The sequence below is a fragment of the Nicotiana tomentosiformis genome, chromosome 5 (assembly GCF_000390325.3).
Source record: "Nicotiana tomentosiformis chromosome 5, ASM39032v3, whole genome shotgun sequence".
NCBI lineage: Eukaryota > Viridiplantae > Streptophyta > Magnoliopsida > Solanales > Solanaceae > Nicotiana > Nicotiana tomentosiformis.
In genome coordinates, this window is record NC_090816.1 from 9,063,839 (window position 1) to 9,208,017 (window position 144,179).

Here is a 144,179-nt window from a genome sequence, read left to right on the forward strand (position 1 = left end):
TTTATATTGGTTCGGTACCGTTGTGGTACTTACATCCAGTTTCCCTTGGATCACAAGGGTTCCCTTTAGATCTTGAAAGTATTACAATACAGATGGTTTTGACTCGTTCACCACCAACGAAAAATGGCAACAATGAATTCTGAATGTTTGACACAACTCTCTTTTGTGTTCTAATTCTTCCTATCTTTTGAGACACTGATAAACTAAGGATTATAGTGTTTAGGCTAAGAAATAGAGAGACCTAGATGACAATGTGTGTAGTTGCGCAAGCCTTCCATTTGATCTTAGCAGCTTTCTTATAGGAGAAAAAATGGTCGTTGAGTCTTGATCGAAATTAGAGGCACGAGATCATCAAAGGGATTTGACCCAAGGGGTACCTCTTCGAATCCTGCTCTTGGTAGAGCCCAGATTCGATCGTGACTTTCCTTGTCATATGCTTGTATTGAGGAGTCATTCAAGCCTTGATTGAGAGCTTATTTTTTGGATACAGAATATTTGCTGGCGAAGGCTTCCTTGATTAGCAATCTGAACTCCTTTGATTGAGGTCTAATAAATGTGTTGCAATGAAGTCCCTTTTTGTTGTCCATTAATTTAGAAATCATATATTTGGATAGCATCTCATTCGTTCCTTTTTGCTTGTTTCGAATCCTGCAATCCTGTAAACTAACATAAGATGGAATTATCATCATTGAAATTTTGAAACTTAACAATCTCCCCCTTTTTGATGATGACAATCAAGAGAGAGTAAGCATAAAGTAAACATAAACTATGAGACTTCCCTTTTTATATGTTGCTCCCCCTGAATAATTGAATAAATGTTGTCTCCTGATGTGCTGAGTTTCTCCTGCTGAGGTGTTTACTTCTCTACAACTTTCTCCCTATTTGACATCAATCAAAAAGGAAAGAAAAACACACGGAAAAAATAATATAGGAAATAATAAACATACTAATCGGGGATTAGAGCAGCAAAAGTAGTACCTTCAGCAGAGGCTTAGCTAGTTCAGACCCAAGCAAAAGATTATTTTAAGAAACATCAACAAGCAAGCATAAGCAAAAAGTAAAAAAAAAATATTTGTAACATCATCACATAGAGTCTCATTAACTTCTTCCCAGGAAGTACTTGAGAGTGTTGATCACTTTGGTGCAGAATGAGTCATAGGAATTTTCAACATCTTTGACAAGTTTGTCCATCTTTTCACTCATGGAATTGAAAGCCCCGGTTTCTTGCCTCCGTGTGGCTCCCATATCCATCCTGAGCTTAGCCACATCTCACTACAAAAATAAACTGGAATTAGCTACGAACGTCGTCTCTAATCTGTCGCTAAAACGCTCGTAGCTAGAAGAATTTCTTGATAATCCGTAGCTAATATGTCGCTAAATGAGATTAGCGATGGATATTTTTGTTTAGCTATAGAATTTGTCCGTCGCAAAAACCTGATTTTTTAGTAGTGTCTGTACCTGTCTCCTTGGTAACTTCCTTGATTTTGTCTACCTGTTCCTTCATCTCAACTGGTAGCAATTTTACCTCATCTAGATAATGCTGAATTTGCTGAAGATTTTGAGAGGCTGTCGACTGAGATGCTGATTGTTCAGTTTGAACTTCAACTGGCACTGGAATACTTTCAACTTTGGCGCACTTCACCCATCCATCATCACCCAGGGTGTACCCCATCATTGAGAAGGTTGTCTTATCATAAGTGTTGGTAATGTACTTGGGTGTAAAGGTTTCAAAATCTACCTTCATGACCTCGAGAACATGTGAGATGAGAAGACCATAGGGCAAACATGCAGCAGAAGAAGATATATTCCTGATTCTTTCAAGCATGTATTGACAAATTCACACAAACCAATCAAGTCTTTTATTAATAACCAGACATTAAAGGACAAAAATATCTCTAGTGGACAAAGAGCTAAGGGACCTAGTTCTGGGGAGGAGAGTAGTAACAATCATGTGGTTCAAGACACAATGTTCAAACTTAAGATTCTGGGGACCAATGTAAGGAGGATTATCAGACAAAAAGGTTTTTGTTTCATCAAAGGAAACTTCAAAGTCTTTGGGCCACGAATTTTGTACAAACGCATCAAACCCACTAAACTTAGCAGAGAAAATCTTTTCAAATTGATAAGAGTCCAAAACAATTCTGGTGCCTAAAACCATAGATTTCAAGTTATCTTTATCATTCACAAAGAGGTTTGCATAAAACATCCTTACTGGTTCTTCATAAACAGAGTTTCCAATAGTATCAAACAGAGAGGAAATGTGCTGAAAATCGAAAATAGCAGTCACATCACAGTGAAGATTTTTCATGAGAGAGAGACTTACAGAGCATCCATAAGCCATAGATTTTGACTTGTAGGACTCAATCCTTGCGTTTTCACTGGGACCATAGAAGATTAATCCTCAGGACCAAATCCCATGTTCTCCACTTTACCTTTCTTGCATGCAGCCTTTTGGGGGGTTTGCTCCATTGGTCTTTTGCCGGCCTTTTTCTGTCTAATGGGAGGATTTTCAGCAGATTCACTGCTTTCATTGTCTGTTCTGAGGAAATCTGAGTCAATAGACGACTCCACATCCGCAAGTTCTTCAATGTTAAGGGGTTTCTAAAATCTTCGACTACGTCTGGTTGCAGCAGAAGATGAGGGATTTCTTTTGGCCATGGTGTGAAGGATTGCTTTGAAAAGAATGAGGAGAGTACTGGAGATGGAAGGGGTTTATGGATGCTTTTGGGAGGAACGAAGGGACGTCTTGGTTAAAGGAAAGGGCAGGTTCAGAAGGAAGTGATGCTTTTGAAGTGACTGATCGGCGGTACTGAGAAGAAGCAATAATTACACTTACACACAAAATTAATAAAGCCACACATAATTAAGGAAATAAAATATTTTAGAACAAGGTAAAATATTTGATTTACAAATTTAGCACAATGCCAATCCTTTTTCGGAGTAGATAAAATATTTCTTCCAAAAGTGATTTTGTAAAAATATCAGCAAGTTGAGAATCAATACTAATAAATTCTAAAACAATATCACCTTTTGCAACATGATCACGGATAAAATGATGTTTAATTTCTATATGCTTTGCTCTAGAATGATGCACATAATTTTTTGATAAACAGAAAATGCTGGTATTATCACATAATATAGGAGTAGATGTAAGAGATAAATCATAGTCAAGAAGTTGATGCCTAATCCATAGAACTTGTATGCAACAGCTTGCAACGGCTAAGTATTCTGCCTCAGTTATTGGTAGTACAACACAATTTTATTTCTTGCTATGCCAAGATACTAAGGCATTTCCTAGCAATTGACATGTCCCACTAGTTCTCTTTCTATCAATCTTTCCACCTGCAAAATCCGCATCTGAAAAGCCTTTTAGAGAAATATTGTTAGAATGAGCATACCACAATCCTAGCTCAGAGGTACCAATTAAGTATCTAATAATTCGTTTAACAGCAGAAAGATGGGATTCCTTAGGAGCCGACTAAAATCTTGCACATTTGCACACACTAAACATAATATCCGGTCGACTAGCAGTTAGATATAATAGAGATCCAATCATTCCTCTATACATGGTTTCATCAACCTTTTTTCCATTGTTGTCTTCATCGAGCATTGTAGTTGGACTCATTGGAGTGCCAATTAACTTAGCATTTTCCATGCCAAACTTTTTGATAAGCTCCTTAGTGTACTTGGTTTGGCTAATGAAAATCCCCTTAGTAGACTACTTGATTTGAAGTCCAAGAAAGAAAGGCAGTTCTCCCATCATACTCATCTCAAATTCTCCTTTCATGGAAAGAGCAAATTCTTCACAAAGAACAGAGTTAGGGCTTCCAAAAATAATATCATCTACATAGATTTGAGTAATAAGATTACCTAAACTGGAGTGCTTAATAAAAAGAGTTGTATCGATATTACCTCTTTTTAACCCTTGATTTAGAAGAAAAGAACTTAACATTTCATACCATGCACGAGGGGCTTGTTTGAGACTGTACAAAGCTTTAGTCAACTTGTATACATGATTAGGAAAGGTGAAGTTTGCAAATCCAGGTGGTTGCTTCACATATACTTCTTCAGAGATGTAGCCATTTAGGAACGCACTTTTAACATCCATTTGAAATAGCTTGAATCTTTTGCGAGCAACGAAAGAAAGTAATATTCGTATGGATTCAAGTCTTGCTATAGGCGCAAAGGTTTCATCGTAGTCGATTCCTTCTTGTTGAGAGTAACCTTGAGCAACCAGTCTTGCTTTATTTCGAGCCACTTGACCTGATTCATTCAATTTGTTTCTGAAAACCCACTTAGTTCCAATGATAGAGGAGTTTGGAGGTCTTGGAACCAATTCCCATACTTTATTTATTTCAAATTTATCTAGTTCCTCTTTCATAGAATTTATCCAGTGAGTATCTTTGAGAGCTTCATCCACTTTGTTTGGCTCAAATTGAGAAATAAGAGCTATATGAGACTTGTTCTTTTGTGACCTTCTTGTAGTGATTCCTTCCTATGGATCTTCTATAATGAATTTATGAGGATATCCCGGTTCACTTTTCCATTCATTTGGAGTGTTTGAGGAAGGTTCTCTTTCTTCAGTAGTCGATTGATCTGCTTGAGGCAGTTCGAGATCTTTTGTGGGTACTTCAGCTGGTTGAGTCTGTTGAACAACTGACTCATTTTGATGATCCTTTCCTACAATAATAGATTTAGGGACACAAGAAATTTTCTCATCTTCGGGAATTTGTTCATTCCTTGGGTGAGGGTTAGTATCAACAAAAATAACATGAATATATTCTTCAATGCACAAAGTTCTTTTATTGTAGACTATATATGCTCTACTTGAAGGAGAGTAACCAAGAAATATACCTTCATCACTCTTAGGATCAAACTTACCCAAATTATCCTTTCCATTGTTGTGGATAAAACATTTGCATCTAAAAGGGTGAAAATAACTAATATTTGGTTTCTTACCATTCCACAACTCATAAGGAGTCTTTTTCAGAATTGGTCAAATCAGACACCTGTTGATGATATGGAATGTTGTACTCACAGCTTCTGCCCAGAAATGATGAGGTAGATAGTTTTCCACAATCATGGTTCTTGTCATGTCCTGTAAAGTTCGATTTTTATGCTCTACTACTCCATTTTGCTGTGGTGATCTTGGTGAAGGGAAGTTGTGAGAGATTCCTTGATCGTTGCAAAAAATTTTAAAAACTATGCTTTCAAATTCTCCTCCATGATCACTCCTGATAGTAGAGATGTAGTATCCCTTTTCTCGTTGAACCTTCTTACAGAAAACTTCAAAATTCTTTAGAGCATCATCTTTGTGACTTAGAAACATAACCCAGGTAAATCTTGAGAAATGATCTACAATGACAAATGCATATTTCCTACCACCTATGCTAGCAGTTCTAGTAGGACCAAATAAATCCATATGCAACAATTGACGAGGTTTGGAGGTGGAAATAATGTTTTTAACTTTGAAAGAAGAACGAGTTTGTTTTCCTAGTTGACATGCATCACATATATGATCTTTTAAAAAATCTAGTTTTGGAAGTCCAATTACAAGATCATGTTTAGAAAGTTTTTGAATAGTATGCATGTTGGCATGGCCAAGTTTTCTATGCCAAACCCAGGGATCATCAATCAAGGAAGTAAGACAAATTTGATCCCCAAGATTTTCTAAATTTCTGATAGTATAGACATTTCTGTCTCTATTACCTAAAAGAATGATTTAACCTGATTCATCTTCTATAAATCAACAATATTTCTTAAAGCGAACCTTATAGTCGTTGTCACATAGTTGACTAATGCTGAGAAGATTATAGCCAAGTTCATCAACCAGGTAAACTTTATCTACATCACATGTTGAGCTCATAGGAACTTTTCCAACACCAATTACATTTCCTTTGGATTTGTCTCGAAAAGTAATTGTTCCTCCATCTAGTTTGGTGACTGATTTGAAAAATTATTTGTCACCAGTCATATGTCTGGAACACGCACTGTCGAGATACCATTTTCCTTTTCGATTCTTCTTGTGGTGTTCCTGCAAAATAAAATTACTTGTTTTTAGGTACCCAAGCTTGTTTGGGTCCTGAATGGTTAGAATATTGAGTGTTAGTTTGATTTGAAGATTTAGGTCTCTAAACCCATCTCCGGTTATCTTTGAACCTGCAACGATTTGAGTTATGACCTCTTTTACCACAATAAAAATATGATGGACTGTTAGAGTTACCAGAGCCTCTTTCTGCTCTAATACTGTTCTTGTATTCGTTAGTATTATGGTCATTTTTACCACAAAAGGAACATGCAGGAATTTTCTGTTTGTGATGAACAATATGATTTGATTTGACTGAGCTGTGACTCGTGGATTTTTGCAATCCATTCAATTGAAGTTAAAGTTCATTTACTCCATCATGTAGCATATCACGCTCAATCTCACATACTTCTAGTTTCAAGGCCCAGTCTTTCTTTTCTCTCTTGATTCTTCTAAGTTCATTCACGACTCTTTTTATAACTGCAAGAGAAATATCAACAAATTCTTGGAGTTCATAACAATTAGGGCATAAGGGAGTACGTACCTCACTAGTTCCTTCGTCCGCCATGAGACCAAGTTCTCTTGAGTCGTCTTCCTCATTATTGCTATCTGTCATTAGTCCAAGTTCTCCCGAATCTTTATTTTTATTCATAGCCATGAAACATATGTTAGCAATTTCCTCATGATCAGACTCTTCTTCATCACTCCATGCTCCGAAGGATTTCTTCTTTTGCATGTTTCTACTGAGTTTCTTTTTTAGTTCAGGATAATCAGCTTGAATGTGGCTAAACTTTCTACATTCGTAGCACCTTCCATCATTTTTATCAGCTTTATTGCTTATCCTTCCTTTCCTGAAGTTAAGCTTCCCTCTTCTGCTATTCCTGTTTTTCCTCATCATGTTTGTTATAACTTGAGAGAGCATGGCAATGTTTTCGTCTTGTTCTCCTCCTTCTTCTTCCTCTTCATTTTCTGGTTCAACCACAGTTGCCTTAAAAGCAACAGTTTAATTCTTCTCTTGAATTTGTCTATCCAAGTGAGTTTTCTCAAAAGCAATTAGATTACCTCTGAGTTCATCATAGAAAATGTTGTCCAGATATTGACATTCCAAGGCGATAACTTTTGGTTTCCAAATGGTGGGTAAGCTCCTGAGAATCGTTCTATCATGTTCACCACTCTTGATAGGTCTACCAAAGGATTTTAGATCTCCAAGAATTTTGTTAAACCTGGAGAACATCTCTTCCATTGATTCTTCATCCTTCATTTAGAATAACTCGTATTCCCGAACAAGAAGATTTATCCTAGTTTCTTTCACTTTGTTGGCTCCTTCGTAAGTGACCTCTAGTTTGTCCCACATTTCTTTGGCAGTTTCACAACTTGATATCTTTTCATACTCTTCTCCACTGATAGCATTGTATAATAGATTTTTTGCTTTGGCATTTACAGTTACGACAGCATCTTGTTCATCAGTGTAATCATCCAAGTCTAAAGGATCAGTTGATACGATGATTTGACCATTTGCATCCTTCTTAGGAGGGATTGAAAGATTTCCTTTTTTTATCACACAACAAACTTTGATGTCATATGACATTGTGTAAGTTTCCATGCGCACTTTTCAGTGAGAAAAGTGCTAACCATTAAAATAAGGAGGTCGAACCTGAGAGGTTCCTTCTTGAAATAGAGCACCAACAACAGTGTTAGATCCCATGATCTTTTTCTCACCATCTGTTAAGCAAAGATTGTGAGCCTTGCTCTGATACCAATTGAAAGTACAAGAGAGGTGGTGAATTGTGGTTTATTGAAAATTAGTCGACTAACCTTGATTGAGAGCTTATTTTTTGGATACAAAATATTTGATGGCGAAGGCTTCCTTGATTAGCAATCTGAACTCTTTTGATTGAGGTCTAATAAATGTGCTTCAATGAAGTTTCTTTTTTCTTGTCCATTAATTTAGCAATCATATCTTTGGATAGCATTTCATTCTTTTCGTTTTTGCTTGTTTCGAATCTTGCAATCCTGCAAACCAACATAAGATGGAATTGTCATCATTGAAACTTTGAAACTTAACAGAAAGAACACGTTTTCTTACTTTTGCATCCACGTAAAGGCCGAGGCGAGTCGCGGTGGTAGGCTATTATCGCGCTTCGATCATCAGAGCTTAGCTTGTTTGGTGACTGGTGAATCTAATATTCTAGTCTCACGGTAAAAACTTACTCGCACTGATATTTACACCAATTATATAAATACATGACAAATGTCCTTCGCTGCTAATTCTTGGGCTTCCTTTTGGACATAGGCCTTAGCATCCTACTTATAGCTTGATTGGCCAAGCTTTTTTGGGTCAAAAGTGATTTTTTGGCCAAAATTAAGTTGTTTGGCAAGCTTTTAGAAGGAAAAAGTGCTTTTGAGGAGAAGCAGAAGCAGTTTTTGAGAATTAGAAAAATGTAACTTCTCTCCAAAAGCACTTTTCTGAGAAGAACTTAAGAGAAAATATACTTATAGCCAGTTTGGCCAAGCTTGTCAATGGGCCAAAAGTGCTTTTGTTTTCAAAACTTGAGGTGTTTGGCCAAACTTTTTTAGGGAGAAAAAAGTATTTTTGGCTAGAAGCAGAAAAAAGTAGTTTCTCCCTATAAGCAGAAGCAGAAGCAGTTTTGCATTTTTGTCATACCAAAAATATCCTTAGTAAAATATTATAAATACCAAAATAACCCTACTGCTTTAAGCCTAATATTTAGGATATTAGACATTTCTTCAGCAAGCAAGTCACGCTTCTCTCCAGCAATAACTTTACAATATCTTAGGGTTTCTCCTTCATGTCAACAGCAAGGAAAATTGTTGATCGAACTTGAAATTTTTTTCAATCAAACTGCATTTGTTAAATGATTCTTGATATATTTAAATCATCTTTAAAGAATAAAGTACTTTTTAATTTATTCCTTTTTATATTTTACTTAAATAAAATGAAAAAACTTAATTGCTGTCTTGATAATAAATATTTATGATTATTTATCTAGTTATATAATATGAACTACTAAGCAAATATATTCATGTTCTTATTTGTAATTTGACACTTAAAAGCACTTTTTGGAAAGATTGGCCAAATACAAATTATTTCTCAAAAGTAATTTTTAAATTGATTAGTCAAACACAAACTGTTTCTCTCTAAAAGTACTTCTCAGAAAAGTACTTATGAAAAAAAGTACTTCTCAAAATAAGTTAATTTTTTCAGTTTGGCCAAACGGGCTATTAGAAGCAGTTTTCAAAAGCTTGGTCAAACACTAATTACTGCTCAAAAGTATTTTTCAAATTAATTAGCCAAACACAAATCGATTCTCACCAGAAGTACTTTTTTGAAAAACACTTCTTAGAATAAGCAGATTTTAGAAGTTTGGCCAAGTAGACTATTAACCTGGATCCAAATGGCCAATATACTAACACTCTATTTGGATCATTGTTACCCATCGTTTTATAATGTATTGTATTGTATTGTACCGTATTATATCGTTTTGATGGATACAACATTTGGATAGATTGTATCGTTTTCTATTGTTAAATAACATCTTTATTGTTTGGTTTGATTGTATTGTATTGTACTGGTAAGTTTACTAAAATACCCTTAATTATTTTAAATAGTAAACTTTTAAAGACTTACTCATAAAAATGATTTATTTTCATCCCCGTCTTCCTCATAAGGAATCACCATTCTACCATAATAGCGAAAGCACCAAACTCGTTTCATACAAAAACACAAATAATAAACAGCTCCATAAAAAATAAGATATAGTTGCAGCACTATAAAGAGAATTAAAATATATGGTAATTGGGAAAAAAATACATGCAGTTTCAAATGGCAGAAACCTAAGAAAATTATATATGTTAATAAAATCACCAAAAAGTTTGCAAAGATCATCGATGAGATAAAAATACAGAAAAAATGATAGGGAAAACTAACCAAAATAATGCTCGGCGGCAGAAGGATGGAGACAAAGTATGTAGTTGGGTAAAGTATCATATAAATTTTGGATGAAACCCATCAAATTAAAATTTTGGATCCGCCTCTAAATAAAAATGTGTCATTGCCAACGCCTAACTAACCAGAATACCAATTCATAAGATATAGACAATAGGATATTAAACCCAAACCTCAGCTTTAATTTGTTCATGCTTTAGTTTCTTTTTTCTTCCTTTGCTTAAGCTTCATTCCACTTCTAGCTCGTTCTTTCTTTCAGCTGTAACCATGATATTTGCTTATTTCTCACTATTGATTTTCCTCTTTTTGCTACTACTAAGTTCAAGTTGTGCTTCTATTGGTTCTAACCTGCCAAAATCGGATGTGGATTTATTAGAATTTCCTTTGAATTTAGAGTATACTGAAGCTGAATTTTTCTTGTGGGGTTCTTTTGGCCATGGATTGGATAGCTTTGCACCTGAACTTGCAGATGGTGGACCCTCACCTATTGGGGCTAGATTTGCAAAACTCAGCCCTCTAATTAGAGATGTCATTGCTCAATTCGGATTCCAAGAAGTCGGTCATGTTAGGTATATATCTATCTTTCTGGAACGTACTTGAAAAAAAGTATATCACATAAAATAAGACGGAAGACATATTAGGTTAGTAAAATATTGAGAAATTTATTTGAATAGTTCGCAAAAATTCAACTTTTTTTCAAGTAAAATTCATACTCAAACACAATTTCAATCTCAAAATACTTTTTTCGGTTTCAGTTTCAAATATTCTTTATCCAATTCAACCAATTATAGTGTCAAGCTATATTGCACGAATTCTTTAAAATATTGTTGTGCGCATGTCGAATCGTTAAAAAATGCACCACTTTTGGAAGATTCGACACACACCTGACGATATTTTTGAAAAGTCCGAGCATCATAGGCGTCCTGACGCCTACATATCTTCTTCAGGAATTGATTTAATTTCATATTTATATTGCAGGGCAATCAAGAATACAGTAGCAGGATTTCCAAGGCCACTGCTAAATCTAAGCAGAGAAGCATTTGCAACAGTTATGAACGATGCATTTGGACATCCACTAGAATTACCTTTCAATCCTTGCGCTAATGACATTAATTATCTTCTTGCTTCGTATGTTATTCCTTATATTGGACTCACTGGATATGTTGGAGCCAATCCTAAACTCCACAGCCCTACAGCCAAAAGGGTAATCAATTTAAATTACTCTCTAAACTACATCTTTCAAGATCATAATACTGCTATCTTTCTTCCAATTTACATGGCATGCATTATTTCAATTTTTGAAAGTTGCAAAACATTTAACCATCATTTTAAATCTATACAAGTTTCAAGAATTTAAATTTAAGCTACTTGCAATGTCCTTGTCTTTTTAAAACCTAATTATTCAATCATTAGTTTAATAACTTAACTTATATACGCGGGCAATGTCATGTAAAGAATGTTTATACTATCAATTAGTTATAATTATTGTAATAGGTAATCTACCTTATTTTCTTGGTTACTGATCTGGTTTTTTTATGGACAATTGTTGTAATTATCATTTAGACGACTCAGTTTTAAATATTAAAATTCTTTACATCGTCATGGATAGAAGTTAAACTCTTATTATAATAGTCGTCTCATTATCATAAATATATTCACTATTTAATTTCATATCTTAAACTTTCCATCTTCATAAGTTTTGTAGACAAAATCATTCGGTACCTATGCTGGTGAAAAACAACAAGTATATGATAGAATAATCGAAATGCACCAAATTAACATGAACAATATCGTTGTAATAGAAACTATCTTAAACTTCATGTCCAATCAAATTTCATCTTATAAAACAAAATGGATGGAGTATTTTCATTACATTCAAATTGATGAACTGTAATACTTCTAATACAAAACCAAAATTTGCAGCTACTAGCAGGGCTACTGGGAGTAGAATCAGGTCAAGACGCAGTTCTGAGAGCATTGCTTTACGAGCGAGGAAGAGAGAATGTGGAACCCTACGGGATAACAGTAGCAGAGTTCACAAACCGGATATCAGAGCTGAGAAACAAATTGGGACGCCATGGATTGTAAGATGAAGGACTCAAAGTGAATCCAGCAGTAGGTGCTGAAGGGAAAATACGAGGAAATATATTAGCAGGAAATATATTAGCAGGAAATAAATACTCGCTTTTCTATGGCAGAATGCCAGAGGAAATACTGCGAATAGTGTACGGAAGTGGAAATGAGAATAAACCAGGTGGATTTTACCCAAAAGGAGCAGATGGCCGAATAGCAAAATCCTATCTTGGACTTGGAGGGAATTAAACTTTAGGAAATTAAAGAAATTTTTGATTCCTACATGCATAATAAAAGTGAGCGAAAGCTTCGCACTAAAAGAGAAATTATACATGAATAAAAATGTATTTTTTTTGGAAAGATGAGCTTATTGGACATTTGTGCTTATTATTTTCTGAATTTTACGAGGAATCATGTGTATGTTCACGTTGCTTCATTAGATTTCATCTTATGTCAGATGATATTAACGATAAGTTTTCAAATTTGAAATGGGAAGATGTCATCGACAACAAAAATAATTAACAACATATCTGGTATATTTTCACATGTAGGGTCTGTGAATAGTAATATATACGCAAACCTTACCCCTGCCTTATGGAGGTAGAGAGGTTGTTTCTGATAGACCCTAAACTCAAGAAAAACAATTTTCAGCAGGTTTGAAAAAGAAAGTCAGTAGTGATCAAGAAGCTATGTTGAAAATAACAAAGATAAAAACAGTAACAATAACAAAATAACAAAACGCAATAAGAAAATCGACACAAGGAAAACAACAGACAGTAATAAAAATCGAAAGCTATCTAAATACGAGAATGATAATAATATAAATAATACTACTAATATGGAAAATGGCAAGATGTCATGTTAGAAGAAAATGAGTATAGCGTTTTTTTACCTATGAATTTATTGACTGGAACATGACAAAATCAGCAAACGTGACTAGCGCTTGCAGGTTGCTTGATACAAAGACAAGTTAAGCAAGAATTAACAATGCACGCTATAATATATATATATATATATATATATATATATATATATATATATATTATAACGTGCATTGTTAATTACACACTACAAGAAAAACGGCCTTTAAGGAAAGGAAATTTGGTCCCTAAAAGTTGAAATCCGGTCCTAAAAGGGTAAATTACGAAGGGAAATGGCTGGTCGTAATAGCCTCCGCCGCTAAATGTCAATAACGACGTGTCTTAATACCTGGTCGTTAAATCACTTTAGAGACGGACAAAAAATCTGGTCGTGAAATACTTTTAGAGACTACATTTCTCGTCCCTAATAGATGATGAAAAAAATATATATTCCTGTCGTTAAATCTTTGTAGCGACCAACTGTAACTGGTCCTAAATTATCTTTTAGAGACGGACAAAAAACCTGGTCGTGAATAATTTTTAGAGACTACATTTCTCGTCCCTAATAGACGATGAAATATATATATATTCCCATCGTTAAACCTTTTTAGCGACCAACTGTAACTGGTCCTAAATTATCTTTTAGAGATGGGCAGAAAATTTGGTCGTCATTCCAATCGTTAAACCATTTCCGCGACCAACCTTTAACTGGTCCTAGATTATGTTTAGAGATGACGTCCCTATTTAAAATAATTTTGTAATTTAGCGATCGTATTCATGGTCTCTTAATAACCATGAGTTGTCCTAAAAGATCAATGCCACAAAAAGTAATTTTTATCAATAAATATCAAATTGTTATTGAAAAATCTAGATATAAAAAGATAATATATCAAGTTCGAATCCCATGATGATGTTACTTTCTATGTTTTCTCAACACCTCAACAAAAAAAACTTAGCTAACATCCTGAGGTAGACTATGATATCAAGTTTTGCATAACATTTTTAGCAAAATAATAATGAGCTTGTGCATCTTCTAATCTTGCAATCTTGACTTGTAGCTTCAATCATCAAAACCTGTAAGTACAAAAGTTTGAAAAATGATAAATAACTATTGGTAAAATAACATATATAATTTTAAATGAGCAATAGTTAAATCGCTTACCCCAAAAGCAGTCTAAATTCACCGGGTGTTATCCAGCAACATCAACAAGGCTACAAGAATATTAAAAAAAATTAATTAGAAAAGCTTTGGGATGGTTAATCTTACTTTGGTTCGATAAATCCCGGTACGACAATTCGAGATTTACCATTCAAGAGACCAACTATTATGACCAGACAGCAACATCACGAACTTGGTATTTTAAATCATAAGAGAACCATATAATCTAATTCAACCATAAGTTTTGTCAAGTTTGACCTGTTACCACTCATCACTGTTGCAACATTTCCAGCCACTTCCACAATACAAATAAGGTTGTCTGTGCATGTTGATGATACACTCAAAATAGAAATTGCAAAATAAGTAGTATATACATTGTTTTGGAGTTTGAAATATTTTAGTTTGAATTGTCTTAGAAGTTATTATCCCTTCCTTGTGCTTCAAAACTCTTATACATATAAAGACTGAGAAGAAGGTGAGTCCCTATTTATTATTTCGTGCTGCAACCTATTGAGATCAGCATATTCTTTTTTTCTTATGTCTTGTTAATTGCACTGCACATTATTTTTGAGTCAAAGTAGCAGTTCTTGTTTGTCTTGTATTATATATCCAGAAGTGTTGAACTTTAACTTGATTGAACTAGAGTTCTTTGTGCCCTCCCTACTGGACTACAACGCGCTTCTTGATTTTCGTAGCCAACAAATCCACAATGCTGAATAATAAGGCACTATCACACCAGTAGAAAAAAGGACCGAGAAGAATAAATGTCAAAGGGCACACAGAAGAAGAATAATGTAATCAAAAAAGCAATCGCTACACGAACCAAAACGCCTTTTCATACGGAATCTATAACTAGCGTTTGATTTAAAAGCACACTAGACATGTATAGATCAACCCACATAATCGATGACGATGAACTTCAACTTACTTCAAAAAAGAGTTGATAGAATTAGCATCTGTAGTAGTTGCGATAACAAGTTCATAGGGGCTGCGATTTACCAGAATGTATATAGAGCATGACAATTCTCGTAACACATGAATAAAAAAATAACTATGCAACATCAAAGTTGAGTTAAGAGTTCCAGAACCTTTGGGAGAGTTGAACTTAGATAAACTATCACTGAAGTACAAAAGGAAGCAACTTGCAGAACCTTTGGGAGAGATAAACTTAGATAAACTATCACTGAGGGAACCTTTGGGTGATGTAATTTTCACTGATTCAAAGTTACATTTTTTATCATTTAGTATTGGACGACGAGGTTGTCCAGGTATAAAACTTGGCACAACAATTACCACTATGTTACTTGTTAGGCTTCTTCAAGGGTTTACTTGGAGTTTACCACCGAACTCTCCGGGCAATGACTTGACTGATGATTACCCGGAATGTGCTCTCCTTCGCACCATGCCATTTTTTGCTAAGGCAAAACCGCGATTGCCTAAAGACATGTACCCTTAAATGTGTGAATTATACCATAATAAAGCATGTACGTACACATCATGTATGTGTATATACTAAGATGTTTTCTTTCTGCTACAGTATTTATAAGAGGATGAATCAATAATATTAGTATGATCTATATTTTAAAGGTGATATGTGGCACTCCTTAAGACCAGAATTCATATTTTTCTTTTTTCTCAATTTTGGTTTTTTTTTCTTTTTTTAAGGAAAGAAACTATTCAAAAGTGTCTTTTCCTATGATTCAAATTGTCTTCATTGAGTTGGTTTTCAGTAAACTCATTTATTCATATCGTTATTTTGCTGCAGTAATAGCTACCATGACAACTCTTCTTCTTACTTTTGCATCCACGTAAAGGCCGAGACGAGTCGCGGTGGTAGGCTATTATTGCGCTTCGATCATCAAAGCTTGGCTTGTTTGATGACCGTTGAATCCAATATTATAGTGTGACGGTAAAAACTTACTTGCATTGATATTTATACCAATTATATGAATACATGACAAATGTCCTTCGCTGCTAATTCTTGGGCTTCCTTTTGGACATAGGCCTTAGCATCCTACTTACCCTGGAACCAAATGGCCAATATACTAAGATTTGACATTTCCAATTGTCATGAACGGTTACATTTGTTGCCAAAACAAACAAAAATGGAAAAGAGAAAACATCAGCATGACGATAGTTATGAAATTCCGAATAAGTTGATCCAAAATCTTCTCAACTACCTCTTTCCCACCTGAAATTTAGAAGCTTTAACTCTCTCTTCTTTCTCCATCTGTGTCTTTGTCATCATTTTGCACGCAGACTATATGTAGTGGTGGATATATACATATAAACCTAAGTGTATATATATACACACACTTAGGTTGGGTCACTGGCTTCCGGTAATTTCGGAAAATATTTTTATATATATGTGTGTTGTGTGTGCGCGCGCATATATCTTAAATGACAGGTATATATTTTGATTGGCACCCTAAAATTCAAAGTTTAGACAGTTGATTGGTCGATATTGGCGGGCACAACTTGACTTTTAATGTGCTGCCTGGATTCGATTCGCACTTCAGCATTTGCTCAAATTTTTATTCGATAGTGATGTCCCTGCCACTTTTAAATCCTTGGTCCGCCTATGAATATATATGATGTGTGTGTAAAAATCACTAAAACTTCAATAATTTTACGTTTTAAACTATAATATTAACAATTTAATGGGTCAGTGGTAAAACTATAAAGATGGAACCCATCAAATTAAAATTTTGGATCCGCCTCCGAATAAAAATGCGTCATTGCCAACGCCTAACTAACCAGAATACCAATTCTTAAGATATAGACAATAAGAAATTATACCCAAACCTCAGCTTTAATTTGTTCATGCTTTAGTTTCTTTTTTCTTCCTTTGCTTAAGCTTCATTCCACTTCTAGCTCGTTCTTTCTTTCAGTTGTTACCATGATATTTGCTTATTTCTCACTATTGATTTTCCTCTTTTTGCTACTACTAAGTTCAAGTTGTGCTTCTATTGATTCTAACGTGCCAAAATCGGATGTAGATTTATTAGAATTTCCTTTGAATTTAGAGTATATGGAAGCTGAATTTTTCTTGTGGGGTTCTTTTGGCCGTGGACTGGATAGCTTTGCACCTGAACTTGCAGATGGTGGACCATCACCTATTGGGGCTAGAATTGCAAAACTCAGCTCTCTAATTAGAGATGTCATTGCTCAATTCGGATTCCAAGAAGTTGGTCATGTTAGGTATATATTTATCTTTTCGGAACATATTTTTTTTTAAAAAAAGTGTATCACGTATTGGATTAATAAAATATTGAAAATTTTATTTGAATCGTTCACAAAGATTCAACTTTTTTTGCAATTAAAATTCATACTCAAACACAATTTCAATCTCAAAATACTTTTTTTCAGTTTTAGTTTCAAATATTCTTTATTCAATTCAACCAAATAGTGCAAGCTATATTGCATGGACTCTTTAAAAATATTGTAGCGCGCATGTCAAATCGTTAAAAAGTATACCACTTTTGGAAGATTCGACATGCACCTGACGACATTTTTGAAAAGTTCGAGCAACATAAGTGTCCTGACGCTTACATATCTTCCTCAGGAATTGATTTAATTTCATATATATATTGCAGGGCAATCAAGAATACAATAGCAGGATTTCCAAGACCACTGCTAAATCTAAGCAGAGAAGCATTTGCAACAGTTATGAACGATGCATTTGGACATCCACTAGAACCACCTTTCAATCCTTACGCTAACGACATTAATTATCTTCTTGCTTCGTATGTTATTCCTTATATTGGACTCACTGGATATGTTGGAGCCAATCCTAAACTCCACAGCCCTACGGCCAAAAGGGTAATCAATTTAAATTACTCTCTAAACTACATCTTTCAAGATACTAATACTGCTATCTTTCTTCCAATTTACATGGCATGCATTATTTCAATCTTTGAAAGTTGCAAAACATTTAACCATCATTTTAAATTTATACAAATTTCAAGAATTTAAATTTAAGCTACTTGCAATGTCCTTGTCTTTTTAAAACCTAATTTTTCAATCATTAGTTTAATAACTTAACTTATATACACTGACAATGTCATGTAAAGAATGTTTATACTATCAGTTAGTTATAATTATTGTAACAGGTAATCTACCTTATTTTATTGGTTACAACTTTGTTTCTTTTATGGACAATTTCTGTAATTATCATTTAGACGACTTAATTTTAAATATAAATTTTTTTTACATTGTCATGGATAAAAGTTAAACTCTTATTATAATAGTCGTCTCATTATCATAAATATATTCACTAGTTAATTTCATATCTTAAACTTTCCATCTTCATAAGTTTTGTAGACAAAATCACCCGGTACCTATGTTGGTGAAAAATAACAAGTATATGATAGAATAATCGAAGTGCGCCAAATTAACATGGACAATATCGTTGTAATAGAAACTATCTTAAACTTCATGTCCAATCAAATTTCAATCTTATAAAACAAAAATGGGTAGAGTATTTTTCATTACATTCAAATTGATGAACCGTAATACTTCAAATACAAAACCAAAATTTGCAGCTACTAGCAGGGCTACTGGGAGTAGAATCAGGTCAAGACGCAGTTCTGAGAGCATTGCTTTACGAGCGAGGAAGAGAGAACGTGGAACCCTACGGGATAACAGTAGCAGAGTTCACAAACCGAATATCAGAGCTGAGAAATAAATTGGGACGCCATGGATTGAAAGATGAAGGACTCAAAGTGAATCCAGCAGTAGGTGCTGAAGGGAAAATACGAGGAAATATATTAGCAGGAGACAAATACTCACTTTCCTACGACAGAACGCCAGAGGAAATACTGCGAATAGTGTACGGAAGTGGAAATGAGAATAAACCAGGTGGATTTTACCCAAAAGGAGCTGACGGCCGAATAGCAAAATCCTATCTTGGACTTGGAGGGAATTAAACTTTAGGAAATTAAAGAAATGTTTGATTCCTACATGCATAATAAAAGTGAGCGAAAGCTTCGCACTAAAAGAGACACATGAATAAAAATGTATTTTTTTTTTTTGGAGAGATCGATGAGCTTATTGGACATTTGTGCTTATTATTTTCTGAATTTTACGAGAAATCATGTGTTATGTTCACGTTGCTTCATTAGATATCATCTTATGTCTGAAGATATTAACGATAAGTTTTCAAATTTGAAATGGGAAGATGTCATCAACAACAAAAATAATTAACAACAAAAATAATTAACAACAAATTAACAACAATATATCTGGTATATTTTCACATGTAGGGTTTGAGAATGGTAATGTATACGCAAACCTTACTCCTACCTTAATGGAGGTAGAGAGGTTATTTTTTATATACCCTCAGTTCAAGAAAAATAATTCTCAGGAGTTTTGAAAAAGATAGTCAATAGTGAAGAAGCTATGTTGAAAATAACAAAGACAAAAACAGTAACAATAACAAAATAATAAAGCAATAAGAAAATCGACACAAGAAAAATAACAGATAGTTATAAAAATCAAAAGCTAGCTAAAATAATGCGAGAATGATAATAATATAAATAATACTACTACTAATATGGAAAATGGCAAGATGTCATGTTAGAAGGAAATGAGTATAGTGTTATAAAATAAAGACTGTAAAGTAAAGACAAGTATAGAGAGAAACTAATATATTATTCAAACTTCAAACTTATGTACATAATGAACTGAATTCTCCTCTATTTATAGAAGAAAGGAAGCTGATGTGTAAGCTGCTACTGCAAGCTGCTGTGTACGCTGCTACTGCAAGCTGCTTGTAAGCTGCTGTGTAAGCTGTTGTGTAAGTTGCTTGTAAGCTGCTGCTGCAAGCTGCTTGTAAGCTGCTGTGTAAGCTGCTTGTAAGCTGCTGCTCTAAACTGTTGTGCCAGATATAGATAATCTTCTATCATGGGTAATATTTATCCATAACGGAGTACCGAAAGGATAAGCTTCTTCAGGAGGCTTATTTCCAATAGAGTACTAAATAGATAAATATATTTATGGCGGAGCCTCATATGGATAAACTTCTTCAGGAAGCTTATTTACTACGGAGTACTAAATGAACATCTATAATATAATATATTCATAACACTCCCCCTTGGATGTTCATTAAAAGATAATGTGCCTCGTTAAAATCTTACTAGGAAAAACCCCGTGGAAAAAAATTCTAGTGAAGGAAAAAGAGAACACATATTTAGTAATACGCATTGCTAGCTGCCTCATTAAAAACCTTATAAGGAAAACCCTGTGGAAAAAACCTTAATAAGAAAAAAAGAGTACATCGCGTATTTTACTCCCCCTAATAAAAACCTTGTTTCAAATATTTAAGTCTCCGCATTCCAATCTTGTATACCATCTTCTCAAAAGTTGAAGTTGGTAAAGATTTGGTGAATAAATCTGTCGTATTGTCAATTGAACGGATTTGTTGCACATCAATATCACCATTTTTCTGAAGATCGTGTGTGTAGAATAATTTTGGTAAAATGTGCTTCGTTCTATCTCCTTTTATAAATCCTTCCTTCAATTGGGCTATGCATGCAACATTGTCTTCGTATAAAATTGTGGGTCTTTTCTCACATTCCAAATCACATTTTTCTCGAATAAAATAAATTATTGATCTCAACCATACGCATTCCTTACTTGCTTTATGAATGGCTATTATTTCAGCATGATTTGAAGAAGTAGCAACAATAGATTATTTTGTGGAGCGCCATGATATGATAGTACCTCCACATGTAAACACGTACCCGGTCTGAGATCTAGCTTTATGGGGATCAGATAAATAACCTGCATCTGCATAACCAACAAGATCTGCACTATCTTTGTTAGCATAAAACAAACTCATATTAAGAGTTCCCTTTAAATATCGCAATATATGCTTAATCCCGTTCCAATGTCTCCGTGTAAGAGAAGAGCTATATCTTGCTAGTAAATTAACAGAAAATGTTATGTCAGACCTTGTAGCATTATAGATACATAAGTGCACCAATTGCACTGAGATAGGGTGTTTCAGGACCCGGGAGTTCCTCATCCTCTTCTGGAGGTCGGAACGGGTCCTTATTCACTTCAAGTGATCGAACAACCATTGGTATACTCAATGGGTGTGCTTTGTCCATGTAAAAGCGTTTTAAGACCCTTTTTGTATAGGCAGATTGATGCATAAAGATCTCATTTGCTAAATATTCAATTTGCAGTCCAAGACAAAGTTTTGTCTTTCCAAGATCTTTCATCTCAAATTCTTTCTTAAGATATTCAATTGCCTTTTGGAGCTCTTCTGGAGTTCCAACAAGATTTATGTCATCAACATAAACAGCAAGTATAACAAATTCTAATGCCATTTTCTTTATAAAAATACATGGACAAATAACATCATTTATGTAACCCTCTTTCAACAAATATTATACCACATACGCCCAGATTATTTTAAACCGTACAAAGATCTTTGTAATCTGATTGAGTACATTTCCCGAGATTTTGAATATGCTTCAGGGATTTTCATGTAAATCTCATTATCAAGTGACCCGTACAGATAAGCTGTAACTACATCCATCATATGTATTTCAAGCCTTTCACGTAAGACTAAACTGATGAGATATCGAAATGTTATGGCATCCATAACGGGTGAATATGTTTCTTCATAATCGACTCCAGGTCGTTGTGAGAATCCTTGTGCGACAAGGCGAGCCTTGTATCTTTCAACTTCATTTTGCTCATTCCTTTTTCGCACAAAAACTCATTTATGACCAACTGGTTTTATACCAGCAGGTGTTTGGACTACTGGTCCAAAGACCTCTCTTTTAGCAAGTGCGTTCAATTCTGATTGAATTGCCCTTGCCATTTTGGCCAATCAGATCTTTGTTGACATTCTTCGACAGATCGGGGTTCAAAATCCTCACTATCTTGCATAATGTTAAGTGCAACATTATATGCAAAAATATTATCCACCACTATTTCGGATCGATTTAAATTAATCCCATCACCAGTAGAACTTATTAAAAGTTCTTCGCTCACTTGAGTCTCAGGTTTATTGATTTCTTCAGGAATCTCATAACTAATCAGATCTTGGGTCTCTTCAGGAGATCCCTTCATAATATCATTTTGATCATTTGTCGATTTTTGTTTTCTAGGATTTCGATCCTTAGAACCCATAGGCCTACCACGCTTCAGGCGTGCTTTAGGTTCACTAGCTCTCATGCTAATAGATGGTCCTACTGGGACATCAATTCGGATAGGCACATTCTCTGCAGGGATATGTGACTTAGTTATCCTTTTCAAATCAGTAAATGCGTCTGGCATTTGATTTGCTATATTCTGTAAATGGATGATCTTCTGGACCTCCTGATTACATATAGGGGTACGTGGATCAAAGTGAGATAATGATGAAATTTTTCACACAATTTCTCTTTTGATTTCCTTTTTCTCTCCCCCTAATTGTGGGGAATTTGTTTCATCAAATCGACAATCTGCAAATCGAGCAGTAAATAAATCTCCCGTCAATGGTTCAAGATAGAGAATAATAGAAGGTGATTCAAACCCAATATATATTCCTAACCTTCTTTGGGGGCCCATCTTACTGCGCTGTGGTGGTGCTACTGGCACATATACAGCACATCCAAAAATTTGTAGATGGGCAATATTTGGTTCATGACCAAAAACGAATTGTGACGGAGAATATTTATTATAATGTATTGGTCTGAGACGGATAAGTGATGCTGCGTGCAAGATAGCATGGCCCCAAACAGTAGTGGGCAATTTTATTTTCATAAGTAGTGGTCTTGCTATCAATTGCAGTCATTTAATAAATGACTCTGCAAGGCCATTTTGAGTATGAACATAAGCTACCAGATGTTCAACTTTTATCCCAACTGATAGACAGTAATCATCAAAAGCTTGAGATGAGAATTCTCCAGCATTATCAAGGCGAATAGCCTTTATAGGATAATCTGGGAACTGTGCTCTTAATCGAATTATTTGGGCTAATAACTTTGCAAACGCCAGGTTGCGAGATGATAATAGGCACACATGAGACCATCTTGAAGATGCATCTATTAGGACCATAAAATATCTAAACAACCCACTTGGTGGGTGAATAGGTCTACATATATCCCCATGTATACGTTCTAAGAAGGTAGGGGACTCAATGCCAACCTTCATTGGTGATGGTCTAGTGATCATTTTGGCTTGATAACAAGCATCACAAGAAAATTTATTATTTGTAAGAATCTTCAGGTTCTTTAATGGATACCCACTCGAATTTTCAGTAATTCGTCTCATCATTATTGATCCAGGATGGCCCAAACGGCCATGCCAAAGCACAAAAGTATTTGAATCAGTAAACTTCTGGTTTACGATAGAGTGTGATTCAACTGTACTAATCTTTGAATAATATAAGCCAGAAGATAAAGTTGGTAACTTTTCTACAATGCATTTCTGGCCAGAAATATTCTTTGTAATACAAAGATATTCCACATTCATTTCATCTATTGTCTCAACATGATACCCATTTCGGCGGATATCTATAAAACTCAACAAGTTTCTTCGGGACTTGGAGGAGTACAATGCATTGTCGATAATAAGTTTTGTTCCCTTAGACATAAATACAATAGCTCTTCCGGAGCCTTCAATCAAACTTATATTACCAGAAATTGTAGAAACATTTGCTTTTTCCTTATGCAAATAAGAAAAGTATTTCTGATATTTGAATATGGCATGAGTTGTTCCACTATCAACTATACAAATATCTTCATGATTGGTCTTTGATCCAAACATAATTTGAGGATTATCCATATTCTTTAAAATGACATAAACAAAATAAATATGATAGTAAATATTATAACTTTTATTTATGTACAACAATTACATAACTATACTATCTACTACAAATAACAGAAATTAAAATATTTACATCTCTACAGATTCACTACCGATCACATGACTTGTTTCTCCTTCTGGGAGTGCAAAGTAATCAGCTACATCCAAATGCATGAAGTCTAAATTATCTTCAGAAATAAAATTTGCTTCAGCATTTTTCTCTGTCTTCTTCAGGGAAGCTTGATATAGCTCAACCAGGTGCTTTGGCGTACGGCATGTACGTGACCAGTGCCCTTTTCCTCCACATCTATAGCATGCATTTTCTCGCTTTGCTGCTTGCACCGCTTCATGCTTTTGTTCCTTCCTTTTCCACTGCTGATGGTGAGGAGGGTTCTTTGGTGTATTATTATTACCACGATTAGAGTTTTCTCCCCGATCACGGCCATGACCACGACTGGGGCCACGTCCTCTTCCACGTTTAGCTTGGTGAAAGTTCGTCTCATTCACTTCAGGGAATGGACAAGAACCAGTAGGTCGGCTTTCATGATTTTTCATTAATAGTCCATTATGTTGCTCGGCTACAAGAAGATGTGAGATAAGTTCAGAATACTTTTTGAATCCCATCTCTCGATATTGCTGCTACAGGAGCATATTCGAGGCATGAAAAGTGGTGAAAGTTTTCTCAAATATATCATGATCAGTAATATTATCACCACATAGTTTCAATTGGGAAATAATTCTGAACGTAGCAGAATTATACTCACTGATAGATTTAAAATCTTGTAGCCTTAGATGAGTCCAATCATAACGTGCCTGTGGAAGAACGACCATCTTCAGGTGGTCATATCTATCTTTCAAATTACTCCACAGTATGACTGGATCTTTAACAGTAAGATATTCCATTTTCAGGCCCTCATCAAGGTGATGGCGTAGGAATATCATTGCTTTGGCACGGTCTTGGTTTGATGCCTGATTTTTATATTTGATGGTGTCTGTCAGACCCATCGCATCAAGATGAATTTCGGCATCAAGCACCCAAGACATGTAGCTTTTGCCCGATATATCCAGGGCTATAAACTCAAGTTTAGAAAGATTTGACATTATTTAGAAAAAAAAAGTTCGTACCTCTGATACTTTCAAAGTATTTTCTCGAGATGGCAGAGTCTCGTGCTGATAACGTGTTATAAAATAAAGACTGTAAAGTAAAGACAAGTATAGAGAGAAACTGATATATTATTCAAACTTCAAACTCATGTACATAATGAACTGAATTCTCCTCTATTTATAGAAGAAAGGAAACTGCTGTGTAAGCTGCTACTGCAAGCTGCTTGTAAGCTGCTGTGTAAGCTGCTTGTAAGCTGTTGTTGCAAGCTGCTTGTAAGCTGCTGTGTAAGGTGCTTGTAAGCTGCTGCTCTAAACTGTTGTGCCAGATATAGATAATCTTCTATCATGGGTAATATTTATCCATAACGGAGTACCGAAAGAATAAGCTTCTTCAGGAGACTTATTTCCAATAGAGTACTAAATAGATAAATGTATTTATGGCAAAGGCTCATATGAATAAATTTCTTCAGGAAGCTTATTTACTACGGAGTACTAAATGAACATCCATAATATAATATATTCACAACATATAGAGTTTTTTTACCTATGAACTTATTGACTGGAGCATGACAAAATCAGCAAAAGTGACTAGCGCTTGCAGGTTGCTTGATTCAAAGACACGTTATGCAAGAATTAACAATGCACGCGTATATATATATATATATATAATATTAAGATTAGTAATGTCAAAATTAGTGAGGCATACATCAATAATGTAGGGATGATTAGCAATGCGAAGCACTCCAAACATTATCAATTTTCTTTTCTCCTCATGAAACAAAAATCTATTTGCTTCACCGGAAAAAGACTAAAAAAGAAACCCATAAAGAAATGGTGATAACTAAGAGAAAATGATATTGTATATCCGCTCTCAAAATAATAATCGAAAATATATATTATATATATTGTAGGTTATATATAAAAAATTATAGAAATTTTATATATTTTTTCGGTTATAAATTGTAAATAATGTTTGGTGCGGGCGTGATATTTGCCTATAACTAACCGTCTAAAAATTAAGTCTATCCCCTATGCACTCCCACACGTGACACCACTGAATATGTCCAAGTTTTGCCGAAAACAGAAAGATAAAGCCTACCCGCCCAACGTTGTACGTAATCTATCTTTTACTTATCAATTTCAATTTTATATCATTATGATGCTGTTGAGCTAAATACGTAATTTAAGATAAGGAAAAAAAGGAATTCTTTTAAATATAAACTAAAAGTAATTTTGGCTAATCTTAAGCATACTGTAATATCTCTAAAATTATGTTATTAAAAATAAAAAAAATATTAAAATATACCATTATTCTTTTAGACAAACTAAAAATTAAAAGAGTCATAATAAATACTCCCTCCGTTTAACTTTTTTTTAGTTTAACTTGATATAAAGTATAATAAAGAAAGGAAAACTGTTGAAATTTTTTATCTTAAATAAGTATATTATTTGTGTAATAAAAGCTTCTCATTATTGAAATAAACGACTAATAAGAAAATAGTGTCGATCGTTTTTAAATGGAGCGAATTGAACATACAAAAATTTCTTTTTAAAGAGCAAACACCTCCATCCAATATATGTACTTAATTTCCAACCTCTTCAGAGTTTCTCCACTGAAAACAATAACTTTGGTGTTTTTTTTCTTCTTTTCCAAAATGAAGACTCTAATATATCTACTCATATTGCTATTAACCTTAACACTGAAAACAAGCAGCAGCAGAAATAACCTAGTAGAAACCACATGCAAGAACACACCAAACTACAACCTCTGCCTAAAAACTCTACTCTCCGACAAACGCAGCGCCAGCGGCGACATCACGACGCTGGCGCTGATCGTCGTGGACGCCATCAAAGCGAAGGCGAATCAGGCGGCCAAAATCATCTCGAAGCTACGTCAATCCAATCCTCCAGCAGCTTGGAGAGTTCCATTAAAGAAGTGTGGTTTTTCGTATAAGGTAATTTTAACAGTAAGTTTGCCTGAAGCTATTGAAGCTTTGACTAAAGGGAACCCAAAATTTGCTGAAGATGGTATGGTTGGATGTTTTGGTGATTCTCAAGATTGTGAGGAGAATTTTAAGAGTAGTTTTTCTCCTCTTAGTGGTTTGAATACTGCAGTGCATGAGCTTTCTGTTGTTGGTAGAGCAATTATTAGAAATTTATTATGATTGACCATGTGACCTATAAGTCACGGATTCGAACCGTAAAAGCAACCACTAATATTTGCATTAAGATAGGTTACATCATATTCCTTGGAATGCGATCCTTCCTCGAATTGTACGTGAATACGAAATATCTAGTGTACCGGGTTGTCCCTTATTATGATGCACTCCCTTTTACAAATTCAGAAACTCTCCTTTTTTTGTTTTTTCCTTTCACTTCCTTTGTTGTTAGTGATGCAGTTTAAGATGATTCTCACTTAAGGTATGTTGTCTTTTCTTTCTGTCTTTTTTAGTAGTTTTTTTTCTTTTTTCTTTTTTCTTTTTTCTTTTTGGGAATTGGAGCAAGTTAAAATAGAGACTAAAAGGTTCAAAATAATATTTTAAGCATAAATTATCCCAAAAGATTTGTAAATGAGTAAGATTTGTGACAAAATGAAGATCTGAAAAAGCTTTTTTCAGATGTTCAAAAAAATTAAACTTTACTCAAACAAGAAAAAAAATCATAGTTTGGTGCTATCGGAAATTGAGTAACTTTACCTTCCGTGGGAGCAATCTTCCGTTTAACCTATGGTCTAATATTAAAAAGTCTCGTTTTTTTGCCTTAACCCCTAACGGAGCTCAAACCCGTGGGTAATAGTAAATCATACTAATTAAACGTTGAAAGGTATTATGGATCTATTTTCTCACGTTTTGTCCACCCATTTCAGGCTAACAACAAAGGAATGAGTAAACCAAAGTGTAGTAGAGGACAAAATTGAATAACTCTGATACTAAAAAAAGTAGTCCGGTGCACCCAGTGGTGGCGGCAAGATCTCCGAGAAGGGAGTTCAAGAACAAAAAGATCATAGCTAGTGGGACTTGAACCTATGACTTTTCAAAGATTTTGAACCCCCTTGACCACTAAGCTACACTTTTGGGTTATGTCAAGGGAGTTCAAAACTTAATATATAGAGGTAAAAAATAGATTTTGCCTTATATATACAGTGTAAAGTTCGGATGAACCCCCTTCCGCCCCCCTAAATCCGCCCCCGGGTGCACCAAGTTACCGCTATGTGTAGGGTCCGGGTAAGGGCTAAACCAAAAGGGTCTATTTTACGCAATCTTACCCTGCGTATTTTTGCAAGAGGTTTTTTCCACGGCTCGAACCCGTGACCTCCTGGTCACATGACAACAACTTTACCAATTACGCCAAGGCTCCCCTTCCGAATAATTCTGATACTACAAAGAGAAATTTGGATGTTTTCCCTTCAAACAAATATTTTTTGCAAGAACCGGAAAACTGCAAGCTCCAATTTTCAATTTTCAAAACAAACGCAATAAATTTGAGCGCCTGCTCATTTTCAACTGGTGAGCTGATATTTCTATGGATATATATTTCCCCTGTTTCTGTTTCTTTTTGCTGCCCCCTTTCCTCCCTGTCCTTGTCTCTGTTGCAGCATAAGCACATGGTATTTAAGGTGCATGTCTAATATCTTTCCATGAAATAAAGGGTACAAAACACTATTAGACAGTAGTCTGTTTTGTTCTTAGCTTAAACCATAAGGCAATCATTATAGAAAATTGAAAGGGAAAAGCGTCGAACGTGGAACCATGGTACTTCTAACCTTGCCTTGCTTCTGTGTAAAGAGAGGACAGGAACCTTTCTACAAAGAAGAGTTACTTACTATTCCATTAGGTACCTGCAACTTTCCGTCAGCACAGATATCAGGTAACTCTCCCTAGCTTAGGTATATTGGAAGAAATCACTTAGTGCTTTTTTGTATCCGTTGCGACTCGAACCCAAGACCTCGTGGTTCCCTTCTTGCTTCATTGATCACTAGACCACACCCTTGGGTACCAGAAGAGTTACTTATAATTCAAATTCTCCAGTTATAGTTAAGTAGTATTATTTTTAGACTAAGAGAAGTATCTCCAGAAGATACTTAAGTCATGAATCCTGATGGTATTAAAGATTATTAACCATTAACTTAATGTTTTGAAGCATACAGATATGCAGCCAGGATGGTATGTCTTCAAATCAAAAAAATATGGTCCGAAAGAAAGTATATCCTACTCCATTAAAATGCAAGTCAGTCTGATTTTAGGCGTATCTCAGTTCTCCGCTATCAATACATAAGCATGTCAAAATAGTTGATCTAGCTCTAAGCAGCAGCAGCAGCAACAACAACAAAAAATCCAGTGTAATCTCACAAGTGGGATCTGGGGAGGATAGTGTATACGTAGATCTTACTCCTACCTTGTGAGAGTAGAGAGGCTCTAAGCAGCAGATCTCAGATAAAATTTCAGGGGCCTATAATTGCTGATCAGTACTATGCACTAAACAACTAGTCCAAATATCATAGAGTTTTTGGCCAAATATAGTCCCTTATCTTTGAGGATAGGTCTATTTTTGTCCCTCAAATATGACCTTGAGCATCTTTAATCCCTTAAATATGCCAAAGTAGAGCATCTTTAGTCTCAGTGACACAATCTGTCCAAAAACTAATGTGACATGTGACACTGTAAGAACTAAGAAGAAGACCAACAGTAAAAGAAAAAGCCATTCCCATTTCCCCCAACTCATTCACGAAAAAGAGCTTGAATATCCCTACTTCCTTGAAGAAAACCATTCCTTCCACTGTTCTCCAAAATGAAAAAAAAGGATTGTGTCAAACTCTCATAGCAATAATTTAAAGCTCAACAGGACAAGAAAATGTTCCCATTTTTCCTTTATTTGGAAAATAATCTTCCCCGATTTCTGAAAAAAGAAACTGTGTTTAGTTCAGCCTTTTGTATATCTCCAAAACTCCTTAAAAATGTCTCAACGCAAAAGAGTAAAACTACAAAATCGTAGTTTCGAACTGCAATCACAATGGTGAGCAAAAACAAATTCGGTTTGGAAATATGGAGATCAAAATCAATTTTCAAAATGTAGAAACCAAAACTAATTCCAAGATCAATTATGGGGTTGGTTTCGACACTCACCGTCTTTTTAATTTACTTATCGAAAATGTTTTATAAACCAACACCCACTAATAGTACAGTGCTGATAAATTTGAAATTTTATAAGTTTCTAGTACAGAGCTTATAAATTTGAGATTTTAAAGTTGAAACTTCTACTATTAAAATTTTCGGTTAATTTTTCCAAAAAGAAAAGTTGAAATTTGAAAAAATAGAGCAGCCAGGATCACTTCTAGCATATTATTGAAGCAAATGAATAAGCAGATTGGAAACTGGAGCAGAAGGGGGTATTTTCAAGGTTTAAATTTTAGAAAACATTACCTAAAAATGAGGAATTAAAGTGATAATTTACGTTACCTAATAAAAGGAGATGAAACGTTTTGCTTCAGATCGGAAGATTTGCTTCATGAATCAGAGTTGGGTAACACCATTAGTTTTTGAACACATTCTGTCACTAAGACTAAAGGTACTCTACTTTAGCATACTTAAGGGATTAAATATGGTCGGGGTTATATTTGAGGGACAAAAATAGACCTACCCTCAAAGATAAGGGACAATATTGGTAAAAAAAACTCAAATATCATACATAATTCATAGCATTTGTCTACTTACACACTCATAGGAGTATTATGATCATTATCAGCATTAACAACACTGAGGTACAACTTTGGTCTTCAAACGATCTAGTACCAAGGAGTTAAGATTATACAACTGACAAGCAAAAGAAACTCATTTATCACCAGTTTCACTTTCACTTGATATCAACATTCTTTAGATATCTTTTGTAATACATATAATCCAACTGCTATGTTAAAGGACCGATCTTTATTTTGCTTCAAACATGCCCCCCCCCCCCCTCCCAACCAACAACCACAAAGAAAGTAATTCGTCAATATGAGGCTAGCTACTGAATTGGCAGTTCTGAGATATCCTCGACATGCTATGCCAGTGGTTATTTATCTCAATCAACCAGTATCAATCACTGTACAGGTTATACAAATTAGGTATATCTTGTGCCAATGAGTCACTTACGAAGTACTCCTTCAGGCTGGCGCATACCAGAAACGTAGTGGCAATCTGTATTCATATTTGAATAGTTCGAGCAATGACACTAATTTCAGCTTGTGACACTTTCCCGACTATTCCCATGAGTTAAACCAGAAGCGTGCTCCACAGGACTACAAGATAAGAAGCAAATGGAAAAACTTAGCCGACTAGAATCATCCGTAACAACAGAATGTAAAGTACCATTTTCAGATGATTATAGATATATAGGATAGTACATACTCAGAAGATCCAGAGTCCGCAAAGATGGCATTACTAGTGGATAAATTCGAATGGTCCTGTACAATAATGAACCTATTCTTCCTTACGCTGCCGGATTGGACAGAATCGTAAAAGCTCATAGCTGAACTTCTGTAAGACATCCCTGCATACAATATTGCAAACACCAAATCATCAGAAATTTTGCAACCTGAGACAAAATCTTGGTTCCACAGTATGAATAAAACGGGAGAAGGAACTAAAAGGAGAAGAAAGAGAACACAAGGGTGTGTCAATTGCAAAAATGTGATTTTCCAACACCACCCAGTTGCTGACTAAAAATGCAAAGAATCAGCGCACATATATATCGTGTCCAGCGATATTTTTGCATCTTCCTACTTTCATGAAGATGCTCACATAACGGGAACCGGTATCAGTATCAAGACGACGACAACAACAAACCCAGTGTAATCCCACAAGTGGGGTAAGGTATCAGTATCAAGAGAAAACAAAGTTCCAAAACAAGAATGATGTTGACATATATACAGAATTAAGGAGATAACCAACAGCTCCATTATGATTTTGCTTGTACGGTGACCGGTACGAAGCCATTGTTAGCATTCCATACACAAGTAACACCAATATGTTGTCACTTAAAAGCATGAAACACAAACAAAAGAAACTGAGTACAGGTATGAAATGCAATTAACATGACTTGACATGCTGAAGAATGAAGAAAGTCAAATTTTATCTTAATGAGGAGCAATCTATTGGAGCAGATTTTCATAAAAACTTGATTCTTAATATAATTACACTCTAAAATAGGACATAGGAAATCCAAACTGAAAAATCCAGATATTTACCTTGAAACAATAGCAGAAAAAAGAAGAAGACAGTAAAGAGCAAGGCAAGGAAACTGCCATTCAATACTGATGATGTTGACGATGCCTTGGCTGCTTTCATTTTCTTCAAAGCCTTCATTCGTTCAATTCGTGCACGTTTGATCATTGCGAGTTCCGCTATCTCTTTTATCAGCTTCTGGTCAGCAGCATCCAATGAAAATCCTCTGGGAGGTCTAGGAGGCTTAGGAGGTTTTTTAGCACTCATTGATTTACGTTTTTCTTTCACCGTTTTCTTCTCTACTAAATTTGTCTTGTCTATAAACACTCTAACATTCCCCGGAGAAAGCTCATCGCCGTCTTTCATATTTCTGTTTATATTCAACCCATTTTCAGCTCTAGAAAGTTCTTCACCATCATCATTACAGACACTAGTGTATAATATATCCCCTGTTTTGGCATTTAAAGGAGAATTAGTACTTCTTGCTTCTTCACTTGTACTTCTACAACTCTCGAGATCAACCACAAAATCCCTCTCTGTAGATGAAATATGATCCATCAAAACCTCACTCAACAAATCTCAATCTCGTTACACTTATACAATACCAAACTCATCAATCGTAGAAATGCAGCAAGCAAATTCGGCTATCTTCTTCAAATTATCATCTGAAGCAAACTCTGAAAAAAAAAGTATATCAAACACTTTAAATTCCTAAGGATCAATAGGCAATTAATAGCAGAGGTGGATCCAAGATCTGAACTTTATGTTCGCGTTCGAAATTCTACCGCATTCTGTTTGATTTACTGAGTTCGAAATCTATTATTTGCACTTATTTGGAGGAATTTTCAACATATATAGCAAAAGTTACTGAAATGAGATGAACCCATACCTGGCATGCTAAATCCACCCCTTATTTTTTGTACCATTTTAACAATTTCCAATGACCTAATATTGCTAAATTGAAGGAAGTAACCATCAATTCTTTAACATTATTCTTGTATTGAAGTACATTCTACTCAGCTCTAGGTACCAGCACTTCAAAATTCAGCAAAACTAACAACTCATAATGCTCATGGATTCACTACAGTAGGTAAACAAGTACTGAATTGCAAAGAAAAAGGTAAAGACTTAAATTTTAGAAACAAATAAATCCTACAATCTCAATAAAACCAATTAAAGTTGCTCAATCTAAACAAATCATGTATCAATAAACACAATAAAGACATAAAGAAAGTGAAAAAACGAGAGAGTACCTTGACTTGAAGAGAGAGTGAGAAAAAGAGATTTAGCTCAGATAGAAGAAAGTGAAGGGTAATGTAAGAAATTTAATAGTAGAGGAGCCTATGTTGAGTACTACACTAAAATATTTGAGATCTGAAATAGTACTGTAGCAGAAAGTTCATTAAAGTGAGTGCGTCTATTTTAATGTGATAAGTGATACTCCACCAAACAAGGGTTGCAAGTTTTAACGATAGGTCGCGGGTTCAAGACGTGGTATGGAGTCGGTCTTTGTTAGAAAATACTTTATTCACCGTGTATAACTTTTCGCGAATTTGGATTTAGTTGGGTCCCAATATGGATACCGGATACCAGATGGAAAACTATAGATTTAGTCATACTCCAATGTGGGAACCGAACATCGAATGGGAAATCGAAAAAAAAAATAAGTGATACACCATACGGTCCACTTTAATTGATTTTTTTACTTTTTTCTTGTGATCTACAATATTTGATTTTTTCAGACATTAAGAAATAATCAACTTTTTTTTTTGCAAAATTATCCTTGGAATAAATAGCATAAGACTATTTGTTATATTTCTAATGAATAAATTAAGATTAATATAATAATTTTTATTGTTAATTAATGCTAAATGGTGAATTTCTTTATATGTGTGAAAAATAACCAAAAAAATAACTAAAGTAGACCATAGAGAGAGTAAGTGATACCCCTACAATTCACTTTAATATTTTTTGACATTTTTATTTTGGTTCATAATATTTGATTTTGTGAGATATCAACAATAAAGAATCTAAAAATATTTGTTATATTTTTTAATGAATAAATTAAAGTTAATATGATTATTTTTATTGATAATTAGTGTTAAAACGTGAATTGCGCGAAAATAGCCTATTAAAGTAACTGACTTTCAGTTTGAATTATTACGAGAGAGAAACAAAGCGACAGAAAGGCAAGCGCACGAGGGGTTATCTGGGCGATAATTAGACATGGATTTGAAGTTCAAGATTTTAGGATAATTTATTCTAAGTTATTGAGTTGGAAATTAATCATCTGTACTTATTTAATGAATTGTTTGAGTTAAAATCATTGAGTTTTAGGTAGGAATTAACCTCGATATACTACTGACTTTATGGGTTTTAATTCTCCATCATATCATACCTAGTCAGTTTTTTACCATTTGATTTTTTAAATTAACAGCAAGTCAGCAACAGATGAGGAAAGAAAAGAAGAAGTAGAAGGAGCAAGGAATAAAAAAGGACTTTTTTTCTACTTTTAGCCCCTATCAAAACTATTTACATTCAGTAGTCGAAAAGTATATAAAATTTATATAATTTTTGTATCTAATATACAATATATATATATATATATACAAAAAATATTTTACTATTATTTTGAGAACGACTATATAATATTATTTTTCAATAAAAATATTAAAATTCGATCCATTAGACATTTGGCATTGATTACTAATTCCACCGACACTCACTTCTTGACACAGTCCAAAGGATTTCCACTTTCATCACCTTGGACCCAATCATGATCCTTGGGGGTCCTGCCGTTGGGTGATTTGCACAAATAGGGACATTTTGGTGTCACTTTTGATTTTTTTTATACGTTTGACTTTTGACCTTAAAGATTTTTCACTGGAACGAACGGGGAGTCAAAAATCAAAACCATCTAATTTTCAAGGTTATTGGGTGTGATTTTCTAACCGCCGTTTCTATTGATTATTTTAAGAACCGTTAAAATAGCTTGGCCCATTAGACTAGCCTAACATAGCCCTGTATTTCAATCATGTTAGGTTAAGATTGTTCGAGTCCATTTAAGATCGAGACTTATAAGCCCGATCCAAATCATTTTACCAACCTTGTGGCTTTGATTAAGGTTGCCTGTGGACTAAAATAAATATTAGAGATATTTTCAAAAAGAGAAATTTTCATAAATCACTATTATTTAGTGGTTATTAACTTCCTATAGTTATCATATACATAATTGCTTCCTATAACTACTATTCAGTTGTTACGGTAGTGTATTCGATGTATTCGCTGTATTCGCGTTGTTGTATTCATGAATACAACAGCAAAAAGCGCATAAAATCAGGGTAGTCCGGTTGTACGCGCATGTATTCAAATATATTCGGGCCATGTATTCATGAATACAGCAGCAAAAAGCGCCTAAAATCAGGGTAATCCAGTTGTATGCGTATGTATTCATATGTATTCGTGTTGTTGTATTCATGAATACAGCAATAAAAAATGCCTAAAATCAGGGCAATCATGTTGTACGTGCATGTATTCACATGTATTCGCGCCATGTATTCGTGAATACAACAGCAAAAAGCGCCTAAAATCAGGGCAGTCCAGCTGTACGCGCATGTATTCGCGCTGCTGTATTCATGAATGCAGTAGTAAAAAGCACCTAAAATCAGGGCAGTCCAGTTGTACGCGCGTATTCACGCTGCTGTATTCATGAATACAGCAGTAAAAAGCACCTAAAATCAAGGTAGTCCAGCTGTACGCGCATGTATTCACATGTATCCGCACCATGTGCAGTGGCGGACCCACGTGGTGGCTAGCGGGTTCAACTGAACCCGCTTCGCCAAAAAATAATACTGTGTATATGTATAAATTAGAATTAAAACTGTGTAAATTTTGTATAAATATTTTATTTGAACCCACTTGACAACTACTATTTTACGATTAAAGTTATGTACTTCTAAAATTGAACCCGCTTGCACAAAATCCCGGGTCTGCCACTGGCCATGTATTCATGAATACAGTAACGTCAATCACCTTAAAAATAGGTATGTCCAGTTGTCTAAGAGAGAGGAAAAACATAAATAGCGTATTTCATGCCTTATTTCATACCTCAATGATAATATATACCATAAATACTTATTTTGCTATAAAATATAAAAGGAGCTATAGAAAATAATATTTTAAAATAATTTTAGTTTATAATAAATAAGGTGTATACCTTTGCTATAAGAGGTAAAATTCCTTTCATAAACCACTATGGTGTATACCTACTAACTTGTATCACCTGTATTCAAACGAGCAACGAATACAACATGTGTCAACTGTATTTGTTCGCGCAACGAAATACAATATGTATCTCACTGTATTTATTCGCACAATTGTATTCATTGTATCAACCGTATAACTAAGGCGAAATACTAGGGTGTATACAATGGATACAACATGTATCGAATATATACATGGGTGTATACAATGGATACAACATATATCGACTGTATTTGTGCGCGCAACGAATACAACTAAGGTGAAATACAGAAATACAGAAAAATAAAATGTCCTTGTTGAGAGTCAAACACAAGACATCCGCTAACTAAGCGGACGCTCTAACCAACTGAGCTACGAGAACTTATTATTCTATTATTTTAGTTCAAAATAATTAATCTCTTATTTTATGAATTTGCTATAAAATTCAAACATAGCTATGGATGGTAAATTTGCTGAAAGTATAAGTACGAATGATAAATACAGTATAAATGTTTGATGTGTTAAATAATTTTTCCAAAATATTATTTCACCCAAATAACTAAAAGAAAAAAAAGAGTCCATCGGAGGAAATTATTTTTGAGTACGTTTTTCATATTACTATGGAATTTGATTGTTATTCATGTTCTATGCATTTACAATTTTCTCATTACGCTTGTAATATATATATATATATATATATATATATATATATATATATATATATATACACACACACACACACACACACACACACTAGTATCTATAAACTTGCGTTGCACGTTAATAATGACACATAATGGTTTAAATATTTATTTATATGAAGGAAGGAAAGAAATTAATTAATGAAAAAAATATTATTACATTAACATAATATGTGAATTTAAAATGAAAAGATGTCATCAAAACTTATACAAATGATCAATTTAATCAGGTTGATTACATAATAATTATAACTTAAATGTATCTAATGTGATGGTATCTTACCGAATACTTCTTTGTAGACGATATTTTTTTGTGTATGTTTCCTTCTAATGCTTTGGTTGTTCTGCCATAAAAAGAACTCTTGTTGTCGATATTGATATCCCTCTTGAAAGTGCAACATATAGTTATTCGTGCAAGAAAATATATTGTTGTAAATATAGTCCAATATTTAGGATGTATATCCTTGTGCTTTATTTATTATAATTATAAAACATAAACATACTGAAAAATATTTTTACACAAATTTAAAAGGATATTCTTTATTTTCGAAAGACAAAAGTTAATTTTAGGGATAAACACATACTTAGAAGCACATTGACCAGTATCATAATTTATGCATGTATATGACGTTATTGTCAAAAAATTTATATACTATATGTGTACTATTACATATGCTATTCGACGGATTTAAGTTTTTCAGCAGCATAGCGTGCATATTTTTCTTCAAAATTAACATATATGCAATGGAAGATCAATTTTACCTTAGTCTATTATATATATATATGGTGACACTAACATACGTAAGAAATAATGAATTTGACAACAAACCTTGATGGTAGAAGGTCATTTGATATTAAAGTATTTGAGTGTTCTTTTTGGTAGTAATTGTTGGTATCATCTTCTGCTGAATCAAAACTAAAAAATATTTTATTTTTACCATAAAACTTAAAATTGCATCTAATCTAACGATGATAATATTTTTTCTTATTAAATGCACTACTATTACCATTGTGATTGATAACCAAGTGTTCTAGAAGAACCAAATCATCTTTTTCGTTTTCGACCGGAAGCAAGAAGTCACCGAATGTTAGATCTATTCTCGCTTTTATATTTCTTGTCATTTGAAATTTTTTCATTTGAGACTATAAGTATAATTTTGGCAAGCTAGCTTATATGGTCTTTGCTTTTGTCGATTTTGGAACTACTGATAGTACTTGACAGAAACCACCTCACAAACTATTACTTTTCTACCAAATGGTTCATTGATATCCAATATATCTATAGAACTCTAAGCAATTGTTTCGATTCTTTGACGCTTAGCCATAAGTACTTCATCTCATATTATTAATTTGGCTTTCCTTATAAATTTAGGGGTCAATTGATTTTTTGGCGTTTTACAAACTTGTTTTTAGTTTTATGACCCAACCTCTTTATTTATTTAGACATAGGAGATTTAAGTGTCAAAACTAGGGAACTATTCTTGAAAAAGAAAGCTGCACAGCTTGATTGTGAAATGGGTATTATTCGCACTCAAGAGGAGACCGGTAGACATGTTAGAATGCTAACTCATGAAATCCGAATCACTCTTGATAGACATACTATTCTAAAAACTTGGAACAAAGAATTTTTTGGTTACCTGGGAAGAAGAAAAGATCAGATTTTGCAACAACTGGAAAGAACGGGGCAAAGTGATAATCAGAATAGTAACTTAGAGGAAGAAGAATCTAATAGAATAGCATTAACAAAGGAATACATGATATAGCAAAGGCAGGAGAGATACATTGGAGACAAAATTCCAGAATTTTATGAATCAACCAGAGGTAAAACACTAGATTTTTTCACAAAATAGCAAATTCAAACATGAGATATAATTGGATAGACAAGCTACAAATTGATGGGGAATTTGTTAGTCCCGCCAATATTATTATATTTGTAAATAATAATTCTGCAAAATATAAGTTATCGTAATGAAACAGTAATTAATTCGAGCCTACTGAATTCACAGTGTTTTCTTAAATAATTTAATCCCCTCCTAGTACCCAAGGTTATGGATTATTTCCTCCCAGGATAGAACGAATCACACACTGGTGTAGCGGTACTTCAAACCTCAGTGTTTCAGCGAACACAAACTTCGGTAGCAAATCACACTTACAGTTGCTTTGTTTGAAGTTAAAACAATGCAGAACAAAGGAGTAGAAACTCAGAAAATCGTATGGAAATGCTGAGAGGAAGGAGTGTAATGTATAGCCAAAGTTGAGCGTTTTCAGTTTCGTGTCTTGTGTATTGTGTGTGTCTTTCTTCAACAGCTGCTGCACATATATATAACAGCCAGTGTTGAAGAAGAACAATCGTCCACCCTCTATGGTGGAGCAAGCATTAGCTTGTTTGTGGAGCAAGCACTTGTTTGTTGAGCAAGCACATTCATGGTGGGAAGAGCATTAGGCGGCTTGTTGTCGCAGCTGGTGGTCAGTACACGGATTGGAACGTATCTGTTATAAATACGGATAATCTTACGTTAATATTTACTATTAATAAATAAATTTGGTCCAAAAAATTAACCAATCAATCGATCATTTGACCGAATCCGAAGCCGAATCCGAAGCCGAAGCCGAAGCCGAAGCTGAAGCCGAAGCCGTAACCGTAGCCAAAGCCGAGCCGAGCGAGCGACGACGACGACGACGCGAGGCTTGCTTTCTTCTTAACTCTTTAAGAGCTACAAGAAGAGCAATTATATATATACCCACCAAAAATCTTTTCCTCTTCCAATATGGGACAATGTCTCATTGTTAAGAGGGAAAAACTTAAAATTTTACTCAAAAATTTCATTCTCCCTCCATTTCCCATTCACCCTCATTTTAAGACTATTTCAATAAAAACCTCAACAATCCTCCCACACGAATGGGGAATGGCTATATCACGGAAGTATGCATGGAAAAACTGTGTGATTTGCAAGCAAGGATTAATCGCATTTGGATAAGTAGGTTTCCCTTTGAACTTTCCGTAGTAAACTTATGTCGGATATACTCGGTCAATCAGTAGATTTGATATCTTTGAACCGTCGATCTTTGGTGTATACCTAGACAACCATAAGTCACACAATCAACCCTTAACCGTCTTTAGTTCTCATTGTTGTGTTCGTTCCAACCATGAACACCGCCTGATTTCATAAGTGTGTAGAGAACTGGTCTTACAAAGTTCTCCTTGAAGCGGCTAACACTTCACACTTACATAGGTGATTCCTAAACGTGTCATCCTGTAGATACACTATTTGATATACCCCGTATTAAATTTAGAAATCATTAAAAAACCCTAATACTTTATCCTTAGTACTGAACATTGTCTCATCACGAGAACGGACTAAAATTTTATTTGACAATGTTGAACCGTCATTAATGACTTTGTTTGATCTCCGTGAACCTAGATCTTGGGATCTCCAGTCTTCTAGGTAGAGTTACCGCCACAATGACTTGTTCTCGGCCATAGCCCCATTCTCCTTGATGATTTCTCAACTACCTCTCTAGTTAGGCCTTTTGTAAGTGGATCCGACACATTATCACTTGACTTTACATAGTCAATCGTGATAATTCCTCTAGAGAGTAATTGCCTAACGGTTTTATGTCTTCGTCGTATATGACGAGATTTACCGTTATACATAACGCTCCCAGCCCTTCCAATTGCCGCTTGACTATCACAATGTATGCATATTGGTGCCAACGGTTTGGGCCAAAATGGAATGTCTTCCAAGAAATTTCGGAGCCATTCAGCTTCTTCACCGGCTTTATCTAAGGCTATGAATTCAGCCTCCATTGTAGAGCGGGCAATACATGTTTGTTTGGACGACTTCCAAGATACCGCTCCTCCACCAATAGTGAATATATGTCCACTCGTGGACTTAGAATCAGTTGAACCGGTGATCCAGTTTGCATCACAGTATCCTTCAATCACCGCAGGGAATTTACTGTAGTGCAAGTCAAAGTTCTGGATATGTTCTAAATATCTCAAAACTCGTTTCATTGCCATCCAATGAGATTGGCCTGGATTGCTCGTATATCGACTCAGTTTACTTATAGCACAAGCTATATCTGGTCGTGTACAATTCATGATATACATTAAGCATCCCAACACACGAGCATAATCCAATTGTGATATGCTTTGGCCTTTATTCTTTGCTAATGCAAGATTCACGTCAATTGGAGTCTTTGTAACTTTAAAGCCCAAGTGCTTGAATTTTTCAAGTACTGTCTTAATATAATGAGATTGTGACAATGCCAGACCTTGAGGAGTCTTATAGATCTTAATTCCCAGAATTAAATCAGCAACTCCCAAGTCTTTCATATCAAACTTGCTATTGAGCATACGCTTAGTAGCATTTATATTGGCAATGTCATTACTCATTATCAGCATATCATCCACATATAGGCAAACAATGACTATGTGATTTGGAACATTTTTAATGTACACACATTTATCACATTCATTTATCTTAAAACCATTTGACAACATTGTTTGGTCAAATTTCGCATGCCATTGTTTGGGTGCTTGTTTTAGTCCGTAAAGAGACTTAACAAGTCTACATACCTTCTTTTCTTTACCTGGAACCACAAACCCTTCAGGTTGTTCCATGTAAATTTCTTCCTCCAACTCTCCATTTAAGAAGGCCGTCTTAACATCCATTTGATGAATTTCAAGACCATACACTGCAGCTAATGCTACTAACATCCGTATGGACGTAATTCTTGTAACTGGAGAGTATGTATCAAAGTAGTCTAGACCTTCTCGTTGTCTATACCCTTTGACTACGAGTCTTGCCTTGAATTTATCAATAGTGCCATCATCTTTGATTTTTCTCTTAAAAATCCATTTAGAACCCAAAGGTTTATTTTCAGGAGGAAGATCAACAAATTCCCATGTATGGTTGTTTAATATGGATTCTATTTCACTATTGACTGCCTCTTTCCAAAACAATGATTCTGAAGAAGTCATAGCTTCTTTAAATGTTTGAGGCTCATTTTCCAATAAGAAAGTCACAAAATCTGGTCCAAATGAAGTAGACGTTCTTTGACGTTTACTACGTCTTGGATCCTCCTGATTACATATATTTTCTTTTGTTTCTTCCCGAGGTCGTTTAGATCCTTCACTAAACGACTCACATTCCTTTTTATACGGATATATTTTTTCAAAGAACTCAGCATTATCTGATTCTATAACCGTATTATTATGAATGTCGGAATTTTCTGATTTATGAACCAGAAATCGATATGCTTTACTATTTGTCGCATATCCTATGAAAACACAATCAACAGTTTTCGGTCCTATCTTTACCCTTTTGGGTTTAGGAACTTGCACTTTTGCCAAACACCCCTACACTTTAAAATAATTCAAGTTGGGCTTTCTTCCTTTCCATTTTTCATATGGAATGGATAGTGTTTTGCTATGGGGCACTCGATTTAATATTCGATTAGCCGTAAGAATGGCTTCCCCCCACAAGTTCTGTGGCAAATCAGAACTTATCAACAATGTGTTCATCATCTCCTTTAATGTGCGATTCTTTCTTTCCGCAATCCCATTAGATTGGGGCGTGTAAGGGGTTGTTGTTTGATGAATAATTTCATATTCTAAACATATTTCTTCAAAAGGGGATTCATATTCAGCACCCCTATCACTTCTTATCATTTTTACTTTCTTGTTAAGTTGCGTTTCAACTTCATTTTTGTATTGCCTGAATGCGTCTATTGCTTCATCTTTACTATTCAGTAAGTAAACATAGCAATATCGAGTACCATCGTCTATAAAAGTTATGAAATACTTCTTTCCACCGCGAGATGGTATTGACTTCATGTCACAAATATCTGTGTGAATTAAGTCTAAAGGATTTGAATTCCTTTCAACTGACTTATAAGGGTGTTTAACATACTTAGATTCCACACATGTTTGACATTTTGATTTTTCGCATTCAAACTTAGGAAGTACTTCCAAGTTAATCATTTTTCGCAAGGTTTTATAATTGACATGACCCAAACGTACATGCCATAAATCATTTGACTCAAGTAAGTAAGAAGAATCTGAAATATTATTATTGTTTTCCACAACCATTACATTTAGATTGTAAAGGCCCTCGGTGAGGTAACCTTTTTTTACAAATATTTTATTTTTACTTATGACAACCTTGTTGGACACAAAAATGTACTTAAAACCATGCTTAACAAGAAGTCCAGTTGAGACTAAATTCTTTCTCATTTCGGGAACATGAAGGACATTGTTCAAAGTCATGACCTTGCCAGAAGTCATTTTCAGAAATATCTTTCCATATCCTTCAACTTTTGCTGTTGAAGCATTTTCCATATAAACTGTCTCTCCGGGTCCAGCAGGAGCATAAGTAGCAAAGGCTTCTCTAACTGTACAAACATGGCGAGTGGCTCCTGAATCAAACCACCACAGTTTAGGATTCCCCACCAAGTTACATTCAGAAAGCATGGCACACAAGTTATCAACATCATTATGGTTTACTACCATATTTGCTTGACCCCTTTTCTGGTCTTTCTTCGGAGCACGACACTCCGTAGATTTGTGTCCGATTTTTCCACAGTTGTAGCAGTTTCCACTGAACCGCTTCTTACTTGGGTTGTATTTCGGACCAGAAGCCTTCTTTCTCTTTTTGTTATCTTCAACAATATTTGCTCCCATTATTGTTGAATTTTCACGGTCTCTCCTTTTAGCAGCTTTATTGTCCTCTTCGATTCTCAACCGAACAATGAGATCTTCAAGGGACATTTCCTTTCGTTTGTGTTTCAAATAATTTTTGAAGTCCTTCCACAACGGAGGCAACTTCTCAATCATTGCTGCTACTTGAAATCCTTCATTGATGACAAGACCTTCAGCAAGTAGATCATGAATAATTACTTACAATTCCTGGACTTGGGTAATAACAGACTTGCTATCTACCATTTTGTAGTCCAAAAATTTTGCGGCAACGAATTTCTTCATCTCGCATCTTCAGTTTTATATTTCTTTTCAAGTGCATTCCACAATTCTTTTGACGTCTTCACGCCACTGTATACATTATACAGATTATCATCCAGTCCACTAAGAATATAATTCTTGTATTAAAAATCAGAATGCTTCCACGCTTCAATCACGAGAAAGCGTTCATTCTCTGGAGTTTTATTTGGCAGATCAGGAACATCTTCCTTGATGAACTTCTGTAGACATAACGTAGTTAAGTAGAAGAACATTTTCTGCTGCCAACGCTTGAAATCAATCCCGAAAAATTTTCTGGGTTTTTCTGCCGGTGCCAACGCCGGTGTTCGGCTTGTCGATGCGTTGGCAGTCACCATCGGAATAGCTTGGTTTCGCCTTCAGTCGCCATTTTTTCTGGAAAAAAAATGACACAAACAAACGTTTAATACACGTTTTCAAACTGGAGTAAAAATCACGTAGATTGGATCTCCAACAAAACGCCACGAAGGCTTTACTCTCCAAAACGGGAGTACACAAAACCACAAAGGTTTTAGTTTGCAGAATAATAAGAATAACACAAATACAGAAATAAATATTAAATTCCTTAAGCTTGTTAGACCGGCCAATATTGATGTATTTGTAAATAATAATTCTGCAAAATATAAGTTATCGTAATGAAACAGTAATTAATTCGAGCTCACTGAATTTACAGTGTTTCTTTAAGGAATATAATCCCCTCCTAGTACCCAAGGTTATGGATTATTTTCTCCCAGGATAGAACGAATCACACACTGGTGTAGCGGTACTTCAAACCCCAGTGTTTCAGCGAACACAAACTTCGGTAGCAAATCACACTTACAGTTGCTTTGTTTGAAGTTAAAACAATGCAGAACAAAGGAGTAGAAACTCAGAAAATCGTAGCAAATCACACTTACAGTTGCTTTGTTTGAAGTTAAAACAATGCAGAACAAAGGAGTAGAAACTCAGAAAATCGTATGGAAATGCTGAGAGGAAGGAGTGCAATGTATAGCCAAAGTTATCCGAAGCCGAATCCGAATCCGAATCCGAAGCCGTAGCCGTAGCCGAAGCCGAAGCCGAAGCCGAGCGAGCGACGACGACGGCGGCTCGAGGCTTGTTTTCTTCTTAACTCTTTAAGAGCTACAAGAAGAGCAATTATATATATACCCACCAAAAATCTTTTCCTCTTCTAATATGGGACAATGCCTCATTGTTAAGAGAGGAAAACTTAAAATTTTACTCAAAAATTTCATTTTCCCTCCATTTCCCATTCACCCTCATTTTAAGACTATTTCAATAAAAACCTCAACAGAATTCACTGAAGATAAAGTACGATTAAAAATGAGTTCTACAAAGATCGTTTTCCAGAGAAGGAGTGAAAGAAGATGTTCTGAAGACATTTGAGGTGTTTAACAAGGAAGGAGAATTTGTTAAAAGCTAGAATTCTACCTTTATTGATTTAATTCCAAAGAAGAAAGGGCTGTCAACGACAACATAAAGGAATTCAGACCATAGTAATATGAAAAAAAAATATATATAATATTTCCTTAACTAAACTGATTTAAAATTGGGATACCGTTCCTAAGTAAACTTCCTAATTAACGTTGACCAATTAAATTATTCTCTAATAGTAATTAAGGAGTTGCCTAATTACTCAAATTATGCTAATTAAATACTTGCCTAATGATATTAAGGAGTTGCCTAATTACTCAGATTATGCTAATTAAATAGTTTCCTAATGATATTAAACATGTTTTAGTAAATAATTTAATTGTTATTATTCAAAGATGCTGTACAGGTAAGCATCCATGTAAGATAGATTAGTGTTACAAATACTTAGTAATAGTAGATGTAATAGTAGTTAATAGATATAATAGTAATTAGTAATTAATAATAGTAGTTTTACTTTTATTACCAAAAAAGAAAAGCTCTTATACATAAAATACTTATTTGTAGTAGGAAAGTGACATTATTAAAATTGAAATATTATTAAATAGCACGAGAATCACAGTTTGAGAAGATATCAAATAAATTCTAATAGTAATGTTGCCTTTGGTGTACAATTACACACAAGGAAAGAATCATAACCGACCTAAATTGTTCATTCTATATACAGTAAAAATGTGAATCCCAGTCTTAGTAGGAAAATATTCTTTAGTACTATTTTAACTTTCCAAATTCAATACCAAAACATCCCTATAAAATCCTAAACTTTTTCTCAAAACATTGTCTGAAATTCACTTCTTTGGTATAATTCATCAAATAATTTTTCTTTCTCTTAGACTGGAATCCGCAACATGAAAAAGACTTTGATTTACAATTTCATCCCGACAAAAGCAGAAGAAGAAGCATGTAAAGCTAGCAACACGCCGTGGATAGTAACTCGTCAAATAAAAGAAATTAGGGACATATACCCTCCTCCAATTATTGATTTAAAGGATCCGTGGCAAATTAATAAAATCATCACGCATTACGAGGCGGTCGTCGGGAAGTTGATCGTGCCTTCCGCAGAAGCGTTCGAGCATATTTTTCGATATTGGACATTGGATATGGCTAATGTTGTTGAGTCAGGGCGCAAGAAGAATATCGGTTTATGGGATGAAACTGATAAGAAAAACCCTAAGAAGTATCATGATGAATTCACTTATTTTGAGATGTTGCCTAATAATGATTATGCACTTGTGTGTTTGGATTTGTTTAAAGATCGTGGATTAAGTGTTAATGACGAAATTGGACTATATTGGGATCCTAGGTCTTCCAATTTTAAGTTTAAGTTATTTTGTAAGGATCATGTTTAATGGGATTTTTGTGATGGTCTTTTTTTAATATTTTTTATTTGATATTCGATACTCATATCAAGACCGATTAGATTTGGATTCGCACCGGATCTAGTCTTTGTGATGGTTTCACATAGTTATTTTCATATTGTAAGGAGATTGAAAGATTGTTATACTTATATATCTAAAAATGATTGGTGGTGATTGGCGTGTGCTCTCTAGCAATAATATTAAATTTACGTCATTTTCTTTTCTTTTTCTAAAATGATGTTCTTCTTTTCTCTGTTGCTTTGCAATATCATGTGTGAATTACTAACAGTTGTTGTTTATTCATAAAATAAATAAAAAATTAACAAAAAAGCGGGGCTGATTTTTGTTATTAAAACATATAGAAAAGGCACAAAAAAGTTTATGTTGTATCCTCAATTGGCGTGTAATTGTTTTTGAAGCAATTATAAGCAATTCAGATATAAATTTCTTAATATTTTATAAATTAGAATATACATAATTGTAAGCATTATAAAAATTATTGTAGATTATAACTTATGTGATTAAAATTACTTTGAAAATTTATGGAAAAGTTGTGGTCAAAGAAAAAGTTATTTGACTCCCTAAAATATAATAGTATCATATAACGGTGAACAAAAAGGGTAGTACCCCAACGTGGTATAATGTAGACAGTCTACTCTGATGCAAGCATCATTGACAGATTTCACGGCTCGAACCCGTGACCTATAAGTCACACGAAGACAATTTGGCCGTTACTTCAAGGCTCCCCTTTAGTACCATATAAAGTAGAACATAGAAAATAGTGAAGTACCATACTGATAAAAGCAAAGTAATCCAACTTCTAATAAAGGTAGAATGTACAAAAATAGTTAATTACAAGATCCATGGATTTCAACTGATGTAAAAGTGCCCTTATTTTGTGATTATTAACATAGATGGATAATGAATTCAGCTAGATTACTAAGAGCTTGACAGGCTAAAATTTGATAATAGCAGCACCACTAGAGGGCTTTGATGCAAAAATATACAGACCAAGATCATCCTTCTTGATTATTCCTTTGTCAATTCTTGATTGATAGAATTGCTCCTGAAACAAAATAAACAAACTAGTTTAGTTAACAAATTGCATAATGTTAAGATCCAGTCATTTTATTCCCATTTTCAACTTAGATGAATGAAACCTAGAGCTAGCCCATGGGGCCGCGCCCACGTAGGGCTGGGTCGACCATTATTTTGGTGGGCCAGTCCAGCCTAGCCTATCAAATGCCAAGGCCGGCATGGGCTAGGCTGGGCTGGCCGGCGCATATTGACAGCGCTAATGAAACCATACCTTCAAATTGAGTAGAAACTGTGGAACAAGACTCTCTTTCACTAAAGCCACAGCACATCCACCCCATCCAGCTCCTGTAAGCCTTGCTCCGAGAGCACCATTATCTCGACAAATCTTAACAAGCTCCTCTAACTCGGGACAGCTGATAAAGAGAAAACATTCGATGAGCTTAACTTCTATATACTGACCTGGAAAATAAGATCGGGCGACCTACTATAACAGATTAAAATACACTGATAGTGTAAAATTCTTTAGATTGTCCATGTACATAGGTTAAAATCATATTTGATATATCAAAATAAGAGACACCGAGAGAGTATATTTAACGTCTTGATTATATAATTGCTATTATTTGTGTGACGATAATCATTAGTTACATGTTACAATAGAAACATTAAAGTAAGAAACTTAATTACCTGCACTCATAGAGAACACTGCAGCTGTAATGACTCTCATTCATAAGGTAACCGAGCTTCTTCAGCATGTCTTCTTCACTGCAAATATACAAGATTGGTTTTAAAGGTTAAACTATTACATTAACGTGGACAACGACGTAAAAAAGAAGGGCGTTATGAATGGACGATTTACCTTAATTTTGAGGATACAGTGTCTTTAAAAGCATGGACACGTTTCGCTTCAGAATATACATGAGTAGCCCTCTGAAAGATGAAGCATCAGTCAAACGTGCTGATTGTAATATATTACTGAATTTTAACAAGGAGGAGAGAATTCTGAAATCATAAGTTTCTTGTTATCTAACCTGTTACGATCGGGAAATCGGGTAGTGCAAAATTTAGCCAAACAACGTTATAATGACAATAACAAAGACAATGCAAGTTGATAATAACGACAATTAAAGAAGATAAAAAAGACACAAATTTAACGTGGTTCGGTCAAGGTGACCTACGTAGTAGGTCACAAGCGGAGAGGAATAATTTTACTATACCAACAAGAGTACAAAATTAGAGTAAATACTCTAATTAGTCTCAAATACCCCAAGAGAATAACCTCACAAAATCACTCCAAAGAAAGAGGATCATACAAGTGTTTTCCAACACTCAACTCTCTTACAAAATACTCTCAATTACTAAAGGAGGAGAAAGAAAGACAAGAGTGAAAAGCTCTTGAATTGATGTGTTTACAAATGAGAAGAAGCTCCTCTATTTATAGAAAGAAATACTTGGCCTAATAGTGGATATTATGTGATAGCAAATGTCACGAAAACTTGGTCCATAAATTTTGTTATAGTTAATATTATGTCATGGAAAATGTCATGAAAACTTGACCCCCACTTGAAAATAAGCCAAATTAATGACCAAATTACATAACTTCCGCCCCAGAGGTAAGCGCATAGAAAATGGAAAACTAAAATCAGTTAAACAAACATATAATACCTGATGCAATTTGTAATACTTGGCCGCCCTAAGCACATCCAAAGAAGTAGAAGAATTGGAAAAGATAGTTTCCAACTTTTCTTGTGTGATTTTCTCAATATCTTCGGACGCATATGGTTCCTCATGCAAAAATTGCTGTAGTAGCAACAGAAAATGTTAAAGCTTACTGTAAAACAAGTAAAACATCATGCAACAACAAGCACACCAATCATAAAACCAAAGCAAAAATACAAAACTAACACTAGGTACTGTAATCAGAAAGCCGAAACGAAAGCAACAAGTAATAACAAAAATCAAGGAATACGAAAATACACAAATGACACTAGGCCATGTATTAAAGCTAAGGTTACAATCTACAAACAAGGACAACGAAATCAAGATAGATAGATTGACCTCAAGTGGAGACGAAATTTATACCTTCACGGCGAGGACAGGATCAGAAGATTCAAGTGTACCAGCAAATGATACACACAAATCTTCAACGTCTGAAAGTGTTTTTACATTACATATTGCCTCTTGCGGTTCCATTCCCAGCTTTATGCCCAATACAATCTGTAAAAGATCAAACGGCTGCCATCAAGGGGGGGGAAACAGCAAATTGAGAACGAGTTAATCTATCAGGCATATTCCGACGAGTTTAACTTTTATCCACTGATAGTATAAAATAGATTTTTACGCTATCAAATCATTTAAAGGATGACTATAGGTAACCGTTCATAATAAGTGGGAATACAGTCAAATCTCTCTATAACGACATCTTCATATAATAGTCATTCACTATAAAAGTCATATTTTTCTTGGAACCGTTTATTATGTTATGTTATGATATATGTGGTCCTCTATAAGGGCACTTCACTAAAGCAGTCAAAAGATATCGGAACAAACAAGGCTGCTATAAAGAGGTTTGACTGTATAACTAACCTGCTATAACAGGTTAACATAGAATTATAGTGTAAAAGTTCTTTTCACTATCGTTCATAGTGTATATAACTTAAATTCTATTCAAATAGGTTATTCTACTATTTTTCAAATGCTAGCATACTGAGATGCGGCAATGCTAAAGCAAAATGAATCTAGAAGTCATTGGCGTAGCTCAATGACTAATAAGATTCAAGCTTTAAATTGTTGCATTAGTACATTTATGAAAGCAACTTTCAGATGTCATAAAAATCAGTGGTAAACAGATAAGTAGAGAACTACGTGTTGCGGAGACACATTGATCATTTGTGCTTGAAAACACTGCAATCTATGACGGGAAGGATGAAATAAACTTACTGCAGCTAGACGACATTCAACAACCCGATTATTGTAGTTAATAGCAGCAGTAACTGCTTTTTGTGATTCAGCTAACGAATGGGCTATTACAAAAGAACCACCAGTAGGTAGTTGTATATCCATTGCACGAATAGGATTGAAATCAATCAGCTCAGCAATTCCAGATTGTGCCATAACAGATATGGCCTGTAAAAAAATTAACCGGTTTTCAGCACAAAGATACACATATGACTAAACGATATATCAAAATGTAGAGTTCAAAAACAATACCTGATCCATTCCAACAGACTGTGTGCCGATATGCCGTTCACATTCACAAGTAAGTTGTGCAATTTCTTTCTGCAGGAAAAAGCAAAATTGTCACTTTTCTACTGAAAGGGGATAAAAAGGAGCAAAATTCACAATGTTTTCCTTCACCTTAAGAGGAAAAGGAGCATGTCTAATTAATACTATAGGCTCATAAGTCATTTTGTAGCAGTTTAGAAGATATACATTACCTTGGGTAGGTTTACACCTAATGCAGCCATTATAGCAATAGTGGAAGAGCAAACAAGTGCTGCAGAACTTGATAGACCAGAACCTGCATCGACAAAATTAAATCCACGACAAAAGAAGGGCAGCTCGGTGCACTAAGCTTCCGCTATGCGCGGGGTCTATTATACGCAGCCTTATCCTGTAATTTTGCAAGAGGCTGTTTCCACGGTTTGAACTCGTGACTTCATTATATTTGAAATATGACAAAGAACTGACTGGTCCACAGACATTGATCTAAGATAGTAAGGCATATACCTGTCGGAACTGTACCATCAACAACAATATCAAGTCCGACTCGTTCACCAACATCGATTCCTTTCGATTTGACATACTCATAGAAACCCTTGTACCTGTAACACATTGCTTATCATCTTTTACCATCAGAAAAATATATGAAAAGGTTTCATTTTTCCCATAATTCAAACTTCTAGCAGTCCTTATCTCCCAAGAGTATGAGTACTAAAACTATAAAACTTTGTGGCCATCAATATGCTTCTAAAACCTTCATAAAACCATGTAACAAGAAAAACCAATAAATAGCAAATTCTTACCCGCAAATGACATAATGACCCCATTTGTGGTTTTTCACATCAATGTCCTGCAAATATGGAAGTTAAAAATATTAAAAACGCTGGAAAAAGGAAACAAAAATGCTCAAGATCCATCAGACTCCATAACTTTTTCTTTTCTTTCATTTTCCGCCATCCGTAGTGAATCAATAAACTCCCATCTCCCCCACCCCATCAAATTTTAATGAACTATTCACATATGAAAATGTATCACCAACTGAAATTCCAGAATGCATAAATAAAGGCATAAGGCCAGCCCGGTGCACTAAGCTCCCGCTAGGAGCAGGATCCGGGGACTACAAGGTCTATTGTACGCAACATTATCCTGCATTTACGTAAGAGGTTGTTTTCACGGCTGGAACCCGGCATCAACTTTACGCCAAGACGAAATTCAAGACAGAATGCAAATATTTAAAATAAAGAGCAACCAATGCTATGCTTCTAATACCAGCAATAGTAACAATATAACAACAACTACACCTCACTCCCAAACAAGTTAGTATCAGTTATATGAATCCCCACTTCTACATTTAAGCTCAACTCATGTCACCATCAAACCAAATAAATAAATAACAATATGATAATCAATAATGCAATACCTGCAGTGGATCAGCAGGGTAAGAGCACAATGTGTACTTGTCACCATTTACATTTGCAATTCGAAGAAGCTTCTCAGACTCATTACTATCGCGCTTCCTTATAGCCACAATTGTATCTTGTCGAATCGCCATTGGCAATACAGAGTACCCCTCGTAGTCAATATGTTCTCCAATCAAATTCACTCTTCCTACATATTTAACCATAAAGACATCAACATGAAAGTTTAAATGCAAAGTTTTCAAATGAATAAAAAGTTTAAGATGTTAAAAATCAATTTGACTCAAACATCATATTAGAAGAAAAAAAAGAGAGAGTTAAATAGTATAATGAACTAGAATTCTTAGTGCCAACCAATTTCTATGTGAAAAAAGGTGTGTGAATAGACATAACAACAAATATGCCTTAATCCCAAGCAATTTCCATATATAAATTATCACCGTCCATGTCGCTCCATTTAATCTCGTATCAATCAAAGTATATACTACTCCTATAAGATAAAAATCCAAAATAAGAAAAGTATTACTATAAAAGTTCTCTATTCTTTCTAGTGGCATATAAGAAACTCTTAAAAAGCAATGGACCTAACCATAACATATTAACATGACTAAAACTTAATCTCAATTAATTGAAATCACATCAACTTTAAAATTAATTTGACTTATATGATACGACAGCGTGTCACATAAATATAGGAGTATACAACTATACATTCCGTGACGGAGCCAGGAATTTAATCGAGGGGATTAAAAGAATATACACACTTGAGATATGAACCTAATGCCAAAGCCAGGAATTCGACAAGGAGATTAAAATATATATATATAATAACGTCAACCTATGTTAAGGGAATTCAACAATTTGTATATAACTAACATAAAAATTTTGAATGTTTGAATTAACCTGGGGATCGTGCGTAAATATCAGGAGAGTGGCCAAAGAAGTCAATGAACTCGGACTTCAAATTCTTGAACCGAATTTCAGCTTCTTTGAGTTGTGATTCACTGCCATAAACAGGCTCCAGTGTAGAGTAAATTGGAACAGGTAATTCTTCATGTTTGACCAATGAAACTTCTCCCATTGTAATAATACGTTTTATGCAAGACAAAAACAAAAGGAACAAGTTAATAGGAAAATAAAAAAGGTGACAAGAGTAAGAATATAAGGTAGTTACTGGATTGAGATAAAATAAACTGAATCCGGAATACGAAAGATTATGGATATATTTTGTAGATGACTCCATATTTTCTAGGACTTATCCTTTAACCTCGCCAAATTTATCTACTTTTTTTAAAAAAACATTTTAACAAAGTTAATTGAGATAAGGAGAAATCCAACTGAATAAGCAGTATATTGGGGACGAGTTTAAATAATACGCGTCGTTAATGTAGGAAACTTATTGTAGCAATTAATTGATCTTATTTTCAAAATTATAAATATATATTACCTATAAATATTCTTTAAGTGACTTAATAATGCTAAAAGAATTTTACACTATGTTGGATATAACTTTAACTCTATTGAGATATATAAAATTCAAATTATAACCTTATTAATTTAATTTGAAGTGTCAGCTAATGGACTTACTAAAAGCCACAAGTGTATCGATTCTTGATTACATCCTTTTGCTATTATCTTTTTTTTTCCGAAGAGTGCAGCCCCTAACATTAATCGTCTATGAAGATCTAGAATTTGATATTCTTTGTTAAAGCTTGGTTATTCGTGAATGAAAACTCGTTTTGTTTGTTGGCCGATAACTCTATGATCGATTAGCTCGAAATCTCAATTGGAGATTGTTGGTTATGTGAGTTATAAAGAAAATTTCTAGACAAGAGCAATTTTGCGGAAACTAGTACTGAGATCTCAGGTTGAAGAGTGTTTGCTACATTGGGAATATGGGCTTAATGTTCTAGACAAGAGCAATATTGGGAATAAGTTAATGTTTCATCTGGCTCGCCATAAGGATTATGGGCTTGACCAAGGTTCTCCCAAGTTCTAAATGTTTTTTATTCATCAAATATAGTACATAAAAAAACATTTATACAATTTTACAAAAAATGAACAATCGTCAAAAACTACACATAAATGTCAATATCGTAAACGTGAGATTTTCTTTTGGCTTTTCTATATTAGTATTGAATAATAAACTTCCATAATTGTCCAATATAATAGACCTAAAAGAATATTGGAAAGTCTCACGTACTATTGACAATGAGTAACAAATTTATACAGTTGTGTATGAAACAAAAAAGGAAAAGAAAACTGAAATGGGATATCATCATCGCAATTAATGAGAATTAGAGAAATATTAACATTTGTTATAAATATATTAAAGTGGATGTCCATTGAATACTCCATACATCCCTATTCCATGAACCATTTGAGTTCATGTATTTAGTTAATTCATCACTTAATATTTGTAACTTTTAGGTGTATTCTTGTAACCTTTCATGTATCCCATATCCTATAAATAGGGTATACTTTATCTTATGAAGTATACACAAGAAACACACTTTGAATAAGAGAACATCCACATTCTCCTCCTATATATCTTGTCTTCATTACTATATTGCTCTATTTTGCTCTCATTTCTTAACACGTTATCAGCACGAGTCTCTAACTATAGGTGTTGAGCTTATTTTCTTTCCGACTCAGTCTGACCGTATTTGAAGCTAGAGGCTTCGGCATAAGAAATTCAATTTATAATAAAATTATAAACAGACATTGAGGTACGTTGCTGACCTCAAGTTATATTTACTTTGATTTTGATGGCAAGATACAATGCTATCATTAGATGAATTAGGTATGCATACTACCTGGTAAATTAATCTTTAATTACATATTTAGCTCTAAAATGACTATAAGATGAGATACCGATGGAATAGAATCATTATACACGGTCACGATTCTTCCGTCTTATTCACTTCTAATTGAATTGCATGATAGTTTAATATATGTATATAGTAAATTACATTATTCACTTCTAATTGAATTGCATGATAGTTTAATATATGCATGTTGTAAATTACATTAAATAATGGTTATGGTTTCTAAGGTAGTGCTTGCATTTTTCTTTCATGAAACAAATATATGACTGAAATGGGTTAATTTATCTCATAGGTTTTATACATAAATTTTACCGATTTTTATAGCACTGCAGAAAGTAGAGTCCTTCAATAACTTGGCTATTCTCTGACTCTAGAGACATGTTAACTCAATAAATAAAAGTCACCAGAATGTACATCTTTAATTAAGAGCATTTAAGAATTTAGAAAACCGTTGTTCACATAGATATTTTAACAAATACATTGGTCAATGATAAAAGACTTTACACGTGACTACAATTTTCATTAATCTATGCAAATGCTAGCAATTAATTGAATCTTGATGGCCTTTCATTTTATTAAGGGAGTATAATCATCATATTTATTTGGATCTCAACATTAAATATATATCTCCAATAAGTTCTAAAGGTATTGGTCTGTGTCACATGTGTTCGTTTTATTAGCAAATGTTGGTTACATAATTATAATAAATATATGACATTTAGAGTGATAATTATTATTCTTAAAGATTCATTATGACTAAGCATTTATGCTTATAACTACTAAATTAAGTGATAATACGTTCAAAGTATTGTTAGTTATGATTAGTTGTTATGATCATTAAAAGTGGTAATATTTTCAAATGCTAAATTTATTATTGATGAAGACGTGTTAGAGAATTATTCTCTATGTTACATGCCTCAAATTTGCTCCAGAAGTAGCAATATTTCGGAAGAGGTGTTCAGATACCGGATTTGAGTCCTGGTGCATCATGATGATAAGACATTGGGTTTGAGTCTCATCGCATTATGGCTTAACATGCCTTTATGAGGGTAAGACATTGAATTTGAGTCCCAATGCACCACATTAATGGTATAATGATAACTGAGGCAAAATAATATGCTTTTAATGAAGCACGTCCCTCTAGATCTGCTCCATTCCCTGAAGCGAATGATAGCAATAAATCAAAGTCTAAAATAAGACTAAATAATTATCGAGACTATATGAATATACGTGGACGTGGCAATAAGACGAAATAATAATCGTTATCATGATTTTAATTATGAAATGGAGAACAATAAGGGTTCTCGTATTAAAATTATCCTTCAAAAGGTGAAGGTAATATTAACCATGATGTGGTATGAAATGGCATTTGATACAAGAATATTGTACACCTGAACATTTTGTGTAGCTTTTATCAATTCTCTATCAAAATAAAGGAAAATAAATGCATATTTAACCTTACAAAATGATATTAAGGAGGGCTATAAAAATAAATATGATAAATGATAAGGCAACACAATAAGCTTATGCTGAGAAATCATGAGACATGTTCAGATGATTATGATACATTCCAGAAGTGAATGTGGACGTATGAAATAAACTCATGAACATGGATACGCTCTTGATTGTTGAAATCTCACAACTCACATCTAAATAGGTTTGAGAGAAATAAAGAGGATAAATATCATTATGTGGCCGCATGATTATGTCATTGGTCGTATACCTATTTTATGTCAAAAATATTTTGCTATGCGTTATAAAAGGGCAAAAGTAAAGCAAGAAACATGTCTTGCTTATAATGATTTTGACCATGAGAATAATGATAATGACTTTCTTCTAGAAGGAGATGTTTCACCATATGGATGGTAACAAATATGAATATGAACATGCGGCTTGTACTACACAAGTAGTATAGTTGGATCGCATGCCATAGTAAACCAGGGGTTACTAATAATTTTATTATTTGGCATGGCCGGTTGGGCCATCCCGGATATAATATGATGCGCAAAATAATTGAGAATTCACATTATCATTCATTGAAGAATCAGAAGATTCTTCAAACTAAAGAATTCTCGTGTGTTGCATGTTCTCAATGCAAACTGATTATTAGACCATCAACAATTAAAATTGGGAGTGAATCCCATGCACTTTTGGAATGTATATAGGGTGATATATGTGGGCCCATACACCCTCCATGTGGACCATTTAGTTTTTATATGATTTTGATAGATGCATCTACAAGATGGTCACATGTGTGCTTGTTGTCAACCCAAAATTTGGCATTCCCGAGGTTGTTGGCCACATTAATACGATTAAAAGCACGATTTTCGGATTATGCGATTAAGACACTTCGTATTGCTAGTGAGTTTACATCACATGACTTTAATGATTGTTGTATATTAACTGGTATAACAATTGAGCATCTGGTTGCTCGTGTTTTTACTCAAAATGTCTAGCAGAATCATTGATCAAATAACGCCTCCAATTAATTGCTAGACCAATGCTTATGATAACAAAAAATTTCATCTCGACATGGGATCATGCTATTTGCATGTAGCAGCTCTTGTATGGATCATGCCACAAGTTATCATTACAATTGGCTTATGATCATGAGCCAAATATTTCTCATCTTAGAATATTTGAATGTGTGATATATATTCTAATTATTATACCACAATGCACAAAGATGAGTCCTCAAAGAAGATTGGAATATATATTGGTATACCCAACATTAGGGGTGAGAAAATGAGCAGCTGGAATAAGAGACAGATTGAAATACATCGTCTCCGAGATATCAAATAAAATTTTCATCAGGGGAGTGATAATAGGCTATATTTATGCAATTTAGACACTATTTATACTCTAATTTAGCCGTACTTTATTGATATTTGAATGCTAAAAGATAACAAAATACTCTAATTAAGAATTTTATGCTTGGCAGGAGCCACTCCGAGCTAGGAGGAAGCTAAAGAGTATTTTGGAGTCAATATGGAGTGTGGAAGGCCAATCGAAGATTAGCCCGGTCGAAAAGGAGCGAGAAAAGCAAGCAGGGAGGTTCCCTCCAGGTGCGCGACTGCGGAGTTAACCGCAAATTGGACCGCGCACTGGAAGCAGAACACTGGTTGAAATCCGCGGCCGGATCCGCGGACGGGCGGATGGAGGCCAACAACTCATAGGTAATTATGTAATTTTTAAGGCGACTAACCTAAACCTATATGAAGCCTAATTCACCTAGAAGAGGAGGAGAGAGGTTTTTAGGAGATTTTGGAGGCAAGAACAAGAGAGAGAGAAGACGGAGAATTTCCTAAGAGTTTTTATCTTCTTCTTCTTACTTCCATTGTTGATTATGAATTGTTATAGTAATTTTTTATCCATTAGTATGAGTAGCTAAACCCATCATCTAGGGTTGATGAAACTAATTGTTGGATGAAGTTTTGACTATGTTTAGATATAATTGAGCCGTTCTTATTCTATGATTGTTCAGCTATGTGTTGCGTTGTGATTAATTAAAATGACCCTTGATTAATCGTGTCTAGTATCTTGTGGTGCTTGAGAAAGAACATTTGGTTAGATTGTTGTTGAACAACACCACTTTTGGGTAAGTTAAGAGATTAATTACTTAAATTTAAAAGCAGGGTTAGAGATAACGAAGCTTTGGCGGGATAATTATGAGTTGCATAAATTGTTAACTAGAGTAGTTCGAGAGAATGCTTCTAGTAAATTATCGTAATTGATCGAGAGATAATTACGGTAGCCCGTAACTCATAATCCTCATAGAGTATTACGGCGAGATTATAGCTAACGTGTCAGAAATTAGTCCAGTAATTGGAAAAATCAATAGCCCTAGATCCTTTTACCTTTGAATTCAACCTTATTCTTGAATATTGCTAATTTTGTTGTCATTTTTCATTAGATAAATAAATTTCACGTATGCTCTTTTAAAAATCTTGGATCCAAAAATTATTTGAGTTTATCATTAGCATTGTTAAAAGTTGTAGTAAATAGGTTAGTTCCCTGTAGGATTCGACTCCGGACTTGAATCGGATTATATTTGCAGCGACCGCTTAGTCCTTTTTACAAGGCATAGTTGGGCGTGATCAAATTTTGGCACCGTTGACGGGGAACTAACAGTGTTATTTATTACAACTTAGAATAATTGCTAGAATTCTTAGTTTAGATCAATTTCCTATGGTGTTAAAATTTTTCCATTGAAATTCTCATGTTTGAACTCTTCTGTGAACCGGGTGTATGCCTAGAAGCTCTCTGAGGACTGGTGAACACTTTGAAGGACTCTCAGACCCCGAGAAAGCATTTAGGGCATTGAATCAGGCCAACAAGAAGAACAAACAGTTAAAACAAAAGGACCAACTCGAAAGTGAAATGGACAACGTGGACGGCGTCAACGTAAACAATCAGCATGATCGTGTTGACCCAAACAATGGAGTGGGGGCACCTCTTGTGCCGGAAGCTGCTCTTTATGATTGGTCACAACCAACTGCTGATAACCTGGCCACCGCCATTGCTGTTCCTCAGATACAAGCGGAGATATTCCAGATTACCAACAACATGCTGCACCTGTTGTAGAATAAAGGACTGTTCTCCGGGTCATACATCGAAGACCCACAACAACATCTGAAGAACTTTCTATCAATTTGTGTGACTCAAAGACAACCGAATGTCTCTCCTGAAGCAATTAAGCTATTACTGTCCCCATTCTCAGTGACTGGAGAGGCTCAAACTTGGCTGAATTCACTCCCAATAAACTGCATTGCTACTTGGGAAGAATTAGTTAAGCAGTTCTTAAACAAGTTTTATCCTCCCAACAAGACTGCAAGGCAAATTGATGAGATATTGCAGTTCAGGCAGAAACTGACTGAGACCTTGCAAAAAACCTGGGAGAGGTTTAAGGGTATACTAGTGACGTGTCCACACCATGGCATTCCAGATCAGATGTTGGGACAGAGATTCTACATGGGTTTGGCAGACAGTTTGAAGGCCAATGAAGATGCTTCAGCTGGGGTGCATTTTTGAGCAAAACGTTCACAGAGTGCAAGATTCTTCTCGAAAGGATGGCTCAAAATTCAGGCTGGATGACTAGATGTACGACACTTACACCAATAGTGCATTCTGTTGCTCTTGACCCAAACAATTCCAATGCAGAGAACATAGCCACTCTCATGACCCAGATGAGCTTACTGACAAAGAAAATGATGAGATAGGTACAAAGCAAGTGCACATTGTTGATACAACAAATGGAGGCTTGTGCATTCCTTGCATAAACCAGTCATATGTGTGCTTGTGGAGTAGAGAGAACGACAACCAGGGCTTCAGAGAAGACATGAATTATGTCAATAATTACGGAGGTCAGAGGCAAGGTGGACAACAATGGGGACCAGCACCAAACCAGCAGTACAAACCAAACCAGCCACAACACAACCCCAATCCAGGAAGCGCACGACCACAAGGCCAAGTCGTGCCTTATCAAAGGCAACATGGCTATAATCAGCAGCATCAGCAACAATTGGCCTACCAACCACCTCTTCAACAATAGGACAACAACATGATTAAAATCAAGGGCATGCTGCAACAACTCATTGGGACAAATGGTAAGATGCAAGAAAGTTAGCAGCACATGATTCGGCAATCAAAGGCATTGAAACTCAATTGGGACAGCTGTCTATGGCCTTGAACAATCGCCCACAAGGAACATTGCCTGCAGATACAAATATTAACCCAAAGGAATAGAACCCAAATCAACTAATGGCAGTGAGTCTCAGGAATAGAAGAGATTTAGACAGAGAGCAAGAAGTTGCTCAATATAGAAGAGAGAATATGCCAACTACTCCAGTTACATTAGAGGCAGATGAGTCAACAGAGCTTACCGGGGTTGTAATTGAACAAGCACAGGTTGACAAGGGTAAGGAGAAGGAAGGTGAACAACTCTCAGAACAGGTGGTAGAAAAAGCTTCCAACAAAGAAAAAACACCAAGCAGTGGGCAGAGGTTGATTCCTGCACCATTCCCTCAGAGATTGGCAAAGCAAAAGAAAGATGATCAATACAGGAAATTCATGAAAATGCTTCGACAAATTCAATTGAATATTCCACTGATGGATGCTTTGAGGGAAATGCCAGGGTATGAAAAAATGATGAAGGACCTGATGTCGCGAAAATTTGACTTCCAATATCTGTCCATTGTAACTTTGACGCAGACCTGTAGCGCGGTAGTGACAAGACCTATGGCTCAAAAAGTGTCTGATCCAGGTAGTTTCACTATCCCATGCACTATTGGGAGTTATGCTTTTGCTAAAGCATTGTGTGACTTGGGGGCTAGTATAAACTTGATGCCCTTGGCAATCTATACAAAACTGGGCACTGGCAGAGCTAGACCTACCTCAATGTTATTGCAACTAGCTGATCGCACAGTTAAAAGACCGACAAGAATTCTTGATGATGTGCTTGTTCAAGTGGGGAAGTTTGTATTCTCTGCAGACTTCGTTATTCTTGACTGTCAAGTGGATGAAGAGATACCCATCATTCTGGGAAGGCCGTTCTTAGCCACTGGGCGAGAATTGATTGATTGTGAGACTGGAGAGTTGAAAATTAGGTTGAACAATGAAGAAATAATATTCAATGTTCAACAATCCATGAGGAGACCCAGCGAATTTTCAAATTGCTCGATAGTGGAGGCTGTGGATGTGATACTGCAAGAAGAGGATGAGACCCTTAATGTTAGGGATCCGCTAGAAGCCTGTTTGATGAATTTGGAAGAGATGGATGGTGAAGGGTTGGCGGAGTGGGTCATGGCTCTCGAGGGTCAAGGGTTCTGGAAAAGGGAACCTCAGTTCGAGCCCCTACGCTTAGAAGAAAGAGCAACACCACCTGCAAAACCATCAATAGAGGAGCCACCACAGTTGGACCTGAAACCGCTTCCAGCTCACCTCAGATACGCTTTCTTAGGGCCTAATTCTACTTTGCCTGTTATTATATCATCTGGTTTGCTAGCTGTGCAGGTAAAGCAACTCTTGCAGGTATTTTAAGAATATAAGACTGCCATTGGTTGGACCATGGCTGACATAAAGGGTATCAGTCCAGCTTTTTGTATGCACGAGATTCTCTTGGAAGAAGGGCACAAACCTTCCAGAGAGCATCAACAACGGCTGAACCCGAATATGAAAGAGGTGGTGAAGAAGGAAGTGATCAAGTGGCTGGATGTGGGTATCATCTTCCTCATCTCTGACAGCAACTAGGTCAGCCCTGTTCAGTGTGTGCCGAAAAAGGGAGGAATGACGGTCATACAAAATGAGAATAACGAGTTGATATCGACTCGTACAGTCACAAGGTGGCAGATTTGCATGGACTATCGGAAATTGAACACAGCCACCCGGAAGGACGATTTCCCCTGCCCTTTATTGACCAAATGTTGGACAGGTTAGCTGGGCGGTCTCATTCTGTTTCTTGAATAGATATTCGAGGTACAACCAGATCTCAATAGCCCCTGAAGACATAGAGAAAACATACTTCACTTGTCCGTATGGCATTTTGCCTTTCGGATAATGCCTTTTGGACTTTGCAATGCGCCGGCTACATTCCAGCGGTGCATGTTAGCCATTTTCACTGATATGGTTGAATACATTATGGAGGTGTTTATGGATGATTTCTCTGTGGTGGGGGATTCATTCGAAGATTGTATTCACAATTTAAGAAGAGTACTCAAAAGATGTGTGGAGACAAATTTGGTGCTGAATTGGAAAAAATGCCATTTTATGGTATAAGAAGGAATAGTTTTAGGGCATCGAGTGTCCAATAAGGGAATTGAGGTCGACCATGCTAAGGTTGATGTGATTGAGAAATTTCCACTACCCACTTCGGTCAAGGCAGTGAAAAGTTTCCTTGGGCACGCCGGTATCTACAGGCGATTCATAAAAGTTTTTTTCCAAGATTGCTAACCCTTTATGTAAACTTCTTGAAAAGGATCAACCCTTTATGTTTTCTAATGATTGCAGGTTGGCATTTGAGGAGCTGAAGAAGAGACTGGAAACTGCACCCATCATTATTGCACCCAACTGGGAGCAACCGTTCGAGCTCATGTGCGACGCCAGTGATTAGACTGTAGGAGCAGTCTTGGGGCAGCGAAAAGACAAGATGATGCACCCAATTTAATATGCAAGGAGTACGCTCAGCGGTGCACAACTCAATTACACCGTAACGGAAAAGGAAATGTTGGTTGTAGTGTTTACCTTCGACAAATTCAGGTCGTACTTAATTGGTTCAAAAGTTATTGTTTATACTGACCATGCAAAAATTAGGTACTTGATAGCAAAGAAGGAGTCAAAGCCACGCTTAATCCGCTGGGTTCTTTTGCTACAAGAATTCGATCTGGAAATCCTCGACAGAAAAGGGATGGACAATCAAGTGGCAGACCACCTCTCAAGGTTGGAAGGAGCTGAAAAAAAGATGGAGGTTGAAGATATAACAGAGACATTCCCGGATGAACAGTTACTCGATGTGACAATGGAGGAGTCGCCATGGTATGCTAATATTGCTAACTATTTAGCAAGCGGTATTGTACCTTATGAACTCTCTTCAATTCAAAAGAAAAAGTTCTTTCGCGATTGTCGATCTTATTATTGGAATGAACCTCTACTTTTTAGAATATGTGTAGATAACATGATCCGTAGGTGTATCCCCGAGAAAGATCAACCTTCTGTTTTGCAGGCTTGCTATGCTTCACCATATGGTGGACACTTTGGAGGAATCTGGACAGCAACAAAAGTGTTGGAATCGGGGTTGTATTGGCCAACTCTGTTCAAGGATGCCCATGCTTGGGTAAAAAGTTGCGATGAGTGCCAAAGGACAGGCAACATATCTCGATGGCACGAGATGCCGATGACCACAATTCAAGAGGTAGAGGTTTTTGACATGTGGGGGATTGACTTTATGGGGCCTTTCATCAGCTCGTATGGTAACAAATACATATTGATAGCTGTTGACTATATCTCCAAATGGGTCGAAGCGGTGGCGCTCCCAACCAATGATGCAAGAGTGGTGACAGGCTTCCTAAAGAAAAATATCTTCACACATTTTGGCACCCCGAGAGCTATAATCAGTGATGGCGGAACCCATTTTTGCAATAGAGCGTTCGCACGACTGTTGGAAAAGTATGGAGTTTGCTATAAGGTAGCCACACCGTACCACCCACAAACGAGCGGGAAAGTTGAAGTGTCCAACAGAGAAATCAAAAGTGTCATGACCAAGACAGTGAATGCGATAAGGGCTGATTGGGAAAAGAAGCTGGATGATGCATTATGGGCATACCGCACAACACTCAAAACTCCAATTGGTATGTCACCATACAAGTTGGTGTTTGGAAAAGCATGCCACCTTCCGGTAGAGCTCGAACATAAAGCCCTTTGGGCACTACGACAGTTGAATTTGGATATGGAGACCGCAAGCACCAGCAGTGTCATTGAGTTACATGAACTCGAGGAATTCATGTTACATGCATTTGAGAATGCAAGATTGTACAAAGAAAGGATGAAAATGATGCATGATAAGCACATTCTAGATCGGAACTTCAAACCCGGAGATCTAGTGTTGTTATACAACTCGATATTGAGATTGTTTTCGGGTAAGTTGAAGTCCCGATGGTCAGGACCCTTCAGAGTGGTGCAAGTGTTCTCAAGTGGAGCTGTAGAAATTGAATCCGAAGATAGGACAAATAAGTTAACAGTGAATGGGCAAAGGTTGAAACATTACTATGGAATAGTCGAAGAAAAAGGGGATAAAGTGGTGATATCTTTGGAAGAGCCCCAATACTCGAGCGAAGAGTAATAATGAAAGCATACGTCATGCCGCGACATTAAATCAGGCGCTTCCTGGGAGGCAACCCATGGTTTATTGTAAATCGTCGTGCCGCGACGTTAACTCGGGCGCTTTTTAGGGGCAACCCATTATTTTTCTTTACTCTTGTTTTTGTAATTGATTTTGAATGGCATTGACCGATCTACTAATGTGCAGGGACAAAATTATGCGCATCAGAAGGATTCGGGGGACAAAATTAACCCGGAGATAGGTAAAGTGCGAAAAAGACAAAAATTTGCTAGAGATCGACATCTGCGGCCGCGGAGTTGGCCGCGGATTTTGTGCAGACTATTGCCTCCCCGTCAGCAGAGTTGGGCATGGATTTTGTCCCCCTCACTGTTCCTCATCCGCGGCCGCGGATTGGACCACGGAGTAGGCCGCGGATTAGGCAGTACCAGGTTCTGAATTTGTTATTAATTTTTTTTTCTTTTCTTTTCTTTTCTCTTCTTTTCTTTTCTGTCCTATTAATCAGTTTTTTTTACTTACCCCCCCCCCCCATAACCGCCCACTCCCCCACTTCTTTTTTCCCTCCCCCTTAACAAAATCTAAAAACCCCTTCCCCATTCCCCTAAAACAAACCACACGTCTCTCTCCCTCAAAATTTCTCTCATTAACAAAGCTTCTTCTCCTTCCTTCTCTTCTCCACTCAACCAATCCCCAATCTCCGTTCCTCCCAAGATCTCCAAGTAAGTAACATGATTCTATTCCTCTTTCTTAGTATTTGTTTTGTTTTCAATTTTTTATTTTTCCCATTCTTTTCCTTTGCTATTATATGTGTAGGATAGTAGAATCATTGGTACTCTTGTCTTGGTTTAGGATTGTAGTATATATATGGCATGTGAGGCTAATAAAGTTGGTTGAATTGGGGGGAAGACATTGTTGAGGTTGTGAGGAATGGAAGTTTAATTGGGGCTTTGGGTAACTTGGGGGCTATATGCACCTTAAGTGTTTGTTGAATTGCCACAATGAGTTTGAATGTAAATTGTGACCAATTGTGCGAGTGAAGTCTGAGTAACCGCCATTGGTTCCTATATTCCGCCGATTACTGATAGTAGTGTTTGTTGTGTAGGTACCATGACACCTTCAAAGAAGAGACGTACCACTGGAGCCTCGTCAAGTGGTCATGGAGGTTCATCCCGGGCACGGGCACCAGCCAGTGCAGCTCAGCTTGATCGTACCAGGTTTGTCTCCAGAGCTGCCCAAGACCGTTTCAATTTGAAGGCCACTAAAAAACCTATAGCGGAAAGGGATATTGATAGGGCGTCCCTCCAGGATGAGTGCCCTAATATGTATCGGGAGTTGATCAGGCACAGGTTGGATAACTTTTTCGAAGAGCCGGGGGAGGGTAACTTAATGCTTGTCCGGGAGTTCTATGCCAATTGCCCCGAACATGAGGATAGAATATGCACTGTGCGACACACGATGGTGGATGCCTTGATAGAAGCCATCAGGAGAGTATATCGATTGCCTGTATTCAATGGGGAGGAGGATTTCTATGATACTTACAAGCGAGAACCCATCACATGGAACAGGTTTTTCAGAACTATCTGTGCACTAGACAAAGAGGTAGTATGGGTTGTGCCGGGATCAAAGCTACACTCTGCCTCACTCACTTTTGAAGGAAAGTGCTGGTTGTACATCATCAACTGTCAGTTGCTGCCTTCCTATAATACCATGAAGGTAAATGGTCCGAGAGTTGCCTTGATCTGGTGCTTCGTGAATGACCATGATTTTGATGTGGTCCAGGTTATTCAGTTTGAGATGTTCGTCCGTTCACCACATAAGAGGTATGTGTTCTTTTTCCCCTCTCTGGTCACTGGATTGTGCCGGGCAGCAAGGGTGCCTGAGAACCCAATTGCGGATGGCATGTTGAAGAAAGAAGCAAAGTTCCGGGCAGACAAAGTGACCATCGGGAAAGACCCGGTGGCACCTGGGGCAACTCATAGTGACGATTCTGATGCGCCAGAGGAGGGCGATGAAGGGCATGAGGAGGTTGAACCTGCCTCACCCCCACAGGAACAAGCTGCAGCGACTGAAAGACCATCCCAGGTCAGACGGAGTACACGGATGACAGACTTAGAACAGGATATGATAAGGCTGCGCACTTCCGTCACGGAATTGGGGGTTAGAGTTGATGCCTTGGCCACCCAAAATGCGAAGTCAGAGAAGAAAATCATGGGCTGGCTATGTGCGTTGGGGAGGGCATGTCATCTCGACCGTGGCACTGTCTCTGATCAAGACTGATCTACCAAGGAAGTTCCTTTACCTCGCATTACTTTATTTTGTATGACATGGGGACATGCCATCTTTTAAAGTATGGGGTGGGGGATACTTTGTTGTATGTTGTATGTAGAATAGTTTCGTAGTTTATTTACATAAATCATTTTTGACTTTTCCCGACGATGGATATCATTCGACGGGTTTCTTGAGGGACTAAAGTCGAAAGAATTTTTTTTTGTTAAAAGTAAAAACAAATGGTGCGGTAAGCGTGTATTTTCTTTTGTAGTAGTGTATCAATTCCCCCTTAGTTTTTCTTTAAACCACGGTTCTTTTCCAAGGATTTCATTTGAACCGGGTGTAGTTAGTTTTTATTTTTTTAGTTAGGAACTTATGGGCTATGGGCAGAATTAAAATAGGATCTCTTAACTTCGTAATGCCTTGAATATAGCGGGTACTTAGTGTGACGCTTAGGCTCATTTGTTGACTCTTGTAAGAATGCCTTAAACTGTATGTTCTTAATTTGGCTTAAGTACTCTGATCTAAGTGTTTGATGATTCGATATGGAGTGAGTCATGTGCCATGTGTGTGTGAGGCTTGTTGTGTTCTGTGCACGACATTTGATGCCTAGAACTTGCCATGTGTATCTGCAAAGCAAAATAGTAATCTTCTTTAGTCTGGGAAGTGATATAGGCATTTCTTTGTTGAACCATATATATACATATTCCACCCACCTATTTGTTATGTATCGTAGTTAAACCCGTTGAACATGTAATCCTGTTTCCTTGGCAACCACATTACAAGCCTTATCCTTTGTTTGAATTGACCATCTTTTTTTGAACCCTTTACCGCTCGTAAGCACTTGAATTACTATGAATCTATAAAGGATAAAGTGTGGGTAGTTGGTGGGGCTTTTGAGTGGAACTAGGGAAATCGGGAGAAATGAGCACCTTATTTATTCAAAAAAAAAATGTATCATGTGTTAATAGTGTATCATGTTGATTAGTAATATTCTGTGGTGGCTTTGAAGGTGATTGTGCTCAAATAAGTGTGGGGTAATTTGCGTGGTGCTGAAGGTGGAAATATTGGTTTAACTTAAGTGTGGGCTTGATTATAAAATACATGTATTAAAGTGCTTGGGGAGATGTAGTCATTATTATATCCAAATATATCCTACCCGACCTACAGCCTACATTATAGTTAAATAAAGTCCTACTTGATCCTAGACTGAACAAACTCAATTTGTAGAGTAGTACACTATGGGCAAGCCTATGGAGCGTTTTCTGTGGCACAAGAATATCATTTTTGAGGGTGAGTCAATTCTGTTTATTTTGAAGTTCCTCGGTATGCGTGAATTTTATTGATTGTGGAATGAGTCTCTTTTGTAGTGAGCAGGCAATTTATTCACGAAGGAGAGGTCAGTCTGGACCTCTGAATAAAGTAAGTAAGCCGGTTAGGAATATTGCGTGGCTCGCGGGAGTCTACTCTTGAGGTGTAGATGTTACACTAATGTATACTCAAACTATGTGAAATATTCTTGGTGTGACGAGCTAGGGAAGTCGCTCAGTGAAGTTAGGCCTCTGAAGAGTGTGGTTTGATTGCTCGGGGACGAGCAATGGTTTAAGTGTGAGGTGTTGATAGTAGGCTATATTTATGCAATTTAGACACTATTTATATTCTAATTTAGCCGTACTTTATTGATATTTGAATTCTAATAGATAACAAAATGTTCTAATTAAGAATTTTATGGTTTGCAGGAGCCATTCCGAGCTAGGAGGAAGCTAAAGAGTGTTTTGGAGTCAATATGGAGTATGGAAGGCCAATCGAAGGTTAGCCCGGTCGAAAAGGAGCGAGAAAAGCAAGCGGGGAGGTTCCCTACAAGTGCGCGGCCGCGGAGTTGACCGCGAATTGGACCGCGCACTGGAGGCAGAACACTGACTGAAATCCACGGCCGGATCTGCGGTCGAATCCGCGGCCACGGATGGGCGAAAGGAGGCCAACAATTTAGGGTTAATTATGTAATTTCTAAGGCGACTAACCTAAACCTATATGAAGCCTAATTCACCCAGAAGAGGAGGAGAGCAGTTTTTAGGAGATTTTGGAGGCAAGAACAAGAGAGAGAAAACGGAAAATTTCCTAAGAGTTTTCATCTTCTTCTTCTTACTTCCATTGTTGATTATGAATTGTTATAGTGATTTTTTATCCATTAGTATGAGTAGCTAAACCCATCATCTAGGGTTGATGAAACTAATTGTTGGATGAAGTTTTGACTATGTTTAGACATAATTGAGCCGTCCTTATTCTATGATTGTTCAGCTATGTGTTGCGTTGTGATTAATTAAAAGGACCCTTGATTAATCGTGTCTAGTATCTTGTGGTGCTTGAGAAAGAACACTTGGTTAGATTGTTATTGAACAACATCACTTTCGGGTAAGTTAAGAGATTAATTACTTGAATTTAAAAGCAGGGTTAGAGATAACGAAGCTTTGGAGGGATAATTGTGAGTTGCAAAAATTGTTAACTAGAGTAGTTCGAGAGAATGCTTCTAGTAAATTATCGTAATTGATCGAGAGATAATTACGGTAGCCCGTAACTCATAATCCTCATAGAGTATTACGGCAAGATTATAGCTAACGTGTCAGGAATTAGTCTGGCAATTGGGGAAATCAATAGCCCTAGATCCTTTTACCTTTGAATTCAACCTTATTCTTGAATATTGCTAATTTTGTTGTCTTATTTTGTGATGACGCAAAATATCATCTTTAAATTTAATAAGTAATTATGTATTCTAAGACCTCAAAAAGCACCATTTATCATTCCTCGACTTACGTGCGCAGTCCGTATAATTTTCCGAAAAGTTTTTTATGTGAAAAATGGATTAAAATGAGAAATAGAGCTTTAAAACTCAACTAAGTTGACTTTGACCAACATTTTGAGCAAGCGGATCCGGATCACTATTTTGAAAATTCCGGTAGGTCCGTATCGTGATTTGGGACTTAGGCGTATGCCCGGACTCGAATTCCGAGGTCCCTAGCCCGAGTTATGGAATTTTGATGAAAAATTAAAAGCTTGAAAGCTTAATGATTTCTAAGAAATTACTGATGTTGGATTTATTGACCTCGAGTCCGTATTTTGGTCTCGGAGCCTGGTATAGGTCTACTATAATATTTATGACTTGTCTACCGAATTTGGTGAGAATCTAAGTTGATTTGACGTGATTCGGACGTCCGGTTGTAAAAATATAAGTTTTAAAGTTTTCTTGAAAACTTCCTTTGATTTGGTGTCCGATTCTTAATTCTAGGTGTTATTTTGGCGATTCAATCACGCGAGCAAGTTCGTATGATGTTTTAGAACTTGTGTGCATGTTTGGTTTGGAGCCCCGAGGGCTCGGGTGAGTTTCAGATAGGCTACAGGATGATTTCGGACTTGGGAAATCTGGTTTTCTGCACACTTCAGGCTTCTTGTGTGTTCTTCTTCGCGTTCGCGAAGGTACTCTCGCGAACGCGAAGAGTAAATTGGGCTGGCACGCTTTATGCTTCACGTTCGCGACATAGTGACCGCGTTCGCGAAGGCTTGAGGTTCAAAACTTCGCCTTCGCGATAGAAGCCTCGCGTTCGTGAAGGGAAAGAGCTTGGCCAGGAAAATTAGCCTTCGCGTTCGCGAAGGGCATCTCACGTTCGCGAAGGCCAAGCCAGGCATGCATCGTGTTCGCGAGATAGCCCTCGCGTTCGCGAAGAGTAAAATTTGATAGCATATAATTGTGCTTCGCGAACGCGAGGCACTGACCGCGTTCGCGAATGGTAAAAATCCCAGAAACAGAACTTAAGTTCTGGAAATGGGGTTTCGACCCATTTTCAATTCTTTCTCATTTTTGAGCTCGGGTAAGGCGATTTTTGGGCGATTTTTACGGGAAAACATTGGGGTAAGTGTTCCTTATCCTATATTGATTATATTTCATGATTTCATACTCATTTATATCAAGAATCCGTGAATTTATGGAAGAAAAATTAGATTTTTATAAAATCTTCCAACTTCCGAATATTTTGATATCGGAATTGGACAAATTTGGTATGGTTGAACTCGTATCGGAACGGGTGTTCGGATTTTGCAAGTTTTTCGGGATTTGAGACGTGGGTTCCACTGACGAATATTTTAATAAATTTTGGATTTTTATCCGAAAAATTTATAAATTCATATGGAATTAATTCCTATGATTAGTATTGAATATATTGAATTGTTTATGAATAGATTTGAAGCTTTCGGAGGCATATTTAAAAGGAAAAGTTATGGTTGAATAATTGATTGGAATTTGCAAAGCGAGGTAAGTGTCGAGGTTAACCTTGACTTGAGGGAATAGAACCCTTAAATTATTTGTTATGTAAATTGCATGTAAACGACGTATAGGCGAGGTGACGAGTGTCTATACGTCGTCAAATTAATTGTTTGCCTGCTTACTTGAAAAATCATAAATTATTTTTAATCATTAATTAATTATTATAATAATTATTTCTCTCTTATTCTTTGCAAATACAAATTCTTGAATTCCTGCATTAATTGTTACATGCTATTTGAATTATGTGCCTTAATTGTTATTTGACATTTAGCATAATAAATATTAAACTGTCTATTTACTCCCTGATTTTTATAATAATTTTCTATTTGTCAGTGTTTGCTTCATAATTAAACTATAATTATTGTATGCTTGTTGTCTTGTAATTCTATATTAATTGTTACATTTATTGGGAAAATTTCTTCTATAAGAATTGGTAAATGAAAATATTGGAGGAGCGGGTTGCACGCCACAACATGATTGATTATAATGAATATATTGGAGGATCGGGTTGCACGCCGCAACAGACTTATTAAAAGTCTATATTAGAGGATCGAGTTGCACGCCGCAACAGACTTATTAAAAGTCTATATTGGAGGATCGAGTTGCACGCCGTAATAGACTTATTATAAGTCAATATTGGAGGATCGGGTTGCACGCCGCAATAGACTTATTGAAAAGTCAATATTGGGGGATCGGATTGCACGCCGCAACAGACTTATTTAAAAGTCTATATATATACTTGATTGAAATAAATATATGACATACTTGATTAAAAGAAAAATATTGGGAGAGCGGGTTGCACGCTGCAACATAATTGAATGTGAATATATTGTGAGAGCGGGTTGCACGCTGCAACAGAATTTATGGAAATGATAATTGGTTATAACTGCTGAGTTGGCTTCAACCATTATAAATGAGTTACCTGATTTATTTCTATTATTGATGTTGTTACTAATATTGCGTACAGGTTAATGTAAGTGAACCGCCTTAGCCTCGTCACTACTTCGTCGAGGTTAGGCTCAGCACTTACCAGTACATGGGGTCGGTTGTACTGATACTACACTCTGCACTTCTTGTGCAGATTTTGGAGTTGGTCCCAGCGGCGTACCATAGACTTACTCGGATTTCAGCTATCAGAGGAGACTTTGGTATAACTGCATGGCGTCCGCAGTTCTGAAGTCCCCGTCTATTGTACTTTAGCTGTGTGTTTATTTCCAGACAGCTTTATTTTATTTAGACCTCTATTTATAATTATTCTAGAAGCTCGTGCACTTGTGACACCAATTCTGGGATGGTATTTAGATACCGTTATTATTATGGATTATTTCAAAATTACTTCCGTATTTGCTTCGTTATTATTAATTAATTTAAAAATTATTTTAAAAATGGATAATGTTATTCTAACGTTGGCTTGCCTAGCAAGTGAAATGTTAGGCGCCATCACGGTCCGGAGGTGGGAATTTCGGGTCGTGACAGTTGGTATCAGAGCACTAGGTTACATAGGTCTCACGAGTCACGAGCAAGCTTAGTAGAGTCTGAAGGATCGGTACGGAGACGTCTGTACTTGTCTCTTAGAGGCTATGAAGTTTAGGAACAATATCACTTCTTTCTTATTCTGTCGTGCGATTTTATTCTATCATCGATGATTGAACCATTCTACTCTTATTCTCTCGCAGATGGTGAGAACACGTAATACCTATACCGATGGACAGGGACCAGAACCCCCGGTGGAAACTATGGCCAGGGGTAGAGGTCGAGGCCGAGGTCGTGCTAGAGGCCGAGGTAGAGCTCAGTCCAGAGCTCGAGTAGTTGCACCTGTTGTAGAACCTCAGGTGGACCTTCACGGGGAGGTTCCAGTTCAGAATGTACCAGTTGGACCAGTTTATGTCCTGAAAGGATTCATAGCCACTCTAGTGCTTCAGGATGCTCTAGTCCGATTGGTGAGTCTTATGGAGGGTGTGGCCTAGAATGGTACATTTCCAATGGCACCAGCCGTCTCACAGGCTGGGGGAGGAGCACAAACTCCCACTACTCACGCCCCGGAGCAGATGGCTCCCCAGAATCAGGCTCCAGCAGCCCCGCCAGTTGGGGTAGTTCAGCCAGTTATTGCGGCACAGACCAGTGATAGGCCCGCCATGTCTTTTGAGGCCTTATTGAGACTGGATAAGTTCACTAAGCTCTTTCCAGTTCACTTCTGTGGTACACCTTCTGAGGACCCACAGGATTATCTTGAATACTGCCATGAGGTGCTGCGGAATATGGATATAGTTGAGACCAATGGGGTTGATTTTGCTGTATTCCAGATGACGGGTTCCGCCAAGAGGTGGTGGAGAGATTACGCATTGACCCGACCAGTCGGATCACCTGCACTTACCTAGGAGCAGTTCTCTCAGCTATTTCTGGAGAAGTTCCTCCCTATCACACTGAGAGAGGAATTCCGCAAGCAATTCGAGTGTCTACAGCTGGGCAGTATGACTGTTACTTAGTATGAGTCCCGTTTTGTGGATTTGGCCTGTCATGCTCTCCTTTTACTACCTACGGAGGGAGAGAGAGTGAGGAGGTTCATTGAGGAACTCACTTACCCTATCAGACTTCAGATGGCCAAGAAGACCGTAAGTGAGATTTCTTATCAGGCGGATGCTAATGTCGCAAGGAGGATCGAGATGGTTCTTGCACAGGAAAGAGGGCATAGGTCGATAAGAGGCCTCATCAGTTTGGTGGTTACAGTGGTGCCTCGTCTAGAGGCCGGGGTAATTTTGGTAGGGGTCATCCTCCCAGACCGTTTCATTCAGCACTTTATGTATCTCCGGTGCTTCAGGGAGTCACAGTCCTATTATTCCTTACTCTGGGCAGCCAATATTCAGTGCACATTCAGCTCCTATCAGTGCACTACCACTCCAGAGTTACTACAGTGGTTATCCGACCCATCTGGGTCAGCTTTAGCTTCAGCAGCCACGGCATCAGGATGAGTGTTATGAGTGTGAGAACATTGGTCACATCAGGAGGTATTGCCCTAGATTGGCGAGTAGCATATCTCGGCAAGATTCTCGTGCCATCATACCAGCACCGGTTGCTTCACCACCTGCTCAGCCAGCTAGAGGTAGGGGTCAGGCAGCTAGAGGTGGAGGTCAGGCCATTAGAGGTGGAGGTTAGGTCATTAGAGGTGGAGGTCAGACCGTTAGAGGTGGAGGCCAGCCAGTTAGAGGCCGTCCCAGAGACGCAGTTCAGAGTGGTGGGGCCCAGCCCCGATTTTATGCTTTTCCAGCTAGGCCTGAGGCCGAGTCATCTGATGCTGTGATCACAAGTATTATTCTAGTTTTCCATAGAGATGCTTTAGTTCTATTTGATCAAGGATTTACTTATTCCTATGTGTCCTCCTATTTTGCTTCATATTTGGTTATGCCTTATGATTCTCTGAGTGCTTCTGTGTGTGTATCTACACTGGTGGGAGACTCGGTGGTAGTAGATCATGTCCATCGTTCATGTGTGGTTACTATTGGTAATCTTGAAACTAGTGTGGATCTTCTACTTCTTGATATGGTAGATTTTGATGTCATCTTGGGTATGGATTGGCTGTCTCCTTATCATGCTATATTGGACTGTCATGCCAAGACAGGGACCCTAGCTATGCCGGGGTTACCTTGATTAGAGTGGAAAGGAACTCCTGGCCATTCTGCCAGCAGGGTTATTTCTTATATGAAAGCTCGGCGTATGGTAGAGAAAGGATGTCTAGCCTATTTGGCTTATATTCGCGATCCCAGTGCGGATGTCCCTTCTATGGACTCAGTACCAGTTGTTCGTGAATTTTTAGAAGTATTTCCTGCAGATCTGTCGGGGATGTCACCCGACAGAGATATTGACTTCTGTATTGATTTGGCTCCGGGCACTCAGCCCATTTCTATTCCACCATACCGTATGGCCCCGCCAGAGTTGAAAGAATTGAAAGAGCAGTTACAAGACCCAGTGTCTCGCCCTGGGGTACACCAGTATTATTTGTAAAGAAGAAAGATGGCTCGATGCGGATGTGTATAGACTATCGGCAGTTGAACAAGGCCACTATCCAAAACAAATATCCACTGCCAAGAATTGATAACTTATTTGATCAGCTTCAGGGTGCCAAGTTATTTTCAAAAATTGATTTGAGATCTAGTTACCATCAGTTGAAGATTAGGGCATTTGATGTCCCTAAGACATCTTTTCGGACTCGGTATGGGCATTACGAGTTCCTAGTGATGTCATTTGGGTTGACAAATGCTCCAGCAACATTTATGGATTTGATGAATCGGGTGTTCAAGCCTTACTTGGATTCTTTTATGGTTGTATTCATTGATGATATCTTGATTTACTCCAGCACTCGAGAGGAGCATGAGCAGCATCTTCGAAGTGTGCTTCACACCTTGAAGAATAATCAGTTATATGCCAAATTTTCAAAATGTGAGTTTTGGTTAGACTCAGTTGCCTTTTTGGGACATGTTGTATCGGCAGAAGGCATCAAGGTGGATCCTAAGAAGATTGAAGTTGTTCAGAATTGGCCTATACCTACTTCGGTTACAGAGATCCGGAGTTTCCTAGGTTTGGCAGGTTATTATCGTCGGTTCGTGGAAGGGTTTTCATCTATAGCAAGCATATTGACCAGACTAACCCAGAAGGGTGTTCCATTCAGATGGTCAGACGAGTGTGAGTTGAGCTTTTAGAAGCTCAAGACCATTTTGACTACGGCGCCAGTATTTGTATTACCCACAGGCTTAGGATCGTATACGGTATATTGTGACGTATCTCACATTGGGCTTGGTGCAGTATTAATGCAAAAAGGCAAGGTAATTGCATATGCGTCGCGGCAGTTGAAAGTTCACGAGAAGAATTATCCTGTTTATGACTTAGAATTGGCAGCCATTGTTCATGCGCTGAAGTTTTGAAGGCATTACCTCTACGGTGTCTCGTGTGAGGTATTTACTGATCATCACAGCCTTCAGTATCTGTTCAAACAAAAATATCTTAATTTGAGGCAGAGAAGATGGTTGGAGTTGTTAAAAGACTATGATATCATCATTTTGTATCACCCCGGAAAGGCCAATGTGGTGGCCGATGCCTTGAGTAGAAAGGTTGTGAGTATGTGCAGTCTTGCGTATATTCCGGTTGGTGAGAGGCCATTAGCTGCAGATGTTCAGACTTTGGCTAACTAGTTCGTGAGGTTAGATGTTTCAGAACCCAGTCGAGTTCTAGCTTGCACAGCCGCTCGGTCTTCTTTATATGAGCGCATCAGAGAGAGGCAGTATGATGATCCTCATTTAGTTGTCCTTAAGGACACGGTGCGGCACGGTGATGCCAAACAGGTTGTTGTGGGGGAAGATGGAGTTCTGCAAATGCAGGGCCGTATTTGTGTGCCTAATGTGGATGGGCTTCGTGAATTAATTCTTGAAGAGGCACACAGTTCCAGGTATTCTATTCATCCAGGTACCGCTAAAATGTATTAAGATTTGTGGCAACATTATTGGTGGAGGAGAATGAAAAAGGATATAGTTGCACATGTAGCTCGGTGTCTGAATTGTCAGCAAGTTAAGTACGAGCATCAGAGACCTGGTGGTTTGCTTCAGAAGTTAGAAATTCCTGAGTGGAAGTGGGAGCGTATCACAATAGATTTTGTTGTTGGGCTCCCACGGACTCAGAGAAAATTTGACGCAGTTTGGGTTATTGTGGACAGGTTGACCAAGTCATCCCATATCATTCCAGTGGTAGTTACCTATTCTTCAGAGAGGTTAGCTGAAATTTACATTCGTGAGATTGTCCGCCTTCACGGTGTGCCCGTGTCTATTATTTCAGATCGAGGTACGCAGTTTACCTCACATTTCTGGAGGGCTGTACAACGTGAGTTAGGCACGTGGGTGGAGTTGAGTACACCATTTCATCCACAGACAGACGGACAGTCAGAGCGCACTATTCAGATATTGGAAGATATGTTTCGCGCTTGTGTTATAGACTTTGGAGGTTCTTGGGATCATTTCTTACCACTTGCGGAGTTTGCTTATAATAATAGCTACCAGTCGAGCATTCAGATAGCTCCATATGAGGCATTATATGGAAGGCGATTCCAATCGCCAGTTGGTTGGTTTGAACCGGGAGAGGCTCGGTTGTTGGGTACCGATTTGGTACAGGATGCCTTGGATAAGGTCAAGATTATTCAGGATCGACTTCGCACAGCTCAGTCTAGGCAAAAGAGTTATACCGACCGTAACATTTGTGATATTGCATTCATGGTTGGAGAACAAATATTGCTCCGGGTTTCACCTATGAAAGGTGTAATGAGGTTCGAAAAGAAAGGCAAGTTGAGCCCTAGGTATATCGGACCCTTTGAAATTCTTGAAAGGGTGGGTGAAGTAGCCTACAGGCTTGCATTACCACCTAGTTTATCAGCGGTTCATCCGGTGTTCCATGTGTCTATGCTCCAGAAATATCATGGTGATCCGTCCCATGTGTTAGATTTCAGCTCAATCTAATTGGACAAAGATTTGACTTACGAGGAAGAACCGGTGGCTATTCTAGCCCTGCAGGTCCGACAGTTGAGGTCTAAGAGTTATCCTTCAGTTCGGGTGCAATGGAGAGGTCAGCCGGTAGAGGCATCTACCTGGGAGTCCGAGTCGGACATGTGGAGTAAATATCAACACCTTTTCTCCAGATCAGGTACTTTTTCTAACTCCGTTCGAGGACGAACGTTTGTTTTAGAGGTGGAGAATGTGATGACCCAAAATGTCATCTTTAAATTTAATAAGTAATTCTTTGTTCTAAGACCTCAAAAAGCACCATTTATCATTTCTCGACTTGCATGCGCAGTCCGTACAATTTTCCGAAAAGTTTTTTATGTGAAAAATGGATTAAAATGGGAAATAGAGCTTTAAAACTCAACTAAGTTGACTTTGGTCAACATTTTGAGCAAACGGATCCAGATCAGTGTTTTGAAAATTCTGGTAGGTCCGTATCGTGATTTGGGACTTGGGCGTATGTCCGGAATCGAATTGCGAGGTCCCTAGCCCGAGTTATGGAATTTTGATAAAAAATTAAAAGCTTGAAAGCTTAATAATTTTTAAAAAATTACTGATATTGGATTTATTGACCTCGGATCCGTATTTTGGTTTCGAAGCCCGGTATAGGTCCACTATAATATTTATGACTTGTCTGCCGAATTTGGTGAGAATCTGAGTTAATTTGACGTGATTCGGACGTCTGGTTGTAAAAATATATGTTTTAAAGTTTTCTTGAAAACTTCCTTTGATTTGGTGTCCGATTCGTAGTTCTAGGTGTTATTTTGGCAATTCGATTACGCGAGCAAGTTCGTATGATGTTTTACAACTTGTGTGAATGTTTGGTTTGGAGCCCCGAGGGCTCGGGTGAGTTTCGGATAGGCTACGGGATAATTTCGGACTTAGAAAATCTGTTTTTCTGTAGACTTCAGGCTTCTGGTGTGTTCTTCTTCGCGTTCGCGAAGGTACTCTCGCGAACGCGAAGAGCAAACTGGGCTGGCACGTTTTGTGCTTTGCGTTCGCGGATGCTTGAGGTTCAAAGCTTCGCCTTCGCGATAGAAGCCTCGCGTTCGCGAAGGGAAAGAGACTAGCCAGGAAAATTAGCCTTCGCGTTCGCGAAGGGCATCTCGCGTTCGCGAAGGCCAAGCCATGCATGCATCGCGTTCGCGAGGTAGCCATCGCGTTCGCAAAGTGTAAAATTTGACAGCACATAATTGTGCTTCCCGAACGCGAGGCACTGACCGCCTTCGCGAAGGGTAAAAATCCCAGAAACAGAACTTAAGTTCTAGAAATGGGGTTTCGACTCATTTTTAATTCTTTCCCATTTTTTAGCTCGGGTAAGGCGATTTTTGGGCGCTTTTCACGGGAAAATATTGGGGTAAGTGTTCCTTATCCTATATTGATTATATTTCATGATTTCATACTCATTTATATCATGAATCCGTGAATTTATTGAAGAAAAATCAGATTTTTCTAAAATCAGATTTTTATAAAATCTTCCAAAAACAAAATATTAAGATTTGAAGGTCCATTTGATATCGGAATTGGACAAATTTGGTATGGTTGAACTCGTATCGGAACGGGTGTTCGAATTTTGCAAGTTTTTTTGGGATTTGAGATGTGGGTCCCACTACCGAATATTTTAATAAATTTCAGATTTTTATCCGAAAAATTTGTATATTCATATGGAATTAATTCCTATAATTAGTGTTGAATATATTGAATTGTTTGTGAATAGATTTAAAACTTTCGGAGGCAAATTTAAAAGGAAAAGTTGTGGTTGAATAATTGATTGGAATTTGTAAAGCGAGGTAAGTGTCGGGGTTAACCTTGACTTGAGGGAATAGAACCCTTAAATTATTTGTTATGTGAATTGCATGTAAACGACGTATAGGCGAGGTGAAGAGTGTCTATACGTCGTCAATTTAATTGTTTTCCTGCTTACTTGAAAAATCATAAATTATTTTTAATCATAAATTAATTATTATAATAATTTTTTCTCTCTTATTCTTTGCAAATATAAATTCTTGAATTCCTGCATTAATTGTTACATGTTATTTGAATTATGTGCCTTAATTGTTATTTGACATTTAGCATAATAAATATTAAACTGCCTATTTGCTCCCTGATTTCCATACTAATTTTCTATTTGTCATTGTTTGCTTCATAATTAAACCATAATTATTGTATGCTTGTTGTCTTGTAATTTTATATTAATTATTACATTTATTGGGAAAATTTCTTCTATAAGAATTGGTAAATGAAAATGTTGGAGGAGCGGGTTGCACGCCGCAACATGATTGATTATAATGAATATATTGGAGGATCGGATTGCACGCCGCAACAGACTTATTAAAAGTCTATATTGGAGGATCGGGTTACACACCGCAACAGACTTATTAAAAGTTAATATTGGAGGATCGGGTTGCACACCGCAAAAGACTTATTAAAAGTCAATATTGGAGGATCGGGTTGCACGCCGTAACAGACTTGTTAAAAAGTTAATATTGGAGGATCGCGTTGCACGCCGCAACAGACTTGATTAAAATGAATATGTTGGAGGAGCGGGTTGCACGCCGCAACAGAACTGAATGTGGATTTATTGTTAGAGCGGGTTTCACGCTGCAACAGAAATAAGGAAAATGATAATTGGTTATAACTGCTGAGTTGCCTTCAATTATTATAAATGAATTACCTGATTTATTTCTATTATTGATGTTGTTACTAATATTGCGTACAGGTTAATGTAAGTGAACCGCCTTAGCCTCGTCACTACTTCGTCGAGGTTAGACTCAGCACTTACCAGTACGTGGGGTCGGTTGCACTGATACTATTCTATGCACTTCTTGTGCAGATTTTGGAGTTGGTCCCAGCGGCGTACCATAGACTTGCTCGAATTTCAGCTATCAGAGGAGACTTGAAGTATAACTGCATGCGTCCGCAGTTCTAAAGTCCCCGTCTATTATACTTTAGCTGTGTGTTTATTTCCAGACAGTTTTATTTTATTCAGACCTTTATTTATAATTATTCTAGAAGCTCGTGCACTTGTGACACCAATTCTGAGATGGTATTTAGATACCGTTATTATTATGAATTATTTTAAAATTGCTTCTGCATTTGCTTCCTTGTTATTAATAAATTTAAAAATTATTTTTAAAATGGATAATGTTATTCTAACGTTGGCTTGCCTAGCAAGTGAAATGTTAGGCACCATCACTGTCCAGAGGTGGGAATTTTGGGTCGTGACATTTTTGTTAGATAAATAAATTTCACGTATGCTCTGTTAAAAATCTTGCATCCGGAAATTGTTTGAGCTTATCATTAGCATTGTTAAAAGTTATAGTAAATAGGTTAGTTCCCTGTGGGATTCGACTCTGACTTGAACTGGATTATATTTGCAGCGACCGCTTAGTTCTTTTTATAAGGCATAGTTGGGCGTGATCAAAGAGTATAATACGCGTTGTACTCTTTTTCTCTTAATAAGGTTTTGTCCCACTTGGGTTTTCCTGGTAAGGTTTTTAATGAGGCAGCACTCAATGCGTATTACAAGATGTGTGTACTCTTTTTCCTTCACTAAATTTTTTTCCACTGGGGTTTTCCTAGTAAGTTTTTAACGAGGCACATTATCTTTTAGATGGACATCCAATGAGGAGTGTTATAAATATATTAAAGTGGTTGTCCATTGAATACTCCATACATCCCTATTCCATGAACCATTTGAGTTCATGTATTTAGTTAATTCATCACTTAATATTTGTAACCTTTATGTGTATTCTTGTAATCTTTCATGTATCCCATATCCTATATCCCATATCCTATAAATAGGGTATACTTTATCTTATAAAGTATACATAAGAAACACACTTTAAATAAAAAAACATCTACATTCTCCTCCTATATATCTTTTCTTCATTACTATATTGCTATATTTTGCTCTCATTTCATTAACAACATCTATGTTGTGAAATCAGCTAATGACCCAGACGCAAAGCATAGCACCAATCTCATATATCCCTAAATTAAACATCTACAAGACTACGTGGTCCAAAATACTAAAGGACAAAAGCCTCTGTGTAATTTGTTAGTGAAAAAAAGAATATTCTACAAAAGGGCATTTCTCTTACTTATATAAGAAGCCACAGTTAAGCTTCTTCACCAGTCTGTTTCATCAACATGCTTGCTTGGCATTAAAAGGGCAATCTGATCATTTGGACTAAAGCCGAGTAATGTGATTGCTGAAAAAGGAATTTTATTGTAGCTTCGGTATAAACTTTTAAGAGACTTGACTAAATTACCCCTGGGCTTATAGCATCAATTATTATCGCACGTTTTCCCACAATCCACACTAACTTTCAGCAAGGCTTGGCAAGTGGGCCGGTCCCGGGCCTAAACGGGTCAAGTGGGTCGGGCCAAATGGCCCCGGGCCGGTTCCAAATTAAACCGACCAAACGGGCTTTTCGTATGGACCGGCCTGGGACCGGAACTGTGTGGTCCCGGGCTAAATGGTCCCGACCCGCAGGCTAAACGGGTTAAGTGGACTAAGTGGACCCAACATATATTTTTTTTTAAAAATAAATTAAATAGATATTAGAGACAAAAGAATTTTAAAAAAATATCTAAGGCAATGCTTTGTAAATTTTATTATAAAATTGTGACCTAAATTTTAATATTCAATATTTAATATCGAATATATATAGTATATAAGATGTATATATAGTATATCGATATAAGATGTATATATATATATAAGCTACATTCGATAAGCTATATACATCTTATATTATATATATATATATATATATATATATATATATATATAAGCTACATGTAATTCTGATGAGAGAGGGAGGCTCTCACATCAGCCACATCTCCTCTAAGTTAGATATACAAATGTAAAAGATCTTACACTGTAAGCATAACTATATTTACTATCTCCTACAATAAATTATTTATCATGTTTTGGAGATTACTAATTCATGTTTGTTACAAAAAGTTAATTGTAATTAGTTTTAAATAATTTTAAAAATAAAATTTAATTATACTGTCAGTATATAAGGCACAAATGGTAGTCCGGTGCACAAGGAATCTCACGTTCACGTGGTTCCAGAGAAGGGCTTGCAATATAAACAACCTATTATATTGCAAGCATCAATGGCTGTTTATACGGTTCGACCTCATGACTTATAAGTCACTCAAAGATAACTTTATTGTTGGTCCAAGAATACTTTTTATTTATGGAACATTAAACTCATATAAAATGGGAGGTTTCACATCAGCTACAAATGGGACATTCTCTTATTATTGACTTTTTTAGTGTTAACAACGCTGAACTTCAACAACGCGTTTACAGTTTGATTATTTGACTGTTTCTTTAAAATGAACACTTTTTTCATTAGCAGTCAAAAAGGTTCGCACTTTCATATCATTATTTATCACCCAATCATTTCTCCCCACATTCCCCTCTCCTTTTTTGCCTATGGAACTGCCTTTTTTTAATTTTTTTATTTTATTTTTACCTTTTAGGTTTTATTCCTATTTATAAACGGAGACGGAGCTAGAATTTAAAGTTTATAGATTATGAATTTGTCGTTGAATTCATAGTTTGTTTTAGTAATTGAATTTACAATTAAATATTTATGATAAATTTCTTAAAATAAATATAGAATCTAAACAAAAGTTATTGATTTCATAGATTCAAACTCGTACGTAGTGCAAATAGGTCTGCCCTGTATATAAGCACACATACATACTAACTTGACTGGAGTTTTTATAACACTGTGTACCACTCTCCAACTATACTGATACGTAACAACTAACAGAAAGATTTTGACACAATATAATGGCATAATATTTAATTTAAAGAAAAAAAATGTTCACTTCTTTTCTTCTGTTCAGATATTTCTATGTCATTTCGATATTACAAAAGTTTGCTTTTGGGTTTTCGTTTATTTAATTTGTTATTCTATTATTAAGATGATGCGAAAAAGGATATTATAGCATAAAAAAATCGTTAGAGTATTAGTTAGGAAATAAATTATTATCTCATTAATTACATGTTTTTGAACAATCCTAGCCTCATTAACTAATTTTTAATGTTAGATCGATCAGTTAGATATATGGATCAGACTAATATTTATGTTATCCACACTCAATTGTCCAGGCAATAGCATGCAAAGGGTTATTAGAATAGAGTGTCCCGCTTTAGCTAACGAGTTAGTTTTTGAGATCCAAAATGCATGATAACTCCTTTCTTCATACACAACATTTTATAGTCTATTAATTAGATCAATTATAATTTATTTATTTTTAAAAAGAACTAATTGCCAAATGTTTCCGAATTAAGTGGTAGTTTCATTTTCTTGATTTTAGATTACGTAGAAGGGATAATGGGATATATAAGTCTCATGCTTACATTATCAAAGTGGAACATGCATTGTTTGAGATAAATAATATTTTTCAAATCGCAATTACTATATGTGCATATCATGACTAATTGATTTCTACGTTGAAATTTTAACTCATCTTCGACTTTTAGTCAAAGATTAGACAATGAAGACATTAAATATTCATTCATAACTAATTAAGCAGTTACCATATATTCATCTGTTTTGATAAGGCTATTTCATGCACTTGATGATTGGTTGTTTCACTTCCAAAAGGAAAAAAAGAAAAAGAAAAAAAGAATACTTGTCTAATAAAGAAGACAAAAGAAGAGAGACCACTAAGGAAAAATAAATTGAGAGAGGGAGAAGAAAGATATTAAAAGACTTTGATCAACATTTTGAGCAAACGGATCCAGATCAGTATTTTGAAAATTTCGGTAGGTCCGTATCGTGATTTGGAACTTGGGCGTATGCCCGGAATCGAATTGCGAGGTCCCTAGCCCGAGTTATGGAATTTTGATAAAAAATTAAAAGCTTGAAAGCTTAATAATTTCTAAAAAATCACTGATATTGGATTTATTGACCTCGGGTCCGTATTTTGTTTTCGGAGCCCGGTGTAGGTCCACTATAATATTTATGACTTGTCTGCCGAATTTGGTAAGAATCTGAGTTGATTTGACGTGATTCGGACGTCCGGTTGTAAAAATATAAGTTTTAAAGTTTTCTTGAAAACTTCCTTTGATTTGGTGTCCGATTCGTAGTTCTAGGTGTTATTTTGGCGATTCGATCGCGCGAGCAAGTTCGTATGATATTTTACAACTTGTGTGCATGTTTGGTTTGGAGCCCCGAGGGCTCGGGTGAGTTTCAGATAGGCTACGGGATGATTTCGGACTTAGGAAATCTGTTTTTCTGTAGACTTCAGGCTTCTGGTGTGTTCTTCTTCGCGTACGCGAAGGTACTCTCGCGAACGCGAAGAGCAAATTGGGCTGGCACGTTTTGTGCTTTGCGTTCACGAAGGCTTGAGGTTCAAAGCTTCGCCTTCGCGATAGAAGCCTCGCGTTCGCGAAGGGAAAGAGACTGGCCAGGAAAATTAGCCTTCGCGTTCGCGAAGGGCATCTCGCCTTCGCGAAGGCCAAGCCAGGCATGCATCGCGTTCGCAAGGTAGCCATCGCGTTCGCGAAGTGTAAAATTTGACAGCACATAATTGTGCTTCGCGAACGCGAGGCACTGACCGCGTTTGCGAAGGGTAAAAATCCCAGAAACAGAACTTAAGTTCTAGAAATGGGGTTTCGACCCATTTTTAATTCTTTCCCATTTTTTAGCACGGGTAAGGCGATTTTTGGGCGCTTTTTACGGGAAAACATTGGGGTAAGTGTTCCTTATCCTATATTGATTATATTTCATGATTTCATACTCATTTATATCATGAATCCGTGAATTTATGGGGGAAAAAAAAAATCAAATTTTTATAAAATCTTCCAAAAACGAAAAATTAAGATTTGAAGGTCCATTTGATATCGGAATTGGACAAATTTGGTATGGTTGAACTCGTATCGGAACGGGTGTTCGAATTTTACAAGTTTTTTCGGGATTTGAGATGTGGGTCCCACTGCCGAATATTTTAATGAATTTTAAATTTTTATCCGGAAAATTTGTATATTCATATGGAATTAATTCCTATGACTTATAAACTATGTATATATATTATAGTATATATATATAGTATATATATAGTATATTATAGTATATATATACATCTTAAGATATATATATATATATATATATACACACACACACACACACACACACTATACTATATATACATAGTATATTCGATATACTCGATATACATATATATATATATATAAGCTTATATATATACTATACTATACTATATATATACATATATATATATATATATACATATAGTATATAAATCGAATATAGCTTATATATCTTTATTACTATTTTTTTTTCTAACTTCTATAAAAAAAATATTAAAAATAGAAAGTTTCTGTTGGGCCCGCTTGGGCCCGTTTAGGCCCACTTAGGCTCGGGACCTGCCCACTTAACCCGGGACTATTAGTTCGTGGTCCCGGTCCCGAGCCGATTCCAGCAATAAGCCTGCGAAGCCCGGGACCGTTTAGGACCGGACCGCATAGGACCGGCCCACTTAGGACCGGATCCGCGAAGCTCACTTAGGACCGGACCCGTCCCACTTGCCACCCTTACGGGAGCCCCACTTCCCAACCCTGACCCAAATTTAGTTATGTCTAACTTTGTTTCCAATTATTTATTGTTTCTGATCAAATTTACAATGAACAATGGTATAAATTCAAATTAATTTATGATTTTTTCCGCAATTTTAACATTCTCCTCGAAATTTTATGTTGTTCCCTAAATTACAGGAGTTAAAGTAGTGCTCTATTATGTATCAAAAAAATTTATTTGTCATTTGAAAAAACAGAAGAAGGAAGATATGCTGAAACCTATAAATTAAAGCAGCATTTATACAAAGAGCGGCTAAAAGTAGCTTTCCTTCAGAAAAATTTGTTTCTAATTTTTCGTTTTCTCATCCTATTTCCTTCTAATCTTTTCTTCATACTCTCACAAATTGTAAGGTATAAATAAGTGATTTTGAAGAGAAAAAGGAAAACAAATATATTGCCGACATTTGGTAAGGTCAAAGATTTTGGCATATGAGCCGATGTGATTTCAGTGCAACTATGGTTTTTGAAAGTATAACAACAACAACTACGACAACCAAGTAAAAGATGGGAAAAAATAGGTTTTACTCATCAAGATGTCCTTATAGTATTCACTTTATCACAGTATAAAGAGAATTAAGAACCTATCTAACATTACTAACAAACTAAGGGATCCTAATAGAATAAAATAAAAAATTGTATAGTGGGGGGGGGGGGGGGGGGGGAAGAGGTCGAGGCCCCATATATCTGTGTCCAAGTTTTCATTGTTGATTTACAGAGCCACATGCATGCAACTCAAGAAGAGTACATATAAATTAAACAAGATTAATGTGAGAGCTAAAATTAGGAATAACTGTATATACAAACTGCAAAGAACGTCCAAAATCCTTGAATTAAACTATTTAAGTACATTGAAAGAATTCTACAACATGAAAGAATATCACCATTTATATATGAACTTGCTAATTAAGGTTAACTATAAGCTAACTAAACTAGCTAGTCGTTGTACGATATCCGAAAAAAGTTTCTAATTAATTAACCGTGCAAGAAATAAGATACGAATTATAAAAAGAAATTAAGCCTCTCTTTTCCTACTCTTCTTTAGTATCTCTTCTTATCTGTGATGACACCATATCATGAAGAAGCCCATCGTCTCCGGTCAAAGAGGAAGAATAAGGGGAGGGCGAGAACCTTCTTTCTTCGAGTGAATTAGTCGAAAATAAAGAAGTATAACCAACGGTAAAGTTATTTAAATGTGAAGTTGTAGTAGGGAAATGGAGTACTGTTTGCTGCTCCTGTTCTTGATAATATTGAAGTTGTGGGATAGACAAAGAGGAATTACTACAAGTTCCTCCTCCACCATTACCACCACCAATGGCGCCACCGTAGTAGGCGGTGGTTCGCGGCAGAACGCCGGTGCTACCGCGCAGCGTCATGGGACATGGATGTGTGTGAGTACCTTCATAAGTTGTAACAACTATTGAAGTATCTTTGATTGATCTTTCCACTCTCTTTTTTACACCACATGATGCAGTTGTACAACGATAATAGCTCCTGCATAAGTAATTTATGCATCCCACATTTAAATTTTAACAAAGAATGGACTACTTGAAGAAAGGAAAAAGGAAGATTTTCAAAATCGAGAAAGAAAAATTTCCCATTAAGATAAGTTATAGTGATCTTTACACAAGTAGCCGGCTGGGTTCGCAGTTTATTTTTTCTAATCGGTATATATATACTGATATGCACATATTATACATGAAATATGCATCTGCCAGTCTGTTTTAGTTTAAACGGACGGTAGAAGAATTAACCTAGCTACATTTTAATTATACTCCCTCCATGTCATATAGTTAACGAAATTCCAAATATAAAAATGTATCACTTTTTAAACATATATACCTTGGGAAGGGGTTGTTTTTCACTGCTTTTTGGCCGTATTTCCTCCATCTGTAACCATCATCCAAATGATCAATTTCACTCTTGGTCATGAATGCAAATCTTGGCTCTCTTTGCCTCTTTTGGACATTCTTCTTTTTAGGTTTTAACCTAAGCCAACAAAGAAAAAACATCACACTTTGCACAAATTAGGGAAAAACTTCAAAATAAACAAGAAATTGTTAAAACTGAAAAACTCAAAAAGCAATTTACATTATCAGATGATGCATATACTTATTTATCTATTTAGTTTTCTAAGTAGTGACTCTCTGCTAATTTCATGCAATCGTATTTGACTCGATATGGAATTTAAAAACAAAGAAAGACTTTAAAATTCCACATATAAAACATGTCATAATCATATCTAGTAGCTATAGATTATCTCATAAAGGGTACAATGAGAAACTTAAAATTACATTTTCTTTAAGGGTGTGCTTGGTGTGGAGCGAAAGCACAGTTTTCAATTTTATTTTTGGACATAAGAATTGTAAAATTTCGTAAAAAAGTTTTTAAAAAAAAAATCAACCGAAAATGGTATTTGAAAATTAGAGTTGTGTTTGGAAAAAAAATACAATTTGGAGCTGTTTTTGAATTTTTGTGAGTGATTTGAAGTGAAAATTTTGAAAAATAAATTTTTGAAATTTTTTAAACTTTTAAAAAATTCCAAAATGCAACTTAAGTGAAATTTGAAATTTTCATGGTCAAGCATTGATTCTTTAAAAAAAGTGAAATTCTTTTTATGGCCAAACAGGTTAAATATTTTGAAAATATTTTCCTTTTGAACACATTTTCTTTTAATTTCAGGAAATGACTTTTCAAATAAGACAAGAAATTAAAACATTACTCTCTAATTAATGGTCTCAACCCTCCTACCCGCAATAGAAAAGTGTAACTCTTTTTTAGAACAGATTAAAAAGAAAAGTTTCACATAAAATATTTAAGGGACATAGAAGTATATACAGTCAAACCTCTTTATAACACCATCTTTGTATATATAACAATCATTCACTATAAAAGTCTAAGTTTTTTTGGAACTGATTTTTATATTATGTTATAATATATGTTTTCTTATAACAGCAACTCACTTTAGCAGCCAAAAAATATCGGAGCAAACGAGGCTGTTACGGAGAGTTTAGACTTAATTATTAAACTTACTGTTTCTTATACTTGTCTTGATCTTGCTCTTCATTTTTTTGCTTTACTGTGTTGCTCTGCTGATCATCATCGGCAGCTTCAAGTGATGATGAAGAGATCGACAGCGAATTGGGCGTCACCGGAGATGATTCTTGAAATGTTGAAGTGGTAGATATTGAAGTAAACAACGATTGAGGTGGTATTAATAAGGGTGTTTGCAATGGAGTTTGGAGCAAATCAAAAATGGAAGGAGTAGTAGTTGTATTATAGTAATCAAGAAGATGAGCACCAAATATTGTATCTAAAGAATCCTTTTCAGTTTCATACAACATATCAAAGATGTTTGGTAAAGAAAAGCTAGTTGGAATTTGATTTGAAAACGTCTGATTTTCCAATGAAGTCTCTGCTTTTAGCTTATTTTCCTTCTCCATAATAATGGACTAGAATCTTGTTCAAATGTTGGTGTTTGGTTCTCAGCTGTGTAGTCTTATTTTTCAAGTGTGAAGAGAACTTTTATGTTTCCTTTGGTTACACTTTTTAAAGGAGTTGTGTGTGGGAAAACAGGTTGGTCCAAGATAGCCAAGGGAAAGTAGTTTTTTACACTTGACCGGAAAATGCCGGTGCTCCAAACTAAATTAAATGTGAATCTTGGCGTATGAAGTTTAGTAAATTATGAAAATGTATTAGTAGAGAGTAAAAACAGATAGTACTATTTTTACCATCGAACTGTGAAATGTTACTTAACAAATAATTTTGCTCGTAACGAAGACTGCAACGAATGAGTGAAAGTATACGACCTACTTTAAATTTCGCGATACTTATATTGAAATCCGACTAAATTTAATTTCACATCGAAAAATTCTATATTAAGAAATAAAGTACTTTCACACGACTCCTTATTCCGGACATAAAAACACAAATTTACTCTATAAATTAGAATATATATATATATATATATATATATATATATATATATATATAGCACATGTCATTTCTTTTTTATTGTAAATAATGCGGGGAAGAAGACCACCGCTACAGCCAAATAGTTGGCGCTTTCTTACGCGTTGTTGTTGACCGGTTACCGGAGGAGTGTGAACTGACTTTGCTTACATGTTCGAGGGAAAATTAAAGGGGACATGTGTGTTCTTAAATCCTCTGCTTTTTCCACTTTTTTAATGGAAAATTCTTTCTTGGGGAACAAGCTGATGTTCTTCCCCATTCTTCGTCATAGCTATAATAATAATAATAATAATAATAATAATAATAATAATAATAATTAAAAAAAATTAGATAGAATTTTGATGAAGAGTTTTTATATTAATAATTACAAATAACGTTTTACTTGTTGGGTGGAGTAATGATATGAAAGTTAAGAGTTGAAATAATCGTTAAAGATAATGAGAGGGTTATTTTCACTCTTTTAGTGGAAGATATTTTTCTTTGAAAATATTTTTTGACAAACAAACACAACAAAGAAATGACTTATTCCCATAAAAAATTTAGGAAAATATTTTCTATTATATCAAACAACTGTTAGTATAAATTGAATTAGTTTTTTTTTTGTTACTTAAATTAGTGTATGTTCTTTTTCTTTTCTATTTTACTTAGTTCAACGAAATGACACTCTCTTGTGTAATTGCATAATCTAGTCCTCTAGTGTACACCATCATTAATTAGACGAGTTTCTTATACCACCAAAGATTGTGATAGGATATATATAATTCTTTTAATCTTAATTAGATGTCTCGCTTTTTGGCTTGAAAATAAAAAACAGAAACTGGAGAGCATTGCTTGCTAAAACATCACTCATCTGCGTCGATGTATCACAAAAAATTACTATGAGGAAACGAAGGAGACATGGCGATAATGAACATAATATTATTTCTGTGATCCTTAGGAAAAATTGAAGTAAATATTAGTTTAGTTACTTTGATATGATAAAGTAAATATTAAGTAATCCTCTGCGAAACTACACTGGTTGATTTTCTGCTAGTTGGTAATAATTTGGTGACTTAACAAACATTGAAGGAATCAGAGCAGTAATATATTTAGTGTGTGTTGCGACCAAACACACTCACGCAAGTATACGCGGTCGTCAAGTAATAAAGTGACTAAAAGTCGGATGTCGAACCCACGAGGACTTATGATTAACTATTAACTAAATTAGACTATCCTAATTATCTAAACAAGAATTAAACCTAAAAATATTTTATTCTAAACTAATTAAATAAAAAAAATATAAATAATGAACTTTGAACAGAGAAAGAGCAGATTTTTATGATATCAATGTAATGAAAACGTTCTAGGGTTATGGGCTATCTAACAATCCTATTGTATTCTTCAATTGAATTGACCGACTAATTTATCTAGCTTATTGGTTGACAGGGTTAATATTGCTCATAAGAATCTGTCGAGTTCTTACTCGCCTATTCAAGCTAACCTAACGCCTATATGTCTATGGAGTTAGAATCAACAAGAACGCATTTATAATTCCTGTAAATCAACCAAGCAAGGCAATTAGGTATATGTCTATCCTAACCACGAATCCGTTCCCCGATGCCCGAGTTCAAGAACTTGCTCTACTCAATCCTATATGCAATCTAGAGTTCTCACTTTCGAGTTCAATTCTAGATTCGTAGATAGTATTCAATTGGTGATCAAGCAATTAAATAATTAAGCGCAAGATTGAATAAATAAACTAATATGATAAATCAAGAAGTCAAAATCAATATCCGAATAACAATAGTCATGAAAGAACCACAACCCTAGAACGTGAAGTTTAGCTCCATATAGACATGGTAGCCAAACAACAAATCATACAAAGAAACATAAAAATTACTAAGTTTGGTGGGAGAAAGAAGAAACTTGATGAATTCCGGCCTCCACAGCTTTTTGGCTTTTTTCCTCTTCCCAATATGTTAGATAACCTAAAAGAGGCGTTTTTAGCTTATATATTGCGTACAAAAGTCGTGGGCCAAAGCTCTCCTATTCCTAGTCCAAATCGGCTTCAGGGATTGATGCTAAGGTGGATGCGACGCATCCACCTCGTCCTCCATTTCAATTTTGCCTGCGAAGGTGGATGCTATGGGCTGACTTCACTGCTAAGGGTGCGCGAACTGATCTTTTTCTAGATTGGATGCGACGCATCCAATCTCTCTTCCTCTAGCTAGAGCACCTTTTCTTCATATTTTTGCACTCCAAACACCCTAATTCACCACACACAACTCAATTAGTCATAAAACCAATAATTAAACCATATTGGGCATTTTAAAGATCAAATAGCATCAAAAAGCGATTAAAATATGGGTAAAGTAACATCAACACATATCGAAATATGCCAAACATCACTACCCCACACTTAAACCTTTGTTCGTCCTCGAACAAACCATCATATAGTAGACGAAACAAAATTAAGCTCTTATCATTCAAAGCACACTGCACCTATGACCATGGTTATTTGCAACAATTAGGCTCTAGACTATGCATCACATACACTTCCCTTTACTTATGCCATTCTTTAAAAATATTCGAACAAAGACAACATGCTCACAACAATCCTAACCTCAAAAACCGACTCAATGTCACTATGCACTCATGGCTTGAACACCCAACATCATAGAGAAGTCTAATAACGTTACCTATCCCTCGTGAAACCATGTGCCCTCACAACAAGAACAAGAGAGCGAGTTCAATCCACACATTCGAATCTCATGATCAAATATTTTAATGACTCACATATATCAAAGAAAATCGCTCACTCTCACAGAGAAGTCACATGCATGCAATTGGTACCATATGCTTGCCCTTAATGTAAATCTCTACTAATGTAAGCTCGCTCGATCTAAAATCAATTAGGACTTTTTCATGGTTGTAATGTGGGCTAAGGGAAAGGTAGGATATATTTTAGGAATAGTGACTCAACCTCCTAAGCACTTTAACACATCATCAAATAACTTAAGCGCAAATTCTTCAACACCACTTCAATTTCACAAACAATATCACCCCCAAAACAGTCCCTTTTTCTTTAAGCACTACTTTAATTCATACCCACTAGCAAGAACAAGATAACAATTTATTCATTTATATTTTTCTTTCTTTTTTTTTCCAGATTTTTCTCTTCTTTTTTTCTTCTTTTAATTTCCGCTAGTGGTGTATTATTTTACAAAATAAGTGCACCCTTCTTTCTTTCATTGGTTCCACTCAAAAGTCACCCCACACTTAGTCCCTTCTTACTTCTTTTAGCGCTCATCTAACAATTAAAGTGCTTTAAGAGGTAAAAGGATCAAAACAATGTCAATTAAGAATAAAAAGGGTATAGGCTTGTAATGTGGGTACCAAATAAAAGGTCTACAGGCTCAAAAGGGTTAACTAGGGATAGATTTTATTTGTGATAAGCAATAAGCTCAAAAAGATCAAAGAAAGCCTAAAATTATTTTTCAAACCGAGCATCACCTAAAATTTCGCTTCAACTCACATACCGGGCAAGTTCTAGACACAAGTACAATACATGGACAACACAAAAACCTCACCACACATGGCACATGACTCACTAAGGACGATCACATTCCGACTCTCAAGCAATGCAAGTATTCACGGAGCCACGAGATATTAAGTATTAAACACAAGGTGAACATAAGTCATGTAAACGAGACATAGGCGCCACAAAACATGCTATCCAATTTAACAAGGCATCATCAATAAATTCAAATCATACAGAAGATACTACACATGCGAAAGTATAAATATGTTACTATCAAACAAGTCAAGGGCGCCTAGGTTCATCATTCTTGCTCCTTTTATTCCCTAAATTCCTAATCTACTCGGAAAGAAAAAACTACCCGGTTCAAACTACATCCCATGGATAAGAACCGAGGCACAAAGAAAAACCACAGGGGATTATTACTACCTAAAGAAAGCTAAAAGATATATTTTGGATTTTTGTTTAGACTTTAATCCCTCAAGAAAACTGTCTAAGAGATCAATCGTCGGGAAAAGTCCAATTTTTCTACTTTTTCGTTTTTTTTTTTTTAATTTTTTTTTTTTTTTTTCTTTCACAAAAGCTTTTTTTTTTTTTTTTTTTTTTTTTTTTTTTTTTTTTTTTTTTTTTTTTTTCCACAAAAGCTACTACACTTAAGAATGAGTACTACAACTAAGCTAAAATAGCATAGAAACTCTTCCAAACGATCTCCTCACCCCACACTTAAAATTTTGCAATGTCCTCAATGCACATTATAAATAATAAGAGGGTAAACGAGACTCCCTGGTAAGTCAAAGGCCGAAGCAATAGCGGCTCACGAGGTACTCAGACTTTTCCCAGACATCGTCCTTTGTGTGAGCACCCCACACTTAGTCCTCACCATCTAGCTCGCTTTTGCACTCTTCTAATGGTTTTGCTTCCTATGCTCATAATCCTACAAAACAAAAATAAATACTATAAAATAATAAAATAAAATAAAATAAAAAGTAAACAAAAATAAAAGAAAGCAGTAAATCTGGGTTGCCTCCCAACAAGCGCCTGATTTAACGTAGCGGCATGACGTGAACCACTTTTTGCCCCCACCTCAAACTTATGAATTGAGCCTCTAACATGGCATCCAGTTTGCGGCTATGCTCCAGTGGTGGGGCTACCATGATAACCAGGCCAAGTAATAAATTTTTCACTCTACACTTCTCGGCCTTTAGATGAGGAATGTATTTTTTGCTTTTTAGCATGACAAATTCAAGAATACAAGCACTCTCATCCTCACTCTTTGACTCCCCCATAGGCTCAGATGTCTTGATTACTATCTTACTATCTAAACACAATGTGGAAAAATGATTGGAATGAGGACCAATACGCCCTAACTCTAGAATTGTATTACTATTTACATCCCCATATATACACACACTCAAGTCTCCCAAAGTAATGTTATCTATTCCCTCATATGACTCTAGAGCATTCTTCTCAACATTGGCATCCTCAAGAAAAATATGGTCTAATGATTGATATTCTCGTTTTAGCTCCTCAATTTGGTCTAGAAGATTTTTTTCAGCTTCACACAACTCATCATTAAATTGTTGGCCATTACACGCATCAACCTTTTCATTCAAATTTTCATCCAAGTTATGCACAGCCAAGCCAAAATTATCAATTTTATGTGCAAGATCATCTCTCTCCTTAGACCAATCATTCACCAACATTGTCAAAAGACAACGTCGTTCCGCATATTTCCTTAATCGAGAATATTCGTCCCAATACCAACCCTTACTCCCATATTCAAATTCAGCTTTCCAAGAGTTCAGGTCATGACAAGCCCAAAATGACGGGCCATATAAGTCTTCCGTCAACCAAGAGTCTTCATCAATAACCTTACCTCCATATATTTCATCCCCAGATGTCATGGTGAAAGAAATAGAAACACACTAAGAGAAAAATCAAATAGTTATAAAAATAAAATATTTACAAAAAGAAAAGAAAAAAAACTTGTAATAGATAAAAAAATGTCTAATCTAGAAAAATAGCAAATTTCTAAGTCCCCGGCAACGGCGCCAAAAACTTGTTGCGACCAAACACACTCACGCAAGTATACGCGGTCGTCAAGTAATAAAGTGACTAAAAGTCGGATGTCGAACCCACGAGGACTTATGATTAACTATTAACTAAATTAGACTATCCTAATTATCTAAACAAGAATTAAACCTAAAAATATTTTATTCTAAACTAATTAAATAAAAAAATATAAATAATGAACTTTGAACAGAGAAAGAGCAGATTTTTATGATATCAATGTAATGAAAACGTTCTAGGGTTATGGGCTATCTAACAATCCTATTGTATTCTTCAATTGAATTGACCGACTAATTTATCTAGCTTATTGGTTGACAGGGTTAATATTGCTCATAAGAATCTGTCGAGTTCTTACTCGCCTATTCAAGCTAACCTAACGCCTATATGTCTATGGAGTTAGAATCAACAAGAACGCATTTATAATTCCTGTAAATCAACCAAGCAAGGCAATTAGGTATATGTCTATCCTAACCACGAATCCGTTCCCCGATGCCCGAGTTCAAGAACTTGCTCTACTCAATCCTATATGCAATCTAGAGTTCTCACTTTCGAGTTCAATTCTAGATTCGTAGATAGTATTCAATTGGTGATCAAGCAATTAAATAATTAAGCGCAAGATTGAATAAATAAACTAATATGATAAATCAAGAAGTCAAAATCAATATCCGAATAACAATAGTCATGAAAGAACCACAACCCTAGAACGTGAAGTTTAGCTCCATATAGACATGGTAGCCAAACAACAAATCATACAAAGAAACATAAAAATTACTAAGTTTGGTGGGAGAAAGAAGAAACTTGATGAATTCCGGCCTCCACAGCTTTTTGGCTTTTTTTTCCTCTTCCCAATATGTTAGAAAACCTAAAAGAGGCGTTTTTAGCTTATATATTGCGTACAAAAGTCGTGGGCCAAAGCTCTCCTATTCCTAGTCCAAATCGGCTTCAGGGATTGATGCTAAGGTGGATGCGACGCATCCACCTCGTCCTCCATTTCAATTTTGCCTGCGAAGGTGGATGCTATGGGCTGACTTCACTGCTAAGGGTGCGCGAACTGATCTTTTTCTAGATTGGATGCGACGCATCCAATCTCTCTTCCTCTAGCTAGAGCACCTTTTCTTCATATTTTTGCACTCCAAACACCCTAATTCACCACACACAACTCAATTAGTCATAAAACCAATAATTAAACCATATTGGGCATTTTAAAGATCAAATAGCATCAAAAAGCGATTAAAATATGGGTAAAGTAACATCAACACATATCGAAATATGCCAAACATCAGACACTTATATCTATAGCGTAAAATATGATATGTCAAGTGGTCACCTAAAAGAAAGACACGTGGAATTCTAGACGGGATGGTCGAAAATCGAATACAGTCATTTCGCTTGTCACCGGAAGGGATAACGTTCATAAAGGTGTATTAAATGCTCTACGCCCGGTAGCATTTAATAAGGAATATTCTGCAGCATTAAGAGCGACGGCCCGTTACAGAGAATTTGGTATTTATATTCACCGTTACATCTTCATCAATGACTCTCATAATTGACATTAAAGGAGGACACGATCCTAGGACCTCATTCCCTAGACACAACTATAAATAGTGAGCCCAGTTATCATTCTAAAGGACAAGAATTTTCTGGCAAAACTTACATCACATTCTATACAAAACTTAATACAATCTTACTTTGCCGCTTTTTGATCTCATCATTGCTGTGCCCGGAAATCTTGTTCCCGGAACTGTCATCTCTGTTGTTTCATCTACATTTTAAGGCTAAGTATTGTACACTTATTCAATTATTGCATTATTTCAGGATCAAATTAGTTCACTTGTCTAGAAACCACGTATAAATTCAACTGTACCATTTTACGGGTAAACAGTTTGGTGTCCACCGTGGGGCCTAGACAGTTGTGCAATTAAATTGATCCTTGCCTTTTTTACTAACGTGATTTGATTATTTTATCTTAGAAAAAATTACAAAAAATGGCAGATAACACTGTTAACAACATGTATAACCCTGAAATTCGAGTAGATCAGCCTCATTTTGAGGATTCAATCAGTGACACCCGCAATGAGGGAAATGACGCCACACTAGTGCATGACATGCAGAACCCTCGATAGGTTCGGGAGACAACTCCCGATGAAGATGATAAGGAGCATGTCGTGGATACGGTGAGGGTCCTGAAAGAGCAACAAGCGATCATTCTAGGCCATCTCACGCGACATGATAAGATTATGACGGAACTGAAGCAGGCGTTATCGGGGGCTTCGAATAATGCAAATAGACGAGATCCAATTCCTCCCGGTGTTCCTGCAAATCAAATAACGCAGAGAGTTGACAACAACACTTCTAGGGGTAAAGTTGGCTCCGACGGAGCTGGGGGGAACAGACCCAATCTCAACAACGAGAATGACCCGTTCAAGAATGAACTTTTACGGTTTATGAGGGAAGTAAACGCCCGCACAGATAAGATCCCGGGTGCGCCACCAGTATTGAAAGACCCGGACTCGAAGAAGTATACTCAATTGTCGTAAAAACTGAGTGCGGCACAAGAACTAATCCCAAAGCGGTTCAAAATGCCTGAAATGCCAAAGTATGACGAGACTTCACAACTGCATGAGCATATTACCACCTACACAACGACGGTAAAAGGAAATAATTTAGCTTCTCACGAAATTGAATCTGTGTTGTTAAAGAAATTTAGAGAAACTCTCACGAGGGGAGCTCTAATGTGGTATTCATTATTACCCGAGCATTCATAGATTTCTTTGAGATGCTCACGGATATTTTCATCAAGGCTCATGCCGGGGCTAGAAAAGTACAAGCCCGGAAGGCCGACATATTCAGGATCGCACAGGGAGAATCCGAATTATTATGAGAGTTCGTTACCCGATTCCAGAAAGAAAGAATGTTACTCCCGGCTGTCCCGGATGAATGTGCAGCTGAAGCATTCACCAAAGGATTGAATCTGAAAAGCTTAAACGCTTCCCGGAAGCTGAAAGAGAGCCCGCTTGAGTTTTAAGTAATAACTTGGGCATATGTCTACAACCGGTACGAGTCAAAGATAAGGATCGAAGATGACCAGGTCGGTTCTACATCATCGGCCAAGGGACGGGAGAAGAGCAGAGAAAAATCAACGGATGACTACGACGCATACAGACGAACTTCGAGGGGCCAGTTTTTGCCTTACGAGTGGACAGAAGGCCGCGGCAGAAACTTTTGTACAACAAACAAGTTCACCGTTGACAGAGGGACCGATCGTTGTCGAAACAATAGATCACTTTAGGATAAAGAGACGTCGGGGTCTCGGGATCCTTCTTACACAAAGTTATTGGAATATAACTTCAACGTCAGTATAGTGGAGTTGGTGTCAGCCATGAGAAACATTAAAGAAGCACGATTCCCGAGATCTATGAGATCTGATTCCAGCTAGAGGGATCCCAATTTATGGTGTGAATACCATGGGATGAACGACCATCGAACAGGGGACTGCCGACACCTCCGGGAAGAGGTGGCAATACTATTGAAGAATGGTCATCTCAGTGAATTCTTGAGTGACCGAGCTAAGAACAATTATGGTCGTAACAGACACAACGCGGAACCTCCAAAAGCAGGAGAAGAACCCCCACGCCAAACGATCAATATGATCTTCGGAGGGAATGAGATTAACCGGGTCACATTTTTGTGCAGCGAAAAAGAGGAAAGTATCAATAACTCATAGCAAAAGACTCCGGGAAGACGATATCACTTTCACAGAGGAGGACGCAGACGGATTGCTGTTACCACTCAATGATGCACTGGTAATTTCTTTAAATGTGTTGGATTTTATGATTAAGCGTGTTCTAATAGATCCAGGAAGTTCGGCTAATACCATACAATGGAGAGTATTGGAGCAAGCTAAACTCACCGGAAGCATTATTCCGGCAACAAAGCTCCTCGCTGGATTCAACCTTACGAGCGTGACGACCCGGGGAGAGATTTTGCTGCTCATGAACACTGAAGGAGTAATGAAAACAACTCTCTTCGAAGTAGTAGATGGTGACATGGGATACAATATCATCCCGGGAAGGCCATGGTTACACGAGATAAAAGTTGTACCCTCGACATATCATCAATTGTTGAAGTTTCCAACACCCGAAGGAATCAAGCAGATAAGAGGTAATCTACCGGCAGCAAGAGAGATGAATACAATTTCGGTTTCCAGTAGCAAAGGGAAGGAGCATACGACATAGCAATTACAGGAACTGGCACCTATTCCCGAGCTAGAAGAAGTTAGCCCGGGAGCAGAGTCGTCAGAATATTATCAGGTGCCGAGATATTTCCCAGTTCCAAAATAGACGGGCGCAACAAAGTCCACGTCGGAGGAACTGGAGCAAGTTGCATTGTTCGAAGAAGTCCTAGAAAGAAATTTCCATTTGGGGATAAGACTGCACCCGGAGCTCAGGTCTGGTTTTATTGAATTCCTTAAATTTAATGCCGATTGTTTTGCATGGTCGCACGAGGATATTACAGGTATCTCGACGGAAGTAGTCGTGCACCAGCTGAGTTTGGATCCTAACGTACCTCCGGTAAGATAAAAGAAACGCCCGAAATGCCCTATTGCCGAGGCCAGGAATAAATTCATCAAAGAAGAGGTAACCTGCTTGCTTAATATCGGTTCGATCCGAGAGGTAAGATATTCGGACTGGCTAGCCAATGTAGTAGTAGTTCCGAAGAATAATAATAAATTTCGCATGTCTGTAGACTATAAAGACCGTAATAAGGCATGCCCGAAAGACTCGTTCCCACTGCCAAATATCAATCAAATGATTGATGCCACAGTCGGGCACGAGTTAATGAGTTTCCTCAATGCTTATTTCGGGTACAACCACATCAAGATGAACCCGGAAGATTAGGAAAAGACTTCGTTTATAACAAAATTCGGTACATATTGTTACAATGTGATGCCCTTCGGGTTGAAAAATGCCGGAGCCACTTATCAACAGCTCGTAAATAAGATATTTGAAAAGCAAATAGGAAAGACTATGGAAGTTTATATAGACGGTATGCTCGTTAAGTCTTTGAATGCAGGTGACTACGATAAGCATTTGCAAGAAACATTCGACATCCTGAGGAAGCATAACATGAAACTTAATCCCGAGAAGTGCACGTTCGGGGTGAGTTCTGCTAAGTTTCTGGGATTTCTGGTCTCACAAAGGGGAATTGAGGTAAACCCCGACAAAATCAAGGTCATAGAGGATATCCCGGATCAATTGTCGAACATAAAAGAAGTCCAAAGGCTTATAGGAAGATTAGCAGCTTTGAGCATGTTCATTTCCCGATCGTCGGAAAACTATCATAGATTCTTCACACTGCTCAAAAAGAAAAATAATTTCGAATGGACACCAGAGTGCTAGTAGGCTCTGAGAGACCAGAAGAAGTACTTATCAAGCCCTCCATTACTCTCAAAACCTGTTGATACCCAATTTTGCCCTCATATTTTTATATGCTTTTAAAATATCATTCATGCATCATCACCAATATTTTCTATAATTTTTCATAATGTTTGAAGCTTTAAAATTGATTTTCTTGAATATGTATTAATTACCTCTTTAAATTATTTTGTGATGACTTAATTTATCATTTGCATCCACATATATGTTTCATAATATTTGTACTTCATTTCATATAATTATATTTGTATTTTTAAGTTATTTACATAATTTTACAATAATAGCATATATGTTATGCAAAATTACAATTATTACATTATTCATGCTAAAATAGAATTTTTATATTTTTTATAATGTTAAGTTATTATTTTCAATCATTTTATTGCATAAGTAATATTTATTATTTATTAATTATTTTTAGTTAAATAATTTCGTGTATTTAATTTGTAGCCCAAATTTGGAGCCAATTCCGGACCAATTTAATGGCCAAACATCCATACCTTAGCCCAATAATCCCCAAAGCCCAATCCAAACGACCTTTGCAATTAACTCGGGCGCGACCCATTTAACGACTCGCCTCGCATATTCCTTAATCCTGGCCGTTGATCTCTCAAAATCAACGGCCCAAGATTACCCACCCCTTTTAATTAACCAAACCCCTGAAACCCTAAAGACCACTCTTCTCAAACCAACTGCCTCTATACTATCTCGAACCTTCTCCTCTCTTCTGCAAACCCTAGCCGCCCCATTCAAATCTCAGTCCCAATCCGATAATCACATGGAAATCTTCCATGATTCCTTTCCTTTTTTGCACACACGGAGACACTTACCATCTCTTAAACGTTACAAGCATTTAGTACTCAATTATTTATGGAAATTGAATCACTGGTGTTCGTTCAACTCCGATTCTGTATTATCTTTATGTTTCTGACCTGATACACTCACTACCAAGCCCAATGGGTCCGATTCAGTGAGATATTTTACTATTTTTGTTCTTCGTTTCAAATTAGGGTTTGCTTGATTCTTCTTAAATTGATTCTAATTGATTGTGCATGCTATTCTTTCCTTTTTTTATGTTTAATTGACTGTTTTTCCTTGTTTGTGTGTTTAATTTTGCTATTATATAAACCCCTCCCCAATTTTCCCTTTGGAGAGACTGGAATCACCTTAGAAACTATTCTCTCACTCTCACTTATTCTATACTATTCTAAAATTGAGCTCTTGATCGGCTGAAAGCCAATGCCACCGGATTTTGTTCACCTTCCTCCCGTGCGAGCACTGCTCGGAGTCCATTTCGAGGCTCATGTGAACTCTGAAGCACTAGGGAGTTGAGATTTTTACTAGTCTTCAATAATCACAACTATTCCTAGGATTTTTGAGTTCTTCACCCATTGTTTAGTTTGTCTGCAACTGGTTAGTGCCCTATACTCTCGCACTTCTACTTCTTTCGGTTCGTGTTTGTGTTATGGGCATTAGTGCTATTGTCACGACCCAAAACCTAACCCGTCGTGATGGCGCCTATCATGATACTAGGCAAGTCAACCCTTCCAAAACACTTTCAAAATTTAACAGAAATGAATTAAGACATTTAAAATAACCAGAGTTTTTTTTCTTCATAAATACGGGGGTAAAACCCAAATAAAACATAAGTGCGGAAAAATAGTCCGACATCGGGGTGTCACTAAGTCATGAGCATCTAACAACCAATCTAGAAAATGGAGTCTACTACAGTTTGTGCCAAATGCCAATACAAGAGAGAAAAGATAATAAGAAAGGAGAAACAAGGACTGCGGACGCCGGCAGCTACCTCGTAAGTCTCCGATAATTATACCGCGCACGAACTCAACGACCGCCAGAACCGTACACACCTGGATCTACACATGAAGTACAGGGTGTAGCATGAGTACAACCAACTCATCAAGTAACAGAATTAAATAAGTAACTGAGAAGCAATGACGAACTATAATAAATCAGATCATTTCAAAAGTTTTCAGTAAAGAGCGAACATGCTTTAAAATCCGATGGTATAAGTCAAATCAGTTCGAGCTCAAGTAAAACAGATATGAATCTTCCAGAAATTTCACATCAACAATAGATAACAACTACGTGCAACAATAAATAAAAGCAAGTACAGCCTCTCAAGGCAACAGTCGCTCAACTCATCTCAACAGATCATACTCTCGGCGCTCAATGGGGGTGTACAAACTTCGGAGGGCTCCTTCAGCCCAAGCGCTATATTGTTGCGGCGCGCAGCCTTATCCAATATTTGTTGTGGCGTGCAACCCGATCCAATAATATATATATAAATAGCCTGAAGGCTTGTTGCGGCGTGCAATCCGATCCAAAATACCTCACTGCTCGCAGCTCCGCACTCAGGCCCTATCTCGGTCACTAACCTTTCCAGCCTATCGGGCTCACAGAATATCATAATAATTAGCCCAAACAGAGAATACAACAAGTATCAACAAGAAATGAGAGGAAATGGAAATATAACACACAAATAAGACTATGACTGAGTACAAAATAACAATTAGCAGTCAATTCAACAAGTATTCGACCGCTGTGGGTCCCAACAGTGATATCATATGGCCTAAGCATGGTATCTAACATGAAAGGCAGTCAATTGCTCAAAGACAAGGAAAACAAGTAATAACAATGGCTATTCAACTTTACAGTCTCACAGGAATGACCAAGTCACAATCCCTCATGGTGTACGCTCACACGCCCGTCACCTAGCATGTGCGTCACCTCCAAATATTCACATCATACAAATTCTCAGGGTTTCATACCCTCAAAACCAGATTAAAGACTGTTACTTACCTCAACTGCGCAGAAATCCTACTCCGAAATGCCCTTGCCTCCTAATCGGCCTCCAAATGGCCTCGAATCTAGCCACAAATAGTACGAGATAATCAATATTGGCTAAAGGATCAATTTCACAAGAAAACTACTAAAATATGGTCTAAAATCCGAAATCGGCTCAACCCAGCCCCCCAGGCCCATGTCTCGAAACCCGACGAATGTCACAAAACCCGAAAGTCCATTCACTCACGAGTCTAACCATACCACATTTATCAAAATACGACCTCAATTGCCCCTCCAAAACCCCAAAATTCACTCTTCAATTCCCAAGCCCTAATCTCTCAATCTTACCTCAAACATTCACCAACTAAGTGTAAAATCAGTGGGGAAACACCATTTTTGAAGATAAATAGGCACAAAGAACTTACCTCTCAGTGATTACTTCGAAATATCTCTCAAAATCCGCAAAATCCGAGCTAAAAATAGTGAAAAATCTCGAAGTGTTCTATTTATAGTTCTGCCCAGAATTCTCGCAAATGCGACTCCATTTCCGCATCTGCGGGCAAAGCCCCACTTCTACGGAAAAATTGCTAAACTCAGCCTCCGCTCCTGCGATCCAGTGACCGCATCTGCGGTCTTCGCGGGTGCGAGAAGTACATCGCACCTGCGGTCCAAACTCGCACTTGCTCCCCTAAATCCGCTTCTGCGACCATCGCAGGTGCGGGAATGCCATCGCACCTACGTCCTCTGCCCAGGCCCTCCTTAGCCGCATCTGCGGCTCCTCCTTCCCTTCTGCGAGCTCGCACCTACGGTTCCCACTCCGCAGGTGCGGTTACACTAGTAGCAGCAGCTTCACCTGCAATTCCTCAACTCCCATCAAGCCGTTAACCACCCGAAATCACCCCGGGGCCTCCGAGACCTCAACCAATCGTACCAATAAGTCATATAACCCCATGCGAACTTAGTCGAACTTTCAAATCACTCAGGACAACATCAAAACACCAATTACATCCGGATTCAAGCCTAAAGAACTTCTACACTTTCAAATTCCACAAACGACGCCGAAACCTACCAAACCACGTCTGATTGACCTAAAATTTTACACATAAGTCAAAAATGGCACCACAAACCTATTCCAACTTTTAGAAATCCAATCCGACCCCGATATCAAAATTTTCACTGCCGGCCAAAATTGCCAAAATTCCAACTTTCGCCAATTCAAGCCTAATTCTACTACGGACCTCCAAATCACATTCCGGATGCGCTCCTAAGACCAAAATCACCTAACGAAACTAATGGAACCATAAAAATTCAAATCCGATGTTTTTTTCCCACAAGTCGACGTCCGATCGACTTTTCCAACTTAAGCTTCCAATTAAGAGACTAAGTGTCTCAATTCACTCCAAAACCACTCTGAACCCAAACCAACCAACCCGGTAAGACATAATACAACTATAAAGCACAAAAGAAGCAGAAATGGGGGAAACGGGGCTATAACTCTCGAAATGACCGGCCGGGTCGTTACATTCTCCCTCTCTTAATCAAACGTTCATCCTCAAACGGGTCTAGAAATATACCTGGAGTCTCAAATAGGTGTGGATATCTGCTCCGTATCTCCCGCTCGGTCTCCTAAGTGGCCTCCTCCACAAGCTGTCTTCTCCACTGTACCTTCACTAAAGCTATATCCTTTGACCTCAGCTTCCGAACCCGCCGCTCCAAAATGGCCACCGGCTCCACATCATAAGTTATATCACCATCCAACTTAACCGTGTTGTAATCCAAAATATGGGACGGATCACCGATGTACTTCCGGAGCATAGAAACATGAAATAATGGATGCACACTCAACAAGCTAGGTGGCAAGGCTAGCTTGTAAGCCACCTACCCGATCTTCTGAAGTACCGCAAAAGGCCCAATGAACCGAGGGCTCAACTTGCCCCTCTTCCCAAACCTCATAACACCCTTCATGGGTGATACCTTCAGCAGAACTTTCTCCCTGACCATGAAAGACACATCGCGGACCTTCCTGTCAGCATAGCTCTTCTGCCTGGACTGCACCGTGCGAAGCTGCTCCTGAATCAATTTGACCTTGTCTAATGCATCCTGGACCAAGTCTATACCCAAGAGCCTAGCCTCACCCGACTCAAACCATCCCACCAGAGATCTATACCGCCTCCCACATAAAGCCTCATACGGAGCCATCTGAATGCTTGACTAATAACTATTGTTATATGCAAACTCCGCGAGCGGCAGAAACTGGTCCCATGAACCCCCAAAATCAATGACACAAGCGCGTAACATGTCATCCAATATCTGGATAGTGCGCTCGGACTGTCCGTCCGTCTGATGGTGAAAGGTTGTGCTCAACTCAACCCGAGTACCCAACTCTCGCTGTACAACCCTCCAAAACTGCGATGTAAACTGTGTGCCTCTATCTGAATGATGAAAACTGGGACACCATAAAGGCGAACAATATCTCGGATGTAAATCTCAGCCAACCGCTCTGAAGAGTAAGTAGTACCAACTGGAACGAAGTGCGCGGACTTGGTTAGTCGATCCACAATCACCCAAACAGCATTGAACTTCCTCGAAGTCAGTGGGAGCCCAGCTACGAAATCCATGGTGATCAGCTCCCACTTCCACTATGGGATCTCTAACCTATGAAGCAAGCCACCCGGTCTCTGATGCTCATACTTAACATGCTGACAGTTTATACACCGAGCCACAAACCCAAGTATATCCTTCTTCATCCTCCTCCACCAATAGTGTTGTCTCAAATCCTAGTACATCTTCGTGGCACCCGGATGAATGTAATACCGTGAGCTGTGGGCCTCCTCAAGAATCAACTCCCAAAGCCTATCCACATTGGGCACACATATCCGGCCCTACATCCTCAACACGCCATCATCACCAATAGTCATATCTCTAGCATCACCTCGTTGAACCCTGTCTTGGAGGACGAGCAGATGTGGGTCATCATACTGACGCTCCCTGATACGATCATGAAGAGAAGGCCTAGAGACCACACAAGCCAATACCCGACCCGGCTCTGAAATATCCAATATGACAAGCTGGCTAGCTAAGGCCTGAACATCCAATGCCAAGGGTCTCTCTGATGCTGGAAGATACGCTAAACTCCCCAAACTCTCTACCCGGTGACTCAAGGCATCGACCACTACATTGGCCTTCCCGGGATGGTACAGAATGGTGATATCATAGTCCTTGAGAAGATCTAACCACCTCCACTGACGCAAGTTAAGATCCTTCTATTTGAACAGATGCTGCAAACTCCGATGATCAATGTAAATCTCGCAATAAACCCCGTACAGATAGTGCCGCCAAATATTCAAGGCATGAACAATAGCTGCTAACTCAAGATCATGGACATGATAGTTCTTCTCATGGGTCTTCAACTGGCGCAAAGCATACGCAATCACTCTTTCCTCCTGCATCAGAACACATCTAATACCTATCAGTGAGGCATCACAATACACTGTGTACGAACCAGAAGCTGATGGCAGAACTAGAACTGGGGTCGTGGCCAAAGCAGCCTTGAGCTTCTGAAAGCTCTCCTCGCACTCATCCGACCACCTGAATGAAGCACCCTTTGGGTCAATTTGGTCAAGGGCGATGCAATAGATGAAAAACCCTCCACAAAATGACGGTAATAGCCCGCCAAACCAAGAAAACTCCTAATCTCCATGGTTGAGGATAGTATGGGCCAACTCTGCACCGCCTCTATCTTCTTTGGATCCACCTGAATACCCTCGTTAGACACCACGTGCCCCAAAAACACCACTGAACCGAGCCAAAACTCACACTTGGAGAACTTTGCCTAAAGCTTCTCCTCCCTTAATCTCTGTACCACAATCCTCAGATGCTGGGCATGATCCTCCTGGCTACGAGAGTACACCAGGATATCATCAATGAATACAATAACGAACGAGTCCAAATAAGGCAGAAACACATTGTTCATCAAATGCATGAACGATGTTGAGGTGTTAGTCAGCCCAAACGACATCACGAGGAACTCATAATAGCCATATCGGGTCCTGAAAGTTGTCTTAAGAATATATGAATCCCGAATCTTTAGCTGGTGATGCCCTCTCCTCAAATCAATCTTGGAGAACACCCTCAGCCCCTGAAGATGGTCAAATAGATCATTAATACATGGCAAATAATACTTGTTCTTGATTGTGAACTTGTTCAACTGCCTGTAGTTAGTGTATATCCTCATAGAACCATTTTTCTTCTTTACAAATAGAACCGGTGCACCCCAAGATGACACGTTAGGCCGAATAAACCCCTTATCAAGGAGTTCCTGAAGTTGTCCCTTCAACTCCGTCGGTGCCATACGATACGGTGGAATAGAAATGGGCTGAGTGCCCGGCACCAAATCAATACCGAAGTCAATATCCCTGTCAGGCAGCATGCCAGGCAAGTCTGCAGGATACACATCCGAAAAATCATGCACCACCGGAACAGAATCAATGGCAGAGGTATCTGCACTAACATCCCTCACAAAAGCAAATAGGATTGACAACCCTTCTTAACCATCCGCTGAGCCTTCAAGTATGAAATCACTCTGCTGGGAACATAGTCTATAGAACCGCTCCACTCAACTTTCGGCAACCCTGACATTGCTAACATCACAGTCTTAGTGTGACAATCTAGAACAACATGACATGGAGACAACCAATCCATATCCAATATCACATCAAAAACGACCATACTAAGCAGCAAAAGATCCACTCTAGTCTCCAGACCCCCAATAGTCACCACACATGACCGATATATGCGATCCACAATAATAGTATCACCCACCGGAGTAGATACATAAACAGATGAAATTAAAGACTCACGGGGCATATCCAGAAAATGAACTAAATACGAGGAAACATATGAATAAGTGGAACCATGGTCAAATAATACATAGGCATCTCTGTTGCAAACTAAGACAATACCTGTAATCACAGCATCTGAAGCAATGGCATTTAGTCTGGCATGGAGGGCAAAGAAATGGTCCTGGCCACTCCCTGATCGGCCTCCCCCTCTCGAGCGACCCCTAGCTAACTGGGCTCCACCCCGAGCTGGCTGAGCGGGTGGTGGAGGGGCTAGTGCTGATGACATAAACTGGCTCCTCTGCGGAGATGGACCTCCCACTATACGGGGACACACTCTCCTCATGTGACCAAACTCCTCACACTCATAACAACTCCCCGGTGCTGATGCTGGGGATTGAAGGGAGCCCCGAGCAACGGGATAACTGGCAAAAGGACGTAGCATAGATGAACCCTGACCTAATGGAGCACGGGACGAAATCTGCGTTGGGAGGGCACCGAGAGATGAACGGCCCTGCTGATAACTAAGAGAATCATGGCCAGATGATGCACCACAGTGACCTGGACGAGCCGTCTAGGCATGTCTGAAAGGACGGCCTCTACCGTGCTGGAACTGACCCCCAAAAGGAGCACCGCTAAATCCTCCCTGTCCACGAGGCCTATTGGCCTCTCTCTCAACCCTCTCATGACTGCGAACCATCTCAATATAATGAACAATGTCGACAACTTCATCGAAAGTATCACCAGACACTCTCTTTATGGCCATAAGCAATTTCAGTTCATAAGTGAGGCCATCTATAAACCTTCTGATCCTCTTCCTATTTGTGGGAACCGACCAGATAGCATGATGGTCCAACTCCGAGAATCGCATCTCATACTGCATCACAGACATATCACCCTGACGAAGCTGCTCAAACTGTCTGCGCAGCTCCTCTCTGCGGGACTGAGGCACGAACTTCTCCAGAAAGATAATGGAGAACTACTGCCAGGTAAGGGGCGCTGCACCGACCAGCCTACGCCTCTCGTAAGCTTTTCACCAACTGAATGCAGCCCCAGAGAACTGAAAGGTAGTGAATGAGACCCCACTGGTCTCCAGAATACCTGCTGTAGGGAGTATCCTCTAACACCTGTCCAAGAAACCCTCTGCATCCTCTCCCTATGCACCACTGAAAGATGAAGGCTGGAGTCTCCCAAACCTCTCCAATCTACGATGCTCATCCTCAGGCATAGCAGGAACCACATAGTCCTGAGCAGTTGCAACCGGCTGGGTTGGTGGTGCCCCCGGTGTCTGGAATCCCTGTACCACCTGCTCTAGTGTGCGGGCAATGGGAGTCTGAGCACCTCCCCCAACCTGAGAAGTGGTTGTTGCGGCCGGAATAGAGACCGCCTGATCAAGGCTGGTACACGCAGTCAGAATCTGAGCTAAGGCCTCTTGAAGGCCTGGAATCACAATAGGCACAGGTGGTACCTGAGCTGGTGCATCAACAACGGGAATCTAGTCCTGATCTGGGGCAACTGGTGGATCTGCATGTACTGCCCCAACTGCTGTGCGGGCTTTACCTCTGACCCTACCACGGCCTCTACCACTACCTCGGCCTCTCGCGGCCCTAGCTGGTGGTACTGGTGGCTGTCCATCCTGTCCAGTAGTACGAGTCCTCACCATATATGAGAGAATGAAATAACAGATGTTTAGTTACTAGAATTAACAGATTCGCACGACAAGAATTCAAGAATGTGGAGTTTCCTAAGGGTTCTGCAGCCTCTCGAAGATAAGTATAGACGTCTACATGACTCTACTAAACCTGCTCATGACTCGTGAGACCTATGTAACCTAGGCTCTGATACCAACTTGTCATGATCCAAAACCTAAAGCGTCGTGATGGCGCCTATCGTGATACTAGGTGAGTCGACCCTTCCAAAACACTTTCAAAATTTAACAGAAATGAATTAAGACATTTAAAATAACCGAGTTTTTTTCCATAAATACGGGGGTAAAACCCAAATAAAACATAAGTGCGAAAAAATAGCCCGACATCAGGGTGTCACTAAGTCATGAGCATCTAACAACCAATCTAGAAAACGGAGTCTACTACATTCTGTGCCAAATGCCAATACAAGAGAGAAAAGATAATAAGAAAGGAGAAACAAGGACTACGGACGCCGGCAGCTACCTCGTAAGTCTCCGATAATCAGACCGCGCACGAACTCAGCGACTGCCAGAACCGTACACACCTGGAGCTGCACATAAAGTGCAGGGTGTAGCATGAGTACAACCAACTCAGCAAGTAACAGAATTAAATAAGGAACTGAGAAGCAGTGACAAACTATAATAAGAGAGATCATTTCAAAAGTTTTCAGTAAAGAGCGAACATGCTTTTAAATCCGGTGGTATAAGTCAAATCAGTTCGAGCTCAAGTAAAACAGATATGAATCTTCCAGAAATTTTACATCAACAAATAACAACTACGTGCAACAATAAATAAAATCAAGTACAACCTCTCAAGGCAACAGTCGCTCAGCTCATCTCAACAGATCATACTCTCGGCTCTCAGTCGTCAATACACACTCTCAATAGGTACCTACGCTCACTAGGGGTATACAGACTTCGGAGGGGCTCCTTCAGCCCAAGCGCTATATTGCTGCGGCGTGCAGGCTTATCCAATATTTTTTTGTGGCGTGCAACTCGTTCCAAAATTTGTTGCGGCGTGCAACCCGATCCAATAATATATTTAGCCCGAAGGCTTGTTGCGGCGTACAACCCGATCCAAAATACCTCACAGCTTGCAGCTCGGCACTTAGGCCCTATCTCAGTCATTAACCTTTCCAGCCACTCGGGCTCACAGAATATCAAAATAATTAGCCCAAACAGAGAATACAACAAGTATCAACAAGAAATGCGAGGAAATGAAGATATAATACACAAGTAAGACTGTGACTGAGTATAAGACAACAAATTAGTAGTCAATTCAACAAGTATTCGACCGTTGCGGGTCCCAACAGTGATATCATATGGCCTAAGTATGTTTTCTAACATGAAAGGTAGTCAATTGCTCAAAGACAAGGAAAAACAAGTAATAACAATGGCTATTCGACTTTACAATCTCACGGGATGGACCAAGTCACAATACCTCATGGTGCACGCTCACACGCCCGTCACCTAGCATGTGCGTCACCTCCAAATATTCACATCATACAAATTCTCGGGGTTTCATACCCTCAAAACCTAATTTAAGACTGTTACTTACCTCAACCGCACAGAAATCCTACTCCGAAATGCCCTTACCTCTCGAATCGGACTCCAAATGCCCCGAATCTAGCCATAAACAGTATGTGATAATCAATATTGGCTATAAGGATCAATTTCACAAGAAAATTACTAAAATATAGTCTAAAATCTGAAATCGGCTCAACCCAGCCCCCCAGGCCCATGTCTCGAAACCAGACGAAAGTCACAATACCCGAAAGCCCATTCACTCACGAGTCTAACCATACCACATTTATCAAAATCCGACCTCAATTTCCCCTCTAAAACCCCAAAATTCACTCTCCAATTCCCAAGCCCTAATCTCCCAATCTCACCTCAAACACACACCAACAAGGTGTAAAATCAGTGGGAAAACACCATTATTGAAGATAAAGAGGCACAAAGAACTTACCTCAGTGATTACACTGAAATCTCTCTCAAAATCCCCAAAATTCGAGCTAAAAAATGATGAAAATGGTGAACAATCTAGAAGTGTTCTATTTATAGGTTCTGCCCAGACTTCTCGCACCTGCGACTCCATTTCCGCATCTGCAGGCAAAGCCCCGCTTCTGCGGAAAATTCCCTAAACTCAGCCTCCGCTCCTGCGATCTAGTGACCGCATCTGCGGTATTCGCGGGTGCAGGAAGTACATCGCACCTACGGTCCAAACTCGCACCTGCGCCCTTAAATCCGCTTATGCGACCATCGCAAGTGCGGGAATTCCATCGCATCTGCGTCCTCTACCCAGGCCCTCCTTAGCCATATATGTGGCTCCTCCTTCTCTTCTGCAGGCTCGCACCTGCGGTTCCCACTCCGCAGGTGTGGTTATACCAGTAGAAGCAACTTCATCTGCAATTCCTCAACTCCTATCAAGCTGTTAACCACCTGAAATCACCTCGAGGCCTCCGGGACCTCAACCGATCATACCAACAAGTCTTATAATCCTATGCGAACTAAGTCGAACCTTCGAATCACTCAGGACAACATCAAAACATGAATTACACTCGGATTCAAGCCAAAATAACTTCTAAACTTTCACATTCCACAAACGATGACGAAACCTACAAAACCACGTCCAATTGACCTCAAATTTTACACACAAGTAAAAAATGACATCGCAAACCTATGCTAACTTCTAGAAATCCAATCCGATCCCGATATCAAAATTTCCATTGCCGACAAAAATCGCCAAAATTCCAACTTTCGCTAATTCTACTACGGACCTCCAATTCACATTTCGGACGAACTCCTAAGTCCAAAATCACCTAACGGAGCTAATGGAACCATAAAAGTTAAATCTGAGGTCGTTTTCCCATAAGTCGATGTCCGATCGACTTTTCCAACTTAAGCTTCCAATTAAGAGACTAAGTATCTCAATTCACTCCAAAACCACTCTGAACTCGAACCAACCAACCGGTAAGACCTAATATAACTGTAAAGCACAAAAGAAGCAGAAATATGGGAAATATGGCTATAACTCTCGAAACGACCGGCCGGGTTGTTACAGCTATTTGGATTTCCCTGAGTTAATTTCAATGTTATGCCCCTTTGTATACAATTCTGTTTGTTTTAGTACTACTCTGTAGTTCCACTAGCTTCAATTCTATGAAAGTCCTCATCTTAACTCATATGTGGATAGTTAAGTTGATTCATGATGCTTGCCTGATTCGTAATTAAAACTTGTGTGATAGTTGTTGAACTTTGTACTAAAACCCTTAGGAAACTATGTTCCTGGTCAAAATTGCTCTTTTCATGTTGAATCGTGTATGCATAATGGACTATTTCTCTTCAAGTCATATGACAATGCTATCTGAATACTTAGACTAATATGCTAGCCTGAATGCATGCCCATTATATGTGCCCAACCTGAACGATTTCTAATCATTATGCCTAGGTGTAGTTGGTTACTTATACATATTGCTTATTCTAAGTTTGGTTTCTTACCTTGTTCTGTATTATTATGATAATTAACTCATGCACAAAATGTGTTCTAATTCTTGTTGAGATATCCATACCAAACTTTATCTTTCTAGAGATCTACTGTTAGCTATGACCTGTTCCCATGCTATATGTAACCCTATTGTGTGCTTTTGTTTCACTTGCTCAATTATGTGTTCTTCATTATTAGTTGAGACCTTTAGAGTAAATCTCATAACCAATATCTTCTCCTATATGTGGCCAGTACAAGGTTTAATGCTTGTTTGTCCTATTGATGTGAAGCTGACATGTTTTTGTTTACTATAAGTCTTTCTGTTATTGTAACCGATACTCTGCATGTTAAAGTTTTCTCATTCTTAACTAAGTGATTGCTCGATCATGAACATGTTCTGTTATGTTGTTTTTACTAGGCCTTTATGTTAAAACTTTCATGTGGAGGCTATGCTCTACTTGTTCTTGTCTATGACTCTATTAGATTTCATGTTTAAATATCATGTCTAAAGTTCTTTTAGGCTAAGCCTGAATCATTTTTCTTTTGAAACTCTTTGGAATAGTTCACTATCTTGTGATCCTTTAACTTTGTTTCTGAGAATACAAGCATGAACCTTCCTTGTAAACTTGTTAGTATTTCGTATGATCTTGTCTATGTGCTTTGGCTAGAACTGTTGATTAGTTATAGTTTTAAGAGTTAATTAATTAATTCCACGAGTGGTCTGTCACCTGTATGGTTAAGTTTGGCGTCCATTTGGCTAAGTAAGTCATTCCTTGGGCCTAGTGTTGGGCCGTATGTGTTGTTGGACATGGGAATTTGATTCAGGAATATTCTACTATCCTTATGAGCCTAAGATTTGGGTCTGTTGGTTGGTGAGGTGGCTGAAGGCTCAAAAATTCACTGGGTTATTTTATTGTGGGCCTTGTACTATTTGATGGGGGCATGTACTTGTTTCAGCCTGTATTTTTGTCATCTTTGAGTTTGTGTTATTCCATTTTGGTCATGTAACTTGTAATGACGAATAATTGGGGTGTTAGTGAAATTAGGGAATGGATGTACTTTGTTCTTGCATAAAGGGTAGAGAACATACCTATAGGGTCTACGTGCTTTATTTGCTATCTTGTTAACTTGCTCTACTTCTGCACGCTAGTAGAAATCATGTCTATAAGAAATCACACACTTCACTCAACTTGCCTAATACCTGACATTATTCAAAGCATGACTGTTTGACTAAATATTTTACCTACTCTCATGTCTACTCCTGTATGATTATTAGATAGCATGCCTATAGGGTCATAATAATACATACCTTTGTTAATACTCATTTAGATACCATGACAATAGGGTCTTAACTAATTGATTAATTGGTTGTTTATGTTATTTTATTATATTGCAGCCTAGATAGCATGCCTATAGGAATAAGTATGATAAAAGCGAGTTCAAATACGACCTATTAGAAATCTTGCCTATAGGATACTGTTATTCACCTAGAAAGCATGTTTATAGAATCAAACTCTGGTAATTTCGAGTTTTAATAGCTTTCACTACCCAATGCGCAAACAACTTAGAAATCATGCCTATAGGATAGTGTCACTCGCCTGAGATGCCTAAAATCAGTGCTAATAATCCTGAGTTCGCGAATAGTTTACTGCATCCTCGTTTAAGTTATTTAGAACAATAATGATGAATATATGATACTGGAATTCAGAATTACCTAGAAACCATGCCTATAGGATTTTAAGTCTTGATTATGAAACTGTGTACTGCCTAAACTGCTCGCGTGCATTTGTTGTTTATGTGTGGAGGCTAACTTGGGCCTTTAATGTCTTTATGTGAAGTCCTATCTGTTTTGAATGTCGCTTAGTTTTATTATTGTAAGCAACCTAGGAGAAGTCTATAACTATCCAAATAGTAGGTCCAAAGCCTCCTGTACCATAGGTATGGGACGGGTAGTGCACACATATGATACGATTTAGACAGAATTAGAATGCCTTTAAGTAACAACTTCAACATAGTAATTGAGTAGCAGGAGATGCTAGTCAATGTACGCTGAATAATATGAGCAACCTCTACCTTAAGGGAGTTGCGAAGTATTATTTATGTTGCACGGGGTGATCCTTTAGGCTAAAAAACTTAGGACCCCCCCCCCCCCTTTTCTTTATATACTTCTTTTTACACTTAGTCATCTAATATAGACCAATGTAGTTATATCATTGTAATCATTAAGATTCGTATCGATTTTCATGTGTTATAGTAAGACTCTTCAACTTCTAAATTTCTCTTTGTCTATTTGATCATCTAGCCTAATCACATAATCCACATAGTTAAAGTTCGAGCGGAACCCACAGTCGTAGATTTCGAAGAAATGCCTAACACCTTCTCTTCGAAGTAACTTGAGCCCTTACCCAATCTTTGGTGACATTGACTAAACAAATAGAGTTATTTGCGGATAGGTTCCCTAACGCACCATAAAAATCATTAGGTGGTGACTCTTCTCTTTTAATACCTTCCTTAAAATAGTTGTCACACGTCGAAACCCGATTTTGCAAGAAAATGGGGCGTGACAAAACCAAAAGAAGGTGAAACATTGCTAGTCTACCTCGTGGTTTCAGAGGTTGCGAGAAGTGCAGTTTTAGTCTGGGAGGACGAAGGTACGCAATTTCCCATTTATTACATTAGCAAAATTTTAAAGGGAGCAGAAACTCGCTACCCACATTTGAAAAATCTGGCCTTATCTCTCGTAGTCGTTGCTTGGAAGTTGAGGCCCTACTTCTAATGCCACCCGATAGCTATGGTGACTAGTGTATCTTTGCAGAACATCCTCCATAAACCCGAGCTCTCGGGTAGGTTGGCCAAATGCGTCGTCGAAATGAGTGAGTTTGACATAGAATATAAACCAAGGACTGCAATTAAGTCACAAGTCTTGGCTGACTTCGTGGCCGATTTCAGTCCGGCACTACTGCTTCTGGCAACCAAGGAGGTAGTAATGGTGTCGGAATCGACATCAGAGGTTTGTAACTTATTTACGTACGGAGCTTCCAATGTAAAAGGGTCCGGACTCGGAATAGTCTTAATCACGCCTTTGGGGGAAACCTTAAGGCAAGCCATTAGAACGATCCCTTTAACTAATAATGAAGCAGAGTATGAAGCTTTGATTATAGGGCTTGAATTAGCCTGGAGACTTGATTATGAGATTATCGAAATTAAATATGACTCGCAGCTGGTGGTAAATCAGGTCTACGGATCTTTGATACCAAAGAAGAACGTATGCAACAATACATGGTAAAGGTCCATGCTCTTTTGGCACGATTCCAAGAATGGTCAATTATTAATATTCCGAGGGAGGATTGCCAAGAAGCGGATGCATTATCAAACTTAGGATCATCGACAGAAATAAAGGGATCGGAGTCCGAGACGGTAGTGCAAATAATGAACTCAGTCCTCGATACGGATGGTTACTATGAGGTAAATTAGACTAGTCTTGTCTAGGACTGAAGAAATGAAATAATTAACTATCTCGAGCACGGGAAGCTGCCCAAAGAACCCAAAGCACTACGGGCGTTACGCGCCAAAGATGCATGTTATAGCTTCAAAAGAGGCCAATTGTATAGATAATCCTTCCAAGGCCCGCTGGCCCGGTGCTTAGGAGTGTCAGAAGCTAATTATGTCATGAGAGACGTCCACGAAGGGATATGCAGCAATCACTCGGGTGCAGGTTCTTTGGTGCTGAAGTTGGTACGGGCAGGATATTACTGGCCTCCCATGGAACAAGACGCCAAAGACTTCGTACGAAAATGTGATAAGTGCTAACGCTACGCACCACTAGTACACCAACCGGTAGAATCCTTATATTCGGTTCTGTCCCCATGGTCGTTCATGAAATGGGGGAGGGATATCGTCGGACCGCTACCATCGGCTCCTGGAAAGGTAAGGTTTCTTTTAATTTTGACTGACTATTTTTCTAAATGGGTGAAATCAGGTCCTTATCAAAAGATCGGAGAATGCGAAGTGGTGGATTTCATGTGGGAACATATAATTTTCAGGTTTGAAATACCAAAAGAAATAGCATGCGACAATGGGACACAGTTTATCGGTGCAAAAGTTACAAAGTTCCTCAAAGATTTTAAGATAAAGAGGATCACACCTTCTCCTTATCATCCTAGCGAAAACGATCAAGCGGAGTCAACAAACAAAGTGATTATTCAAAACCTCAAGAAAAGGTTGGAAGCAGCAAAAGGCAAATGGCCCGAAGAATTTCCCAGAGTTCTATGGGCCTACCGAACAATGGCCAAATCGAGCACAGGAGAAACTCTTTTTCCCTTATGTATGGTGTTGAAACCCTAATCCCGGTGGACGTTCGCCAACCCACTTTGAGATATTTTCGGGTAGATGAAGAATCGAACAACGAAGTAATGTTAATCAACTTGGAACTGCTTGAGGAATGCATGGACTTGGAACGTGTAATAATGGCAGCTCAAAAGCAGAGAATGAAGCGATATTATAATTGAAGAGCCAACCTCTGTTATTTCAAAGTAGGAGATTTGGTTCTGAAGAAAGTAACTCAAAATATACGGGAGCTCAACGCGGGGAAGCTAGGTCCAACGTAGGAAGTTCCCTACCGGATTTCAGCTATCACTGGGAAAGGTTCATACGAGTTGGAGAACCAGAATGGAGACAAGTTGCCTAGCAGCTAGAACATGGAACACCTCAAAAGATATTATTGCTGATGAACATTACTCAAGCGGAAAGTATGTGCTGCACTCTTTTTCCCTTCGTTCAGTTTTTGTCCTAATTGGGTTTTTCTGGCAAGGTTTTTAATGAGGCAACGATAGAAAGCATACTACGAAGACAGTAGTAATAAGACCATTGATAGCAAGGAAAACAAACAGCTTCCACTCGGGGACGGTTAGATAATCTTTGGTTCGATAGAAAATTCCCACTGGGAAGTTAAGTTTGCTACCAAACAGAGGTTACCCGACTGTTCACGAGCACAAACCACTAAAGGATTGTTAGATATTCTTTCGCTCGATAGAATGAATTCCTAAGGGGAAGTAAGGTATATTGCTGAGATAAGGATTATCTAGCAATTCATTTATGGGATCTTTGAAGACACAAGACTTTATGTGTTTCAATTCGCATTCGAACATTGGGGGGAATGATACGAGGATATGACAACATTGACTGCCACATCAATCGGGAAACAAAAATCCGGAAACCAAATGCATCATCAAGATCGGGGACTGCGTAGCGAGCCCCGTAGAAATACGTTGTACAAGATAGTCACAAGTAATGACAATTTTGTTTTAGCATAATAAATACTAGCTGCAAGTAATGGAAATTCCTTAGCATAATAAATGCTTGTGTACTTTTGAAAATAGAAGGAATTATATGAAAAGAAATCCTTTTATTTTTTATATTGTTTCTTGTCTGAACAATGAACAAATTTTGTCATTTGAAAGTTAAACAAGTACTTCAAATGTTAGTGTCGTAATGAACATGAGACGTCCTCTTCAAGAGCACCGTAAACATAAGAGGGCCCTCTCTTATGAAAACCCTCACATTAAAGGGTTGGTTTCGAAAGAATTTATGCCTGAAATCAAAATGCCTTCGAGGAAAAATGCACCCGAAGACATACACGAAAGGACGCAAAAAGTAAACTTGCGCAAATACTTATAGAAACCCTCAGAACCAAAGTGTTGTGAGGAAAATACATACGAGACTACACATAGTAAAGCGTGAACAGAAAAACGTGCGCAGAATTCTTAAGCAAATGCAAAGGTTAAAGACTTGCATGGACATTCAAACGAAAGTAAGACTAAAACAATACTTGAGAAAATATATATCTTTATTTACAAGAACGTACCAAAACGGTAAAAGTACAAAATAGGAAAAAAGAAAAGAGAAGCTAAACTACAGTGCCTCCAAAACCAGGAAGACGAGAAGTGTCCGCATCCCCGGAAGAAGTAGATGGGTCCACCGGTGGCTCAATATTTTCATCAGTTTGGCCTTCAGCATCATCATCTTCCGATTCTTCTTCAGTTACCGAAAACTTGGAAACAGAACCAGAACCAGAACCAGAAGGGCCAGGTACATCAGACCTCGATGGGAGTCCACTTTTATCAGCTAACTCAAGCTTGCGTGCCTTAGCAATTTCGGCATCAAAGTCAATGACACCAGCTTTGGCCTCTTCCAAGGTTTTTCTCCTCATGTTGTACATGGCGTAAGCTTTTTCAACAACGATGGAAGCCTCTCGATGCTTGAGTTCTTCTTTGAGTTGGGTTACCTCGGCAAAAAGGTTTTCCCAAGCGGACCTAGCAGATTTGAGGCTGACATCAAGGTCGCGGACAGTTGAACTAAAAAGGCTATTATGCTTGATAGTTTTCCTGTACTTCTTTCTAGTTGGGCGTGTCCCCCCTCCCCTCCCCCCCCACAGTAACAAGCTCTTCAATTTTGGAGTTCAAGGCTGCCTCTAAGTTAATCACTCTTTCAGCGGAAACAGCCTCGCGCTCGGTTGCAGCAAGAACGACGTCCTGGACTTCAGCCCATTTGGCCATGGCTTCATCAAATCTAACCCTTAGCGGAATAATTTCTTGGATAAGGGTTACCACTTCTTGCTCGCTTTGCTGCAAACGAGCCTCCAAAATAACAAATTCAGTAGCTTGGTTTCCAGTTCTGAGAGGCGGAGAATAGTTCGGTCTCGTTCCACCAAAAGCTGATTCCGTTCAGAAGTAAGTTCCTCCTTCTCACGAATCAACCTCTGAAGGCCCTCAGAAGTAAGAAAGTTGGCCTACAAAACAAGAAGAAGTAAAACTTAGAATATATTAATACAAAAGTAGAAGAAATAACAAAGGAAGAAAGGAGCGTACCGCTGCAGCGTTGTGTATGGCGTTGTTCAACAAACACTCTCCCGAGAGTGCCTGAATCTTTTTCCAGTCTTTCTCTGAAGCCAAAGGCTTCAGATAATTAGCAAGTTCCCCCGGCCGGGATAGCAAGTTGCATTTGGTAGATACCGAAAGAGTAACGTTCCTCCTCCTTTGTGGATCTTCAGAAGGGGCAGCATAAATTTGCCCCAAATTCCCATGAACTGGGGACTGAGGAAGAGGAACATCCTTTTCATGGTCAGGTACGGCCGGTGGAGGTGATGTAGCAACTGCTAGTGGAAGAGTGGATGAAGATGGAAGTGATGTAGCAGTTGCTGGTATTGATGCAGATGGAGATGAAGCTGATGGAGTTGAAGAGTGAGAAGCAGCTGCATCAAATGCAGTGCTGATTGTTGGATGCTCGCCAACCAAAGACGGCAAGTACTCGGTACTCAGCCCCGCAGTACCGGGCACAACAATTGGGGCCCGAAAATGGGAGTTGACATTATCTACCAAATCAAACTCTCCCCAAAGTGTCGAGGCATAGTCCTCGTTTGGTGTAACTCTCTCAACAGGTCGAGCATCCTATTGAGATGATGAGGATCATTGTCTTCTATGTAGAGAAGCTCCTTCATCACTAGCTTCTTCATCATCAATCATCATGGTGTCTATGACCGGCCTGGAAGGAGGACCAGTCACCATCGCCACTGGAGATTACTCGGGGGCATCAATATTTGCTCTCTTATTCTTTTTCCCGGCCGCGGAGGAACGTCTTCTCTTCAGTTATTTATCCTCCGGTCGGGGACTCCGTAAAGAAGTGTTTGCGCCGGAAACAAACTTGGAGATACTTGTTCAGGTAAGTGCCTCATGAAGCAGCCTCGCTGCATCAGCAAGATCAGCCAAGACGTCCTCCTCGGGGGATCCATGATTTTTGGCCGTCCACCCGTATTTAAGGGTAAGTTCTTTCCACAACGAGTTTCGGGTGTCGTGACATCCAAGATCTTTTGAACTCACCGGTCCAAGCCTTCCATCACCGGTGGAATCCATCGAGTTGCTGAAACAAATGAAGGATAGAGAATCAATACGGATATAGGAAAATATTTAGTAAAAGGAAATACTAAACAAAGAGCTTACGAGTGCGGTTCCAAGCGGTCGGAAAGGATGAAGCCGTTGCCGGAATGATGTCGTTGGTGGAGACTGTAACGAACCATTCCATCCACCCACGGTCGTTGTCATCATCCATGCTAGATAGCAAAACATGGTGGCCACGATTACAGAGGTTTATCATTCCTCCGCGAAAGATTTTGGGAGAATAGAGATTCATCATATGAGCTAAGGTTAGCTCCTCTGCAGTCTCCTGGCACAAGTGTCGAAGGTAGGCGACCATCCTCCACACTGAAGGACTTACCTGTTCCAAACACACCTGGTAGCGAAGGCAAAACTCCGCAATCACGGAATCAAGATTTCCACTTAAAGAAAACGCACCCAAAGTAAAGGGATACGTGTAAAAGTATGTAAAACCTTCCTTGGGAAGGGTCACTCACTCCGATAGATCAGGAGCAATGATATCCAACTCATAGCAGCGGCAGTCTTCCTTCACAATAGGAATACCCATGTACGATAGTTAGAAGTAGGAAATTTCTCATTTAAGTCCTTTGTGGTATTGAGTCTCCTTGGGATAATGGAACCCACCGTTGGAGGAGAAGAGTCCTCGGTTTTGTTCTTGTTCTTTGAAGAACCGGCATGCTTGGAAGAAGAAGCCATTGAATAAGAAGAAGGAAAAGATTTTTGTTTGAAGAGAATTAGAGAAAGAATGGAGAACAAATATGCAAATCAGAAGTTCGAAAAATTTTGAAGTGCAAAGGAAAAGAATGATGCGAATAAGTAAAATTTTGGCGGCTAAATTCACGGTCATGATTACCTCGATAATCGGCAAAAGTTGTGCTAAATCGTAGGATGACGCGTGTTCGGGGTATTAGATGTGGAGAGACGTGTGTCTAATCAAATGTCAGAAGCCTTTAGAGGGAGTTATAGTAATTCCCGCCAAAAGAGTATTTCTTCCAATTTCTCGGTAACACAAAGTTATGTTACCGGAAAGAAGGGAGACTATCTGTATAGGGTGAAATATGACATGACACGTGGTCATCTAAAAGAAAGACACGTGGAACCCTAGACGGGGATAGCCGAAGATCAAACACAGCCATTCTGCTTGTCTCCGAAAGGGATAACGTTCATAAAGGTGTATTAAATGCTCTGTGATAGCATTTAATAAGGAATATTCTACAGCATTAAGAGCGACAGCCCGTTACAGAGAATTTGACATTTATATTCACCATTACATCTTCATCAATGACCCTCATAATTGACATTAAAGGAGAGCACGATCCTAGGACCTCCTTCCCTATACACAACTATAAATAGTGAGCCCAATTATCATTGTAAAGGACAAGAATTTTCTAGCAAAACTTACACCACATTCTATACAAAACTTAATACAATCTTACTTTTCTGCTTTTGGATCTCATCATTATTGTGCCCGAAAACCTTGTTCCCAGAACTATCATCTCTGTTGTTTCATCCACAGTTTAAGGCTAAGTATTGTACATTTCTTCAATTATTGCATTATTTCAGAATCAAATTAGTTCGCTTGTCTAGAAACTACATATAAATTCAATTGTACCGTTTTACTGGTAAACAATATCAACAATCATGTGATAAAATTGACGAGAGTTTAATTAAGGTGATGCACGAAGTAATCATGTACATAAAATAGTGAATAATAATGTTTAGAAATCAGAGTAAATTTAGGCGTGATACACTCCCTGCTGGACTTTCTTAGCCTCCAAAACTTTGCTATGGGAGAAAATGAAAGGATACGGTCAGCGTCAACAGAGCTTTTTTTGTTTTGTTCTTTCCCATCCTGGTATTCGAATTACGGTTCTAACATATTTGGATTCACATAGCGTGAGATTCATTAAATGGGTAAACATTCTCTACCAAAAAAAATTCCATTGCCAAATCTCAAACATAATAGCTATCCCACCATTATCTTATTAAGGTGAGGAATCCTAGTTCACCATCATCGTTGATGGTGTCAATAGAGTCTGGGCCTGAGCTAGCTCTTAGCTTACGAGTTCGGACGAATACAGTAATTTATAGAAAAATAGTAAATAATATTGACAAGAATAAGAAGGAAACATGAACAACTTATCAGAAAATATTGTGTCCTGGTCTTGGGTGCAAATCGTTAAGATCGGTCGCTCCCCAAGATTCCACAGCACCTCCAAACACGTGCTCTCGTGACTGAAAATTTGGAATTTGCACAAAATAATTGCCCAGAAATCAGATGTTACATAATTGACTTCGAAGAGAATGAATCAAAAAATAAAGAAATATTTTTTTAGCAAAACCAAATTTGGATTAGGTCTCACGTATATCTCGGGCGCAAGGGGACAGGGGGCAAATCGACATGTTTTGCCTTTAGGACAAATTTCTTATGTGCACAAGGCCACTCCCTTTTACTAGCTCTTTACAAGCCCAACAAAGAGCAATTCAATATAAAAAGAGAAAAAGAGCTTTACAAAAATGACGAGGGACATTTTGTCGTTGATAAGACAAAGAAGTAAAGAAGGAAAAGGGGTCATAAAGAAATCCTTGACTTTGCATTACCATGTATAAATAATACCAACATAATTTTGGTCCAAACTTTTATATTTGTTTGAAAAATCTATTAAAATATAAAAATTATTAATTTAAAATTCAAAAACTTAAAAGATCTAAAATCAAAACCCATAAGGTTCAAACCGTGGCTACGCCGCAGAGCTATTGAGCAACAAAATCTTACCTCTATAGATTCCAATATCCATGTACGTGGCAAACAGACGGCTCATATATATTTTCGAATCCAACAACAATGTTATTACTGTATTCCTTAGAGACAATGCACATGCGAATCTTGTCGACGCGGTTTCTGCTTCGCTAGTGATGTAGCTATTTAAGTAATTATTATTATTATTATTATTATTACACGACGTAAATTTTTTACTGGGAGAATATAAATCTAACATGTGCAAGCTAGTTACTGATTTTATTAGATTATCAATTGCTTTTAATTGTCATAAAGATTTATGTGTAATTATCTTATAAATAATCTATATGTATATATATATATATATATATATATATATATATATTTATAATGCCCTGTAATGTAGCTCATATTATATAACTTAAACTCCTAATGAATTTCTAAGTTTTATTTCCATATGCCAGGTTTTACCTGCGTTTCACGCGGCTTTTCGTTTTCCCACCTTATGTTTGGATTCATCTGATCTATCCCTTTCTCACTATTCTTTTCTCATTATGGCAATGGCCATGGGAAATCCTTTATTCTATATCTGTACTACTTTTTCTCATTATGATAATGGCCATGGCATTTCTTTATTCTACTGTAAAATACTTGGGTAAATATTTACTCGCATTCGGTGTTTATACCAAATTAAACAATTTAATCATAAGAGTGACCAATTAAAGTGCACATGCATATTACCTAACCATGGTTAAGTGATAAATAATTTATATGCAAAACAAATGTAATATATTCATTTGCTTGGTGTAAACACCGAGCGAGAATAAGTTTTTAGCGTAATACTTCTATAATGTTTGGGTGTACATATAATGATATAATTAATTACCTTCATTGCCTATTATCGATTATGATTAGCGTCCTTATGGAATTCCATTAACTGGCAAACAATTGATGAGAAGTTTCCGAAAAAACATGAAATATAAAAAATGACGTCGATTATGCTACAATTCAGCAATTTTAGGTTGTATAAGGGATATATTTTATGGGGCTTTTATATTGGCTCAGTTCTTGAATATTAACAACATATTATACAAATTCACAATATGTTCTATATTATAACAATGAGATTAAAAAATCACCCTAGCTACATTTGTGCACTAACATGTCCCACTAATGTAGTATCTACTCCATGAGGAGCGATACTGACGTAGATGATATCATCATGATCCATCTTTTCAAACCACTAGGAATGTCTAATGCGTTTTTTTTACTTTTAGCCCGTGTAAAAAACTATTTACACTCATTAGCCGTAAAAGTGTATAAATTTATAATATACAAAATGTATATACATACAAAAAATATATTTTTTTCGGTTATTATTTTAAGAACGGCTATACAATGTCATTTTTCCATTACTTAATAGCGTTTGCCAACTAGCCTGTTTTCATGTTTCTCAGTGTGGTCAGTACCGAGTGTAAAAGGCCATAAGAAAAGGTTACGTCAACTTTCTTCCCTTAGACTTTTAATATCATACAACGCAGAAAAAAAGATGGTCAAGAAAGCAGTCATTGCATGTAGAAGAGTAGTCTTTTTCAATAGTTAATTAATAATAGACAGAGATATGTTTGTATTTTCATGGAAAAAGTACATGGTTTTTGAGAAAGAATGTGTCCATGGTACCAGAAGCATTCAAGTTTTGATGCAAACTAGTTTCTGTATCACTTCAATTTGCCAACACGTAGTTTTGAAATACTACAAAGATCCCCCTCAAGGGACAACTACTTTGTCAAAAAGGTGTCAATTCAGCTGTATTTTGCTCCCTTTTCTATTGCGGTACCCGAGTCGAGATTCTATCGGAAACAATCTCTCTATCTTCTCAAAGTAAGGGTAAGGTCTGCATAGACATTACTCTCCTCAGACCTCACTGGTAGGATTACACTGAATTTGTTATTATTGTTGTTCTATTACTATACCCCAACCCCAACGGAGCACATCGTCCCAAGGGTGGTCAATTAAATCCCTTTTGCTACAAAGTTACATTGTGAATAAGTACAAGATAAAATTAAGCAATTCAATGGTAAAGGGAGTTCAAAAAATGTTTGAAGTCATGAGTTTTAACTTTTAACTGCCAACTAGGATATTTTTGCATTTTTTTGAATCCCCTTATCGTCAATCCTGCCTCTACGCATGTGCACCGCCAATTCCCCTCTCCAACCCCAATGGCACCAGACGCGTTTTCTGATAATTCAGTAAAGCCATGCTTAGAACAGAAGTATGTGAAACCAAAATAATATTGAGTATTGACCTAGTGTGTGAATTCAAACCAGTACATGCGGCTACTAACATTATGGTACATTTGAAAACAACATAAAAACAAGAAAACAGGTCAAAGACTCTCTCTTAGCTTACAAATGACTGCCAGTTATAATAGAAAATCGTTACACTTGGAATAAGTAAATCAGGAGTCTGGAATAAACACTTTCCAGAAATACTAGCGCACTTAACTTTATATAGAAAAGTAGCAATGGTACTATCAGTCTTTTCCTTCTTATGCCATTCTATTTAAACACCAGGCTACCACACCATATTCCTTCCATTTTGTTTAAGCAGAGTCTGAAAATTGAGCAGGAAGCAACAAAAAGGGCAGCCTGATGCACTATGTACGGGGTCTGGGGAATGGCCAGACCACACGGATCTATTGTGCGCAACCTTACCCTGCATTTCTGCAAGATATTGTTTCCATGGTTCGAACTCGTGACCTTCCTGAGCAGGAAGCAACAATAAATTAAAAAGTACTATGCTAAAAAGGGCAGCCCGGTGCACTAAGCTCCCGCTATGCGCGAGGTCCGGGAAAGGGCCGGACCACAAGGGTCTATCGTACGCAGCCTTACCCTGCATTTTTACAAGAGGCTGTTTCCGCGACTCGAACCCGGACCACAAGAGTCTATGCAGAAATGAATAAATAAGAACCTGTATTTCTAGCATATAAAGCTTCCATTTTGTTTAAGCAGAGTTTGGACATTGAGCAGGAAGCAACAATAGATTAGATTGTGTTATACAGAAATGAATAAATAAGAATCATATTTCTCCAACATAGAACGTGGCACCAGGAACATTATCTATGAATAAATGATGAGTATGTTTGTGAAGTTGCATGTGAGTACATATATTTTCACATTGTATGAGGCACATAGCGCATGGGGTGAATGATGATCATTCGCAGTTAAGAATTTTCTAACTCTCGCTCTTTAGACCAAAGATACACATACATAACTATAAAATATCTAGCTCTCATTCATAGCTTTGGTGGAAAGCACTCTAAAGACAAGGTTTAAGCTTGAATTACTGACATGGTCGGGGTTGAACAGGGTTAGTCCGTTAGCAGCAAATGCATAGTTATCCCATGATTCAACAATCTTCCCGAAAAATTGTATCATTACATTGTAAATCGTCTCACAAAGGCACGATAAACTCATCCAACTCACATTTTGTTTCTTTGGCAAATTCACATATTTGTTTCTTACTCGTAGAAGCCAAAATTGAAAGATTGAACCCATTAATGATGGCAAACCAAACCAATATGATCTTTGCATGGATAGTTCAAAAATCAACCTACAAAGATGAACCAAAAAGATCTGAATCGTACTCTGTGAAGCAACATCTACCACCACCTCTTTCAATGAAAGATAGGTGTTTCTCATGATTCTTTGGGAGTAGTAGCTTGTCGAAGTCGACGTTGATGTACATCCCAGTTGTATACACGAGCAGTTGTGACCTGAGCCATAGCAACTAAAAGAATAAGCACAAAAGCAACTAATAGCAACAAGTAGCATACCAGAATCAACGTGTTTCCAAAGATGAAGTAAAATAAGTAATTAACATCAATTAGCTAAATAATTGCGAAATTGCCCAAGTTCCATATTTAGGTACATTCACCAAATACATCAGTAAAAATTAGTGGTATATTCCCTAACAAATGTAAAATCAGTAAGAAGTAACTAAAAATTTACTTAAGCCAATTTACAGGCAGCTTGCAAGCCAGCAGCACTTGAATACAAGCTAAGTTCTTAGTCCTAGATGAGAGTCAGAGCAAAACTGACCTGAGTTATTGTCACTTGATCCCTCAGAAATTGTAGATCAGCCACAAGAACTTCTAAACTAACTTTTGCATTTTCCAAGTTCGTTTGAAGAAGGGCAGTAGCCTGTACAGTGAACAAGATGTGAAGACCAATACTTCAAATATCCAAGAGTGCATGCTTCCAAAATCTTACAATAGCTAATTACATACCTCTTCACATGAATACTGCAGCATAACATTTGCCCCTAGCCATAAGCACACAGATTCAGCATCTTCAATCTTAGCCCGGGAATAAATACCTTCTGCCACTTCAAAATCAGTGATTAGCGCCTGCAACCAACGAGTCAAACCAGGATCAAATTAAACATGGCAAGTTAAAAATTTGGGGCTGAACATCGGCTGGAAGTTATTAGTGAAGTAAACCAGGGAGAAATGATCGAAACCTTGTCTGACTTCTGCTTAGGCCATTAGCCATTTAAAAGTAGCCAATTCAACTCTTAAGCAATGGACATCCAATTCTTACCCATCAAATGTTAAACTTAACCAACAAGAGAAACTTCTTTGAGTAAAGTGATCTATAGAGTAAAATATATCTACATAAAGATTATGGAGTAACAAAAAATATTAATTGAGGTTAAACGTGAGAGCAAAGGACCCCATCCTCCAATTCTCCATTCCCGTTCTCTTATATCTCTTACCCTTTTGCTGTCATCATCTTAAAGTAGTCAAGTTCACAAATAAACATCCTTCAAACAAATGATTGCAAGTACAACTTGTCATTAGCTCTTTTTTTTTTTTTTCCTTTTCTCATTAGCTCCATTAAGGGAAAAAACAATATATAGTGAACTGGTATCAAGCACAACATTAGTATTAAAATTAAAGGGAACTGGAGAACATTATGCGTTTAGGTATGAAACAGAAAACTGGTAGAAAAGGGTAGGGGAATTCAAAGAAAACTTGGCAGGTGAAATTCTAGAAAGGGCCAGAATGGATGGGAGTTTCAGCACTTTCTAATATTTCCAAAAGTAGCTTCATCTAGCAGCCTGATTGGTATTCCAATGCAAAAAATGTCAACTGCAATAGAATTGGTGAGTGGATCAAAGAGAGAGAGAGAGAGAAATGGCGGAAGAATGGACCAAAGATGATACATTCTTCAGAGACATATCAGGTTCGTCCTTTTTTTATTTTTTTTATTTTTTTTGATATGATGGTGTCATGTCTAGTGTGCGCACTTCGACTATCCATTGGGTACTTGAGACAAATCACTCCTTCAAACAGAATGGCCAAGCAAATGGAAGAACAGAGGGAATGCAGTCATTGAAGGAGCAATAGAACGGTGGCCGTGTGGTGGTTGGAGTGAACAAAAGAAAGAGGAGGAGGTACTATATATATATATATAGAGAGAGAGGGGGGGGGGGGGGGTCTGACTTCTCTCTAGAACAGAAAAACTTTCAGGTTGTAGCTCCTTCAAAATCCTGAACCTTCTAGTCGTGTTCAAATAGTACTTTCAGTACCATTATTATCTTATTTCTAACCCATGCAAGGATGCCCAAGTTAGGCGCCAATGAAATACAGGATTGCAGGGGTCCAACCAATTGTTAGCTAATAGCAGTTATCACTGTACTTAGTGAATACTGGAAAACTCTCTCCCACAGTAAATCTGAATTTCAAGAAAGTATTCAATTTTCTGGACTGCTTCACCACTATATCATCTAAATACGAATTTTGATATGAAAACCTCTTGCTTTCTCGCATTCACATTACATACCTAAATAAATAAAAATGGAAAGGTAGACTACTATCTCAAGAATTAGCTAATATGCAAATGTCTAGGAGTGCATCAAGGAAGTTTCACTTGATAAAAAGAAGCACTTGGACAAACCTCACTGCTGTCCTTCTTAGCTTGCAAAGTAGCAACTATATCCAAGCATTTCTCTATGTCAGGAATCTTTGCCTATGTAGAGTGAACGAGGATTAGTCAATTCTCCACATGTTAGCATGAAACATATAAAAGCATCAAGCCAGCTAAAGCAAGAAACTTTCAGAATCACTTAGACTGATCACAGAAGAAATGTCAAACATGTAAAATTCAACCCGTTTGAGCAATACAACATCACAACAGCAACTTATAAATGTTGAAAACCAAATTTGGCAAAAATGTATGGGGCAGTCTATACTTAGCAGGCTGGATAAAGAGGACACCGCCAGATTTTACAATATGTTATGTATGCAAATTCCTTCATACCATTACTGTTGGAACCGTTCTATTATGCATGTTTGGTCCATTCCGACAAAGAGAAGGAGACAGCACTTTCAGAGGAAAGGCAAGTTTCACCTTTCAAATCTTGGTTTTTGTTTGGTAGCTCAACAAGTGCTTCATAGGTGGCCAGAGTGATTTTTAAATTTTTGGATTGACTTTCTTCTGTATACACTAACCTAACCTATCTGTATTTCAATTAACTTTCTCATATTGGGCAGGTATCCTACCCCCCACCCACCCCACCCCCCTGGCAAGATTATGATATGAATTCAACCTCTACATGTTAACTTGTAAATTCTCTTCTGTTATCAAATTCTAAAATGAACCATGAGTTGCGTTAAACAGTCCGTACTGACAGCTCTTAAATGTGGAGAAACCTAACCTATATATAATAGATACCTTTTACGAAATTGTAAAAGGTCATTAGTCTTCTATATTTTGAGGATTCATACCCCAACTAGCTCGCGATTGAGGCATTATTATTGTAAAAAGTCAGTCTGAAGAATGGCAAAACTGTAACCCTCACATGTTGGCCCCGTTACAACAAAGTCCGAGAATGTGCTTAAGAATTCAATCCTATATATAGCTTCTGCATGGAGCAACAGATTCCAAAAGCACTAAGTCTTTAAGGTAATCTCCAGAATCGACAACACTAGATGCAAAGACTAAAGTACAATTCTCTAACTCCTGTCCACTTTCAAGAACAATAAAAGGAATTAAGGATAGAGTGACACATGAACATTTTCTCCATTTGAATTGCATTATGGCCTATTTCCTCAATTCAAGCATACGTAAAACCTGGAAACTCATATTAAGAGTTACTTAAATTGAAATGAATACTATGAAACTAGACAAAAACAGCGTACCTGAAGATCCCTCTGCTGTGCCAGAAGTTTCATTTCAACCACTCGGTACTGCTGAAGTCTGCAAATGAACGACATGTATTCAGAAAACAAAAGGAGACCGTAAGCAAACTAACCACTGACTGAAATTTCTAAAGCAGGACTAATTAGTGTGTGCTCATATAATGGATTCTGCTTTTGGTGTTTACGATATATTAGTGATAGAAATAGTTAACAGCCTGCACGAAATCGGTACTAATAAAGTTTTGTTGTATGAGTTCTAAACTTCGACTGTATCATAGGCCAAAAAGCCCAAAACAACAAAGGAACAGTTTCATTTCTATTTTCTGAATGACAAATAGGACACAACATGCAATGATGCCAAATATGTACTCTTTGATCAACCGAATTCAGAGGTCTCTTTAGTCAAACTTCTGTCATCTGCTTATAGTGAACTTTTACGCAATTAAAAGAGTTCTGCTACATTTTGGTTAGACACTTTGGATAGATGATACAAGAAACTGTACACAAATTTCGAAGCAAAGAAGAAATTACAAGTTCAGGCTACCAACACTTCGGAAGGGAAAGAGACTCAGTAAAACAATAAAAGGAAAAAAAGATTATGGGGCTTTAATAACGAGAACAACACAGATTCTGAAGAACCACAAATTCCAGTCATTGCAAACAGACATACACACACTTCCATGTTTGTAGTCATACTAGTTTTATTTAGCCATGAACTGATTTAAGAATCTAATTGCACAAGATTTGGTTTATTTTCTGTAAGGCTGTAGTGGCCTATTATCCCTCTTCAGCTTCTCCTTCTCTACTTCTTGAGTGCTTGTGCTCTTTATTCCGTCGTACTAAAATAAGATCTCGCCACACTTCTTATCAGTGAATCAGTATTTCTAAGGCCTATTCAGTTTAGACATACTCGGGAAAACACTTGGTTTGTAAAAGGTTTCCCGTGAAATAGGGGTGTACCAAAGGGATTTCGGCACAAGATCAGGGGGTAAACTATGTATTAAGCCTCTTTTTAATCATCATCCTTCAACAAAACTTACTCAACCACATAGTTCAACTCGATTTCAGGCCAACAATTGTCAAATCCAAACCTACCTATTAAAGTATGATCTCCAAAAATTCACATTGCATTTGATTTCTCAGCAGCCCTAAGTAAATAAGGAACAACAAATTTAGGGGTAAAGGTCCTATTAACCATTTGCCATAACGTTTTTTTAAAAGGAGTTAATGTAACAAGTAAGCTCCCACAAGAATCTTTCCTTGAGCCGAGGGTCTATCGGAAACAGTCTTTCTACCTTCTCAAGGTAGGGGTAAGGTCTGCGTACACATTACCCTCCACATACCCCACTTGTGGGATTATACTGGATCTGTTGTTGTTTTAAGCTCCCACAAGAACACTACATTAAAGGTTTGATCTTTACCTTTTATTCCATACCCATATTAAAAAGATAAAAGGTAAATATACAGAACTCCGAAGAAGTTACAATTTCACTAAAGACTGAAACTTTACATGATAGTGAACAACCAATTTTTAATTAATTAATAGCGTCAAGGAAAAAAGATCAAGCTCTACGCACCGACGTGTGAAAACTATTTACAAAACCAGTTCAGCTTAAAGGTAATTGCTGGTAATTCAATTATTCAAACATTTGTCTATATCTCACTTATTATTGTCAGCCTATAAAATGAAATATTGAAAAATATCAATAAAATCACTATCATTATACTCTATACAACTCATTGTGGGAAATTTAAATGTCACCTAAGTATTTTATACACCAAAAAATAAAATCAAAAACAGACCTTTCTTGGAGAAAAGCAAGAGCAGAGTTAACATCAAGACCAGATTGAGTAAGATAGGACTGAACATCTTGTACAAATGACGCCGCCGGTATTCCCCTTCTCTCCGTTATCGCTTCCGCCATCTCCGTCCAAAGCTTGTTTACAGTTTGTAATTAACTTATTCTGAGATTTTTCTCAGTTGTTTTTGCTCGAATAGCGAAGAAGGAAGAAAGTATAACAGGAATAATAAGAATAAGAAAATTGAAAAGAACAAAAAACAAATTGTTTTTTGAGTAAAATGTGTCTACAAGTCGGATTTGATTTAGTTGTTTAAATTGCAAATAAATATTTCTTTTGCACCTCGTATAAATTTTATACGAGGTGCTTTAACAGACAATGACACCAGATGGCTATTTGTGTAAAATCTCTTTATAAAATGGCCAATATTTTCTCTTATTTAGATATGGTCCAGAACCTCAATCTCGTAAAACTAGCACGGGCTAGCCAGTTTTCGGACTGATAATTAAAAAATAGCCAGCATTTGCAAAGTCATTAAAAAATAACCATTATTTTACTGCAATACGGAAAATTCCAGCATAATATACTGGAAATTGGTGCACATGTATATGAACTTCCAGCATATTATGTTGGAACTCCAGCACACGGAAAGTTCCAGCATAATATACCGGAGATTGGAGCACTTGTGTATGAACTTCCAGCATATTATGCTAGGGTCCAGTATATTATGCTGGAAGTTCACATGTAAAAAATTCGAACTCCAGTATATTATGTTGGAATATTTTTCGGATTTTGAGCGGTATTTTCGTTCAGATTTATCTTTATATGAAAAATGACTAAATTTCAATTATTTTTGAAACTGTGACTATTTTTTAAATACCACTTATAAATCTGACTGTTTTTTAATTTCACCCCTCAATCTCACCATGCGGTAAAGAAAGCGTTGCCACTCTTTAAAATGGGAAGACAAGTTAAAATATTTTCTTTTCCAGATTGATAATCTTTTTATGATTAATAACAGTGTTACGATGCAAAGTCAAGTGGAATATGTGAAGGATATTAGTTTGCTAATCTTTTAATGTGTTGCAATGAGGGTATACAAAATTAAAGGTAGTGTTTTTTATTAAGGTTAAAATATTTATTGAACGAAAACACCTCAATAAATCATTAAACATAGTCATTGAACAATAAATATGCCTCAAATCCACACTATAAAATAAAATAAGCGAATTTTTTTTAATTGTAATTTATTTTGACTTACTTTGTTTTGTGCGAACTAAATGAGACTTTTGAAATGCATTCCTTCTTTTGAGAAAAAAGCAATCGCCAGTTATAGCCTTGTAGATGATCAAGAAATTACCTTAGAAGATAACAAAGATATTAAGTGTAACTATTTAAAATAATGTGCAAAACACATGACATTTAACTATGATTAAATATTAATGCTTGTAGTTAAATAAGATAACATGTGTCATTTTCTTATATGTGGGTATAAATATCTGCGGTGAGTAAATTTTTATCGTTTTATATCTACATGTGGGGTAAAATATATTTTATACTGTTAGGTCACATAGCTACTTGTAGTTGTACATAAAATGTTTGGTTAGTAACATGAAACACAATGTAAATTTACTTGTTGTAACAAGCTAATAAATTGTGTTAAAAAGTACATTATATATTTTTTTTCCAGTATCTTCCCTATTTTTTCCGAACAATACCTTTCCTTTGCTACACTTTCCAACTCTATTCAAAAGCTGTAAAATTGTCTGGTCCGACCTTAACTCCCCCCCAACAATTATACCATGCTTCAAAGGCGTGAAGTGCACAAATAGTCAGTTGTAGGACCGTTATTTAAAATATAATTTAAATTATAAAATATCTAAATTTTAACCATCTTTGAATCAAATTTCAGACTTATGTTCTTCAGGATTTAATTTTGAATTATCAAAGCGTAACTGAAATTTGAATAGCAGTTAAAACTTAGGGGGCTGAAGTTAGATTTGGTTAGTTCACAACTTAAGAACTTTGGGCCAAAATTTTACTTTCGTGAGAACTACCCAACTTCAAATCTCAGGTATGAAGTTTATCCTTCATCTAACTAAGAAGTTTTGTATGATTGAAACTCAATTTGTAAACCAATATCAATTGCAGATCTATACGTAAAATTGAATTTCATACGTTTTTGCAAGAAAAGGAGGCAGTATTGTTTACCCTCAAAATCGGATAACAATTGAATTTGTTAATGGTTTAAAGGATATGCGGATTAACTTGATACTGAACGATAAATTAGATTGCAATTGAAATAGATAATAATAAATTAACTGCAAACCACACGAATAGGATAATTTCAGCCTAGGAAAGCTGACCACCCTTGAGTTGAATGCATTTCGATTAACACCAAGATACCAAAGAATAAGAATTTAGAGGATATCGGTAATGTATTGCTTATGAGTGTAAGTTACAATGTCTTTCATGAATTGTAAGGCCCCCTTTGTATATTAGAGAAACCTATTTTTAAAGTATTATTCTATTATTCCATAAAAGGTAAAAAAAAAAAAAAAAGTCCTTGGTTTGTTGACCGTTGGTCTCTTTTTTGGTATGTTCCGTGATTTCCGTCGTAATGCCCGGTTAGTTGTGGAAATTTCGGACCCCTGTCGGATAAGCTGGCAATATATTCTTTGAGACCGTTATGACCGGGACCGATTATGACCTCGATAAACTCGAAGGCACGTCTGGTGGTTCCGATGTCTAATTTGATAAGGCAGAAACTGATCTCCGGGATTTTATCGCCATCTCTCGATCCCAAATTGTCATGCTGGATGCTCGGTCAAATCTCGAGTTCAATTTTACCCATATACAGATAGTCCCCTCGTTTTTCGGAGAGTAAATGATGAGAAACGATATGAGCTCCCGATTCTTACTTCGATATATTATGACGTAAGCGGCGAAAATCATGACGTAAAGTCCCCTCATTTTTCGTAGGGTAAATGATGAGAAACAATATGAGCTCCCAACTATCACTTCGATAAATCATGACGTAAGCGACAAAAACATGACGTAAGCGACAAGAATAGTTGAAACGTCCAGTCGGGCAAGTTTTTAAGGCATTAAATGCTTGTCAGTCGCTGGTCGGCCATTCCCAGATGCGAACCGTCGCTTGGAAAACTATAAATACCTCTTCCTTTGTTCATTCAAACTTTACATTCAATCCTTCTACCCTCGTATCTAAGAGATTTTAACACTTCTAAGCTCTCTTATTCTGGCTTTCTGAGATTTTTCATAAGAGTTCCTCATTTGCCAATCATCCATTGTATTTCACTGAAACCTTTTTTCCTTTAATTCTCTTCCTTTTTTTCAGAAATGGTGAAGACTTCAAAATCTGTTACCCAAAAAGAAACTCCCTCTGCTTCGCGACCGGTTGTTGAGAAAAATATTTCGTATGCCGCTGCCGAGGAACCGACACCGAAACCTCCTCTGCAAATATTTGTCCCAACGGGGTGCCCAACCGGAGCTGATTTCAAGGTCGAGAAAACCTCCTCGGTACCAGGCCGGTGTGAGCCAGTCTCAAGATATATATGCTCGATCACCGATAGTGTCCTTGCCAAGGTCAAGGTGCAACTGGGCTGATAAGCACGTAGTGATCCCTACGCTCGAGGAAGCGATTACTACCCACGTGGAGGATTTTTTTAAGTGTTTACTACCCACATAGTGATCCCCACTCCCGAGGACCCCTTAGATCCGGTCATCATTGCCTTCTGTAAGAGGTACGAGGTGACCCTCAGTCAAATTCATCCTTCATTCTGGAGGACAGTAATTCTCTTCCGCTTCTTCATGAGCAAGATCGAGGGGTGTCCCTTCACCATCGATCATCTCATATGTTTGTATAGCCCTCGACTTTATCGAGGTGGACTGATTAAGCTGGCCCGTCGGGCCAGTAAGGCTCTATTTTCCAGCATCAATGAAGATCAGGACCGAGGCTGGTTAGGTTGTTTTGTCCGAGTGAAGACCTCAGATTTGATCCCAGCTGAGCATATGCCATTTCCTAAGAAGTGGAATATGAAACATAAGTATAATCTCGCTTTTAAGATTTCGTTCGTTGCACTTTTCTTTTCCTCCCTTCTCATCTATATTTTGTGGTAGTGCAGTTGTTGCTCGAATGCCGGATGCGGTTCCTCGACTCAAGGAATAGGTCGAGGGCATTGTAAAACAAAGGCTTTATTACGAGCGTTCGTGGCGCGAGCTCTCAAAGGGCCGATGGGAGGCTCGTTCCCATGGTAAGAGTTTCTCAAGTGACTTTGATTTTCCTTTCGCGCTATCGATTTCTGACTTGCTTTTACTTCGTTTTTGCAAGTTTACCAAAAGATGTCGAGATAAGGCCTCCATCCGGTGATGATGATATCTTCACTGAGCCCTCTTCTTTGGGGCAGGATAAAGAGAAGAAAAGGAAAAAGGCTCCGAGTTCTCCGGGCCCTAAGAAGAAGAGGCCAAGGAAAATATTGGCGCGTAAACCCAAGGGAAGCACCAATGGTCGAGCACTGTCCCCATACTCACTCTATCGATTGAGGGATGAGTCCGAGGGGGAAGGAGAAGCCTTTGATATGGTGGCTAGTATGCTGCCACAACTCGAAGGGCAAGGGGCCTACAAACCAGGGGGAGGCGAGGCCGATTTCAGCATGTCGGGGAGGTCGAGGTGGAGGTAGGAACCGAGGCTTCCTGAGATGCGGGCAAGGCCCCGAAGAAAGCACTCGTCCCGATAGAGATTACCGAGTCGCCCTCGTTCATAGAGTCGATGTTTAACGAGGCCCAAGTTGCAAAAGAATGCCCCATCAAGGGGGCCCATAGATCTAACAGCCCCTTCCGTGATTTTTTTGATGGTGTGGTTTCGATGGCCACAGAGGATGCCATTGGATTTGTCGATTTAGAGATACCGAGGAAGATCTCACCCTCTCAATCAAGGGGCCTTCCTCGAGCCCGAAATTGGTCGATCGATTCCCTGCTCCGAGTGCATATCCTGATCGAAAAACGCACCATTGTTTTTTCCCTTCCGGAGGATGCCCGATTTCTTTCCGCCCCCGTAGGAGTGGCCAGCTATCTTAGATGCCTGGTGACCGAGGATGATCAAGCTAAGATGAATGAGGTGGATGCACCCTGCCTTTTCAACGAAGCACAACAAGCGCTGAACCGGGTAACTTCATGCTTTCCTAAATGAATTTTTTATTTACACTTAGATTATTCTGCAAATGACTTAGCATTTCTTTTCTTGTTCGTAGGCTTCAGTGCTTCATCACAGGGCTTTTTTGAGGTACAGGGATGACCTGAAACAACTCGAAGCTGGAGTTCGAGAGATTACTGAGAAGAAAGACGCCTTTAAACTTCTTAGTGAGCAGCTCGAAGGGGAGACTAAGAACCTATGTGCCGAGCTGGAAGTGGCTCGGAAGGATCATGCTGACTTGGTCGAGCAGGTAAAAGTTTTCGAAGTAAGTGATGATGAATTTGATTCGGTGACTGATGGTCAAAATCTGCAGGTCCAGTAAAAACTCGATCGGATTGCTCAGCTCCGAGCTGAAATGGATATAGTCAAAGCTGACACCGGTGAATGGAGAGGAAAAATGGATCGTTTGGCCTCGAAAAAAGAGGTTGTTCGGGCACAACTAACTTCGGTCAAAATCCAGCTAAGAGCGGCAAAGGAAAGGGCTGAGGTTCAGACAAAAAAGATTGAGGAATCTTGGCTCAGTTCGGTCGTCTCAGATCGAGATAATCTGGTCAATGAGCTTAAATCGGCCAAGTCAGAGGTCGTCGTGGCCAAGTCTGAAGCTGCTGAAATGGTGGCCCAATACAAGGCTGATGACGAAACTGCTCAAACCAATCAAAAAATATAGCCGAGCATATGAAGCGGCAATCTCGAAGGCAGGCCCTCGAGGAAGTTCACGCTCGGGGTTTTGACTTATCAGTCGAGATCAAAGATGTTAAGGTGGTCGAAGCTGAGGCCAGGAAGCTGGCCTATCCCGAGGAGAAGGATTCTGAGGAATCAAGCGGGTCCGAGGATGGAGAATACCCCGGGAATTCCGGTGATGAGGCGGGCTCCGGCCAAGATCATGCGACTTCTGTTTGATTTTGTTTCTTCTTCTTTGTATTTTGTACTTTTTGTCAGCGCTCGTTATGCCTTTGTAAAATATATATATATATATATATATATATATATATATATATATATATATATATAAAATACAAGTTTTTCAATAATTCTTGAGTTTTTGCTTTGTCTTTCTCTTTACATTTTGCAAAGATTGAAATGCCTTAGCACTAAATAGCTAGTTCATGTTCGGGGTTCGAACAGGTTTTGCCTTTGATTTTTCTTAAGGCAATGCAATTCGGTATGATCGAAATTTTTTCCCAAAGTACTTATAATTCCTTTAACATTTTGCCGAAGGTACCTTTTGTCACGGGCTTCAGACGTCTCCGAGCCGTTTTTTGTATAATCATAGTCTTTTCGAGTTTGGTAAATGCCAAATATGCTTCGTGCCCTCGGGTTTTTTTTATCCCGAAATTACCATAGCCTTTTAATTCGGGCAATGCCAAATAAGCTTTGTGCCCTCGGGTTTTGTTATCCCGGAATGGTCGTAGCCTTTTAATTAGGGCAATGTCAAATAAGCTTCGTGCCCTCGGGTTTTGTTATCCCGAAATGACCGTAGCCTTTTAATTTGGGCAATGCCAAATAAGCTTCGTGCCCTCGGGTTTTATTATCTCGGAATGGCCGTAGCCTTTTAATTCGGGTAATGCCAAATAAGCTTTGTGCCCTCAGGTTTTGTTATCCCGGAATGACCATAGCCTTTTAATTCGGGCAATGTCAAATAAGCTTTGTGCCCTCGGGTTTTCTTATCCCGAAATGGCCTTTTAATAGCCTTTTAATTCGGGCAATGCCAAATAAGCTTCGTTCCCTCGGGTTTTGTTATCCCGGAATGGTCGTAGCCTTTTAATTTAGGTAATGCCTTAAGTGGCAGTACTCGAGTGAAGTGGCTCTTGGGCTCGATGTCTTTTCGGGGAACCAAACAAAAAAATCTTTTGAAAGGACAGGAAACTTTTATCCAAAAGGCATAGACTTCCTTCCAATTTTATGCGTATATACAAAGTTAAACTTGTATTTTGTGTCTGGGCTCGGGTGATCTATGTGGGCACGGGTCAATCGACCGTTTGTGTAACGACCCAACCGGTCGTTTTGACTTTTAGAACCCCGTTCCATTAAATAAAACCTCCCGTATGTGCTTTAAATGATTTATAACTTGTGGGGATGGTTGGTTCGGGATTTGAAAGTATTTGGGTTGAAATCGGAACACTTGGTTCCTTAAGTTGGCTTTAAAAGGCCAAGTTTGACTTTGGTCAACATTTTGAGCAAACAGACTCGGATCAGTATTTTGACAGTTTCGGTAGGTCCGTATCGTGATTTGGGAATTGGACGTATGCCCGAAATCAAATTTCGAGGTCCCTAGCCCGAGATATGGAATTTTTATTAAAAAAAAATATTTAAGTTCAAATAGTGACCGGATGTCGAATTATGTGCAAACGGCCCCGGAATAGAATTTTGATGATTCCAACAGCTCCGTATGGTGATTTTGGAGTTAGGAGCTTGATCGGAATTTTATTTGGAAGTCCGTAGTGAAATTAGGCTTGAAATGGCTAAAACAAGAATTTAAGTTTGGAAGTTTGACCGGGGAGTTGACTTTTTGATACTGGAATCGGAATACAGTTCCGAAAATTTTCATAGCTCTGTTATGTCATTTATGACTTGTGTGCAAAATTTGAGGTCAATCGGAGTTGATTTGATAGGTTTCGATATCGAATGTAGAAGTTGAAAATTCTTAGTTTCATTAAGCTTGAATTGGGGTATGATTCATGGTTTTAGCGTTGTTTGATGTGATTTAGAGGTTCGACTAAGTTTGTATGATGTTTTAGGACTTGTTGGTATATTTTGTTGAGGTCTCGAGGGCCTCGGGTGAGTTTCGGATAGTTAACAGATCAAAAATTGGACTTAAACAAGTGCTGCAATTTTTCTCTTCTGCTGGAAATTCTGGGCTGTGATCGAGTCCAAGATCGAGGCCCAAAAATCGAGCTCCCGAGATCGAGCTCCCAAGATCGAGCTTCCGAGATCGAGCTCCCAAGATCGAGCTCCCGAGATCGAGCTCCCAAGATCGAGCTCTCGAGATCGAGCTCCCAAGATCGAGCTCCCGAGATCGAGCTCCCGAGATCGAACTGTGCAGATCTGTAAGTTATAAAAACAGAGGCATTCGACCCATTTGCCATTTTTGACAAACTTGAGCTTGAGCAGAGGCGACGTTTGGCAGATTTTCAAGGAAAGACATTTGGGGTAAGTGATTCCAACTCGGATTTGGTCTATATACACAAATATATCATTGTTTTCACCATTTAATTAGTGTTTTGAGATTGAAATTTGGAAAATTTTAGAAATCTCATAGAAACGAATTTTTGAGATTTCGGTATCGATTCGGAGTCGGATTTGAGTGAAACTGGTATGGTTGGACTCGTAATTGAATGGGTTGTCGGATTTCATAACTTTCGTCAGATTTCGAGATGTGGGCCCCACATACGAATTTTTAATTAATTTCGGGGTTTTTATTGAAAATGTAGTATTTTCTTATAGAATTGATTCCTATAAATTTTAGTGATTGTATCAAATTATTTTTGATTAGATTCGAGCCAATCGAAGTTGGATAATCGAGGAAAAGGCCTACTAGTGGATTAAATTGGAGCAAGACGAGATAAGTCTCTTGTCTAATCTTGTGAAGGGAAAATTACCCCATGGGGATTAAATTGAATAATCGTTGCTAATTGCGGGGGCTACGTACGCACGAGGTGACGAGAGTCCGTACGTAGCTACTATTAATGCTAAAGTCCAGGTAGTTTAGGACTCAAAGCATGAATTACTTGTGTAAATTATATTCTTTGTTTAATTAATATTAATTGATATATATATATATATATATATATATATATATATATATATATATATATATATATATATATATATATATATATGTGAATTTTTAGATAAAGATATTAAAGGATGGAAACCTCAATTAATTGTTAAAAGAAATTGTTCTTCCTCCCGAATTTATCTTATAATAAATATACTCTCCTTCCGGAGGAACATAAGAAAATGTCCTCCTTTCTTGTGGAGCGGGCCGAACGCCTAGGCAGGATAGATGCATCTATGGATCGTACCGCACGTCCCTCGACAGTGTACACGAAATTCTGGATCGGGTCGTACGACCTCAGCAGAAATCGTGCTTAATAATAATAATAATTACACGATACTTGGATAGTTTATTACAGCTTGTAAAGCTATTTGATAAATTGAAAATTTATTGAAATTGAATTACAGCATGTAAAGCTATTTGATAAATTAGAAATTTATTGAAATTAAATTGCAGCTTGTAAAGCTATTTGATAAATTGGAATTTTTATTGAAATTGAAGGATTTAATTAATAGATTAAAAATTATTTGAATTGAAGGAATTTACTTAATATATTGAGAATTATTGGAATTAAAGGAATTTAGTTACCTCTGCTGGTATAATAAAATTATTGTTAACTCTATGAATCACGTTGATATAATATTTCTATTTTTATGATTATTTAATATTATTGACCCATAGTGAGTGTCATAGTCAACCA

The 144,179-nt window shown here is 37.4% G+C and overlaps 9 protein-coding genes, 1 long non-coding RNA gene and 1 pseudogene across 12 annotated transcripts; 4 read left to right on the top strand and 7 right to left on the bottom strand.

The window, feature by feature from the left end:
- Positions 1-7,286: 7,286 nt before the first annotated feature.
- LOC138891899 (uncharacterized) lies at positions 7,287-7,628 on the bottom strand. The gene has a single exon (XM_070175585.1). It carries the CDS (start codon positions 7,626-7,628, stop codon positions 7,287-7,289), a length of 342 nt encoding a protein of 113 aa, XP_070031686.1.
- Positions 7,629-10,129: 2,501 nt separating this feature from the next.
- Positions 10,130-12,440, top strand: LOC104105154 (desiccation-related protein PCC13-62-like; annotated as a pseudogene).
- Positions 12,441-13,741: 1,301 nt separating this feature from the next.
- Positions 13,742-14,987, bottom strand: LOC138891755 (uncharacterized). Its single transcript, XR_011408076.1, has 2 exons — positions 14,088-14,987; positions 13,742-13,999 (listed from the first exon to the last, which is right to left on the bottom strand). It is a non-coding gene; the product is annotated as an uncharacterized lncRNA (long non-coding RNA).
- A 1,891-nt stretch (positions 14,988-16,878) lies between these two features.
- On the top strand, positions 16,879-19,122 carry LOC104095758 (desiccation-related protein PCC13-62-like). Its single transcript, XM_009601955.3, has 3 exons — positions 16,879-17,285; positions 17,681-17,906; positions 18,629-19,122. The coding sequence occupies exons 1-3, from the start codon at positions 16,984-16,986 to the stop codon at positions 19,010-19,012; spliced, it is 912 nt and encodes a 303-aa protein (XP_009600250.1). The 5' UTR covers positions 16,879-16,983; the 3' UTR covers positions 19,013-19,122.
- A 7,425-nt stretch (positions 19,123-26,547) lies between these two features.
- Positions 26,548-27,435, top strand: LOC104086684 (cell wall / vacuolar inhibitor of fructosidase 1-like). The gene has a single exon (XM_070201976.1). The coding sequence runs from the start codon at positions 26,573-26,575 to the stop codon at positions 27,158-27,160; it is 588 nt and encodes a 195-aa protein (XP_070058077.1). The 5' UTR covers positions 26,548-26,572; the 3' UTR covers positions 27,161-27,435.
- Positions 27,436-30,653: 3,218 nt separating this feature from the next.
- Positions 30,654-33,631, bottom strand: LOC104086683 (uncharacterized). The gene is made up of 4 exons (XM_009591003.4): positions 33,451-33,631; positions 32,221-32,874; positions 31,382-31,523; positions 30,654-31,272 (listed from the first exon to the last, which is right to left on the bottom strand). The coding sequence occupies exons 2-4, from the start codon at positions 32,753-32,755 to the stop codon at positions 31,212-31,214; spliced, it is 738 nt and encodes a 245-aa protein (XP_009589298.1). The 5' UTR covers positions 32,756-32,874; positions 33,451-33,631; the 3' UTR covers positions 30,654-31,211.
- Positions 33,632-47,771: 14,140 nt separating this feature from the next.
- LOC104100681 (galactokinase-like) lies at positions 47,772-53,785 on the bottom strand. Its single transcript, XM_009607962.3, has 13 exons — positions 53,505-53,785; positions 52,604-52,791; positions 51,987-52,033; positions 51,691-51,785; positions 51,399-51,481; positions 51,172-51,240; positions 50,902-51,087; positions 50,044-50,178; positions 49,627-49,761; positions 48,821-48,891; positions 48,649-48,726; positions 48,233-48,374; positions 47,772-47,989 (listed from the first exon to the last, which is right to left on the bottom strand). Exons 1-13 carry the CDS (start codon positions 53,680-53,682, stop codon positions 47,879-47,881), a joined length of 1,518 nt encoding a protein of 505 aa, XP_009606257.1. The 5' UTR covers positions 53,683-53,785; the 3' UTR covers positions 47,772-47,878.
- Positions 53,786-61,189: 7,404 nt separating this feature from the next.
- Positions 61,190-62,467, top strand: LOC138891900 (uncharacterized). The gene has a single exon (XM_070175586.1). It carries the CDS (start codon positions 61,190-61,192, stop codon positions 62,465-62,467), a length of 1,278 nt encoding a protein of 425 aa, XP_070031687.1.
- A 25,346-nt stretch (positions 62,468-87,813) lies between these two features.
- LOC104113277 (probable WRKY transcription factor 48) lies at positions 87,814-90,538 on the bottom strand. Its single transcript, XM_009623397.4, has 3 exons — positions 90,040-90,538; positions 88,849-88,995; positions 87,814-88,500 (listed from the first exon to the last, which is right to left on the bottom strand). Exons 1-3 carry the CDS (start codon positions 90,447-90,449, stop codon positions 88,038-88,040), a joined length of 1,020 nt encoding a protein of 339 aa, XP_009621692.1. The 5' UTR covers positions 90,450-90,538; the 3' UTR covers positions 87,814-88,037.
- A 17,530-nt stretch (positions 90,539-108,068) lies between these two features.
- LOC138891901 (uncharacterized) lies at positions 108,069-110,535 on the bottom strand. Its single transcript, XM_070175587.1, has 5 exons — positions 110,262-110,535; positions 109,767-110,204; positions 109,196-109,305; positions 108,622-108,701; positions 108,069-108,393 (listed from the first exon to the last, which is right to left on the bottom strand). The coding sequence occupies exons 1-5, from the start codon at positions 110,533-110,535 to the stop codon at positions 108,069-108,071; spliced, it is 1,227 nt and encodes a 408-aa protein (XP_070031688.1).
- A 17,263-nt stretch (positions 110,536-127,798) lies between these two features.
- Positions 127,799-134,812, bottom strand: LOC104115424 (prefoldin subunit 3-like). 3 transcript variants are annotated; one of them, XR_011415902.1, is made up of 7 exons: positions 134,493-134,767; positions 132,690-132,747; positions 131,446-131,517; positions 129,774-129,893; positions 129,586-129,687; positions 129,132-129,260; positions 127,799-128,244 (listed from the first exon to the last, which is right to left on the bottom strand). XR_011415902.1 is itself a non-coding variant. In XM_009626051.4 (6 exons), exons 1-6 carry the CDS (start codon positions 134,612-134,614, stop codon positions 129,183-129,185), a joined length of 552 nt encoding a protein of 183 aa, XP_009624346.1. In that variant the 5' UTR covers positions 134,615-134,812; the 3' UTR covers positions 128,788-129,182. The 3 variants fall into 3 exon arrangements, 1 of the variants encoding a protein (XP_009624346.1); XR_001973072.3 differs by having other exon boundaries at positions 127,799-128,248; XM_009626051.4 differs by lacking the exon at positions 127,799-128,244 and having other exon boundaries at positions 128,788-129,260; positions 134,493-134,812.
- Positions 134,813-144,179: the final 9,367 nt, after the last annotated feature.

Bases quoted from the DNA above. Each gene is read 5' to 3' on its own strand.
- LOC104086683 (XM_009591003.4), bottom strand. From the start codon at position 32,755: ATGGATCATATTTCATCTACAGAGAGGGATTTTGTGGTTGATCTCGAG. The intron at 31,524-32,220 runs GTAAATATCTGG...TATTGTATGCAG, and splicing joins TTTTCTGCTATTGTTTCAAG to GGATGTCTTACAGAAGTTCA. The intron at 31,273-31,381 runs GTATGTACTATC...CTTATCTTGTAG, and splicing joins GCGGACTCTGGATCTTCTGA to TCCTGTGGAGCACGCTTCTG.
- LOC104095758 (XM_009601955.3), top strand. From the start codon at position 16,984: ATGATATTTGCTTATTTCTCACTATTGATTTTCCTCTTTTTGCTACTA. The intron at 17,286-17,680 runs GTATATATTTAT...TATATATTGCAG, and splicing joins CAAGAAGTTGGTCATGTTAG to GGCAATCAAGAATACAATAG. The intron at 17,907-18,628 runs GTAATCAATTTA...CAAAATTTGCAG, and splicing joins ACAGCCCTACGGCCAAAAGG to CTACTAGCAGGGCTACTGGG.
- LOC104100681 (XM_009607962.3), bottom strand. From the start codon at position 53,682: ATGGGAGAAGTTTCATTGGTCAAACATGAAGAATTACCTGTTCCAATT. The intron at 49,762-50,043 runs GTATAAATTTCG...TTGCTACTACAG, and splicing joins ATCCTGTCCTCGCCGTGAAG to CAATTTTTGCATGAGGAACC. The intron at 47,990-48,232 runs GTATGGTTTCAT...ATTTTGTTTCAG, and splicing joins AGTTTCTACTCAATTTGAAG to GAGCAATTCTATCAATCAAG.
- LOC138891899 (XM_070175585.1), bottom strand. From the start codon at position 7,628: ATGGAAACTTACACAATGTCATATGACATCAAAGTTTGTTGTGTGATA.
- LOC104113277 (XM_009623397.4), bottom strand. From the start codon at position 90,449: ATGGAGAAGGAAAATAAGCTAAAAGCAGAGACTTCATTGGAAAATCAG. The intron at 88,996-90,039 runs GTAAGTTTAATA...TTGTTGGCTTAG, and splicing joins CAAGACAAGTATAAGAAACA to GTTAAAACCTAAAAAGAAGA. The intron at 88,501-88,848 runs GTATATATGTTT...TTACTTATGCAG, and splicing joins AAAAACAACCCCTTCCCAAG to GAGCTATTATCGTTGTACAA.
- LOC138891900 (XM_070175586.1), top strand. From the start codon at position 61,190: ATGGCAGTGAGTCTCAGGAATAGAAGAGATTTAGACAGAGAGCAAGAA.
- LOC104086684 (XM_070201976.1), top strand. From the start codon at position 26,573: ATGTACTTAATTTCCAACCTCTTCAGAGTTTCTCCACTGAAAACAATA.
- LOC138891901 (XM_070175587.1), bottom strand. From the start codon at position 110,535: ATGTCTGTGATGCAGTATGAGATGCGATTCTCGGAGTTGGACCATCAT. The intron at 110,205-110,261 runs GTCAGTTCCAGC...CGGCTCGTCCAG, and splicing joins TAGCGGTGCTCCTTTTGGGG to GTCACTGTGGTGCATCATCT. The intron at 108,702-109,195 runs GTGCCGGGCACT...GTACTCTCGTAG, and splicing joins TTGACTTCGGTATTGATTTG to CCAGGAGGATCATGCCCAGC.
- LOC104115424 (XM_009626051.4), bottom strand. From the start codon at position 134,614: ATGGCGGAAGCGATAACGGAGAGAAGGGGAATACCGGCGGCGTCATTT. The intron at 132,748-134,492 runs GTCTGTTTTTGA...GTTCATTTGCAG, and splicing joins CTTGCTTTTCTCCAAGAAAG to ACTTCAGCAGTACCGAGTGG. The intron at 131,518-132,689 runs GTACGCTGTTTT...CACTCTACATAG, and splicing joins CACAGCAGAGGGATCTTCAG to GCAAAGATTCCTGACATAGA.